This window comes from Mustela lutreola, chromosome 10, assembly GCF_030435805.1.
Source record: "Mustela lutreola isolate mMusLut2 chromosome 10, mMusLut2.pri, whole genome shotgun sequence".
Lineage (NCBI taxonomy): Eukaryota > Metazoa > Chordata > Mammalia > Carnivora > Mustelidae > Mustela > Mustela lutreola.
In genome coordinates this window covers 2090550-2225052 of record NC_081299.1, presented here as the reverse complement: position 1 = coordinate 2225052, position 134503 = coordinate 2090550, and the positions used below count along the sequence as shown (strand labels likewise).

Here is a 134503-nt window from a genome sequence, read left to right as displayed (position 1 = left end):
AGGGATGTTTTAGATCTATTAAAAAGAAAATCCAGTAACTAGCAATGTACAATTTGAATGTCTGGCATCCAATCAAAAATTCCTGGGCATGCAAAGAAGCATGAAAATATGATTCATGATAAAAGGAAAAATCAATGAAATCAGAGCTGACATATCTGTTAGAATTCACAGACAAGAACATTTATTACATGGAGACATGGAGGAATGGTGAAAATTGGTGAAGGGGATTGAGAGGTATAAACATCCAGTTATAAAACAAATAACTCAGGGGGAGAAAAAGTACAGCATAAGGAATATAGTCAATACTAATATTGTAATAATATTGTAATGACATTGTAATAACATTGTGTGGTGACAGATGGGAACCACACTTCCTGTAGTGAGCATGGAGTAAGGTACAGAACTTGTTGAATCGTGATGTTACACACCTGAAACTAATATAACACTGTATGCCAACAACACTTCAATTTAAAAAAAAAAAAACAAACTACTGTGTGTCTGAAAAGAAACCTAGCAGATTTCAAAGGTCCTTGCTCCCAAATAAAGAAGTAGAGCTGCCACAGCCAACCCAATATTGAAAGAGAAGAACAAAGTTGGAGGACGGACACCACCTGACTTTAAGACTTATTATAAATCTACAGCAATCAAGACAATGTGGCATCAGTGAAAAAGAAGACACATAAATGAATGGAACAGAATAAAGAGCCCAGAAACAGAGCCCTAGGAAGATACTCAACTGATCTCTGACAAGGAGCAAAGGCATTACAATGAAGCAAAGACTGCTTTAGCAAATTACGCTGGAACAACCTGTCATCCATGGGCTGAAAAGTGAATTTAGACTCAGGACTTACACACTTCACAGAAATGAACTCAAAATGAATCATAGATATAAATGTAAATGCAAAGCTATAAAACCTTTGGCAGATGACAGGAGAAAACCTAGCTGGCTTTTGATTGGGTGATTCCTTTGTAGAGATAACACCACAGACACAATCCATGACAGAATTAATTAAAAAATTAACTTTATTAAAATTAAAAACTTCTGCCCTGGGAAAGACAATGTCAAGAGAATGAAAAGACAAGCTCAGACCAGGAGAAAATATTTGCAAAACACACATCTGATAAAGGACTCTTGCCCAAAATATACCAGGGGGGAAAAAAAAAAACTCTTAAATCTCAACAATAAGAAAACAAACTATCCCATCTTAAAATTAGCAAAAAAAAAAATAATAATAATAATAATAATAATTTCAAAAAACGACCAGAGAATTAGCAAGCTGAGAAACAACTTCACAGAGCCCTGATATGGCATAACTGGACTCACCAAAGACGAGGAGCACCAAACCTATTTAAAGAAATAATGGCTTAAAATATTCCAAATTTGATTTTTAAAAAAACTATAGACCTATAGATTCAAGAAGCTCAATGAACTTCCAGCCCAGGAAACATAAATGCACATCATTTGTTTAACCTCAATGATAAAGAGAAACTTGCAAAATTATCCAGAGGAAAAAGACATGTTACACAAAGAGAAACAAAGGTGAGAATGACAGCAGATTTCTTATTGCAAACAATGGAAGCAAGGAGACAATGTATCAACATCTCTAAATTACTGATTTTTTTTTTAAACTGTCAACTTGGAATTTTACACGTGAATTACCTTTTTTTAAGAATGAGAATTCTTTTTTGTATTTGCATATAGTTGACACAATATGTTACATTAGTTTCAGGTGTACGACATAGTGATTAGACAAATCTGTAACTTGTGCTACACTCACAAATGTGGCCACCACCTGTCACCACACAACACTGTTGCAATACCATTAACCATATTCCCTATGCTGTACCTTTTCATCCCCGTGACTCAGTCATTCCATAAGCAGAAGTCTTTTTTTTTTTTTTTAAGATTTTATTTATTTATCAGAGGGGGGGGCGGAGAGCGAGCACAGGCAGACAGAAAGGCAGGCAGAGACAGAGGGAGAAGCAGGCTCCCTGCCGAGCAAGGAGCCCGATGTGGGACTCGATCCCAGGACGCTGGGATCATGACCTGAGCCGAAGGCAGCTGCTTAACCAACTGAGCCACCCAGGCGTCCCAAGCAGAAGTCTTATACAGTGAAATTATCTTTAAAAAATAAAGGCAAGGATTCCAACCTCAGGTAAGATAAAGTAAGCACACTCCACCTGGTCTCTCCCACTAAAGGCAACTGTAGCACCTGGACACATATATGGACCAGTTATTTAAGAGTTTCCAAAAGTAAATAGTAGCAGGCAGATTGAGAAAGAAAACCAGACTTTTTAAGTACCAAAAGCAGGCACAGGTACAGAGGGAACTTAAGGAAAGCCTTCTAATTCTGACTGAAGGAGCAGAGCCTCCTGATGCTCAGAGAAAGCATGGACATCCCACATCTTTTCTCTCCTATTTTCTCATGCCCCAGTCCCCACGTGATCCTGTGGCAGGACCACACTAGAAATGAATAAGAGCCAAAATTCTGAGGCAGAGGAAATGTCCTCTCCAGTTAGTGGATCTAGGATCTTAAGAGGGCAGGGAAAGACCCACTGATTTTTTTCCTCTGTCTTTCTCCATCACTGGCACCAGGTAAGGACATAGTCACAGAAGTTCATAAGGGCAGGGTCACTAGAGCCCTAAATTCCTGGCCAGAGACTAAAAAGGGCCAGGGATTATGGATAAGACTGTGGAGAAGGGAAAGCTCTGGAAAGCAACCCCATAAAGTTGCTAAGAACCCCTGGACTCACCTCCCCAGCCACATGTGGCATGAATCTGATCCTAGATGGTATACCAAACACTTGGAGAACTGAACCACCTCTAGCTCAAAGATTGGCCCCATGGCAGAGCTCACATGAGACAGATTCGAAGGACGTTCCAAAGGCTTTGAGAACTGAACTGACCTTGGAGCCACAACCCACAGAAGATACGTTGGAACACGTGGCTGGAACCCAAACAAGCTTATTGTTTGCTGAAACAAAAACACCACCACTCCTCAGAGTATATAAACAAAGCACAGAATGTTATAATATTCACAATGTCCAGGATACAACCCAAAATTACATGGTATATGATGAACCAGGAAAATCTCAACTCACACGGAGAAAATCAACAATCATCACCAACGCCAAGATGGCACAGCTGTTCCGATGATCTGACAAAGACTTTAAAGCCGCTATTATAAAAATTCTCCAAAAGGCAAACACGAGTCCTCTTAAAACAAAAGGGAAAATACAAGGTCTTACTTAGCAAAGTAAAAGACATAGATAAAAACCAAATGGAAACTTTAGAACTGAAAAAATAAAACTGAAATGTTAAAACTCACTGGACAGGGCCAGAGTCGATCAGATACAGCAAATGAAAGAGTCAGTAAAGATCACGATAGATCAACAGAAATGATCAGATCGTAATAATGCAGGAATAACAGTTGGAAAACTAAAGAGAAATGCAGGGATCTATGTGACAATTAAGAAAGAATGTCTACCCTTCTTGTCACCAGGGTCCCCGCAGGAGGAGAAGAAGAGCCCAGGGCGGAAAGAGTATTTAACGGCTGGGAGCTTCTCGAGTTTTGCAAGAGACATAGACCTATGCCCGCAGAACCTCAGTGGACCACAGACGGGACCAGCCCAGAGACACTCCCTTCTCTTCGGCCAGTACTTAGCAGTGGGCAATGACGAACAGACACGGCTCTCCCGCTCCCAGGACACACCCAGATGGGGAAGCCGCTGCAGCACATTGAGTCGAGGGACAGGCCACTGCTCGAGTCACCTTGGCCTCTCTCCTTTCCTGCAGCTTTCTTCTCCATCTCTAGCAGATCCAGCACCTGGACAGGTGTGCCTGCAGCTTCCTTCCGGCTGGGGGCGGGAAAGGACTGAGAGAAGCTAGAGCTGCCACGGGTGTTTCCCACTCTGGCACTGCCTCCCAGGGTCCGCCTCCCCTCCCCCGGCTCCCCCCAGCCTCCAGAGGTACCCTGGATTCCTTCTGCTTCCCTTACATGCCACCATGGCTTCATCCCACAGTTCTTGGTACCTTTAGCCACACGTGTGCCCTGCGCCCCTTTTCCCCCATGAGACCGTGCAGGATGGTGACTTGGGTGCTTGTATCCAAGAGAACTAGGAACAGTGTGAGCCCCTCTCCTCCCCGAAGACCCCAGCATATTTGGACCAGAGCACAGGGTCTCTGGTTTCCTCCTTGGGGGCAGAGAGACCTTGACCCCACCCCTAACCTGTAAAGCAGCTGAGGTCAGAAAGGACAAAGGAATCCGAGAGATGCAGAGGAAGTGTCTCCAGGCCAGTGTGGGGGACACACTGACTTACCGTAGCTGCTCATGGCTCAGCTGCTCTTGTCTTTGGCCCCCAGCAGCCCCACCCCAGCTCTGGGACCTGCTGAACCTTTTCTCCTCCTGCCTGGAGGGGAAAGCCACATGCAGACACACTTGTAATGTTTTCAGCCCACTCAGTCCTGTCTGCCTCGGGTCTGGAGAAAAGCACAGCTCGGGCTGCTGGTGTCAACCCCTCCCAACGTCCAGCTTTCACCCACCCCCACTCCTCCTCATTTACAGGGGACAGCCGAGAGGCCCAGGTATTGCCGAGTGACCACACCTTTCGGTTGGCTAGCAATTCCCATGCAATTTCGCCCCAGCACCTTACCCAACCCTGGGGACCCTCCGCTTCCTCTTTCTCTTGATATCACAGACGGAATCACACCCTCATCACCAGTCCGGCTCAGCAGGAAACCAGGATGGGTCTGAGGTGCTGCCCTGCCCAACCCAGGCTGGTCGGTCAGCCGGCCGCAGCTTTACCACATGTTCAGGCAGAAAAGCACAACACCACCCGCAGGGTTAGCTCCCAGAGCAGGGAATCCACGAGGGTCCGTCCTCCCCCACCCCGCCCACATGAAGAACCCCACAGGTACAAGACTTGGGGCCCCTTTGGGGGGCTGGCATGACTGCCCATCCCTCCCTCCCAAGAGACCTTATCCTTACTCGGGAATGAAAACCCCACCCCAGCTGGAGAGGGAAGGCCTTTAGGATTCCTGCCCTGGCTCCCCAGCAGACATCCCCGAGAGCGGCATGTTTCTGTCCCATCAGCTTGACAAGGCCCTCTGCCCCTCGAGCCCCAGACTGTGCAGACCCTGACGCACTTGTGGAGCATTATTTTCCCCAAATTAAGGACATAGTTGGAGGGACTTGTTTCTAGGCTGTGATTGAAGTAGAACGGGCAAGGAGGGTCATCCTTGGTGATGGCTCCTGGTGGGCTCCTCCAGAGGCCACCCACATACACAGCTGGGGACGGACGGCAGTGGCTAGAGGGACCTCAGAACGGAGCAGCCTGCTGTGGGGAAGACGGGGCTCTCCCACCGAGGCAGTCCCCAGGTGTCTAGTTCTTGCAGGGAAGGAACTGGGGTCTGTGTGCACGGAGGTCCCAAGGCGACCTCACCTTGAGGGCAGGAGTGGGAGCGCTGGGCACCGTGTCCCCACGGTATCATACTGGACGGCTCTCCAGGTAAAGCAGGGGCCCCCAGGCTGGGGACCATTGGACCACTTGGCTGCCAAGTGTCCTGTCTCCTGAGGCGAGCAATGTCCTTGACACTCCCTCACTCTTCCCAGCAGGAGCACAGCCCCTGGAGTTGGACATCTGACGTTCAAGTCTCAGCTCTGCCACTTGCCCCCTGTGGGACCGTGGGCAAGTGTCCCCCTGCCCGTGTTGATCACATGGAGGAAATGGCAGTGCCCGCTTGTCTGAGCACCCAGTGAGCTAGCGGAGAGCTTCGTACAGTGCTGACTACCCAGAAAACGCTCGGTGGCTTCTAGAAACTGTCCCCTAGACTCGGTCTCTCAACCAGAAAGTGTGGCTGAGTACAGACCAGCTCTTCCCCGCCCCCCGGTCACTGCCACCAGCAAGGACCTCTCTACCCTCCTCTCCCCCAGTGAGGACTCCCCTCTGCCCACTTCTTCTCCAGTCGGGGTGGGGAGGGGACTTAGATCCCAGACGTGTACTCACCCCCAGGTCTGGAGGCCGAGCTCGAAGAAGATCACAGCCCAAGGTGGGCTCCCCTTGGCTTGCAGCCATCTTCATATCTCTGTAGCGCTCTCGCTGTCCAGGTTTCCCCTAGGAGGACACCATCCTACTAGATTAGGGCCTCGGCCAACCTGGATCGCCTCCTTAAAGACCCTCTTTCTAAATAGGATCTTGTTCTGAGATAGACCCTCAGGGCCTCAGCCTGTGGATTTGGGGACACCGTGCCCCTGCCGCCAGCTCTGGGTTAGCTGCCTCTCCCGCGTGTGTGCTGGTGCAGAAGGGGAAGGGTGCTCGCATCTCCGAGTGCCACGACCTGGGGACAGGTGGAGCACAGCAGCTGGGCCAGGCCCCAGGTGGGCTGAGGAAGCGTGTGGCCCCCGAGCTGCCTGCTGTGCCTGTCTTCTGCTCCACTGTCCTCGCAGAGAGAAGCCTCTTGATACTTGCAGCTCTGGGAGTGGAGGAGTTGCGCAGAGAAGGGGCGCGGGGAGCCAGTGTCCCGGCAACTCTGCGCCCGGCAGAGGCAGACATTACCAACAGAGCTCAGGTGGGCTCCCTGGCCGCCAGCCCAGCCTCGGGGCACCGCCAGCCTCTGCACATCTGCCAAGAGGAGGAGGCCAGAAGTTGAGCTCCCAAATTATCTGGGTCCCAATTTCCCTTGCCAAGAAAAACAAAGCCATCCGGCATTGGCTCCCGGGTTATTTATTGTCTGTTCTCACTGTCTGTCTCTGGCTCTGATAATTACCCACGGCGCTGGTGGCCGCCTCAGAGGGAGCCCGGGGACCCTGGTGACTCGCAGCTGGCCCCAGCACGACCCCGAAAACACCGAGGGTCACCAGCTAGAGGCCTGTCAGCACACCCCGGGAGTGGGGTTCCCCTACCTCCCTGCTGAGACCACTGGGAGGCATTCCGAGAGGTACTGTTGGTGGGAACTTAATAAACTGCGGCATGAAATATTTATCCACTTATACCAGCTTAAGTAATTTAAGTTTGCTGGAAATCAGCATCATGTTTTCATTTTTAATGAGCCTTCTGTAAAGCAGCCCCTTCTGTCTCTGTCAGGTGTCGGGGCAGGAGCTTCCACAGCCCGATGCAATTTTAATCTCCCTCCTCAAACAATGCTGAATAATGCACCGTTTGCAGAAACCTTGCCTCAGGCCAGAGGGGAGCTTGGCCTTTGGTCAAAGCAGGTCCCAAGTTGGCTAATGTGTCCCCTCGCTGCTCCCCCTCCTCTCAGAACGCCAGGGACGCTGGTCACTGCTTAAGCAGAACCCCCAGGGGCTGTGGTTGGCTGAATGATGGCCCCCAAACCTGCCCCCACCCTCATCCCCACAACCTGTAAACGTGTCCCCATACGTGGCAAAGGGGACATGGCAGATTTGAGTAAAGACCTCGAGGTGGGGATGATCGTGCAGCATGTGGGCGGACCCAATGTCATCACGGGTCCCTAGAAGAGGGAGGGGTGTGTCACAGAGAGGAGATGTTTTGCAGATGGAGGAAGGGTCTGCAAGCCAAGGAATGGGGGAAAAGCAAAGCAAGAGTCTGGCCTAGAGCATCCAGAAGGAGCACAGCCCTGCGGGCCGCTGGAGACTTCTGACCTCCAGCCCAAGCCCCTCCGAGCGTGGTCATCAGTCACGACAGCAGTAGGAAACGACACAATGAGTTTCTCTCTTCCAACCGCCCCCCAACCAGTTGGTTCACACCGGCCACCCCGGTTCCGCAGATGCCGGGCTTCAAACCCACCGCCCACCGTGTCCTGGCCCTGGGCCTCGGGCAGGTGCCTGAGTTCTCTCGAAGACAATGCCGGATCCCTGGGCGGCCAGAACGGGCTGTGAGCGGCACCCACAGTCCTGCCCCCTCTCAGAGCGGCCTGGGGATAGAGGGGACCGAGAGTCACATGGGAAGTGGGAATGCCTTCCTCATCAGTGCTGTCCGTGTGCCTGGACAGCACCTCCAGCAGAGACGGAGGAAGGAGCTCCCACACTCCGTTAGGAGTGATGACAGCGGGAGGCAGACGACAAGGCTCCCGGTGGAGGGAGGATTGGGGCCAGGATCCCACGGTGACTCCCCCTGCGAGTCACTGTCTAGGACAATAACCTGGGAAGCCTCCACCTCCCTCCCAAGCCTTAGCACCGCCTCAAAGAGAGAACTGAGCTCCCGGAACATTTCGATTCATTCTGAGCCATGGGGAGAGCAGACAGGTCCCCTGCCCTCCGGAAGCCTGAGGTCGGAGGTTGGGGTGGCGGCACACTGCTGGGCCGCAGTGAGCTCCTGGAGGCAGGAATGCTGGGGAGGGTCCCACCTGCAGTCAGGGAGGGCTTCCTGGAGGAGAGGGTGACTAGGTACACACTGCTCCAAGTTAAGAAAGGTGTTTGCTGTCATCTTGGAGACAGATGTGTCTGCGTCTCACTGTGACTCTGGAACCCATGAGAGGTGCTAAGGACCAGCCCGGGTGGAGCGCCGCAGGGGAGGGAGCAGGTCCAAGAGGCTGCTTTCTTGAGGGGCCAGGAAGTGTAGGGACTTGAAGGGACTGGCTGGTTTGGGCCTGGGGGCCTGGAAAAACAGAGGCCTGAGGGCCTGCGGAAGGTCAGAGCCACGCTGGGGGATCCAGGAGTGACACTGGCCTGGGAGCACAGACTTTGAGGACCAGGCAGGACATCTGCGGGCAGACAGGGGCCGCTGTCGCCTGGGGTCTACACAGCAGACAGGGAAGAGTCAGAACCAGATGGAGGAGCCTGCCGGCCTCCAGCCAGGAGCCCTCTCCGGAGAGCAGACCCAGTGCTTCCCATGCGAGATTTCATCTCCCATCTCTTGTTCTTCTCCCCATGGTTGAGAGCAGGGGAGACACACCTGTCATCGTCCTCACCCACAGTGACAGGCCCTGCCTGAAAATCTGTCCGGGGAATGTGTGGGGGCGGCTTCCTGCCAGAGGTGGGCGTAGGCAAGGAGGGGCCCCTTGCCAGACGAAGGAGGAGGAAGGTGCCGGGTGTGGCATTCCTGGGCGGGGCAGCATGGCCTGATTCTGCTCCTCAGAGATATCCTAAGGCCAGTCTCTCTGGCAAAACCCCGGGGACGGCAAAGCTCACACAGGCCCACCGGGGAAGTCGGTGCACGGCTCAGCAGGAGCTGTCTGTGTGTCCGTAATGACCTCGGGCTTTCTCTTCACCCTCCAACTCTGAGAGGGCCTTACCGCCCCTCCACCATGGAGGGATATGGGGTGCCACGTCCACAAGTGACCCTGACCTGTCTGGACCCCAGGTGGGCTGGGACAGAGGCTCCCCCTCCTCGTGGCCAACAGTCTGCTTCCAGCTGCGGCTCCCCATGGACCCACAGGGCCAGGGTCCTCAGGCAGGGTCCTCAGGGTCACGGGGCAGCCGGTGTTTCCAGACACAGCCAATTTCCCTCACGTGCACGATAAAAAGCTAGGTGTGTGGGGAGGCGCTGTGTCCTGGCTCTTCCTCTGGGACACAGCTCAGCCGGGACACTGCTGTCACTGCCAGGCGCACGGTGGGGTCTTCCCCCACCACCCCCTAGCCAAGCCAACCCCTTCACCCACGCCAGGTGATGTTGAGCGATGTGGCCCAAACCCTGACCCATCACTGGGGAGAAGGAGGTCCATATTCCGATCTCCCTCTTCTTGTAAGGACAGCAGTCACTGGATGAGGACCCTCCCTAACCCTGCTGGCCTCACCATAACCTGATGCCATCTGCAAATAAGCTCACATTCACAGGTACCAGGGTTTGGACTCGAGCATCTCTGTTTGGGGGGAGTGGGGGCTTCAGCTCCCTATAGCCAGGAACATCATACCAGAGTGAAACCTCCAGATGAAAGAACCTGGCACCACGCCAAAGGGACGGCACCGGAGTCCAACTGTGCCTCTGGGTTTAGCAGTCACTCGCCAGGAAGTCCCAAGGACGGAGGAACATGACAAAGCACACCATGAGGACGCAGTCAGCGAACCCAGAGTGTGGTCACTCCCCAGCTCAGGGGCCCCAGTCCTTCACAGACAAAGTGTAAGGGAAAGCCAGGGACAGATGTGGAGCCCGTCTGTTACAAGAGGCACGGAGATAGGTCAGCTTTAAAATAATGGGTAAGACTAAACCACATTCCAATTGTTGACACGGGTTGGCGCGTCAGGGCTGTAGAAAACTAGTTTTCTGTACAGGTGCTTTGTTTTACAATGAAAACGGTTTGGGGGAGGTGGGCAAGGAGGGGCAGAGGGAAAGGGAGAGAATCTCACAGACTCCATGCTGAGTGCAGAGGCTGACATGGGACGGGGCTCCGTCTCACCACCTGAGATCATGACCTCAGCCGAAATCAAGAGTCAGACGCCTGTGTGGCTCAGGCATGGAGCGTCTGCCTTCGGCTCCAGTCATGGTCGACAGGCCCTGGGATCGAGCCCCCGACTGGGCTCCCTGCGCAGCGGGAAGCCAGCTTCCCCCTCTCCCACCACCCCTGCTTATGTTCCCTCTCTCACTGTCTCTCTGTCAAATGAATAAATAAAATCTTAAAAAAAAAAAAAAAAAAAAGAGAGTCAGACGTGTAACTGACTGAGCCACCCAGGCACCACCCCTACAATGAAAAGGTTTTTAAAGTTAACTACTCTAATTAATATTACGATTACCATCATCTCCATCCCCGACCTCACAACCCTTAAATCATTCCACGGATATTTCCAAAGAGTCCCCTGTGTCTGGGACTGCGCTGGGTGCTAAGCGTCGGGGATGAGAAAAGCTGGCTTGGTCCCTGGCCTCATAGAACTTTCCACTGGGGGCAGGTGGGTGGTGGACAGGTCACCATCCATCCAGGTAAAAACGGCATACCCATCCCAAGCTGCTGGGCTGGGGGAGGCCCTAAGTCTGCAGACAGCACATGAAGCCTCGGGTGGACATTAACGTGCAGACGTTCCCCTTTCCCACTGAAGAGAGAGTGCAGGGGCACCCCGGGGGCTCAGTCGGTGAAGCGTCTGCCTCCGGCTCAGGTCATGATCTCGGGGTCCTGGGGTCGAGTCCCGCATCGGGCTCTCTGCTCAGTGGGGAGCCTGCTTCTCCCTCTGCCCCTCCCCCCAGCCACGACCACGACTCCTGCTCTTTTTCTCACATAAATAAATAAGTACTGTTTTTAAAAAGGGACAGAATGCATTCTGCTTCGTGGGAAGGCTCGGAAGAGGCAGCAGCTAGCCTGTGACGACGATCACCCCGTCCTGGCACGTCCCTTCCCAGGAGCCACCGCAGGTGTCTCCGTTGTCCCCACCCCACCGCATGTGGATGAAACAAAGGAAGTCCTGGCTGGCACCCTGGAAAGCTGTCGGCTGATGCACGATCCACACACGGAAATGAATTTTCGGTGTTCAGGGCAGAGTGGGGCGACGCTATCCACCCACGCCACCAGCGCCCGAGAGCAGAGAGCACTGGTCTCCTCTGTCAGCCCAGAAAGTTCCTGCGGCCCCATCCCCGTTCATCGCCGCTCTCCCAGAGCCTCGCTTTCCTGTTGGGGACACCTGATCCAGGAGGATCTGTCCTAATCCGGCGTCTGCGGTCTCTAAAGTGGAGGTCAGGCCTGGTTGCCATCCCCAAGGCCCTTGACACGTCACTACCCACCGTCACCCCCGACCCTACAAACATGGACAGGAAGAAATGCCCGCCGGCCAACTCCAGGGAACAGGGGCAGAGGGGCTGGCACGCAGGTTCCTGTCAGTCTCTGACCGAAGACGTCTCCCAGCCCACCTGCCTCAAGGGGAACCAGGACAGCCCCAGGCAGCAGGCTGGGAAGACCGCGGAGCAATCCCAGGAGAGGGAGGGACGGGGGAGCTGCTCCTGCATGGTCAGAAGCACCCCTGGGACGGGACAGTCGGTGTCTGTCTCCTTCCCCCCGGGCTGAAGGCAGCCCGTTTCAGTGAGTGGAAGTGGATCTTTCTCCAACAGTTCTACCCGCTGATGGAAACGTCCCTGGAATTGAAGCAGGTGCACCATCCCCGGGGGTGACTTACCCCTGCTTCCTGGTGTCCCAGCCGGCCACCTTGCTCGCAAGCTAAAGTGGCAGAGGACATGGGGGTCTGCAGATAAGCCCAGCCCCCACTCCCTGCCCCTGCCCGCTCACAGAGCATCTTTTCCAGAGCAGGAAAGACCCTAGCCATCCGCTGTCACTGTTGGGAAGCGGGGTGTCTCGACACAGATGACTTTTAAGCCCTATTTGGCAAAGGAAAAAGACTGTCCTTGCCAAAGCAGCTGATGTCTGTGGGCTTGGAGTCAATGGCAGGAGCTGCCCTGCACGCGGGCCTTCCTGGCACACAAAGGCTTCCTCTGAATGAGGAGGAGCCCTGCGTGAGCCACGAAGCCACAAATAGCCCTGCATAGGGGGAGCCCTTTGTCGCTGGTGAGTCGCCTGACGGGGGGTCCAGAGGCGGGCGGGAGGCAACTGGGGGCGTGCTGCCGCTAGGGCTCGGGATCCCGCAGGCGCCACGCTTCTGTCCCAGCGGCCCTTTCCCTCCTCTTTGGCGAGTCCCTGGGGCGGGGATCCTAGAAAGAAGTCCCAGTCCTATTAAGCAGCCTCGCGGCAGGGCTGCGGTCTCGGCGGTGGCCACAATCCGACATCACTCCCCCCACCCCGGCCGTTTGCAGTGGGTGTTTGTGGATGCGAATGCTACCTGGAATTAGCTCAGGGGTTTCGTAGGAAATCTGCCACATGAATGTCATGAACCAGGTCTGGAGGCTCTCATGCCCCCACGAGCTGATTCCGCTTCTGCTTATTCCTCAAAAGGAGGTTAAGCACCGACTCCCACTCCCGGGCCAAAAGCGCAATGTAATCCGGATGGCTTCCCGTGTGACCTTCACAAGGCAACCGCACGAAGAAAGCCAGGACCGGGGCCCCCTCCAGAACGCTGGCAGCCCCGTCCTCGTGCACGATCCTCGGAGCTGAGCAGAGCCAGAGTCTGCCGCCAGGCCTGGGGCTCGCAGCTCCGGGATCTGCCCTTGCTTCCCGGGCCAGGGCCCATGGGGGTGGCTTCTCCCCGGACCGCCTGAATCCCACTGTCCTAACCCGTGCCCTCCTGCTTTCAGAGGAGGACCTGAGACGCAGAGGGGTTAAGTAGCAAGGTCAAGTTCACACAGCAATTTAGCTGCAGGGCTAAGCCCTTCCTGAGATGGGTGGGAATCTGCCCGAGATAATTCACACGTGTTGTCAGGCCCCAGGCAGCAGTGTTTTATAGCTGCCAGGAAGCACGGAGGGTGCTGCCCACTGCCCCCCGCCCGTGCTCTCTGGTCACTTCTAGTCGATCCTAGAATTCCTGAAATCCAAAGGGCTGTGGCTTTAGTGCCGGGGTTTTATGACCTCCGGCCCCCATGAGCATGCCTCAAAAGGGAGATGTCTGTGCGAGGTGTCGGAAGAAGGGTCCCCGCCACAGGTGCGCTCAGCTCCTTCCTCACACAGTTGTGTGTGGCTTGTGGCCTGGGGTCTCCCGGTGCCAGAGCAGCCACCCCGTCCACACAAGAGCCTCCGGGACGACCCCAGCCAGGCTGCCCCACCCGCTGTCCCCCGCATCCCGGGATGGGGAACTACGTGCCTACGTGCCCCGGGGTTCGTCTACCCGGCGTGCTGTCGTCTGCAGAACACGGGCTCGCCCACTGTCTCCCTTGAGTCTCAGAAGAGCCTCAGCGGAAGGCATTTTTATCTGCACTTTACTGCGAGGACCCCAGGCCACGCGGTAAGTAAGTGGCAGAGCCCAGATTCCAACCCCAGCTCTCTGCTTAGCACAAAGGAGATACCGATGTAGAGAGCAAGGAGGTGCCTTAAGCGCTCCCTGTCATCCAGCTTTTGGAGGGGGTCTCTGAGGGGAGGTCTCCGAGGGGGATGGGCAGACCCTACCTTCTTCCCTCTTCCCGCCCAAGCTCTGAACTGAACACCAAATCAGACGGACGAGCCAGTGTGCGGAGAAGCAAAACCTCACTGTGGTCCCGAAGGGTGGGGCACAGCTTTGTGGAGGAGCCCAGCAGGCTCCCTGCCCCCCGCCCATGCCCCCCACAGTCTGGGCAGAGAGGAACGAGGGAGGGGACCCAGTGCCTTCGGCTCATGTCTGCATACCGGCAAAGGCAGGCCAAGGGCTGACCCCTCTCCCCAGGAGGTCCGCTCCGCTGGGGAGGGACAGAGCAAGGACGGGAGGCCCGAGCTTTCCATGGAGGGACATCGGTCCCCCGGAAGGAATGTCAGGAGCAGGTAGTGGCGACCCCCCCAGACGCCCAGGCCTCCCCATGATGCAGAGCGCCCCGTGAGCCTGGACAGGTTTACAGAACGACGAGATGCCCCGCCCGGGCCAGCGCCCTCTCCGCACGAGGAGGCCTCACCTCCGCCAAGGGCTTTCTCTGCTAGCCCGTGGGGCCGGTCAAGAAAGCAGAAGTACCATCCGGCAGTTTCTCGTGGGAATTATGCCTTCTGGGAATGTGGGGTGGGGAGTGGCTGGGAGTGAAGGTCCCGAGGCAGGGGAGTGGGGAGAAGCAGCAGCGGGGGGGGCCAGGGTCCCTGGAGCCGAGGCCAAGAAAGGCCGGCCCCAAGAGGGGCCGCACACAGGTTCTGCGGGGGCCTGGCCGAGCCCAGCAAAGATGCCGTGTCTGAGCCCATCCACATGTGGCCGCCAGGGCCCCCCCGAGAGCCACAGCTCCGGCTGAGTTGCTCCCGCAGGACGCACACTGGCCAACTCCATCTGCCAGAGGCAGATTCCAGCCTTCGTGGGAGGGCCCAGCGAGGGGACAAGAGACGCCCCAGCCCCCCGGTTGGCGTGGCAGAGGTAAAGGAGTCTGAATTCTGGGGAATGGGGGGAGTCCATGCCTCTCGGGGGCTGCACGGGACCGGGGAGGGACTGGGGAGGTACGGGACCAGGGAGGAGGGAGACACGCGGTGGAGGGCCCAGCACGCACAGAGGCCAAGGGACGCTTCAGGACGGCAGTCAGGCTCTCTCTTCCTTCCCTTTCTGGAGGTCTTCGGGAGCCAAGGCGGCCGAGAAGCACCACAGAGCAGGAGCATGTCGGTCAGGCCAGGGGAGGAAGCTGGGGAGAGCAGGGGCTGGGGCACCGGGCAGAATAGCGCTGGGGGGCAGAGGGCATGCGTGGTGTGTGTCGTGCTGTAAAGGAAAGGCTTTCTTGGGGACAGTGTGGGTGAGTGGGCACGGCCTCGGTCCAGCAGACTCCCCGGGTCCAGAGGGACGCTCCTTTGCTGGCTGCGCCGCCTCCGTGACCAGGCTTCCGTCGCAGAGAAGCCTAGTGTGCCCTGCCCTGGCGCAGCAAGCAGGGCTCTCCAAAGAAACAAAATCAAAATGACGGGTGTACATGTGGGGAGAGGTTTGGTTCAAGAAACTGGTCACACAGCTGGGGAAGCTGCAAACCCCAGGTCTGTGAGCTGGCCAGGAGTCCGCAGACCCAAATCCGTCTGCCACAGAATTCCCTGTTGCTTAGGAGACTCGGGTCTTTTGTTCTGGCAAGACCTTCAACTGATTGGACAAGGCCCACCACATCATGGAGGGCAGTCGGCTTCACTCATTACCCAGGCACCATGGCCCAGCCAACCTAACACGTGAAATAAACAGCCATGTCTGTTCTTAAGACCGTGCCCTGCGTGTCGGTCTTTGCCAGTCCTGGGCCACAGTCAGGAACCGGTTGTATATCCCAGTGGTAGGACGGTGGGGGTGGGGTGCCCAGTAGGATGGCTGCCTCTGGGCCTCAGAGCCACCCTCAGAGGCCAGACAGCTCAGGAACCCCACGGGGCCGTCTCCCCGGTCCTCACACGTCCGTGGCGGGTTCACCAGCCCCTCGTGCTCCGACCCAGACTCCCGGCTTCCGACGCACCACATGCTGTGAATGCCCAGCGCCTTCCCGCACCGCCGACCTCCTACCTGTCCCCGTCTGACCCCGGCCGCCCCCATCGCCCTTAGGGGGGCCCAGCGCGCTGTGCAGTCCGCTTAGCTGCCTGTCGATATTGATGTCCATCCCCCCGGCCAGACCCTCTCCTTCCCAGGGCAGGCCCTGGGAGCCGCTCACGCCCACTGTTGACCCCACAACCCTGCCCAGAATGGACGCGCCATCCATGCGTGTTAAATGAACCATATTCTGTCCTAAGCCTGTCCCATCGAGGCCCCAGACCAGGCTGCCCGCTTTCCATGCACCACTCTCGACCCTGACACAACCATCTCGTCTCCCTTCCTCGGGGTCAGAAGCCTGACCGGCAGGAGCTGGACAACCCTGGGGAGAGGCGTCTGTGCTGGTTCACCTGTGAGGGGAGTGAATTTCGGAGCTGTGTCCGGAGCACTGAGTCCCCTCTGCTTGGCCTCCGTCCACACCCGCAGTGCCGGCGGCTCCCGGGCATCAAAGGCCGTGTTGCTTACAGGTGCTGCTCACCAGGGCCGTGGGGTCTAGAGCTGGGAGTGTGGCCGGGACAGAAAGAAGCTTGTGCCAGACGTCTACTCCTCAGCCCCACTCCCAAGCTCCTCTCTACAGAGAGGGTCCCACTCGGGTCACTGGAGGCCCCAAAACAGTCCGACAGCGGAGTCACAAGAGAGGGCCACCCTGACCCCACGGCCAGCAGCGGGCCCCGGACGGCAGGCCAGAGGCAGACCTCCACATCTCACCTCTGCTCTGGCTCCACTCACCACCAGACAGACTGTCGCAGAAACACGAGGGGCACAGGCTCTCCCTTGGTCCTCATGTGGGTCCTGGCAGTAGCTCAGGACCACAACCCAGAGGAACCCTGTGCCTCTGATGGGCCTCTGGGTTCTGGCAAAGAGATGCCCGCAGCCCCAGGTGACCCCTGTGCCCGCTGGTCTGACAGCAGGTGTGGGTGCTCAGGTCCTGCCCCGTCTCTTGGCCTTGGTTAACTGGAGATTTGGGATAAAGTTGCCAGGTGTGTATCCCGGGGCAGTGGGGGGTTGGGAACCCCCAAGGCGGAGTGCCTGTGGGGACTGTCCACCTTCAGTCAAGGCTGGCCTCTCCGGGGGGCCTGAGGGGCACGGCTGCACGGGGCCGCGGCTGCTGGACTCCGTCCTCCCGCTGAGCTGGGGGGTGGCCGTGTGCCCCAGAGAGGAGCTGAGGGAGGAGCGCGGTCTGAGATGCAGGACTGGAAGGAAAGGGGCGGGAGTAGAAGGGAGAGCGTAGCCGCTGGAGTGGCTGGCAGAGGCGGAAGCCACACAGACAGAACTCAGCCCTGCGTGCAGGGGGACCCACAGCCCCCCAGGAGCAGGCCAGCCCACGGCCCCTGCACCTCCACCACTCTGGGCCTCGTGTTTTCCTTCCTGACCGAGCGGTTTGGGCCAGCACATCCCTCCCCCCATCACCACTCATCAGAACCCCACAGAGGAAGAGAGGTTTTCCAGAAGGCACCCGCAGGGCGGGGAGCGCAGAGAGGGAAAGTCTGCAACCCTGACCTGGGTCTCAGGTCCTGGCTCTGCCCTCTGGGTCTGAGTGGCAGAGGCCACATGGGCGTGGGGCCGGGGGGCGGGGGGGGACCCCTCGCATGGTGCCCCGCAGTGACCCCTGCCACCCCCCAGAAGAGCCTCACAGCGGGACTGGGCTGGGGGCTGCAGAGTGTGGGGGAGGGCAGGGTGAGCCAACTCCACCGGCCCCCAGGACTCCGAGCACAGAAGGCCCCCAGGAGCCTCCGGGAGGATCAGATCAGCGTGGCCCCCAGGCCCACAGGGTGGCTGTGCAGGTGGTGGGGGGAGGGCGGACCCTGCTGGTGGCAGGCACAGGAGCTGAGCTCCAAGGCCGTGAACCTGCCCTGAGCACCGCTGCCCCCTGTGCAGGATTCCAGGTCAACACGCTGACATCACGCCCCGCATCCGCCGGGGTGCCGGGAACCCAAGAGGAACTTTCCCTGCACTGGACCCTGGCCCGCCGGGCTCCGAAGGTCATCAGGGACGGAGCCGCTTTCCCTGCCCTGCACCTGACGCCCTCCTCCCCACAGGAGCGGCTCTGTCGGCGGCCGTTCCCGGTCTCATCCTGCCCCCTGCTGTCGGGACCGGACACCAGCCTCTGCCCAGCGAGCGGCAGGGACGACTCCTCCAGCCCGCCGCCCTCTCCTCAGCCAGAGCACGACACAAGGCACTTCTCCTCCCTGGGGGACAGGGGGCCGCTCCCCTGCAGCTCCCCACGTGGTGGGCAAGTCCCGGCAGGGGCAGGATATCTAATCCAGAACCGGACGCTACCCCCTCCTTGCAATGGGGTCTCGGGCCCGTGACCTCGCCTCCTCGTGCCTCCGTCTCCGCAGGTGTAGATGGTGCAGGGAGAGACCCCCATCTCTAGGGTGCTCCGAAAATCAAACGAGCCGATGCACGGAGGAAGTCTGGAACCGCGCCAGGCACGACGGAACTGCCCTCGCAGCCCGTGTGTACTCGCGCATCAGCATGGGGCTCAGACGCCCAGCGTCCCCAGGGTCACCCGACTTGGTTATTCCATCCCCAGTCACCAGGGACCTGCTAGGGGCCCAGCTTTGTCCCAGCACACCCCACCTCTGCATTAGCCACCTTTGCAGGTGGACACCCCTTCCTCTACAACGGTGACCACCCCCGTGCTGGCCAGTAGTTGGGGTGGCTGACGGTGCAGAGCTGGGGTCCCACGGCAGGAGAGCTGCCCAAGTCAGAAGGCTTGAGAGGTAATGGATGTCCCGGCCCGGACCGCCAGGCCTCAGCAGCAGCTTTATCAGAAAGCTGGATGCATCCGACACTGCAAAGTTTAAAAAGCTGGGGAAAGCCCCCATGGAGACTCTTGAGCTGAAAATGTCACCATCTGACACAGCACGACGCCCTGGGCCACGTCAGGTGACCGCCAGCTCAGGTGCTACTGGGCACGGAACCAACAAAGGTTTACTGACCACGTCGCTGTTTAAAACTCCAGGCAGTAAGCGAACGGCGAGGACAACATCTTCCCTTTGGACACAGAGAAAATCAGTTTGCAGCTGGTGGAGACCCCTGGCCTCCGGGGGGGCATAAGGGGCGTCGCTGTGGGCTGGGTGGGCAGAAGGGCCTCACTTGGGTCCCGGCAGGGCTGTGCCTCCCCCGCGGCCCGGGGACCCGTGTGCCATCCCGTCAGCGAGCTGGCGGGAGCTGTGGTACGGCTCACTGCGGTCTGGCAGCCCCTGGGCTTTCGCTGGCCTCACCACGGAGCCGAGCAAATATTAAAACATCGTTATCTGTGTGCCTCTCCACTGGAAGATTGCGTCCTCACAGCAACGGAATCAAAAATTTTTAGCAAATTAAAAAATTATTCAAAAGAACATTTCTCTCTCACCAAGAAAAAGGCAGGGTGCCTCTCATTTTCCTGAGAGGAAAAATGTTCTATAAAACCTTCCCCCTTTGTAATCAGGTGCACACAATGGGCATTAGTTCTGGGGAATTCAGCAGAAATCGAGAGAAAAGAGATAAGAAAGGTCCAACCAGCCTATGGTGAGGGGAGGGGGGAGTTACAGACCCACCGGGACACTCTAGTTCATCTTCTCCGTGGGGAGGGGGCTTTTCATCTGGTCTTTGTCCCCCACTTCTGGACAGTCCCCTCTACAATGTCCTGCTTTCCTGGAGGCCTTGGGTCGCCCTGGGCAACCCAACAGGGAGACGCAGAGCGGTGGGCTCAGCGTAGGGCTGGCTGTGCGGAGACACCAGCCCTGAGATGTAGGGTGGGGCTTCGGGTCCCAGGTGCCCATCACCGGGAGACTGAGACCAGCAACGCCGGCGACCAACCAGTCAATGATCAGTGATCGCTCATGACCACAGCTCCGTGAGGCAGCCCTGACGCATGAGCTTGTGGGGCAGTGAGGCTCGGGAGGGCTTCCTGGAAGCAATCCTTCCTGTGTGTTGTCACAGAGCAATGCTGACGGTGACAGGTCCTGACCCCGCGGGAGGGACAAGAACACACGCTGGGCACTTGCCAGGAGTCTGCGGATGCGTCTCTTCCTTGGGCTGAGGTCAGTCTGTGTCCTTTCCCTGTCCTTTCCTTGGGAGAGCCCTCGGGGCATTCCGTGACTCGTTCTAGAGAATTAAGCCAACCTGAGGGTAGTCTTGGGGAACCCCAAGTTTGCAGCTGAAGCAGCTGAAGTGAGGTCTTGTGGGGACTGCGTCTTTTTTTTTTTAATAAGCTTTACTCATTTTTTCTTAAAGATTTTATTTATCAGAGAGAGAAAGGGGGAGAGAGCGAGCAAAGGCAGACAGAATGGCAGGCAGAGGCAGAGGGAGAAGCAGGCTCCCTGCCGAGCAAGGAGCCCGATGTGGGACTCGATCCCAGGACGCTGGGATCATGACCTGAGCCGAAGGCAGCTGCTTAACCAACTGAGCCACCCAGGGTTCCCGGGACTGTGACCTTTAACTTTGAAGCTAACTCGCGCCGTGTGTGTGAGTGAGACAGACAGACAGCCAGAGCAAGAGACAGAGGATGAGTCTCGGTCCCCAGCCCCTCGTCCAGGACGACGGCGTCTTCTGGAATCCCGAAGTTCTATCCCTATCCCGGGATTGGCGGATTCAAGGGAGAAGATGACCCCCACCTTTCCACCTCTAAATTCACGCCAACTGTGCTACTTTGAAAATGTCCAAGAGTTCCAGATGGTTCAGTCATAAAACCCTTGACAGGGTACAAACCTTGTTAGCCACTCCCCGTCCGTGAGCCAGCCACCCTACGAACCCGGAGACGCGTGTGGAGACCAGATAACAAAGCGGCCCCGCCTTCCGCTCTGTGCCCGGACGTCGCCAGGGCGGCTGGAGCACGACAGAGCAGAAGCGCTCCTTCGCGCCGCCGGGAGGGGGCCGGGAGGGATCCAGCCTTGGCAGCAGCACGGCCCGACACGCAAGGTTACCTCGCTGACATGGGCTCGCACCTGCTAGCTGCTGCGATCGAGGACGCCGGCAACCTCGGCTGCGCCGCTTCAACATCGTACGGTGTCACGCACCTGGCATTTAGCTGCCTCCAGACGCGCTGACCCGCATCTGTTCTGGATTCTGGGCAAGAGGGATGCCAGCCGCCGGGACACCACGAGGCTGGCGCCCTTCAAGGAGAGCGGGGATTCCTCGTGCCCGGGAGCCCGCCAGAGTGAGCGGAGGCTGACCATGCGCCGGGCGGCTCCCCATGCCCAGGGAGCGAGGGAGACCTCCAGTGACCCACCCGGGCCGGTGAAGGCGCAGAGGCCCTTCCCGCATCCCTCGGGACTGTGGTGGACTGGGAACAGCCTCCCCGGGTTGACCTACAGCCTCACGTCAGGTACGGTTTTGAGAGTGAGCCTCCTCCGTCGGATACCCTTCTCTGCTCCCCTGTGCCAGTCACCACTTGTGTGCTACGGGGAAGGACGGGGCTCCCCCAGACTTCACCGTGTTTCCCAGTAAATACCGTTGATGCAAAACCTCTCCAGTCCCATATCCTGGAAGGCAGGACTGGGCATGGGAATGGCGTGAATTCGGTGTGGTTGAAAGGCCACGGGAAGGAAGGGCTTCTTGCACGGTTGGGCCCTCTGGGGGTGGCACTTCTGCTGTCCTGAGCTGCTCTCCCCCGCCTGCCCTCCAGCTGCCCTTGCTTCATCCCCCGATCGGACAGCCGTGGTGGGGGGCACCTGATGCCATCTCTGCAGACCAGAGGAAACTCACTCGCTGATTTGGCATCTGATGGAATTCGGGTGCTCGAGGCCACTGCCAGACACCGACCTACACTCATGGTCAGCTGTTCCTGGTGCTGCTGGGTCCATGCCCTGCCAGAATGGGACATCAGTGCGACGTGGCGGGGCCCCCGCTGGGCCTTCTCCCGGGTGGGTGGCGGTGGAGTCCTACCAGCGCTCGGGACTGGTTGCCTGGAGCTCCAACCACTCCAACAGAACTCATCCCTGGGCAGCCACAGACCACCTTGTGGTCAGGGAGGGGAAAACCACCACCAATTAGCGATCATCCCATTTGTGGACAAATCTCGTTCCTTGGCAGCCGTCCCTAACGTGTCACTGACGCTCAGCCGAATGAACCAACAGGGCAAGGGGACAGGGAAGCTTTTGTGCGTGGGAGGCAGGGACCAGCCCGCTGCGAGCGCCTGATTCACACACCTCGGCTCCACAGCCCGAACCTCACTTGGCGGTTAATATGTTCATAAGCTGATTTCCACCCTCGCCGCCCTGCTTGCTGGAGGGCAAGGCAGCTCTCGAATGGGGCTTTTCATCTTCGTGTTTCCTTCCCGCCTGCCCAAAGGTTCTCAGAAAATGGCATTTTCCTCATCTCACTGGGAAGTTCGCCTTTTCCAGGCTCTGCAAATCCCAGGCTCTTTAGTCAAAGGACATTGTAACTGCGGGTCCCCTCCCCCCACACACATACACACACCGCGTGCAGCGAGCCACTGGAAGCTTCCAGGCTAGGGGGACGTCGGGGTTCGGGGTCTGAACAGTCCACGGGGACGGCAGCCCGTGTGCACCCCGTAGGACTGTTTTCTGTGCGTCTCTGTGTCGTCAGAGCAAACTAGCACACTTCTCTGCTCACTTTACGAGGGTTTCTGTCCGCCCAAGACCGCAGCCGCCCCCCTCCCCTTAGCAGAGAGCGCCCACAGCTTCCCGAGGCCAGGGCCCCAGCGGCGGGCCGGCCATGCTTCTCACGGTGCCGAGGCCCACACGCAGGGCTCCGTCAGTGTTTCCTGAATGAAACGCGCGTACGGGGTAGCAGTCATGACGAGCCGAGGAGTTGTAAGGCGACATTCCTGGCTGATTCCAGCCGATTTTCCCTGGCCCAACGTTGGGGGAATGTGGAGGCATCGTAAGGATTCTCCTCGTGCACATTTATATCCGACTCCTTCCCAAAATGACTTTGAGCTGCTCTCAATAACAGAAGAGCTGTGGGGTTTTAGGACACACACCTAATTCCAGAAAAGACAGAAGGCAAGAATTGAAAGCCAAGTGGACAGAAAAAGCAGTGTCAAGGAATGCTGAGTAAGGACCTCTGGGGGGTGGGGGGTGGGGGGTGGGGGGTGGGGGTGCTGTCCCCAGGTGACCACAGCAGCGAGCATGGAGGGCACCGGCTCCCCAGTCTGCGAGGGGCCAGAGGAGAAGCTGGCCCTGGATGACGACCTTCCGCTGACCGTGAACTCACTGAAGCATGAGCACCTGTGATCACCCACGCAGCCACACGCCTCCCAGCAAGGTGTGGGGGAGTCGCCGCAGAATACGGCCAATTGTTCCCAAACATTTTAATGCCACAGACTGTTTGGTTAGCCTGCAAAGTGAGCTACAAAGATCCCATCCGTGCTGAGCTCGGGGCGAGCCCTGTGAAGGGGCAGCATCAGGTTGCACCAGGCCCCCCACCCCCGGCAGCCCCTCACCCCTGCACAGGTACATGCACCTGTCCCCTCTGCGTCCGGCTCCAGCTCTGTGTGCACACGTGCTCTGCACGCCGCTGCCTCCTCTGCCTCCTCCAGGAAGCTCTTCTCGCCTAACCTAACCCCATCCTGCTCAACACTGGCTGTCAGCCCTCAGGAAGCCCGGGGCTCTTCCCGGTGCCCGCAGCAGGAGCTCCCCCTTCCTCTCTCGTGCCCTCTGTGGCCTGGAGCCGCACACCCTCCTTACCCCCAGCCGGGGCCCGGCGAGTCTGCGTGGAACCAGCCACGTGAGGAGCGGAGCTATCTCACCAGCAGACGGCTGTCTGGCCGCAGCGCTTTGCTCGTCCAGACACGGACGCTGAAAAACCAGGCCGCGAGCTTTCCCTTTATTTTTCTCATCAATGCTTCCACGTATGGCATCCCTGTATAAGCAGATCTGTTTTCCAGAGTGGTGTAGGCTCACAGCAAAACCGAAGAGATACTCAGATCTCCCCAAGTCCCCTGTCCGCCCACTACCGACACCCGCCCAGCACGGGACGGACGTGATGGTTGATGAACCTACGTTCACACGTCATCCTCCAGTGTCCACAGTCCATGCCACGGTGCGTTCTTGGTGGCGTCTATCCCATGGGTTTGGACAAAACCAGAAATTGCTCACCCAGAGTCGCTTCACTGCCCTGAAGGTCCCATGTCCTCAGCTCATCTGCCTGCCACGCCTGTCCCCGGGGAACACTGACCTGGATGCCCTGTCTAGGTTTGCCTTTTCCAGAACGTCCCCGGCTGGAGTCCTCTGACGGGCTCCTTTCTCTTAGCGCGACGCATTCGCGGTTCCTTCCTGTCTCTCCACGGCTGGATGGCTCGTGCCTTTTCAGCGCTGAATAATATTCCGTTGTCTGGATGGACCATTTTCTTCATCCACTCGCCTTTTCTAAAAGACGTCTTGATGGGTTCCAAGTTTTAGCAATTACAAATAAGGCTGGTAGCAACGTGCTGGTGCAGCAGGCTTTCGCATGGACCTGAGGGAGCGTGACTGCGGACCCCACGGTAGGAAGGTGCCCCGTTCTGTAAGAAACCACCGACCTGTCTTCCAAAGCGGCCACGCCGTGTTGGATCCCACCAGCAGTGAGAGTTCCTGCTGCTCCACATTCTTCTGTGACCTTTTCCGCTTGTGGTTTTCCCCTCACTTTTTAGGAAAACTATTCTGTCTTTTAACCATAAAGGGTCAGCATGTAAGAAACGATCCTTCGTCACACAGGCCACCATCTGTGGGTAAGGAGACACGCTCCAGGCCAGAAGGACCTCGGCTAACGAAACCACCGACTTAAACAACTGAAAATCCTCTCCAACCTTCTCGCCAGCCCCGCAGTGTTTGTGGAAGGCAAACACTGAGCTGTGAACATAGCGGAGTGTTGGGCGGTGAGCCTGGGTTACGGGTGAGAACACAGAGTCTCCTCCCCATCTTCAATCCGCAACCCCCTCCTATGCATTCTTCCCGCCAGCCATCCCTCCAACATGTCCCTCCAGCATGTCCCGGGCACTCAGCCGGGCTCTGGGGCCACGGTTGTGAGCTAAACACGGGCCTCGGCTTCCGGGACCTGGAAGGCGGGGGTGCAGCTAGTCTGGAAGAGGGAAAGGAAGCACATGGGAGGAGGGAGAGAACCCAAGAGCATCTCCTGCAGCAGCTCTGGGCTTCCCGCCTTGCAGGGAGGGACGGCCTTGGGCCAGGCGGGGGCTCCTGCCGGCTTCCTCCCGCTGGACCTGAAAGGGGCTTCATCCTGGAGGGAAGCAATGATCCTGAATAATTCCCGCTGTCACTTCCTACAATGAGCCTTATCGGACCCCCGCACCCCCGTGCGCTATCCCCTGAGCACCCATCCCCCACCCCCCGCCTCCACCCCCACCCCCAGCTGGACTACAAACATGACAAAGGCAGGTGCACCACCATTGTAACTCGGCCTAGCTCAGTCCCAGGCACAGAGCAGGAGCTCAGCAAACACTGAATGAGGGAGTGGGCAGGAGCTCAGCAAACACACTGAATGAGGGAGTGGGCAAGCAGGAGGGAAGAGAGGCGAGCTGCAGGCAAAGCAGAAGGCTAACTAAAGCTGTGGGGAGGAGACGCAGCGTGTGGGCAGCGGGAGATGGCTGCTGATGCCCCTCCCCGCAAGGACCCCCAGTTTAGGCTGATCTGAGGTTCCGGGGGAGTTAGCCAGGGAGATGGATGGGGGCTGGGGAGAGCAGAAGGCACAGCGCAGCGCCAGGTGGGAAAGGGGACCCGCTGCACTCTGGGAGCCAGGAGGGGAGAGTGGGAGCAGCAGAAGGCGAGGGCAGCCGGGCTGGACGGGTCTGGAGGAAGGGCCGTGGGGGGTACCTCACCTGCGCCACCTTCACTCAGCGAACATTCCTGGAGCTCCTGCTGTGTGCTGGGCCTTCCAGGCCATGTGACGTCCGGTTCTTAATCCTAGAAGCGGTGAGGCAGCCCCCGGAGGTTCAGGAGGGGGTCAGGCCACCACTGGTGAGTGACCAGTCTGTTGCTGTGGGCACTGTGGGCAAGAGGAGAAGGGGGACCCGCCGCACGGTCTAGAATTACCAGGAATGGTCATTGATCAGAGACGGACGAGGAAGGAGGGTTAGCTGACCGGGAGGCCCTGGGCGTCAGGCTGGAGCAGCTGCGGGGCTAGAAACACCGTTCACACAACCTTTGCAACTAGAGTTGAAGCCCTTGGAGAGGCAGAACTCCAGCGGCACCCAGTTCTCCGGCCTGTCCGAGTCAGGCGTGCCCAAGCAGGGGGCCCGGCATCCGCTGACGCCAGAGCAACTGGAGAGCCAGAAACTGGCCGGTGGTCGTCAAGTGCCAACCGACGAGAAGTGGAGTTCTGAAGGGCTCCGGAATAAAAGCACGGAACCCAGCTTATTAGGAAACCAGTCTCAGCAGAAGTGGGACAGGTGAGGTGTTTAACACGGCTGGGCCTTGGGTTTCCCTCCAGCGGCTGCCAGTGATTAGATCAGTTTCCTTTCCAAACGGACTTCCCTGCCAGGCCCCATTCGTCTTCTCCCTTCCACACAGGCCGTGGGAAATAAGGCCGCAGGCAACGCAGCCGGAGAAGAGAGAAGGATCCAGCAGGCCGCCAGGCAGACGAGCGCGCGTGAGCGTGCACACCAGCCCCGTGCATGCCGGAACCAGAGCCCAGCGGCCTCCCTGAAGGGGCTCGGGCTGGTCAGCACCGCAGGGAGGAGCCGGCGGGATCCGTCTGCCGGGGAACGACGCGCACGGGCACCCTCAGATCGGCCACGGGCCGAAGCTCAACACGGGTCACTTTTCAGCCTTTCACAGCTGAACTGGAGAATCTAGTGCATCCGACAAAACTGCCTGACCTGGACGTTCTCACCTGTAAAAACAGTCGTAAACACGGTTTGCACTGATTGCAAAGCCTCCTGTGGCTGGGGCTGCCACGGTGCGAGCCGCGGGGTCCGGCTGCTGCCCCTCGGGCCTGAGGGGCGAGAGGACAGGGCTGGTGACCCTCCGCCCTGGTTGGGGGGGTTACTGAGGGGCGAGAGGACAGGGCTGGTGGCCTTCGGTCGGAGGCGCGGGGCTGGGGAGGCGTCCTGGACCCGAGCTGGGCGCCTGGCGTGCTTAAAGGCAAGGCTGGATTTTTCTGTCTTTAAAACTCTCAACGGCGGCCACTGGCCTTAACGCAGGGTCCCTGAGCCCCGGGGAGGAAGGGCCGTCCGAGGGCGGCCTGCGGTCCACCTCGGGGCCGGAGCCGGGCCACGCGGGGGCTCGCCGGCCCCCAGGCCAAGCGCACTGCGGCAAAGTCGCGACGCTCACACCGCGGGGCCCAGAGCCTGGACACCGACCTCCGCCGGGGCCTCCGGGGAACAAGCACTTCCCGCCTTCCCCGGGACACGCGGCCGGCGCGTCGGGCGATGCCCCTCACAAACATGGCCGCCGCCCCGCCTAACCGCGACGACCGCGGAGGCCGCCCGGCGGGTGCCCCTCACAAACATGGCCGCCGCTGCGCACGGCGCGGACTTTGTTGGGTCACGTGCAGGGCACGCCGGGCTGTGATTGGTCAACCTTCGGGTGGCGTCGGACGCCGGGGCGCGGGCCGCGGGCCGCGGGGTCGCCGCTTTGAGAAGCGTTAGGCCGGGACGTGGGGACTCGGGGCGGTGCTGGGGGCGGCAGCGCGCCGCTCACACCCATGAGGAGCCGGAAGGTGAGGGGCCGAGGCCGGCGGGGGGGCTGCGCCGAAGAGCCCGGGGCTCCGGCCACCCATCGTCTGGGGAGCTAAGGAGTGACCGCAGTGCGCCCAGGGCCGAGGGGCGGCACCCGCTCGGCCGCCTCGGGGTAGGGCCTCCAGACCACGCCGCCGGGGGAGCGGGGGTATCCTGGTCACGGCCCCGCCGGGTACGGTGCAGCCCGATCGCTGTCTGGGGTGGGGCTCCCAGAGCGCCCCGGGGGGCGGGGCATCCCGGGTCACGCCCTCGGTGTAGGGAGCTCCCAGACCGCGCCGGGGGCGTGGGGGGGCGGGGGGCGGGGAGCAGCCTGGGTCACGCCCCCCCACCCCCGGGTAAGGGGCTCCCAGATCCCGGCCTGCGAGGCGGGCATCCTGGGTCACTGCCCCGGACAGAGGGCCGCCAGGTCTCATCCCAGGAAAGGGTCCGGAGCCGGTCTGGACCCCGGGAACCGCTGCCACTACCGCAGCCCTTGGTTTCCGTCTAGGCGGCCGGCAGCTCGGGGGCCGCGTGGGGTGGGAGGACACCGGCCCGGCCGCCGGTGCCCGCACTGGGGACCCCGCGGGGCTCCGCCGCTGGGTGTTGGGGTGCGGGGGGGTTTCAGCAACTTGACCTCCTGCGCGCAGTTGCTGGGCCCGTTCGCAGGTTCCGACGGGCTGGGGCGCTCGCGGGCCGTGCTGCTTCCGTGGCCTTGAAGCTCGTCCGCTTTCTTCTGTTCTCGCTTAAAGGCCTCGCGGTGGATATTCTGTAACGCGGCTCTTGAGTGACTCGTTCGCTACTGTGTAACGTTTTGTTCCCAGCGCTTGCTCTGGGCTCTGCCACACGGAATCCGGAATCCGCGCAGGTCTGTGGCTGCCTGGCCCCAGCGGGACGTGCCTGTGCCTTTATTCCTTGGCCCGCTGTCTCGGGGTCGCACACCTGTTCCCTCTGAGGGTCGGCAGCCGCAGTCCTGCCGGGTTCTCTGTCCCCTGCCGGCATCTCCTCAGCCAGCGCAGCCGGACCCGGCTGTGCCCTTCATGCGGGTGCCGCCAGGGCACATCCCTTTACGCGTGTCCGCAGCTGCTTCCTACGCCAGTTGAGAGGAGGACGTCCGCCTGGAAACGGGGTTCTGCAAGGACAGTATGACCTCCCCGGTGCTCGCTCACCAGGGATCGCGGACTGTCCTTCAGCACTCCTCGTAGGACGGGGCTGCTGGCCGCTGGTCCCCCCACTGGCCGCAGGTCCCCCCGCCAGCCGCAGGTCCCCCTGCCGGCCGCAGGTCCCCCCGCCGGCCGCAGGTCCCCCCGCTGGCCTGGCGGTGCCTGTCCCGCTGCCGTTCTTGAAGGACGGCTTTGCTCAGGGCAGGATTCCTGGTTGGGGATGTTTCTTAGAGATCCTGGAGTTGTGTGACTGTATCCACTGATGCTGCCAAGTTAGTGACGGGTTTCTGGAGCTCCAGGCTAAGGGAGGGTCGTTCTCCGAGCCGTCTTCCAGGTGTCTTTGGTCCCTGGCTTTCCGGACTCAGCGCCGTGTGCCTTGGCGGACCTCGTTGCATTTCTCCTGGTGGGAACGGAGTCCTTAGATTCCTGTTGTGTTGGTCGCTATTTTTCAATAAATTTGGGGAGCTTCAGCCGTTATTTCTGTCTTTTCTGTTCCTTTCCATCCTGGTACGCCCCTTACACGTATGTTGGTGCCCTTACGTGTGTCCAGGGTATTCTCGAAGACTTCCTTTCTCACTCTGTCCAGTTCTTTACTTGTGCTTTCTCGTAGCTCTTGAACAGGCCCCAAATGGCCACTTTCAAGTCTTTTTCGGATAAAGTCAAACAAACCCAGCCACTGTCGCTGGCTGTATTCCAGGGTACAGGTCTGCTCTTCTGTTTCCTTGCATGCTCCACAACTTTTTGTCACATCTGGGCTTTTCAGAGAACTTAGCAATTTTGGGTTCCCCACAGCTTGTGGCTGTTGGTAGGTGTTTTGTTTTAGTGATTGGGCTGATGCTTCTGTTGGACGCTTTATTCCCCTCTCCCCAGGTGACGGTCAGTCCACTGCCCGGGCAGCACCTTCACCCTGGGGGACGCTCTCCTGCTGCTCACAGACCACACCTGGCGCTTAAATTCCCATGGATTGCTGGGTTTGCCCGAGTCGCCTGGGGCCTAACTTGCTCTGCAAACTAATCCGTCACTGGGTGGCGGCTTTGAAGGCTGAGGCCTGGCTTCCGAGTCGTGTTTGGCGCTTGCTCCAACGCCAGGAGGGCTCCTCCGGCTGCGGGATTCCCCGCGTCTCTCCTGCAGACTGTCTGGCCTGAAGTTTATGTTGGTTCTGTCGTAGCTGCCTTTTTTCCACATCCTCTGCGGTTCCTGAGACCTCCTAAGGCCAGACCTTCTCCGTACTCCTGCAGAGGAGGTCAGTTCTGAGGGGAGAGACAAGAGCCCTCTGTTGTAACGCCTGCCTCCCCTGCGGGCAAAGTCTCAGAGTCAAACGCTCCGTCGAGGGACCGTGACAGGCTTCACTGCAAGACACCTGTGTCACACCCAGAGCACTCTTGGAGAAGCGACGGTGCAGCAGCCCGAGCCCCCCTGGGCCTGCTTCTCCAGGCCTGGAACCACCTCCACAAGCAGGGCAAGGGTGAGGGGCCCCAGTCTTCTTGGTGCTCTGCCCAGGCTGTCCCACGGCTGTGGTCTGGGCAGAAGGAAGCCCCCTCTTCTCAGCCCTCCCCCACACACCCCCGGGACTTAGCGTGGGAACCGTGGGACGCGGACAGAGTCAGAAAGGCTGACATCCCGCGCCAGGTGACCTCTGTCCGGGAGCGTGTGGGTGCCCCGTTCCTCGGCCGTGGGGTCTAGAGTCACACACCGCTGAGTTCTGCCGGGGGTCCTGAGTGAGTGGTCCTTCGCTTGTGCTTTGCCCATTTCCAAAAGGCTTAAATGGTTTTTCATACTTTCTGCCAGTTTTATAGGGGTCAGCGTTTTTAACCAGTCTGCCTGGAAGGCGGACGACCTCAGCAGCAGAAGTTCTTCCTTTGGGGATTACGTGGACGCCGCCGGCTCTCCGAAGCAGAAGAAGCTGCTAGATGCTTGACGTGCCGGAGCGGGCTCCTTGGGGGTTCCGCCTGAGACTGAACCAAACCATCGCGTGTCCGGTTTGGCTGCAGCTCTCGAGTGGATGACGGGCGGGACCAGAACCACCACAGCTCCAGAGCGTTGGCCTGGACCCACCAGGGTGTGTCTTCAGGGGCCTGGAAAGTTGAAGATGAACACGCCCACCCAGGGAGCCTGGTGCCTCCTACGATGACAGACAGTCCCTGCCTCGGAGATGAAGACAGAAAGCCTCTGGAAGCGCATGGTGTCGGAGAAGAGCCAGGACGCCGCCCACCCCTGCTCAGCCCCCGCGGAGCTGCCGAGCAGCTTCACGCGGCAGCTCTTGGAGCTCACATGAGCGCCGTGCGCGATGACACAGGGCAAGGAGAACTTTAGGCCACACAGCACTCGGCTGACCTCACACAGGCTCCTCCACGGAGCCATCCTCGTCTTAAAGCTGCTCCTTGAAAGCTGTTGAAGCGGCAGGCACAGCGCCTGCCACGTCAGCACTCGGTGACACTCGGTGACAGCAGCAGCTGTCCTCAGGGCCATTTGTCCGTCCTTCCGTCCCCCACTGCGCCCAGCCAAGCACAGTCGCATGGGAAAGTGTTAGGAGGACTTTTAACAGAAGAGAAGACGGTTGGTGGCCTGGGACGGACGTGGCCCTTCCCTCCCGGGGAGAGAGCTCCGGGCCGTGTGCTGGTACAGGGCGGGGGGGGGGAGGTTCCAGAGCCTCTGCAGGCTCCGCTCCCCACACGTGGCTGCGCCTCCACAGCTGCCGGGTTTCAGCAAACACGCTCTTGACACGGCGCGGGCCCAGGCCCAGTGCTCCCACGCGCCAGGCCCTCTACCTGGTCCCGAGCTCTTTGCCCCTGCTGTGCGCACAGCTGGGAGGGTACCTGTCCTTCCGCGGGCCGCTGCCTCTCCTTTCCCTTGCATTTGAACGCCCTCCGGGACATTCCCGCTGTCACTCAGCCTGGGTGAGCCGCCACCTCCCAGGGCCTCTGGAAAGCCATGGCTGGGGTGGGGGGCGGCAGGACAGCGCAGTACAGGCTCTACGCTGGCCTTTGATGAGTCTCCGCTGTGGAACCTGCCACCCTTGGCCCAGCCCCGGGGCCCGCACATCTGGGGCCTGCTGGGACGCTAGCCCGCGGGCCCCCCACCTGCGTGCCCACGGGTCCTCGCCCACTGCTGCGCGACAGACCTTTATTGTCAGGCTTCAGGCTGAGCTTCAAACGGATCGTCCTCTCAGTGCATTTGGTATCCGTTCCAGAACGGAAAAAGGAATGAGTGGAAAACTGGGGAAACTCAAGGCAGGTGTGTGCTTTAGGGAGCGGGGGGGCTGCACCAAGGCGACCTGGTTTGGCCAGAGGCACGTGGGTTCTCGGTTTTTAGTGTTTGGGGTCATTCCTTCCTTGTCGTTAGGAGACTGCGTTGCATTCAGAGTAAACCAGACACAGACTGCTAAGTCGGTCACGTTAGCCACAACTTAACTGCTTTAATCCAGCAGAGTCAGGCTGTTTCCACCTCTACGGGGCAGAGGGGGGCTTTGTTTTTCCTGTGCCCTTTTACGGAGAACTTGTACACCGTATAAAAGTTGGAGAACCTTCTGAGAAAGGGGATGTGTGCCTTCTGAACACATCTGAAGCTGACTTAATGCCGACGAACTCCCAAGTGGAGGTTCCTCCAAATGTGTGCCGTGAAGGGGACACACCGCCCCGAGCTTCCAAGACGGTAGCGAAGAACAGATGTGCGTTGTCTTTTTTTTTCTTTTTTTTTTTTTTTTAGAGATTTATTTCTTTGACAGAGAGAGATAGCACAAGTAGGCAGAGAGGCAGGGGGGTGGGTGGGGGTGGGGAGAAGCAGGCTCCCCGCTGAGCAGAGAGCCCAATGCGGGGCTTGATCCCAGAACCCTGAGATCATGACCTGAGCTTAAGGCAGATGCTTAACCCACTGAGCCACCCAGGCGCCGCAGAACAGATGTGCATCTTAAACCCGAAGCAGTTCTGTCTGTTTGCACACGGCCCCAGGTGTTTTTCCAGGAGGAGGAGGAGATGGGGCGGGAGGGACCCCGCAGCGGTTTCTTCGGGTGGGGACGCCCCGTGCCCACGCTCACGTCCCCGAAGAGCACTGACTGACGCTCTGGGACCTGCTCTAGCTCGCAGGTGCCGTGCGGTCCTCAGCGCGCCTCCGAGCCCGCCGCTGCTCAGCCAGGTTGGCCTCTGCCCGGGAAGCCGGCCCCGCCACGTCTGCCGGGACGCTATGCCAGGTGAGCCTCGCCAGCACAGAGACGCCGGGACTTGACTGGGGTCCGTTCCTGTACAAAACATTGGTCCTGAGGTGTGTAGGCAAGAGCGGGGTTGCTGACCCCGCAGAGGGACTTCGAGCGCTGTGATCACGGGGTCTGAGAAAGCTGCGCTCTGTGGGCTGGGGCCGTGTCCTTGGAGCGCTCCCCCGGCAGGGGACACACGGGGCTCACGCTCTGTCCCCACACGCCCCTCTTCCAGTCACTCTGGGAACTCAGCCCTATAGCCTTCCGCCTGAGGTCGCTGGCACAGAGCCACACCCCGTCCCCCTGCAGTCTTGGGGAGCGAGCTTTGCCCCGCAGCCCTGGTGCCCAGAGTCACTGGAAGGCCGACCTCCCCCACATCCTGCTCAGGGGTCTGGCTCGACTCGGTCTGACTCCCGCAGCTCACACGGTTCCGCGTCGTGTGCTGCTCTAAAGACCGTGACGTCCCTTTAGTGGTGTTTGCGAGCCCCTGCTCTGCCCAGAACGCCTTCATGCGGCTTACGTTCTAGCAGGCCTGCGTGGGAACTGGATGTCTGTTGGCATTTTATCCTCCATCCATACCTGCTTCGGAGGTTCCCTTGGGCACTCCCCAGGCCCGCAGGTGAGCCAGCACGGATGGGAGCCGAGGCCGGTGTGTCTACAGTTTCCCAGCCACCGGCTTAAATTCTGTGCCTTTGGAGGCCGTGACCTAACCCTGTCCTCCAGGGTGTGGCAGCAGCATCTGGATTGTTCAGGAACGCTAGCCTCTGGGATCGAGATGTTCTGGATTCTCTCCCTGCCCCGTAATCCTAGGTGTGTCTGGTTTCCTCTTACACTTTTCCCTTGACAGGCCTCGTCACGCAAAGCTGCCGACAGGCGAATTTCCAAGAAGTTCAAGTATGACAGAGGCCATCTTGTGAAATCAGAATTACAGAAACTTGTCCCGAAGGGTGAAAGCCTTGGGCTGCCCAAGATCCCCCCCAGGAGCCCTTGTAACAATGAGTCTCTGGGGTTCGCTGAAGACCAGGGGCTACCTCCAGGAAAGGGAGCGGGGGCTCCTGCCCAGCCGGAGGCCACAGGGCCCCACCTCGGGGCCCGCACAGCTGTGGGCGACGCCAGCCCCACGGAGACTGAGGATGGCCTGTGCCTGCCCACACCCGGGGTCCTTCCAGGGGAGGAGCCTTACGGCAGCCATGCCACACGGGGCGGGTCGGCGGAGCAGGCGCCGAGGCCCCTGCTACAGACGGACGACAGCGTCTTTCTGGACGAGGACAGCAACCAGCCCATGCCCGTGGGCCGGTTCTTCGGAAACGTGGAGCTCATGCAGGTAAGATGGGCGCCCCCGCACGGGCTGCACACGGGGTCAGCTCACGGCCTGCGTGTGGCACTGCCTCAGGACAGGCCCCATTCCTGGTGAGGAGGGGACACACCGGCCACCTGGGAGCAGCCCCTCCCTGTCCTGAGCAGGGGATCCTTGCCCGGGCGCGGCCTCTGCTGGGAGGCCTCTCCCCCCTTGCTCGGCCATCGGGGTGGGGGCTGGTGCGGACTCTGGGCCGCCCCCTCGCCCATGGGAGGAGAGCAGCCCCCCCACACCTGCTGGCTGTCCCCTCTCCCCTCGGATCAGCTGGGGGCAGGGCAAGCCCTCCCCTGGGGTGCTCACCAGTGCGACGGGCCGGCGGTGGCTGAGGTGACTCTTCTCCCTCCAGGACCTTCCTCCAGTGTCTTCGTCCTGTCCTTCGATGAGCAGACGGGAGCTCCGGAAAATGCACTTCAGAGCCAAAGATGACGACGACGACGACGACGGAGCCGAGATGTAGAGAAGCTGCACGGCGGTTCCTTGCGCATTTAACACCCTTAGTAGTTTTGACAGTTTAGCAAGTGACGAGATTTATATCAATTGTCTCCCAAGAAAATGTGTTCTTAGCCAGATGCTGAAACGGACCCATGAAGGTCCTCGGGCAGGACAACGGGTGCCTGGAGCGTCGACACTCGTGACCCGGAGCCATCTCTCAGACTGGCCTCCGCGGCTCCACGCCTTTTCTGGAGTCTACGGCCGCGCTGCCCGGGGTCCGTGGGAGAGACCCTTCCCAAGAACACGCCTCCCTCGGCTCTCTGGCTTGGCTAAGGCGTGAGTTTATTTTCCATTATCAGAAGCGGGTCACTCTTGTGATCGAGTCAGTGCCAGCTCTTGAAGGCGCCTCCTTTACCCTGTACACGGAGCTGCGGTTTACCTCGGAAACTTGCAAAGTACGTATAATAGAGAAATAAAATATATTTTGAAAATACTTGTAAAGAAATCTTTGTTTCTAAAACCAAAGATTTGGAGGACACGAATCCTGTCTTCCGGGTGTCGGGCCAGGTTGGCCTTTGTGCCCGCTCACTGCAGGGAGGGGACACCAGCGAGGGGAGAGCTGAGGCCGCGGGCTAGAAGGGACAGCGCGCGCGCACACCCCCGTGTAGATCGAGGGATTCCCGAGACCGCCGCAGTGGGCCACGCAGTCCTCGCCCCGTGTGGTGACGAGGCCCGATGTCCCCAAGAGCTGTGGCCCCCCTCCGTGGTGTAACCAGTTACAGAGATTACAGAGCGCTGGGGAGAGAACACAGCAGGGAGGCCGGGTCCCCCGTGACCAACGCCAGGAGAAAAGCTGCCTCCAGCTCAGGACGACGGGGACCGAACCGTGCAACACGCGACGTCTCCTCTGGAGCTGCGCCCGCACCCTGGTCCCTCGCCCGTGGTTCTAGTTACCCACGCTCCGCCGCCGGGCGGAAGCTAGGGTCCTCCTGGGACGCTTCGTCAGAAGATCCGAAGCAGCCCGACGCCGTCGCCTGCCCACGCTGTCGCCTGCCCATGCCGCTCAGGGCCGTCACGTGCGCATCCTCCCGTCCCCGTCCCGGGAGAAGGGCAAGCGCAGGCCCAGGAGAGCTCGAGGCCGCGGACCTCTAACCTCACGGCCGCGCCTCACTGTGACTGCTCGTTCCCTCCTGTGCCTCGGTCCCGGTTCCAGGTGACCTCAGGGGTGTGTACAGGACGGGGCTGGCAGTGAAGGGCTCGGGACCAGCCGCACAGGCAGCCACTGGGGGTCTTGGAAGGGACCCCCCGCCGGTAACACATTTCTGACTTAGTAATAACAGCAGCTCAATTTAACCCTATGAATTTCTAGAAACACTCGAACGTAGGTCTTCGCACGATGACGTGCCCGTGGCTGGGGGAGCAGTGTCGGAACTAGGAGAGCCGTCCTGCCACGCTGTCCCCAGCGCCCGTTGTGCAGGGGACCCTCAGACCCACTCCCCTAGGACTCAGGAGAGAAGCCACGATGCTCACAGTCCCGTTTATCACAGGGAAGCCACACGCAGGGAAAATGCCAGAGGAACAGCCTCCTACAGTGGTTCTCGGGGCAGCACGGACGCAGGCTTCATCCTCCAGGCACCCGAGAAGCTCACCCGGGCCCTACTGGGGTCAGTCACACAGGCTTGGAGTGCCCACCTGGGACTGAAATGCCCCCCGCTGTCCCCGGTCTCACCTCCTCAGCCCCTGCCTTGCTCGCACCCCTCACTGGGCTCCTTCAGCCCTGACCCTGGACTCTGCACGGCCGCTGCCCATCCCAGCTGCCAGAGGCGCCTGCAGGACCGCAGCCTGGAGCTCCTCCCTCGGCAGCCTGGCCCAAGAGCCCGCGGCGAGTGGAGGCCCTGCCAGCACCAGGGACCCGGCGCCCCGATGTCACCACAGTCACACACCCACAGCAGGGACCCTACACTCCCAGCTCCTAGAGTTTTCCCTCCCTTCTTTGGTTGAAAACAATGAACCCCTATTTTGCAAAGAGGTTGAGCCACCGACTCACCTGGGAGCCTCAGGGTCCCCTAACCACCAGGTGATGACCCCCCTGCCTCCCATCTGAACCCGGCACCCAGGCTGCAGGCCCCAACACAAGCAAACTCAACCACACGGCAACCGCGGCAGCCCTGCAGCTGCTGCTCCAAGCCGAAGACTGGATTTCCGAGTCCTGCCTCCCGAGGGGACGTAAGTGCCCATCAAGAGGGTGAGCAGGAGCTCACAGAGGGCCGTGCGGGTGGCAGCAGAAATCCCAGCATATCAGATCTCAGATCCTAGCCCGGCAGGAGGCCCTCGCACTGCTGCTGGGCTGGGGAAGGAGGGGCCACAGGACAGCTCGACAGGCAGACAAGGGCCAGGCAGGCTTTCCGGCACCCCCGCCTGTGCGCTTCCCCGAGCAGCCAGCTGAACAGCACGTGCTCGGTGCCCGCACGGGGCTGGCTCGTCCTGACACCTGTTTCAGTAAAGAAAATGCAATGACGTGTGTCGTTTTTTCAAAATCACTGACCCTTTATTGTCATCCTTATCATTCCCAGAGAGTGCCAACTTTCGATGGGTCACTTCTGAAAAATCTTTGTTGGTTTTTACAATTATACAAAAGTAAAAATTCAGGTATTACAATCTGCAGGACTTTAAGAAGTCAATTTTAAAAAATTATGAAATAAGTGCTTATTTCAAAAACTTCAGGTTTTACAAAACACAAGATTTAGAAAATTAGCCCTTTCTAATCTGGAGCACCCCCACCACATCTCCAGGGTTACTGTCCAGAAGGCACGTTTCCTCACAGACTCCCGTGTGCAGAAACACGCATGTGTGACACACACAAAGGCGGTTATAAGATCAGGTCACGGTCCACGTGGGGAAGCCACTGAGCGCCTTGTGCCCTGCCACACGGCCCCCTGTTTCCGCACAGAAACATACCAGCGTGTCGACGGGGAAGATGCCTGACCATTTCTGATTGACAAGAACAGCAATGTCCTGTGCTCCGGCACCAGACCACAGTTAGCCCTTCCCCTACGAAGACATGCTGGAGGGTCTCCCACTCTCTGCCACCAGAAATGACAGTCTTTGCACGTGCTTTACCGAATTCAAACGTTTTACCCCAAATGGGCTGCAACCCTTGGGAGCAATCAGAAAAGCCGAGAGGGCAGAGCTCTGCATGTGTCGCGGGAGCGCCGACCCTGCCGAGCGCGGACACAGACCACTTGTCCCTCAGGCCAGCGCAGCCACGTCTGGCCTGACTCCGGGCCAGTGGGGAGGCCACTCTGTGTGTGCACGGCAGTGGGGCCATTGGGGCGGGCGGGGCTCGAGCTGAGGACGATGCCTCGTTCCTGCCCACCCACACGTGTCCTGGCTGTGCAGCAACAGGTCCTCTGGCACTGGAGCTCAGCAGTGCAAAACCCGCTTCAGAGACGTAGCGGGGACCTCTGAAGTCTCCAGGAGCCACGCAGTGACAAGAACACAAACAACGGGCATCGCACCCGGGGAGGAGGCGCGGCCGCCCGTCACGCCTGTCACTGGCCTCTGCGGGCCGGTCGCCGCCTCTTCGGCTTTGTCCGCGGTCTGTAGAGCCTGCGTGGGTCGCAGCTGAGCTTGTGGGTGGTTTTCTTATGGCAGGCGATGTGGACCAGCTTCAGGTTCTCCGAGGTGAAGAGTAGGTCGTAAAAGTACTCCCAGGCCACTTCCCTGCCGTCTCGCGCTGTCACGGCTTCCGCCAGCGTGGGGACGACCGTGCGCTTCTTCTCGATTCTGCATAGTGAGGGAGAGCCGGTCACGGGGCGCCAGCGCCCTCCGCGGCCCCTGCCAGGACATCCGTCACAGCAGTGCAGAGACAGTTCACCTGGCTTCTCCTCGGCCACCGCGGCCGAGCCAGCAACCAGCGTGGGGGCTCACGGGAAAGACACAAGTGCGACGGTTCAGAATTCACAAGGAGCCACACTTGGAAACACCCCGGAGGAGCAGCATGGCAGGGACACCTCATCTCGCCGTCAGCAGGAGAACAGGGGGACGGTCCACTGGGGCACCACCGCACACAGCCATGCACGCTGGCCCGGCCTAGAAGCGGCAGCCTGGCTTGTCTCCCGCAGGACGGCTGGGACCACGACCTCTTTAAGTCCCGGGAAGGAGGAGAGGAAGGGGTAGATCCCGGTGGCCTCGGTCCCCACCAATGCCCGTCCTCACAGTGCTGCCGGAGCGAGCGCCTGCCTGCCGGAACCCCAGAAGTAAAGCTTCCCCTCGTCCTCCCTGGAGAGCGTTGGGAGAAGGGCCGAATGTCTGTCCAGCTCCAACCTCATGCTGTGTGTGTCCATGCTGCTTGGCATAAAACTGTTTCACTTACAAACCAGCCATTCAAGGCCCGCACACTAGCAAGTACGGAAGCCTGCGGGCTGATGAGGAGGGACGCTGGCGGACCAACTGCATAGACCCGTGTCCCGCAGCACAGAGAAACGCCAAACACAAGGGAAGAAGTGGATACTCGAGATCACAAGAAAGAGGGGGCCCCACTGCCAGAAACAGAGACGTCCACACCTGACCCGCAGGGTAAGCCACCACCCTGCAGTGCACCAGGGCCACGGTCCAAAATGGGGCCCAAGGGGAGAGCCGGGAGGTGGGACTGAGACCCCACTGCAGTCGTGAGTGCGGGAAGGGGAGTGGCGGGGAGCCCCGGGCTCTGGGGAGGGAGAAAAAGCCACCACATCGGCCACCTACTGTGGCATCCCCAGCCCCACCACCGGGGCTTGTGGGGGTGGGTGTGGCCGGGTTCCCGCTGATCCTGAAACTCTTGTGGCTGTGCTGGCTGGAGGGCAGCCTGGGGGCCGGGCTTCCTCCCCAGGGAACAGGCCTCGGTGACCAGGGGCATGTCAGGCATCTGCTGGAGCCACACAGCTGAGCCTGACCCATGTGGGGTCGGGGGGTTCCCAAGGGGCAGGCAGCGGGGGACAGGATGCGGGAGCACCAACAACACGAGCATTTCCAGTCACCCAGAAAGCCAGGACCCTCGGCTCACCCTTCAGGGACACACAGTCCGACCTCACGCCGCCGCTCGTGTGGGAGCCAAGCAGGAAGTCAATACTCCGTGGTTTCGGAGCCACTGAAAGCTCTGGGTATGCGGCAGAAACAAAGGCAAAACCACTCTGTGGGGACAGGACACGCCAGCGCACACAGAACATCTACAAAAAACAATCCCGCTGACAGGAAACTCGGAACCCAGACACACCGACATCATGAGGAGCGCACGGCAGTGGGCAAGGACCCCCGAGAAAGACCCGGCCACAGCCTCTGAAACAGACAGCTGACAACTCGGGAGAGCTCCCGAGACCACCCTCTCTGCCGACGCCAACTCTAAGGCCCAGGGCTCCCGAGACCACCCACAGGATTGAGAGTGCGCGACAGGCTCCGCCTCCCAGCCGAGGTTTACGGTCACGAGGACGCAAGTGAAAATCAGCCAAGGACAGGGGCCCACAGGGTAGAGTCCAGGAAAGCCCCGGGTGCAGAGTTCCCGCCGCCCCCTCCCCACAGAGGGCACAGACCCCCTTTGGGGGATGTCAGAACAAAGAAGGTGAGTCCCAGTCAGAACAGAGGGAAAGGCCTGCGCCCGCACACGCTCTGCGGTCAAGGACAAAGGTGCTGGACCACGGCCACCGAAGAGGCAGAGAGTAGCCAACGCCCGGAGACTGTGCCGTCCGCCTTCCACGCCTGAAGGGGGACCCTGATGCCCCAGAGAAGCAGGCGACAGTCCAGGCTACAGGGCCGTCTTCCCAGGCGGGAGAGCGCGGACCGCCCACGGACCCGCACGGACACCGGGCGTCGGAAATCGGAAAGGAGCCCAGAGGTCAGATGCGCAGGGAAGCCGCCGGCCTGCTGGAAGGCCTATGAGCCATATTTACTGAGAAAACATGCTCGAAGCCACGGTGTTGGGGGACAGTGCTCCCGCCTCTGCCGCCTGGCCTGCCCTCTGCTCCAGGCTGGCTGGTCCCACCCCTTAAACCCGGGACCGAGCCCACCACCCATGTCCACACACCGCAGCGAGTCACAGAAAGGAGCAGCCGATGAGCTGGAGAGGCACACGTCATCTTTAGGCGCTCGGTGCCTGTCAGAAGGGGTGAGACCCTGCACCCTCCCTAGAGGGGCGCTCACCCAGTGGCCCAGGCACCAGGACGGCCCTTCTCCCCCCGATGTGCACCCCCGTCCCCGGAGCCCGGGGAATTGCAGGCAGGACCCGAGAATCGGCTTCCTGACCAGTCCCCAGAGCGCGTGTGCCGCCTGCCCACGGCCCGCCCCGCCACGGCCCGGAACGGGAGACCACGCAGGCCTGTCCCGCGCCAGGCTCGCCCCAGGCTGCGTTGTAACGTGGAAACTCAGACCACACACGCCTACCGGCCCGGGAACGCGGGCACCGCTCTGCACTGGAAGACACACGCCCCCGAGCTGCAGGCGCATCCTGTGAGGGTCCGGGAGGCTGCGGAGGCGCGGCGTGGTGTCCCCACGAGGGACCGCGCTCGTCCCTTCTCCAACTCAGACCCCAGGGACCCGCCGCAGCAACAGCTGTCAGAAGGGCACGGACAAAGGTCAGAGGAGCAATTCCTGGGGGCGGAACGGGTGGATCCCCAAGGGCAGGAAGGCGGCCTCCACTGTGCCCCCAACGTCCCCTGTGCACTCGGTAAAGGGGGGCCGTCTCCTTGAAGGGCACGGGAAGACCTCGGTCTTCAACAAGGAGAGACAAGGCCGTCCCTATATTCCAGGAAAGTGTCTCCCCTAAGAGAACACAATTCTATTTCTGCCCTTTTCTTAGAACGAGCTCCTACACACAGAACAATCTGCGGCCTTCGCTCTCCAGGCGGAAGCAGGGACGCCCTGCACACTGCATCGGAGCCCCCGCTGCATCGGAGCCCCCGCTCTGGGCTCGTCCTGATGGAGGTGGAGAGACCCCCTCCCACAGCAACCGAGTGCAATGCAGGACAGCGCCTTCTGGGCCCCACAGATGGGAGCTGGACGAGACACAGGGGACATGTGCCAGGTCCCACGGCGTGGATGGGGATCTGGGCCAACCCGTCAGAGCCCCTCATGGGAAAGGACACCGATCCCCGCAGGTCAGGAGCGCACAGCTGGCACCCCGCTCAGCCGGCACACCCAGGACACGGCAGGGCCCGTAACCCAGGAGCTGAGCACAGCAAACACGAGGCAGCTGGCCAGCCACGGACACCATGGCAGGGACAGGCCCCAGCAGGTGCTCTTGGGGTCCGCGAACGCAGTTCTCAACAACAGTCCTGACCCCTCCGAAAGCCGTACTCACATGTGGTCCAGGTTCCACGTGCTGAAGAGGACACGGCTCTCCCTGTTACCATAGGGATTGATGGAGTGTTTGGATGCACAGGCGTCCACGTCGAAAGGGCCCTAGGTCACAAGAGAACACGGTCGACAGAGTGAGCTCAGCACTCACCCTCTGGTCTCACGTCAAGCTGGAGGGGCTGAAAAGGCCCACCAGGAGGATTCAGTCCTAGTAGGCGGCTGCTGCCTGGGGGTGCCTTTACGGGCACCTGGGGGGCTCGGTCGTTAAGCGTCTGCCTTCGGCTCAAATCGTGATCCCAGGGTCCTGGGATCAAGCTCCGCATCAGGCTCCCTGCTCAGCGGGGAGCCTGCTTCCCCCTCTCTCTCTCTGCTGCTCCCCCTGCTTCTGCGCTCTCTTTCCTTGTCTGTCAACTAGCTAAACAAATAAATTTAAAAAGCACCGTCTTTGGAAAGGTCCCTTTTCCCTCGTGACCCTTAGTATGACACTCCGCGTTGGCCAAGGGACAAGGTATTGTCATATTGTCAAGCTCCTGCCATTGTGAGGAACGTCAGACGTCGAATAGTCTGGACTGCCCGGCGTCGGTGTGCCTGTGGCAGTCTGTCGGCGCTCCTGGCCATGCCCCATCTTCAGTCACTCCTTCACAGATGTCGGCTGAGCACACGCCAGAGGCCATGGCACCCGCGCCCCCCACCATCCTAGGATCGTCACCCCACAGCTTGCGGCTCCCAACAGAGCCCACGGCCCCCACTCCCCCACCCCTGTTGCCTCACAGGGTCACTTGTCCTCTCCTACTGTCTCGTTTAACCCGGCTTTAAAGCATCACCTCCTCCCTGAAGCCCCCAGCTTGCCCCACCCAGGGCTGGCCTGTCCCCCAAAGGCCTGCACAGCTCCCAGCTCCAAACCCACTGTCCTCGCTCACATACAGACCTTGGGCCTCAGGCCTCCCGACGAGGACAGGGTGAAGCCTTTCGTCTCTGCTCCTCCCCCGTGGAGCACCTGAGCTCAGGTGAGGCCCCCGGAGAGGACCTGAGGTCATTCGGAGCCCCACACACAGCTGGCTGGAAGCAGCAGTGTTCTGCTAGTCAGGGCCCATCACCTGCACAAGCAACTGCCTAGGCAGAAGCACGGGGAGCCCGTCTGTGGGAGGGAGGCCGGGAGGCCGCGCCTGCCTCCAGGGCCGGCTGTGTACCCTCCAGCCACCAGCAGGGGGAAGAGATTGTGCTGGAAATGCAAAGGGGCCCAGGTACTCGCCGGAGCCCCAGAGGCCAGGAGTCCCCTGCCCGTCCTTGCAGAGGCCCCCAGCTCCAAGCCCCAGACTCGTGACCCTGCTCAGTAGCCCCTACTGGAAAGTGGTGCCTCTGCAATTTCTCCGGGTCTCCGGGAAGAGGCCCAGATGCTGCTTCTGGCTGCTGTGACACGCGCCCCCCCCCCCCCCCAGCCCAGGTCATGTCTGGCCGCAAATCCTAAAATCTGAGCTGCCACCTAGAAAGTGGTTTCAGAAGCTGGGAACTGTCTTTATGCACCCATCCCCCTTCTCCCAACGGGAGCCAAAGAGAGGCCTCCACTCGGGACGCAGCCGTGCACTCCCAGCCCTATCAGTGGTTCTCAAAGGAGGGCCCAGAGCAGCGGCAGGGCCGGGGAGGCTGTCGGAAGGGCTGCTGGACCAGCAGCAGGGCCGGGAAATGGGGTGTGGTGCGACAGCCGTCAGGCAGGGAAAGGGGTTCCGATGCCATTGAAGTTGGAGAGCAGTGGCTGAGATGCCCGGAGGGAAGCCAGGGGAGGGCGGGTGCAGCTGCCGCCTGGGCAGCCCCAGGATCCTGGGCGCACCTGGCAGCAGAACCAGCCCTCTGGCGTGCAGAGCCGGTGGCCGGCCTTGGCGCCTCTGTCGAAGTAGGTGCCGTGGTACTGTGCCGCCCTGAGCTCCCGGCCCATGACGGCCACGATGCGGGAGTACTCCTCCTGGGCCTCCACGCTGACCACAGAGGCGTAAGAGCTCACCTGGAAGAAACCGGGGACCCTGCTGGATGCTGACACATGACACCCCAAAGCCCACAGTTGGGGGGGCTTCACCGCCCCCGCCCTGTGTCCCCCGTCCACCTGCATACCCCGTGCCCCAGAACCCGCACCCCATGCCCCATATGCCCACACCTGCACACCCTGTGCCCCCTGCACCCCTCGCACCCCGTACCCTGTGCCCCATGCACTCCACACCCCCCACACCCTGTGCCCCACATGCCCGCACCCCTGCACGCCCCACTCCCCCCGCACCCCACCTCTCTCAGGTAGCTCCGGATCCGGCTCTCACAGCTGTACCTCAGGTACCCAGACTTAGTCCTGAACCGAGACTCCAAACCTGCCAGGATCGAGAGGAGACCCAACCACTCCGGGATCCGCGGCCCTGCCCTCCCGGCGGCAGCCTGTGTGCACCGCTGGCCTCGTCTGAGAAACGTGTCCTGCTCGCAGGCTCCGGTTCTCTTTGCCTGGGGAGGGGATCCCCAGACCCCCGTGTGGGCATCTGGACGCCACCGAGGGCCTGCTGCTCCTGCCCCACAGCCCCCTCATGCACAGGGCTGCAGACTCCTGGGGCTGCTCCAACCCGCCCACAGGCCAGTGACAGAACAGCAAATGGGGTCCAGGCACGCAGCAGAATGTGAGCCAGCCTGAAGGAGCGAGCCTGGGACACATGGGGACAGCACACGTGGCCTTGAGGGCCGGTGCAGAGTGAGACCAGCCAGGCCGAGGACACCCGCTGTGTGACCGCGAGTGAGGCCCAAGGAGGATCAGATCAGAGACAAAGCGGGCAAGCGCGGGCACCGGGGCAGACGTGGGGGACAGTGTCTACAGTGGAGGAACCTGAGAAAGTTCTGGAGACAGGCGGTGATGACGGCTGCTCGCCAAGGTGAACGTACCCAACCCCCAGAAACTACACACTCACACGGGTTAACACGGAAAACTTCATGTTGCGCACACGTCCCCAGAGTTCCGAAATAGAAAGGCCAGCCCCAGGGCTGTGAGAGCAGGGGAGCCCAGCAAGGCCCCGGCCCGGGAGCTGCAGTGGGGATCCAGTCCCCCCTGTGCGGGGCTCTGAGCCCACCCACCCCCCGACCCCCAACCCCCAACCCCCAACCCCCAGCTACCTTCGAACCACGGCGGGTCCTCGGCCCTGGTCTCGGCCGCAATGTTCTCGCTGACGGTGTGCAGGAGGTCGGCCAGCAGCTTCTGCCGCAGCGGGGCCTGCTCGTCCGACAGCAGCTGCCGCGCGGCCTGGATCAGCCCCTCATGCGGCTTGTGGAAGGCGCTGAGGAGGCGACGGAGGTCACTCACGTCTGCAGACAGAAGAGGACAGAAAAGCCCGCAGCCCTCGAGCACGGTGTTGGGGAGACACGGAGCTGCCGGCCGTCCAGCCCCGCCTCGCTGCTGGGACTGCCCAGCCTCAGAGATGTCCTGGGTCCCAGTCCTTGCCCAGACACCGGCGAGCCGCTGCCCACGCCTGGGCCTGTGCACCTGCCCTGCAGGTGGTGCGAGGTCGGATCTGGCGGGAGCCACGCCAAGCGAGTGGCTGCCCTTGTCTCCCTACACAAAACCTCCCACGTCCTTGGGCTTCCTTCTAGACCTCCCCCTGGGTCTCCCCGCCACGGCGCTGCCCCGGGGGGCCTCCCACACACCCCTGCTCACACCCCTGCTCTCACCCCTGCTCACACCCCTGCTCACACCCCTGCTCTCACCCCTGCTCTCACCCCTGCTCACACCCCTGCTCACACCCCTGCTCTCTGCGGAGCAAGCACTGAGCACGTGGGGCACCCAAGTCTACCAAGAGCCTCGGAGACGCCTCGGCCAGCAGAGACGGCAGCACAGGGAACTAAGACGCGCCCCGCCCAGCAGCGTTGCGCCGGGAACCAGAGGCTGTTCGGTGCACCACAATCAACCGGTATCACCCACCCTTGATGGGCTAAAGAAAAAAAAATCCCGGACCACAGCCGCTGCTGCAGAAAGACTGCAGAGAAACGCTCCCAGCATGAGGGCTTGGAGAGAAGTTTCTGGACTTCACGGAGAGCATGAGCACAAGAGGAAAGCGCAGAGAACGTGGGCTTCGTCAAAACGGAAAACCTGCGCTCCGTGAAGGAGCCTGCTCCGGGCTGCAAAGACCAGCGACAGCGCGGCGGGAAACGCCCACGAGCCACACGCCTCCCACCACGCATCCAGAACACACGGTGGGAAAAGACCAAAACACAATAGTTGCAAACTCCAGTGAGAAGACGGACCAAAGACAAATGCAGAGACACTTCCCCAGAGAGGACAGCCAGACGGCCGACTAGCTCAGGGAAGGAGCCAACCGCACGTCCCACAGGAGCGCAAAGTCGCCCGCGCGGAGACAGCTCTGCACACCCATCGGGGTGGCTGCACGGGAGACAGCCACACTGCCCGAAGCGGGACACGGGACAGGGGCCGCCGCTCTGCAACAGTCCGTTCCTCTGTTTGAACAAAACCACTTCATTGAGACGGGTCCCCGCCCCTCACAATCCACCATGTGAGAGGCACAACCCCGTGTCTCCTAGTCCTCGAAAAACAGGCAAAGGTTACATACTCCACCGTGGGAACGCACCACACTCCCCCTAACTGTCTCTTGGGGGCGCTATCTGGGGCTACACCTTTTGGCCACGATGAGTAAAGCATCTAATAACCACCGTGCGCCAGTTTTCCCGTGAACTTTCGCTTTCGGTCCTCTGGGGTGCACGCTAGAAGTGGGGCCGCGGGGTCACAGCTGACTCTGCTGGATCATCGGGGGACCATGGTGAGCCCATCCCCCAGGGCGGCGGCACCGCCTCACGCCCTCCAGCAACGGGCAAGCATCCCAGTCCCTCCAGGTGCTCAGCAGCCCGTGCCCAGCCCCGTGGGGTGTGGGGTGCCCCCCTCGGTGCAGTCTGCATTTCCCGGGGGGCGAACACTGTGGAGCATCTTGCTATATGCTTGTTTGCCATCGGAGTATCTTCCTTGGAGAAATGTCTACTCACAACGTCTGCCCGATTTTAAACTGGGTTTCCCTTGGCCGATGGGCCGGAGGACTTCATTTACTCTGGTACAAGCCCGTTACCAGATACGTAATTTGCTCATTTCTCCAATCCTGCAGGTGATCTTTTCACCGCCTTGAGGGGCCACAAAAGTCTTGCATTCTGAAGTCAAATATATCTACTTTTTTCCTCTGGGTGTTCACGTGTCTCGTGTCACGTGTAAGAACCCTTAGTCAAGTTCAAGGTCATGAACAGTGACTGCCCTGTTTTCTTCTGAGGGTTTTAGATTTCTAGTTCTTGCTCTGAGGTCACTCACCTATCTTGAGTTGATTTTTGTGTATGGTGCCAGGCGAGGGTCAGGCCCACTCTTCGGCATGTGGGTGTCCCACAGTCCCGGCGACATCTGGTAAAGGGGGGATTCTTGTCGCAGCGGACGGTCTTGGCACCCCTGGCACCTTCAGCTGATCACAGACACATCAGTTCATTTCCGGACCATCTTTCAATCCCGTGTCTCGACTACCGCTGCTTTGTAGTAAGTTTTTAAATTAGGAAGTGTGAGGCTCCTCCTGTGTTCTTTCTCAAGAATGTTCTGGCTATTCTGAGTCCCTTGAAATTACATATGAATCATGGATTAGAATCAGCTTGTTGATTTCTGCAAAGGAACGAGCCGGAGTTCCTCGAGGGGCCGGGACCACTTGCAGACCAGTCTGGGGAGTGCTGACGTCTTAATGGGGTCAAACTTTCTGACCCATAAACACACTGTATTTTCCCATGGATTTAAATCCTTTTCTTGCAACAATGTTTTATACGCTTCAGAACAGAAGTGTTGCACTTCTTTTGTTACATTTATTCCTAAATATTTTACTCTTTTTGATACTATTATGGATATAATTGTTCCCTTAATTTCATGTTTAGGGCACTCGTTCCAAGTTGGGTTTTGGGTGTATAAAACCTCCAGTGCGATGTTACAGAGAAGTGATGAGAGCGGACACTGTCGTCTTGAAAAATTAAACGCACACTTATGCCATGACCCAGCCCCTGTACTCCTGACTTGTATTCCGAAGGAATGCAAACGGGTGTCCACATAAAAACCTGTACGTGACTGGCCACGCAGGCTTCATACGTAATAGCCCCAAACTGGAAAGCAAAACGTCTCTCAGCTGGCAAACGGGTAAACAAACAGGCCCAGCCGCGACACGGAGCGCCACGCAACGGTCCACCGGAACTCACGGCACGTGGACGCTCGCTCTCAGGGACTTACTGCAGAGTGAGAAAAGCCCATCTCAAATGATCACACACCGTGTGATTCCATTTCCTTCATGTTCTCGAAATGACAATGTTACAGAGACAAGAACACGTCACTGCTTGCCAAGAGGAGGGACAGCAGGGCTGGGAGGGGCAGGCGTGGTTACAAAGGGGCAGCGAGCGGGAGAACTTTGCTGGCAGGGGGGCACACTGGCAAACACCAACACAGACCAGACACCCGGCACAGCCCCAGCGACCACCCCTTCCCTAGGAACTGAACGGCTGGCCAGTCTGCGGGGAATACGGCCCCTCTCTCTGGTGGGCCTCACTGGCAAAGCAGCGCAGGCCCCAGCCCGCCAGTCCCTCCCTTCTGCCCTTGGGAGTTACTAGGACAGTCAAATGAACATAAAATTTAAATAATGTCAAAAAGAAGAAAGGTCACCTGAAACACCCAACTGGACAACGGGGTTCCTGGACAAGAGGAGCGGCAGCTCTCCCTGATGCTGGGGGCTCCCCCTTCCGAGTTCTGTGCGGGAAGACCCCCGGCAGGTCGGTGTCCGCGCCCCCCGCCCCCCAGCACCTGCAAGGCCAGTCCGGCTTCCCTGCCACGCTCCCGCATCCGCGCCACTTACAGCCTTGCCAGGTCTGGCCCGCGCTGAGAAGCACCAGCTCCGAGCCGTCGGGGACGCTCCAGAAGTCATCAGCGGTCAGCTCCGTGCCGTCTTCGTACCGGCACAGGCGGGAGCCGGCGACAGGGAGCTGCGGGGACGCAGGGCGGGAGGCTTCGGTGGCGGGTCCCGGGGGCCGTTCCGTGCGCCGCGCTCCCCCAGGCCCCGAAGGGCCGCCGTGCACATGCCACCGGCAGGCGGAGACCCGGCGGAGCGCGGAAGCAGACACCCTGCGTGCGGGTCGCTCCGACGCACAAGCCACGGGGCCGTGGATCACGGCGGGGGCGCCGTGCGGGACTCACCACGCTCGCCCTCTGGACAGGAGCGCCCGAGGCCCGAACCCCAGGCTGTTTCCGAGAACAAGGCCCGAGGCCCCCACTCGCCCGCGGGCACCGCGTCAGCAGGACGCACCCCCGGGCGTCGGCCACACGCGCTCGGCGCACCCCGCTTCCTCGGCGGCCACGGCGCGGGTCGGCTCCTCCGGGAAGGGACTCGGGGCCGCGGGCGGACACCGGCAAGCGGTCGGCTCCAGGCCGGCAGCGCCGCGCACACCCACCCGCGCGCCGCGGCGGTCCGGGGCCGGCCGGGAGAACCGCGGCGGTCGGGGCCGGCAGAGCGACGGGCGAACCCGCGGGGACCGGGGCGCCGGGAGGCCTCTCGGGGGCCCGCAGCTCCGCCCCGCCCGCTGCGGAGGGGGAAACTGAGGCCCGCGCAGGCGCACGCGGCGGACGAGCAGGCGCGCGCGGGGAGCGCGCCGAGACCCTCGGGCAGAGCCGCCGCCGTCCCCCCCGTCGTCGCGGCCCGCGGCGGGAGGCGCGGCCCCGGGAGCCCCCACGCACCGCCGCGCAGCGGGCTCAGGGGCGGGGACGCGCCCCCAGGCCACGGCCCCCGCACGGCCCCCGCCCCCGCGTCCCCCCGCGCGGGCACCTGCAGGAGGAGGCAGCCCTTCCGCAGCACGTCCTGGCAGCTGCTCCCCGCCACCCCGACCTTCTGGGGGCCGTGCAGGGCCCGCAGCTTGAACGTCTTGGGCCTCCGGGACGCCGCAGACATCCTCGGGGCCTCCGACCCCGCCGGCGGGTCCGCGCGCACGCCGCAGAGATCAGCCGAGCGGCGGGGGTCCCGCGACCTGGGGCCTCTGCTGCCGGGACCGAGGGCGCGCGGAGTGCCCCGGAAACTCCATTACCCAGAAAGCCAGGGAGCGCGGAGGCGCGGCCTCGCCTTGTGCGCAGGCGCTGTCCCCCAGAGACTCCATTTCCCAGAAGGTCCGGGGAAACGGAGGCGCGGCTCCGCCTTGTGCGCAGGCGCCGTCCCCCAGAGACTCCATTTCCCAGAAGGTCCGGGGAAACGGAGGCGCGGCTCCGCCTTGTGCGCAGGCGCCGTCCCCTAGAGACTCCATTTCCCAGAAGGTCCGGGGAAACGGAGGCGCGGCTCCGCCTTGTGCGCAGGCGCCGTCCCCCAGAGACTCCATTTCCCAGAAGGTCCGGGGAAACGGAGGCGCGGCTCCGCCTTGTGCGCAGGCGCGGCCGGGCCGGGCTGGCCCGGTTGTCATGAGAGCGGCGCCGGCGGTCCTGGCGCTGGGCGCGGGAGGCCGGGGCTGCTCGTCCGCGGCCACCGCTGCGGCTCGGGGGTACAGGACGGCGGAGGAGGCGCCTCCTGAGCTCCGGCAGGCGCTGCCGAGGGGCGGCGAAGGGCCCTGGGACGGTGCAGGCGCCGAGGTCCGGGCGGGCCTTCGGTCCTGACAGGTACCCGGACCCCGGCCGCGCGCGGCCCCGGGAGGCGCGGCCGGCGGGGTGGGCGCGGCCGGCGGAGTCGGGGCCGGGGGCTGGGCCGGGGGCGCGGGCCGGGGCCGGGTCCGGGAGCCCGGCCGGGGGCGGGCGCCGCCCCGCGCAGCCGCAGGTCCGCTGTGCCGAGGCCTCCAGCGGGCGCCGCGGTCAGCGTCGGGTCGGCTCGGCGCGTCCGGACCCCCGCGTTCCGCTGGCCCAGACCCCGCCCGGTGCGGGTCCGGCCCCTCCCGCACGCCCTGCGGCGGCCCCGTCTCGCCGGGCTCGGCGGCCACTAACCGACGGTATCCGCTCGTGTCCCGCTCGGGCCTCCGCAAAGAGAAGCGTGGACGCGGGGGTGTTCGGGCTTGATCCGTGGGTGCCGCGTCCTGGTACGTGACTGACCGGCGCCCGCTGCCTGCGCGAGGGAAGCCTTGGGCCCCGTCGGTGGGCGCAGGGCCGAGCAGGGCAGCCAGGACGTCGCGGGCAGCAGCTTGCCGGCCGCTTGCTAATGGCTGAGTCTGCCAGAGAGCTTTGATTTTCCCCAACATGTCAGTGGTGATTTTTATAGTCCGACGGCGGTGTCCTTCGGGCCGGGCCAGCGGCCTGCAACACTCCCGAGGGTCTCCCGAAAGGGACCCTGGGGTCCGGGGTGGCAGGGCTCTGGAAGAGGGCGGCCAGAGAGGAACCCTTCCCGGCTGCTTGAAGCGAGGCAGAAAGGTCGTGCTTGCGGCGCCCAGGCCTGGCTCCTGCCGGGCTCCCAGATGCCCGAGCTCTGTTACTGAACTGTTTGAGGCAGGAGGCTCTCGCAACGCGATCCGTGGACGCCTCTGTTGGGACTTCAGAGGTCCTGCTTTGAGTCTGAGAACCTTAGACTGAGTGTTTGGTCAGGATCAGACCCTGGCTCCCAGTCCGCTGAAGGCACTGTGCCTGCGGGGCTTCCCAGCCCTTCACCCCAAGCAGGGCCTCCCTGGGCCTCCGTTCCCACATCTCTAGGGTCCTGTGACAACAGACCTGTGTCAGAGCTGTGACGAAGGTCTTAGCGGGCGTCTAGGACTGAGGACCGTCCCCGGCGCACGGTAAGTGCTTTAAAGGTAGCACCACCTGCGAGCCAGAGTGGGCGTAAGAGAATGTGTCCACACGCGAGCGGGCGACTCGAGTGGTATTTCAGGTTCTAGAATGTCAAGAGACCTGGTCCCCTTCAGCTGAAAATACTAGTAGACGCCCACTCACTTCAAGACGCCCACGGGGGCAGTGGGCCCTGCTCTTAAAGGCGATCGAAGGATTTGAGAAACTCAGAGCAGAGAGACAGACGTGAGGTTGGCAGGCCTTGGGGATTCCGAGAGCAGGTGGGTTGGGACACAGTCGGCCCTTCAGCGCTGGGCAGGAGCCCGTCAGGAGCCCGTCAGGAGCTCTGCGTCACGACACGGATGCGGCCGGCCCTGCTTGGGCTTGAGAGGGAACCCGGCACAACTGGGGGGGGGGGGGGTCTCCGCGTGCAGAGACCTGGCCACGGTCGTGGTCATGCTCTAGAGAAGACGGTGGGCTCCGTCACAATCCGTCATCTGAAAGGCAGGACCGAGGGCACTTGGCTCGTGGTGGGTGGACGTGGGGAGGAGGAGACGCAGGGTACGTCTGGGCTGAAAGCGCCGGCTCTGGGAGGAGCTGCGGGTGTGGAGGACAAATCCCGTTCCCTTGGGAGCACGGGTCAGCAGCCCGCCTGCGGACAGCCTCACTGTCCGTCTCGGTGCTTGCTTTCCTGTATGTTCTGCATGCGGTTACCTCCGCGTTCCTCTGCTCTACTGTGACACTGTCCCGCTTGTGTCAGGAATTACCGTCTTTAATAACGGGCTGTTACTCTGTTAGTAATGCTTTTGTTCAGACGCTCGAAGAAGCCGTGGCAGGTCCCAGCCAGGAAATCATTTATTGGTGTAGGCCGTTGGAGGTTCTGGATGGAAGGGAACGTTCTAGATCAGGCATCAGGGATATTAAGATAAGCGGAATCGTGCAGGACACGTTTCTATGTTCCCTGCTATTCAGGATTTCAGTTGATGGTATGGCCTATCCCAGAGAAGGTGCTGGAAAATTCTTTATTTTCTGTCTTGGTGAGGGCTCTTCTTGTTGCAGATACGTAAAGCTAGCCCAAACTGGCTTGCTGAAGGGGATTTGACTGGCTCAGGAACTGGAAAATAACCAGAAGTTTACAAGTAATTTGGGCCTTAAATGTGGCTGAACCTCAGGGTTCCCAAGGCAGCTGTTTCCCCGTGTCAGCCTGCTCTCTGGCAAGACCCCCCCCCCCCGGTAGCCGCCAGTAGCCCCCCAGAAATACTCTACAGGTCCAGCCTCAGCAGGAAGCAGGAAAAAGGCTTCTCGGGGTGCCTGGGTGGCTCAGGGGGTTAAAGCCTCTGCTTTCAGCTCAGGTCATGATCCCAGGGTCCTGAGGTCAAGTCCTGCATCGGGCTCCGTGCTCCGCGGGGAGCCTGCTTCCTCCTCTCTCTCTGCCTCTCTGCCTGCTTGTGGTCTCTGTCTGTCAAATAAATAAAATCTTATTTAAAAAAGAAGAAGAAGAAGGCTTCTCGTTCCCTTGTAGCCCCAGCAGAGTCCAGGGGGCGGAGCCACACGGGTCTAGCTCGGGGCCTCCTCCCGCGCTCCCACCCCTGAACCAGCCGCTGAGGTGGGACGCGGACCCCGCAGACTGGCCCGGCCCGGGAGCGGTGCCGGCGGAAGCTGCCACTGAGGTGCTGTTCTCAAGCCCGGACCGGACGGGTGCTGACCCAGCTGAACCGGCCGTCACAGCATCCGTCCTCAAAATGATGCTCCGCTCCGAGCGGTTCGCCAAACAATGACATAGAAAATTCATCCGACCGGTGTTTGAGTGCCTCACGCAGGCCGCGGGTGCCCATCTCTTCCCCCGGCGCGGAGCTCCCCTAGTCGCCCTCCCTGCTCCGGCCGCGCGTTTGCATCCAGCAGCTACCGACCGTGCTGTTGATTAAACTGCTCCTTTCCTCCTTATTTTGGTGTAACTTGTTAGCACACTGGTTACGGTCATTTCTTAACTAACGTAAAAAACTTGGTGCTTATATCTTAACAAAACTCTTCGGTTTTGCCCTAACAAAGTGCCACAAAGTGGGCGCCTTAGAACATCAGAACTGTGCTCCGGAGGCTAGAAACCTGCTCTCCAGGTGTCCGCAGGGTCTGCTCTTTGTAAAGGCTCCATGGGAGGGTCCTGCCTGCCTCGCCCCCCTTCTGGTGCGGACCGCAGTCCTGGCTGTTCCCTGGGCTGGTCTCCTTGTCTGTGTCTCTCGGACGGACCCCTGCTTTCCTGGCAGGGCCCACCTACTCCCGCACCACCTCGTCTTCCTCCCGTTACGTGTGTTTCCGACAAAGCTCGTACCCGCAGTGGTGGGAGTTAGGACTACATCCTGTTTGAGGGGATGCCATTCAACCCACAACGCTGGTCAAGTTTTTAGGACAGACATTTGGAAAAAGTCAAGATAAATGGTACCTTAAGTAGAGGTAGAGGCTCCTAGGAGAAACACTCAAACCAAAAATCTGGCTTTTTTCAAAGCAGTGGGAAAATCCTGGTGTGTTGGGGATGATTTTGTCTCGGGGCAAGGCTGAGCCAACACATTCGGTGTTTGTTGTAAAAGGTTCCCGGGTTCCTCTGTCTCAAAGAAGTCTTTCCTGTCCTGTACCCAGCCCAGTGCCCAGGATGCCCCACAAGATTGGCTTCGTTGTCGTCAGCTCCTCTGGACATGAAGACGGCTTCAGCGCCCGGGAACTAATGATCCACGCGCCAACCGTCAGCGGCTGGAGGTCACCGAGGTGGGCCAGGCTGGGGCCGTGGGCCGGGGCGGCGGGCTGCCTTCCTCCGAGACTTGTGCTTTGTGTCTCAACTCGGGCCTCAGAACCGCACGCTGTCTGTGCGGTGATGGGCTGGGTTGTTTCCATCTTTATATGTTTCTAAAGAAAATTTCGGGGGCCTTTATCCCTAAAAGACTAACTGACCTTCACTTAAGAAATATGCCACAGAGTTCAGGGAGAAGGGACTGCACATGGCTGTTAGGCGGCTTCCCTGGCGGCCCACTGGGCCTCCTGTCCCATGCACGTTCTGTGCCAGGCCCCCCGGTGTCACAGCTGTGCTCCTGTGGGTGAGATTTTGTGAACCCCAAACTTCAACCAAGAGCGTCTCTTTCTAGCGATTATCTGGAATATTTCTATGCCTTTACAAATGCCCCCGGCTTGAGTAACGGGATACTAGTTAGTATCTCTCTGTGGCCTTCTCTGAAAGTAAGCCTTCTTTGAGAGGTCTTCGGTCTTCGCCAAGGGTAGAGTCCTGGGTGTTCAGGAGCCCAGGGGCCTGCTCGGGCTCCCTGCCCGTGAGGCCGGCTCCCCATCCCCGTGTGGTCTCTCCCAGTCCCTGCCTCTCATGTTCCCCACCATCCTGTCACCTCTTAGTGTCCCTGAAGGACAGCTGTGATGCATGCTTGAGCTCTTCAAATGACATTTGAATAACACAGTCCTAGACCCATTTTTTGAAGGATCTTAAAAAACATACAACTTCCAAATTTTGTCCATGGTTTTCTTTGAACCACTTTGGAGGGGTCCATAAGTGTCTTCGTGCCCAGAGTGACCTCACCGGCGGTCGTACCGGACTTGGGCAGCATTCGAGGGCAGCAAATACCTTATGCACCTGGGGCTGCGCTTGACCGCCGTGGGGACTGAGGAGGCTCGTGTCACAAGCCTGTCCTCACTGTCCTCCTGCCCCGGGTGCATCTCTTAGGAGCGTTTCACCTCTGATAACTCCAGGCAGCCCCACCTCTGGGGTGAGAGTCCACTTGATCTGCGCTCACCCACCCCCTCCTCACCGCATGCCCTCCCCCAGCACCCCTGCGCACTCCCGGTTAGACGCGGCGGCTGCACAGACCGTCCTGCGCTCAGCCTGGTGTCCCCGTGCGCTCTCCCCTCCTCTCCTCTGTCGTGCTGCTGTGAGACTCGCTGGGCAGCAGTGGGTGAAGAGGGCCCCGGGGGCTGTTGGGGCCACTGCCCAGTGGGCAAAGCAGGGGGATAAGGAGACGGGCTGCCACGGGTGAAGGAGGGTGGCTGGTGCCAGGAGTTTGTTTTTCTGTCACACCCCGTGCCTCTCAGGTGTCCGCACGGAGATGGCAGTCACCATCTGAGTGATGGGCCTGGACCTGGGGTCTAGTTGAGGTTCCTAGACAAGCAGGAGGTTTTTAAAGCCAGGGTCAGTGTGGGGAGGTCAGTGTAGGGAGGGGAAGGAGCCTGGAACCCAGCCCAGAAGCAGTGCAGGCCTGGACAGAGGTCGTACGGGCTCAGGCCTGTGGGCTGCGTGAAGCCGGGACCAGGAAGTACACCTGCACACAGCATCGTGGGGCGCAGCGGTGGCCTTGGCAAGAGTAAGCTGTGGAGATACAGGCCAAGTGCCCTGGAGAGGGCTGGGGAGGGGGTGCATGACAGAACAGTGCAGGTTTTGCCAGGGCAAGCAAGTGCTGGCATGGGACTGAGAGGGGTGTGGGCTCACAGGAGGGCTTTCCTAAAGTGGGGTTTCTAGAGTGTGTTTGTGTGTTGATGGGCGTGATGGGGAGGGAAAAGCCCCGGTGCGGGTAGGCAGGCTCTGCTGCCGTCCAGGGGAGTGAGCGGGGGATGGGGCACCGGCAGGAAAGCTGCCTGCTGGTCCGTTTGGGGAGCAGTGAAGGCAGCCCCATTCGAGGCCCGTTTTCTCGTTTTCTCGGTGGAGGCGGGGGCCGCTGGGAAAGGTGGCGGAGGGAGAGGGAGCCTGGCCAGTGGGCTGGAGTGGACTCCCCCACAAGGCCGCTGGGCCCTTTGCAGCTGTTCTGTCCTTTGCGGCTCGCCTCCCAGGGCCTTCAGCACCCCACTCTTCTAACAACGCAGCGCTTGCCAGCTCGACACGCGTAGCAGCCGCCGTGTGGGCGCTGGGCTCTGCGGCTCAGCCATGAGCAGCTCCCGCAGCCAACGCTTTGGCTGTCCAGCCCGTTCTCATGCAGGCTGCTAATGTGCTCTGTCACTTAGGAGGCAAAACTAGCTCGCCCGTGGACAGCGCGGGCTTCTCCTGCAGACCCCTGAGCTTGCGCAGTAGACACCCCCGCTCGGAGTCCCTGAGCAAGTGGCTTTCCGGAACCGTGGGTTCCTGCACAGAGTGCTTTGGCTCTGCCCTTCCCACCACTACAGCCACTTAACACGGTGTGTCTGTCTTGTGCTGAACGTCATTGCAGACTGTTTCATTTCAGACCATTTTCCAGCTGCCAAAAGCTTGATTCCCCTCGGGGGTGGGGCAGGCAGATCCACTTCGAATGGGAGCTTCGGCCCCTGCAGACGGCCAGGCGGCGTACGGGGCGCCGTGCACGCTGCTGGGAGCCCGCGCGGACTGTGAGAGACCCCACGTGTTTGCTTTCAGGTTTTGCCAGTTTCCACAAGAAATCGTTCTTCAGATGGTGGAGAGGTGTCGGATCAGGAAGCTGCAGCTGCTGGCCCACCAGTACATGATCGCGAGCAAGGTGGAGTTCTACGTCAGCGAGAGCCTGCCCGAGTACTTCGTGCCCTACCAGACCGAGCGGTTCCGGAGACTCGGGTAGGTGACACGGAAGGCTCGTGACGGGAACTCTTAACCCGACGCTGCATGTGCGAGCGGCGGGAGCGAAGGGCCCGCCTGTGCCGTCGGTCCTGGGCCAGGCTCCCGTGTGGGTCTGAGCCGCTGCCTCCGGGGACGCACTCCGAAGCTGCGCTGTCGGTGACAGCAGGCGTCCGTCTCTGCTCTTCAGATGCAGAACTTGTTCCCGGAAAGCTGGGTAGACTACAGTTTCCGGGCTTTTCCCCACGCGTTTCCGTCCTAGACTTGACTTTGACTGAAACCCGTTGAGTTCCGTTCTGTTGCGCGCACTTTTTCCGCCCGCGTGATTCGGGCGTGCGCTGTCCCTTTCAGCTACGTCTCTCTCTGCGACAACGAGAAGACGGGCTGCAAAGCCCGGGAGCTGAAGTCCGTCTACGTGGATGCGGTGGGACAGTTCCTGAAGCTGATTTTTCACGAGAACCACGTCAACAAGTACAACGTATACAACCAGGTGAGATGCGCCTTGCCGTGACCGCACCCACCTCCTTGCAGCGTCGCGGGGAGCCAGCGGCATTGCAGATCTCGGTTAAGTTGCTGGCGTTTGTGGAGGAGTGAGAGGCCGTCCGGGAGCCGTGCCGCCAGGAGCCGCTGCCCCTCGCGAGGGGGCACGCCGGGCGCTGGGCCGACCCAGGTGCGGGGGGCGCTCAGGCTGGCGGGTCGCCCCAACCCAGGGCCTTCGCGTGAGGGACAGGATCCGTTCTGCCGTGAGACGGTAATGTTGTGGTGATGTCAGGTTTCAAGTCTCTATCCTCTGCTGCTTTTTACAATTCTGTACCGTGTCCACTTGAAAACTTAGAACTGCCTCCGCGGCTGGTGGTGTTTCTGTGACGTGACGCTCTTCTGGACACACCTGCTAACGCTCCACAAGACGAATCCCCTGCATGGACTCGGAGCTGGGGTTTCACGGTGGCAGCCCGGCTCCGGGCCCTCACTCTTGTCTCTCCCGCCCTCCTGCGCCACTTTTCCGTTCCTTTCTCTCGTCGCTCAGTTCTGTTTCGGCACGACTCACGTAGTAGAAACAGTCGTGTCTGAAGCAGAGTCTTCAGTCACGTCCCGCTGACAGCACCCCCCGCCCCCGTAAGAGGAGGCCGTCCCCGAACCAGAGTTGCACAGCCAGCATGGGAGCTGGGGACAGCTCTGAGGTGCGGTTCCATGGCTCGGTCCGCCGCAGTGCGCGACCGCAACCCCGAAGACTGTCGGCCCCACAGTAACACCCCGTCACTCACTTCGGCCGCACTGATGCTCGAGGGAGGGAGCGTGTGGGAAGGGGAGTCCTCCACCTTCAAGGGGAACCACAGACCCAGACAGACTGAGCCGTGCTGGCGCAGGCTTTCGGTCCCTTGTCCGGTTTTCCGACGTGGAGCAGATGGGACCCCATGCTGGACTCCGCGGCAACGGGTCCATGCGATGCTCTGTTAAAACCGGAGAGGTTGTGAGCCGTGACCATCTTAACGTACTTTAGATGTTGAAATAACCATCCGATTAGGCGCTAGAACATTAACTTACATCGTTTACGAGAACTAGTAACGGTGAACGTCTAACGTGACATTTCACAGGTCACGCGCCAGTGCCTGTCATCCCTTCTGCACGGGGGCGCACACGGCGCGCAGTAAAGGTGTGCGTCGCCGCGAGCGTTTCACACTTAATCTCCCCCGCTTCCCTCTCCCTTAGGTCGCTCTGGTTGCAGTGAATATCATCGGAGACCCTGCGGACTTTGGTGATGAAAGCAACATTGTAAGTTTGGGGAGTTTCATTCTTAAAGAAGAAAATGTATTCCTAAAAACAGAGGATTGATTATTTTTGTCATAAAAAGTGTGAAAATCTTTATGAAATGGTTGACTAACTAGCTGATAATTTTTGGCAGTTGTAGCGTATTAAACTTTATTTTACTCAAGAATTTTAACTGTGTCGGGGCGCCTGGGTGGCTCAGTGGGTTAAGCCTCTGCCTTCGGCTCACGTCATGATCTCAGGGTCCTGGGATCGAGTCCCGCATCGGGCTCTCTGCTCACGGAGAACCTGCTTCCCTTCCTCTCTCTGCCTCTCTGCCTGCTTGTGATCTCTGTCAAATAAATAAAATCTTTAAAAAAAAAAAAAAAATTTAACTGTGTCTCCAAAGACTAGGATTCTTGAAGCCTGCAGATGTCTTTATATCACACACCACCTCTTGGTTCAGGCTTCACATTGTTCCTGTTTTCCTCTGAGACACTAAGCAGAGCTTTTTCTCCCAAAGACCTCTAGAGAGAAGCTGATTGACCATTACCTGGGGCACAACAGCGAGGATCCAGCTCTGGAAGGAACTTGTACCGGGTAAGAGTCTCCCCACAAGGCCATCGCTCCTAGGACTCTCCTCAGAGGGGCCGAAGTGTGAGTCACCTGCAGAGGATTGTGGGTTCGAGACCCTCTGGATTCCGTTTGGAGCTAGATAAGCCACTGATGGGATTGCCTTAAAGACTCTTAAAGATTAAGGTCACTGTTGGACTTAGCACAGCTGCATTTATGGCCCAGCGGAGACCACTCCATTTCCCGTGTGCTCACGTCCTGCTTGCGGGCTCCTCCGTGCGGGTGAGAGGTCTGTTGCCATCCTGTGATATTTTATTGGCACAGCCAGCGTCACAGGCAAGAATGGAAGGAATCGGTGAACCCAGATCATCAGTCACTAGAGCGTCATCCGATGTCCACTTAAGCCCTCCCCACTCTCCTCCGCCCCGTGACGGTGTGGCTCCTGCCTGCCTCGGGCTGGTGCCCTCGTGAAGCCCGGGCTGCAGGCCCAGGGGAGGCTCCCCCGGAAGCAGGGCTCACTGTCCACTGGCTCGCACACTTGGCACAGCCAGTGGCTCCAGAGTGACCGCAGAAAGAATCTCTCCATGTTTTCTGCAAGCGCAAGAGCCCGGCTTCAGCATGAATCGCCTTGCCATTGGTTTGGACGGTCTTGCTTCCTGTGGAGCCTCCCTGGGCCTCCAGCCTGGCTGCCACGGGGCGGCTGTCAGTAGGGAGGGCTTGAGAAGTAGGGGCTGTCCCTGAACGTGTATAAAATGGTGAGGAGAGTGACCTCTCCCCTACGCAGCCCTCGGTCCCGCAGCTTCTCCCTGTGCCTGGCAGTAACAGCAGTGCCCTCCTTACCTGTCTGGGTGGGGACCGCCACACTGTCCCCACCGCCTGTCGGCCCCACCCCTGGGACAGCTCTTCGGCTCTGCCCTCAGTGAAGCTCCAGCGGCAGACGGCAGGCAGCCTACCCAGCGACCAGTCTGAGGGTCTCCCGTGGGGGTCATTTGGGTCACTCGGACTCTGATTAAATGAGCTGAGGGCAGTGCGGCCCCACACATGCCCCACGAGTTCCTGATCAAGTTGGTCCCTGGGACAGGCCGACTGCGGTTTGTGTGTCATGACTCCTCCGCAGGGCTTTCCGGTCTGTGGAAGGCTTGTGTGCGGGGCCCAGCCAGGGCCACCGCTGGGGGGCGTTCGTGAGTCGAGCAAGACCTGTTCTGGGGAAGCTGCCAAGGCCTTGGAACTGTGAGTCCCAGGCTGGACGATGACGCGTTTTTCTGTGCAGCGTTTTCATAACGAAGTCTTTGTTCTCATCTCTAGGACTTGAAGGCAAAGTAACTCTGACTTAGAAGTACAGTATGTGTTTCGGTAGAAATGGTTAACCTTGTGCCAGTACCAAAGTGTGTTGCTCTTTGGTCCTCATGAGATTAACTGATGTTCTGAGCTGCGGAGGCTGAGCCCACCACCAGGCCTGGTGGAGCTGCTCTAATGCGTGTCCTGATCTCCAGGAGTCGGGAAGTGTTGGGGGGAACGTGTGATCGTTCCGAGAAACCATGTCATCCTGGGTCCTGTTTCAGTCTATGTTTAGACAACCGAATCTTTTGTGATAAGTAATACTGCCATGGAGACTTGCCCGCATCTAAAGGTATCCACGTCACCGCCAACGACTGGCTTACTCTGTGCAGCTGGTGCGGCAGGCAGAGACTTGGAGCGTGTCCTCGGTCCGCACTGCTGTTGGGCGCTGAGCCGGGCGCTGCGCCGTCAGGCCCGGGAGAAAGCTGCGGCCGCTGTAGGGTTTGGAAGGAGGAATGAGACGATGAGGAATGGGCTGCTCGGGTCACTAAGCAGCGCTGCGGCCACTGGGAGGACCTTTCTGCTCTCCCAGAACTTGGGATACTGTGCAGCCTGACCTCTGAGCTGAGGACACGGTGTAGCCTGCCTGCATCTTGGTGCAGTCGCTGTGGTGCTGGTGCCAAATGCGGACGCCTGGACCACCCAGAACCCACCGAGTCAGCCTCTCTGAGGATGGGGCCTGGCAGTCTGCTTTGGCTTGGGCTTTCCCCTAGCCTACAAGGGATTCATGGGCACGGTTGCATCCCTGATGCCCAGAACAGAGCTGGGCAGAGTTTACACTCGAAGTATTTATGGAAGAATGACTGCACCAAAGGCTCAGATGCCCCTGGGGCTGTTTAACTAATGTCCAGGAGACATGCCTGCCCGTAAGAGCTGGGTGGCCTGAGGCCCCTTCCTGATTTTTCTGAGCCTCCACTGTCTCGGCAGGAATGCCCCGGGAGCAGGTGTATGGGCTGCTACAGCTGCGACCGAACCCCTAGCAGGAGCACAGAGGGCTCTCTCTACCACCGCCCTGGCCCCCATGGCAAAGTTAGCTCTAAAATGTTCATTTTTTTCCTTTAGGAAATCTGACTATATTTCTCCGCTCGACGACTTAGCTTTTGACATGTACCAAGATCCAGAAGTAGCCCAGATCATACGGAAATTAGATGAGAGGAAACATGAAGCTGTCCAGAAGGAGCGTTACGACTATGCCAAGAAGCTAAAACAAGCTATTGCTGATTTGCAAAAGGTACTGCTCCTGGAGAGAACCGTCTTTGCTCGGACGTGGGAGAAGGTGCTCAGTGGTCCTGACCACTGGCGCAGCAGAGGCGTAGGTCGCTGAAAGCTTTAGACACTAGCGTGGGTCCGAGGAGGTCAGCAGAATAAAGTTAGGGACGGATGAGCGCCTAGATGAAATGTGAGTGAAGCCCACGCTTAGCTTGTCTCGATGCCGTCCTCAGATGCCACACGGCCATCCTAAAGGGATAGACACACTGAGACGTCTCCTGTCCCCAAGAATTTGCGCAGTGCAGGCCAGCGCAGCCGCCGTCGCGGGGCCTGGACGCAGCGCCCCCACCCCCGAAGCAGGCTCCGTGGGCGGGCGGCAGCCCCGTGCCTCGCTGCACACCAGCGGGGGCGGAGGCACATTTGAAGCGACAGGGCCCCCGTGTGCTTCAGGTCGGGGAGCGGCTCGGGCGGTTCGAGGTGGAGAAGCGCTGTGCGGTGGAGAGGGAAGACTACGACCTGGCCAAGGAGAAGAAGCTGCAGATGGAGCGTTTCCGCAGCCGGGTGTACGAGCAGCTGCAGCGGCACAGCCTCGTGGACGCCGAGCCGGTGGGTGCCCGGCCCCGCCCCACGGACCCCTGTGTCCTCCAGGGGTGCAGGGGAGCGCACACAGCTCCGTCACGGGCAGGCCACTGTTCCGACGGGCGGCGGCAGCTCCGGCACCCCTGTCGGAGGCGCTGCTGGGCACACGCTCGCAGGCAGACTCGGGGCAGGGGGGTGAGGGGACAGGCCCGGGATCTCACCTCTCCTCCCCGGCTCGCCCTCCTCGTCTGTAAGATGACCTGAGGGCAGTGCTGCCCCACGTACACCCCACAAGTGGCCACGGTGCGGGGGGGGGGGGGGGGGGGAGGGTTGTGTGAGGAGAACCCTAACAGCCTCGGCTTGTCGAGACCATGTGGCCTGGGAGACGCTCCGCCACTGAACTCTAGAAGCCGCAGAGCAGCAGGTGTGCAACCCGCATGGCACATTCACGCAGGACAGGACAGACCCTGGAGCCACGCTGCCTGGGCTCTGATGCGGCCCCCTTGCTGGCAGTGTGATCTCAGGGTCCTTCCTTAGCCGCTCTGCCTCAGTTTCCGTCTCCCATTTATGGGGTAACATTGTGCATTAAATGAGAACATCTGTCTGGGACGTTTACTACCGTGGCAGGCACACGGTAGCCATGGTGCAATGACCCAAAACAGCCTGCTCTTGCCCCCATGGGGTACATGGCCACGCCAGGGCAGGGGACGCCCAGGTGCTTCCTACCCCATGTGCCGCGTCCTTGCTGACAGGTGTGTGTGCGTGCTTCCACACTGGGTCACCTGGGCCCCGGGCTTGCCATCATGCTGGCGCCCAGATGTGCTCTGTAGGGCACACATCTGCCGTCAAGAGACAGCGGAAAGCCTGGGATAGGACTGGGGGCACGATGGACGCAGGTTGTCACTCTGCCTTCCTAAATGCTTATGTCACCCTCTCCCCCCGAAGGGTGTGGCAGCAGCACTGAGAGTGAAGTGCCCCGTCTTTCCCCAGATGCAGAGGGCTTCTGACCTGCCCCTCCACCCCCTGGCTCACTCTACCAGTCCTCGCCACCCACAGCCAGTGCCATCTCTACCGCAAGAAGAAAGTGCACCAGAAAGCCGGTTTGCAGAACCTTGCCTTCAGGACAAGCCTCCAGCGCAGCCCCGGGGCCCTTCTCAGCACTCTGCAGTGGACCTCTCACCGCCCGCCGCAGACCCCCATCTCAAGACCCACGTAGGTAACTCGGTTTCGGGTTGTGCGCGGTTCATTGAGCAGACACACGGGGAGGACCCGCGTGGTGCCAAGGGTGCATGACGGCAGAACCGTCCTGGCCTGCGTTCCAGGAGAGGGTAAATGTTGACGCCAGAGCGTGGTGGCAGAGCAGCCAGCAGGTAACGATATGTCACTGGAGGTCCTGTCCGCAGTCAGAAGTGTCAGGCCCCCCCTGCTTCTGTCCCATCAGCCGGTCGTCCGGGACACCCCATTCTTCTGAGCCTCTGCTTTCCTCTCTGTACAAATGTGTAAGCATCTGCTTGAAGGTTTGTTTCCGGGGACAAACAAGACCATGTTTGTAGGGTGCCCGGCACGAACCGGCTGCAGGAGAACCTCCACGCGAGTCACGCTTGGTTACCGTGCTTGGAGGGTTTCTGTGCTGTGAGTCCCAGAGCACCTCGCTCAGACGGGGGCCGCTCGGGACGTCAGAGCTCGTGGAGGCTTCCGGGCTCGGCAGCTCCGCGGTGTCCTCAGCAGCTGCTCTCGTCCTGCCCATCCTGTCCATTTCCGTGGCTCCCAGTCTCCCCGGCGCTGGAGCTGCCCCACGCCCTCAGCTTCACGTCTGCGCACTGTCCCCTCGGAGCAGGAGCACGTCCCACTCTGAGCAAGAGTCTCTGAGTCTGTCAGTCACGTGCCCGCCTCCAAGCGAGGATGAAGACTGAAGGAGGACCTCGCTGGAGCCCCAGCCGGCGTACAGGGCGGCGTGGCCGGTGGACTGTGGGGAGGGAAACGGGCCTTGGGTGGGCAGGGGCATGTGGGTGCTGCAGCCCGAGGCCAGGAAAGCCAGCGAGGACGGCACTGGCGCTGCTGCCCTCCCAGGGCACCGTTCTGAAGGCCCGTCTTCCCCGCTGGGAGCATCTCCTCTGGAACATCATTACGCCGAGTCACATTGAATCCTTTGCTCTAAAATGCCCTAATTTTCCCTTTGTCTGCGTGTCAGCGTGTTTTGTTTTACAGCAGAGTAGATTTTAGAACACGAGTAACTCACCTGCGCGCCCAGTTAATAACTCGGCGGGTGTCCATTGTGAGTGTCACTGGGACACCTGCCTCAGAAAAGGGCTCTGGAATCTGTTCCCACCTAATTTCCCGAAAGGTTACCACCTGTGTACGTGTCAGACGGCCTGGGGATGGAAGCCCCAGGAGGTGGGGTGTCCGTGTCGCCCATCGCATGGCGGGGGCCCAGCGAGCCTCTGTGGGGTTGGGGGGGTGCGTGTGGCAGACTGCCGTCCACCCAGAGCACAGGAAGACTGTGAAGGCTCGTGAGCTTGGCTGTCTGCTTTAGTATCCATCTGCCAGGTAACGATCACATTTAAAATGAGGCCTGATACCTATTTCTAAGTCACAGACTAAGGAAAAGAACAGAAGTCTTGTCAGGGAAGAAAACATAATCACTTTACCACTGTTTAAGCTTCCTGTCCGCTGAACTGTGGTCACTAGTGCTGGGTGGCAGCCGAGGCTGAGTCTGGGTCGCTTTTCCGTTGGGTCTGCAGTGCGCTCAGTAAGGTGTGGAAACTGTGATCTCATGTTTTCAGCTGAATTCTGTCGTATAAATTATTCTGATCTGATGCACCTGCTGTCGTGCAGAGCAGGAGGCCTGCGGTGTAGACATGGTGGCGGCAGGCGGGGAGCCCGGCGAGCTCTGCAACTGCCCTTCCTCTCCCGTAGCTCCCGTCTGTGCCCTACGACGAGCGGCCCCTTCCTGCCTCGCGGAAGCAGCCGGCAGCGGCCGCCCTGGAACCTGAAAAGAGTGACACTGATATCAGCGAGGCTCCCAGAGGAGGAGCCGCTGGAGAGCCGGAGCCCTTGACTGAGAAGGCCCTGCGGGAGGCCGGCCCCGCCGTGGATGTGCTGGGAGAAAGCCTGGTAGGCCGAGCGCCGCAGGCGGGTCCGCCGATAGGAAATGTCCAGGGACGCACCCTGGGCCTTGTGACATCGTTGGCTTCCCTTTGGCCTCCGTATTCGGCCAAAGTCTTTCAATGATTATTGATTCTATAAAACACCAGAAACAGGCTAGAATTTAAGATTCTCTGAATGCATGTTCCTTTTAGACTGGGGGTTTCTGCTCGTACTGACAGAGCCGGGGTTGAACATCTGCCCCTCCCGGAATACCGGCCCGTCCCAGGGGAGATGGTGGCAGAGAGACCAGAAGACAGAGGCATCTCCGCACAGAAACGAGCCCAGTGGGTTTCCCCTGGTTCCCAGGATTTCTCTTCACGGAACTTCTACTTACCGTATTTTAACAGGCTTCAGGCTTCAGCATTCAGTGTTAGAGAAATCACTTCCCTAAACACACACGCTTATTCTGTTCCCAGAGACTTTTCTCGGCATGTCGGGTTGCGCGGTGTCGGGGGGCAGTGTCGCTGCTGTGCCCGCTGAGTCGGGCGGCCTCCGCTCTGTGGCAGGTCGCAGGGGCCTACTCCAGGACGTGGTCCTACCGGGAGGACGCGTTGCTCGCCCTGTACAAGCGGCTGATGGAGACGCCCACCGGGACCCCGAAGGAGGAGCTGAAGAGCACACTGCGCGCCTCGGTCTTCCTTGTGAGAAGGGCCCTCAGGGACATAGTGACCCCGGTGAGTGCCCTCCACCCTCAGAGTCCCCGCTGCGGTGCCCCAGGGGCTCGGGTGGCCCGGGGGTAGCACAGCGTGTCACTAGGCATGAAGGTTCTCCAGCAAGAAACGTGGTCAGCGAAGAGCCTGTGCCGTCTGTCCTCAGTTGGCCACGTGCGCTGCCCTTGACCGCCATCAACCTCCCCGCGCCCTAGAAGCCAGGGTCCGCAGAGGCCCGGCTCCCGAGGACCGATGAAATGCTCGGTTCCCGATTTTCCTTTTTGCGGAACCCGAGGAGCTTGGCTTTATTCTGGATTCCCTGGGCCGTGAGAGTGAGCACACCCGGCGCACACCGCTGCACAGCCGCAGCTGGGAGGGCTCGGGGTGCGGCCTCCAGGCCACCGCCGCCGTCTGACACACGAGATGAGAGCGCGCCCCTTCAGGACGCGGCGCCGCGTTCAGCAGGTGGTTTCCAGCTCGCTGTCTGCAGCCTCTGGGGCGGTGCGGATGGTCCAGCGTGACGCTGGTGTTTGTCACCGGGGTCAGTGTTTTCCTTGCTGGAGCGCAGTCCGGGAACTTCTCTGCTTTGACCGCTTTTTTCTAGGTTTTTCAGGCTTCTTTAAAATTGTTGAAAATGATGATTACGCAGTACATTCCTAAACACAAACTGAGTAAGCTTGAGACCGCTCACTGTGTGGAAAGAACCATCCCCGTCCTGCTCACCAGGACTGGAGACTCTTCTGCTCGCCTCCGAGTCGTCGCCTCGAATTTTATTCAGGTACGAACTTCGTCGTAAACTTCAAAACAGTCAGTAAGGGGCCCGTTAGGACGCTATTTGTGTGAATACCTTACCAGTTCCTGCTCTCCTGAGAGCGTTACCGATCCTCCTCGTGACCCCCCGTCCTGCTCGCCTGGTGCTCCGAGAGCCGGAGTCCGCCTCTGATGGGAGCCTGACGCGTCAGATACCGCTCCGTTCCGGACGCGCTGGGAGCTTCCGGCAGAAGGACGTGGAAAACCAAATGGGAATAGAAAACTGGGGGTAAAGAGATAGTTGTGGAATGACTCCGTCTGAATAGTTTTGTTCGTTCAACAGGCGTGCCTCCTCCAGGCCAGGTGTTGTGGGGAAAGCGAGAGCACTCTGGGGGTTCGGACCCTGAGTGAGACCCGAGCGCCGGCTTCAGCAGGTCCCCGGGTTCCTCCCGAGTCCATCAACACTCCGCAGCTTTCCCGCTGTCTCGGAGGGTCACATTTCCAGTGTGAAGAGCACTTCCCACTTCCTTTAACCTGAGCTCTGGGGGAGGGTGGGGGGAAGTGGGCTAGACTGACAGGGAGGTGACGCGGTGCCCCAGTCCTACGAGGGGCTCCCGCTCCGTGGGGCTCCGAGTCTGGGGAGGTGGCGCCTCTCAACAGGCCCATTGAAAAGGAGGGTGTGTCATTCCTCCGTTTCCTCGGGTATTTTTTAAGGGAGGAAGAGGAAGTGGAGACGAGGGGGGTCTGGGAAGTGGAGGGGGGTCTGGTCCGTCCGTGTCTGTTGAGAGAGCGAACGAGTCAACAGCTACAGAGGGGCGAGGCTGAGGGAGAGAATCCCAAGCAGGCTCCCCACTGAGCAGGGACCCAGTGCAGGGCTCAATCCCGTGACCCCGAGATCAGGACCTGAGCCGAAATCAAGAGTCGGGACTCAACCGACTGAGCCACCTGGGAGCTCCCAAGACTGATTTCTGGGTGTGTCGCGGCCCACGTGCTTCGGCCTCTCATCAGTGCGCCTCCTGCGTCGTGTGCCCGAAGGCTGAACACCTTACTCATGGGAAGACTTGCTCCTTCCGTGGGCCTCCCACACCCCTGTGAGCCCAGAGGGGTCTCACCACCCAGAGACCGTGCACCGCTACCCTCTAGGCCGACAGATCATAAATAGTGACACGGTATCATTTGATTTAGAACTTTAGAAACTAGAAAACCTTTTTCCTGAAGTTGGGAAATTGTGAGGAGTGAAATCTTTAGTTTTAGATCACATTTCTTGTAAAGGCGTCATTTGTCTGTGAGTGATCATGTTTTATTTTTTTATGATTTGGGGTTTTGTTTTTAATCATTATATCTTAAATAGAATGCACACGCATTAGAGATAAACTAGTTTACCGCCATATTTTACTCCCTATTTTTTCCTTTGACGTTGACCTCAAGGACTGAACTGAAGTATACTGAGCTGCCTCTAGCGTCTTCCAGTGCAGATTAACACAGTCATGTTGGTTTTCATAGGAAATGGCTTTGTTCAAGGAAGTCAAGGCTCTCCAAATTATCCCTTCGCACTTGGTGCAGCCGTTAAAAGCCAACACTTCGAACCATCTGGCCATGAGCCAGGTAGGCCTCCTGGCCCGGCTTCTGAAAGACCTGGGCACCGGGAGCTCGGGCTTCTCTGTCGACAGCGTGATGAAGGTAAGCGCACCTCTGGTGCCGTGCGGCCGAGGCCTGAGCGCTTGCGATGGGCCTGGAGCGGGGGGGGGGGGTCTGGTCCGTCCGTGTCTGTTGAGAGAGCGAACGAGTCAACAGCTACAGAGAAGTAGCCACCGCTTCACCTAGCAGAGGGGGCACCACAAGGCTTCCGGCTCCTCACTCTACCGCGGGGCGGCACACATATGCGGACGCTGGTCCACGGTGGTGGACAGACTGCAGAGAACCCGTGTCCGTAAGAGAGAAGCACAGAGTCCCTGAGCACGCCCCGTGATGCAGCGAGACTAGCACAGACGTTCTGGGAGAGAGACCACCAGCACCAGCGCAAGGAGTCCCTCCCTAATTTCAGATGTGGGGGAAGGGAGTGCGGAGCGCGGCCTGCGCATGGCCAGATGCCGAGCTGTGACGCTCTCATGACAGCTTGTCCCCGGCAGCCCCCCCACGAGCGCTCTGTGTTCGCTCCCGTCCGTGAGGGAAGGGGTGGGTCTCCGTGGATCCCACATGTGCAGCGACTCGGAAGCCTGGACTGGGTCCTCATGGAGTCACATGTGCCATCAGGAGAGGCAGGAGCAAGTCAGGCCACTTCCATCCCTGTGTTTTCTCTACGGAAGTGTGATTTAGACACTGAAGTAGAGAAGCCTTCGGACAGCCCCTCCCCTGGCTTCTGGAGCTCCGTGCCCCACTCACCGCACGCGTGGCCTCATCTGGGTCCCTTTTCTGGTTTTCCTTCATCCTCCTGATCTCGTGAACTTTGGGGTGTCCAGGCCTCCTTTGTCATTTCTGTGCACACACCCTCACTCGGTGACCCACCCGTGGAAGACACAGTCTCTGCGCCTGCCCTCCCCGGACGCCTGACGCCTCCAGCAAGCCGTGTCCGCCCCTCGTCCCGACGGAGCGCCTGCCTCGCCTCCGACTTGCTCCGTCTCAGCCGTCCTGTTTCTGTAAATGGCAGTGGTGTTCTCTGTGCTCAGCTAGTGCCGTGGGCTCTTCCTGCGGATACATCCAGATGCTGGCCGGGCGCCCCCACTCCCCTGCTGGCCTCAGGTCCGGTCCCCATCATCACTCGCCTGGCCACCGCTGCCGGGTCCCCAATGGACTTCTCCTCCTGACTCGCCCTGAGTCACGTGGACCACTCTCTGTCTTGCCTCCAAGTGCAGTTTCCTGCCCCGCACCGGTCTGTTCCCATTACACAGCGCCCTGCTTCGAGATGCCGGCGTGGGCGTCCGTCCCAGTGCGCTGCAGAGGCAAACACACATCTCAGCGGGGTAGATCGGGGAGCGTCGGTCACACTCCCGGGTGGTCCCATGCAGCTTGCCAGGAGAGCGGTCCCTGTGCCCCACGCCGGCCTTCGGGCCCCCGTCTCCTTCCATTAGGACACCACCAGCTTCTCCCATGACTCCGAGGTCACCGAACAGACGAAGTGGGTCGGGGTGGTGAGGGAGTCTTTACGGGCCGGGCTGCTCCCACCCGCCCTTCCCCGATGGGCACTTGGGCCCGGGACACGTGGCATAGCTGTGCCCGTGGAAGAAGGCAGCCGGCTGGTGAAGGCGCCGCTGTGTCTGGGTCCCCCTGCACGTGGGAAGGACGGATCCAGCTGGAGCAAAGCGGAGAAAGAAGCGAATGGAAGTTGGAAGTAGGGTTGGGTCCGGCAGGAGCGGAGTCCCCGGGGTCCGGCAGGAGCAGAGTCCCCGCGTGGCCGACGGGATTGGGCTCTGGCATAGCCGCAGGAGGGCTGGCTGCATGCAGAGTGGGGAAAGTGCATCCTCTCCACGGACGAGGTCCGCTTGAAGCCTGACTGGACGCTGGAGTTTGAGAGACAGGAGCGACGTATGAAACTGCCCCTTGACGTCCGAGAAGCTGAACTGACCAGAAATGCCTCAGGTCGGGTCACCGTGTGCTGCCCAGGACGCCCATGGCACCTGTCGGGGCAAGTGTGGCGCGGGGCCAGTCAGCATGCTTCTCGGGTCTGCGGGCCCGCTCCGTCTGGCCCGTGACTACACAGGAAGAAGGGGTCCCGGAAGTGACTTAGTGACGGACACGTGGGGCAGGAAAGCCTGGAGGTGACAGATGGGAGAAGACGGTGGTGGGTCCAAAGCGGACCAGAGGCCCCAGTGGGGCTGAGGAATTGTCCCACAGAGAAGTGGGACAGGCAGAAGGTGAGCTGCAGAGGGCAGGACTCCTGGAGGCCAGGACTCCTCAGGGCAGTGCCGCAGCGGGTGGCCAGGCCCGGGGTAGAACCAGGAGCCTGTAGCCGGCCGAGACGGTGGGCAGTGCGAGGCCAGTGCCCAGAGCCCCACGGGCAGAAGTCGACTTTCTGAGCATGGTCGGGACCGCGCGGGATGGGACAAACGTGTCACGGCGGGTCCTTGTGGCACCGCACCGCAGAGCAGCCGAAGCGCAGCGTGGCCGACGAGCGTCCGCGGCAGGAATGTGGGGTAGGAGAAGGGAGGTTTCACAGAAGGACAAGCCGGTGTTCTGCTTAGAGGATCCCACAAGACCCCGCGTGTGCGCCAGCATGCACGCGCACACACACTAGTGAGCGCGCGTCTGGGCGGGACCCCGAGGCTTCTGCTGCCGTGTTTCGTTTCTTAAAGATCGAAGCAGACATGGCCAGATTACAACGTCGGTTAACGTGGGTGGTGGACACGTGAAGGTTCTTGTGTCCTCTTCTCTGTGACTGGAAGATTTTATAATATGTAATTTAATCTGAGCCTACGCGAGGATGGAACCTAGAAAATGTTTGTTGGCCTGTGAGCGCGGAGCTGCGTGCGTGCAGCCAGCGCGAGCTCCGCGGCGCACATGAGGCAAACAGAGAGGAACTCGGTGTCGTGATAGCCAGAATTCGGTGCGTGGTGGTCTTTTTTGTTCCTTTTCAAACTTGTGTAATGTGCCTCTATTTCTTTTATGCTGGGGAAAAATAAACTCTGTTGTTGTCAGACTCCGTCACCACAAGAACCCCTCCCGACCCGTGTTCAGTTTTCAGTGAGCGCCCTGGAGCACAGAGTGTACGAGGTCCGGGAGGCCGCGGTTCGAGTCATTTTGGACATGTATAAGCAGCACCGGGCTCTTATTCTGGACTACCTCCCTCCAGACGATACCACCACGCGCAAGAATGTTCTCTACAAAACAATTTTTGAGGGATTTGCTAAAATCGATGGCAGACCTACAGATGCTGAAATTAGGGTAAGTCAACTTCTATGGAATTACGACTTAATCCTCTGTTGAAGTTGTTTGGTCACCCAATAACCCGACAGATTGCTCAAGGAGCTTCAGGTGCAGGAGACCAGGGGAAGGTCGTCTCCCGAGCTCAGATCCTGGCTGCTCCACACCCTGCCTGGGAGACTCCGTCTCCCCGTATGCGAACAGGAACAGTGACGGCTGGGTGGACGTGTGTGGTTTTGCCCGTTTATCGGGGAAGCCGGGCGAGGTGGTTTGAGCCCAGTTGTATCGTTGGTCTCAGTAACTGCCGTACCGTGTAAGAAACGTAATTCATGTGCCATAGTGCTCTCCCGATTCGTAAGACCACCCTAAAGTGCTCTTCTAATGGCATTTTATTCTAATTTTATTCTAATTCTAATAATCTAATGTCCATACCAGGCACAGAAGAAAGCAGCTACAGAAGAAGCTGAAAAACGAAAGAAAGACGAGATCAAAGCTCTGCAAGGGCAGTTGGCCGCACTCAAGGACGCCGAGGTCGACACCCAGGTCGGGAAGGCCACCATCTCCCCTACCCACACGCTCGCGGACGCCCCGACTGCTGTCCCACAGACACATACACGGCCTGCCTGCTTTCCTCTCACAGGGCAATGTAGATGAGACCTGTAGGCTATGTTGCTTTTTAAAAACGAGCTTCGGGTTGCATAAAAGGAACCGTCCGTCAGCTCGTTGGAATTAGGCACTGATTCCAGGGAGGGGCGTGAGCTGCTGGCGATGGTTAGAGAGGAAACTCCGGGGCTAAAGGCAGGAGGTGCAGGACAGAGTTCTCTTCGCAGCTCCTAGCCTCCCTCAGAGGCAAAGGACCAAAAGAAGCTTGTAAGTGAAGATCCGATTTCCATGCACTGAAGAAGGCAGGTTTCAGGGATCTGTTCCCCCTCAGGAAGTCCCTGGTCCTCAGCCTCCGGGAGACGTCGTCCAGGGGGTCAGAGAGTGATTGCCCTGTTTCTGGGATTCCTACCAGTTTCAGGATGTTCACTTGGTCATTCAGGCCCTTAAGTCGAAAGAAAAGGGGAGGGGGTGGGAGGAGCCATCAGGGAGCACGAGGTTTCAGGGGTGCAGGGAGAGAAGGTTCTAGAGTGTGCTGCATGGCCCGTCCCTGGTGACGGGACCGCCCTGTGCCCACACAGGCTGCTAGGAGGTCGGAGCTCGCGGTGAGGGTTCTTGCCACGGCTCAGAGAGAGAGAGAGCAGCGGAGTGCGTGCTGGCGTGCCGTGCCGGGGCCCGGAGCCGTGGTGGCGATTCGGGAGGCGCTGGCCACTGGGAAGAAGAGGACAGAGCGGAGGGGCTGCGGGGGAGGGCTCCTGGGGGTGGCGCCGCACACCATGCAGTCACGGTGGTTTGGGGTTTTTTTTTAAGATTTTATTTATTTTGAGCAAGAGAAGTGGGGGAAAGGCAGCGGGAAAGGGAGAAGGCGGCTCCCCGCGGAGCAGGAGCCGACGCAGGGCTCGTTCCCAGGACCCGGGGATCATGACCGGAGCCGAACACAGATGCTTGATGACTGACCACCCCGCCCAGGCGTCCTTCAAGCATGGTCCTTCAGGGCATCCATGTTTCTTCCGATTCTCACAGCCGCCTGCCAAAGCAGGTCCAACTTCTTAATGTTATACAAATGAAGAAACAAATTTATTTATATTTTGAGAGAGGAAGAGAGAGCGTGAGTGGGGGAAGGGACAGAGAGGGAGAGAGAATCTCAAGCAGGCTCCGCACCCAGCACAGGGCCCAACACAGGGCTTGATCTCACGACCCTGAGATCATGACCTGAGCCAAAATCAGGAGTCAGACGCTTAACCCACTGAGCCACCCAGGTGCCCCAGTGGGGAAGCAAATTTTTAGAACTGAAGTGACTTAAAGCACAGATCTCTCAGGGGTTAGCCAGGACAGCCGGGCTGTGCTGCTCACCGGCCCCTCCCCATCACAGCACTGAGCCACAGTGAGTCCTGCACCCGATGGTGTGGGTTCCACTGAGGCCACGTGCGCCCCACAGGAATCTGTGGGCATGCTGCCGGGTAACCTCATCCTTCAGCTTTCCCGGCACCTTCATCACTTCTTCTCCGTTTGTCACGTGTTTGCTGAGCACCTGCTCAGTGCCAGGCATGGTGCTGGGCTCCGGGAATAAGCCGGGAACAAAACCAAGTCCTGTCCCCTCCCCAGGGCCACGGCTCCAAGAGGCAGAGACTGTGAAAGAAAGTGCAGCACAGGGTAGAGCGCACAGCGGGCGTGGACGTCAGCGCGCTGTCTTCGAACGGTCGCCGACAGTGCTGGGATCTCTTTCTCTGTTGTTTTTATCGCCGTAAAATATTCATAGCATGTTTTAACCTATGTTAACAGTATCCAAACGTATACTCCGTGCCACTCAGTGCCCTCACGGGGTTAGCACCAGGCCCACCATCCAGCTCCAACACTTCCGTGAATGACAGAGAATTTTTAGACTGTCTGATTGCTCCAGAGTTTTAGAAAAAAGGATTTCAAAGTTCCTGATAGGTTTCCTAAGCTCTTCGAAGCACCAAGAAGGTAAAACTTGAAACTAAAGTTCTGCTTTCAGCATTGTTTACTTTGTCTCCCTGCAAAACGCACAAAGCCATCTCTCAAGAGGTTTTGGTGCCTAAAATCCAGTGCCCCTGAGTTTGCCTGCTGTGTAGGCACCGAAATCGTGTGAGCCAGGTGCCGGCCTCACGTAGTCTGCCGTCCCTCACCAGCTCTAGTGTCGTATTCTGCGCTGTGTCTTCTTCTCCGGGCCTGGCCGTGACATAAGTCCGTTACTATGATGCGAAGCTTGAGTCTCTGCAGATGCAGCAGACCGTAGCCATGTTTGTAGCCCGTCCCTCACATGCTAGTGTAGGGCCGCCCACTATCCCTCTTCTCTGAAACCGAGAGTCCAAGAAGGCCTTTAACCTCTGCCCCAGACCAGGCCGGTTGGTCCCCAGGGTGCTGTGAGGTGTTCCCGACATGGTCAGTCTTTGTAGGGATGATAGCCATGTGCAGAGAGCTGAGGAGGAGACATGCTAACGTGGCTCCCAGAGCTCTGGCCGGGGGAGGACTGTGGGCAGCCCAGGAGCTGCAGGGGGAAGGCCTGAGCCCTGCACAGCTGGCCACCCGTAGTGACACTCAGCGGTTCGTGAGGGACCCCTCTGCCCACTCCACGCATTGGAGCTCCCCTGCGCACGTAGCTCCCCAGACACTGTCTGACCCAGAGAGGGGCCTGGCGGGAGGAGCAAGGCCCATCACACCGGTGGCTGCCTCGCTGCCCGGTGTCTGTCTCAGCATGGGGACGCTAGTATGTCAAGTTACCCACTGAGTCCCCAAGCGTGCTGGGGACCGTGTGTGCCAGAGCACGGAACAGACAGAAATCTCTGTTGTCGGGGACCCTCACCTCTTTCAGTGGCGTCTGATGGTGATGAGGACACACAAGGGAGTGTGTGAGAGTCGCCAGGGCCGAGGAAGGGCTCCAGGAGGGGCTGCTGGCTGACACCTCGCCCTCCGGGGACTGGGGTGGGGCGAGACCGGGCCAGAGGAGGAGAGGGCGGAGCTTGGGTGCCAGGGTCCTTGGAGGGGCGGTTGGAGCCCGGTGGCTGGTGTCCAGAGACCACTGCAGACACGAGAGGAGGGGACAGGTGACTTAGGAAGCCGGCTGGGAGTCTCGAGCAGGAGTAAATTAGCCTGGCGAGGCTTTCACGGGCCCACCGGAAGCAGGGCCCCCAAGCTGGTGAGAGGAGGCCTGGCCTGAATGGAGAGAATGGGAAACGTCCGTGGCCTCCACAGTGTGCGCCGGGGGCTCCAGAGCCCGATCTGCAGCCAGACAGGCTGGGGCAGCTGCTCAGCCTGGGCAGGAGAGGTTGGGTCCTGGGACCTTCAAGGAGAGAGGACTCGAACCCTTGGTCACCCCCACGGAGGGCTGTGAGCCTGAGAACCGGGAAGAGCATACCTAGCGTGAGAGCCAGGAACGGGGAGGCAGCTAGGGCGATGGGGCTCGTGGGGCGCCCCAGGCATCCGGGGACAAGGGTGATAATCATGTGCTGCCCAGAGCCCAGGGCACTGAGGACGGTGAGCCACTGGGAAGCAGCAGCAGGGCAGGAGCCCGTGGCGGGGCTTGTGAGGGGAAAGCACACGTTTGGGCGTTGACGGCGCACAGAGCTGTTACTTGTTGGTGGAAAGTTGGAAAACAGAAGCACTTATTCTCCTGGACAGACTCTCACGTGCAGCCGTCTGTCCCTGACCTCTCTGTTTCTGTTCTCAGGGCAAAGGAGCCCCCCCGGTGGAGGCGGACAGTCAGGGTAGGTACCGGGCACGGGGCTCCCGGCAGCGGCCGCCTCTGTCCCCGAGCAGGTGCCGGGGATGGAAGATGAACACCACCCTTGTCGCCTAGTGTGCTTTGGGGTTTTTTTTAAGATTCATTGGTTTGAGAGACAGCTCGCTCCCAGGAGCCGGGGGGGGAGGCGTGGGGAGAGAGAGGCCGAGCACAGAGCCCGACACAGGGCTTAATCCCACGACCCCGTGACCATGACCCACACCAACACCGAGAGTCGGACCCTCACCGATGGGGGCACCCAGACGCCCCTCGACTCGTAGCTCCTAAACGTGTTTCCCATCAGAGTGGCTACTACCCGTTTGGAGACGTTGACAGGAAGTTACTTTAAATGATTTCTTGTCTCGTTTCAGACACACAAGGAGGGAAAGCTGCCCCACCGCCGGCTGCGGAAGGCCCAGATAACCACTACTTGGAGAAGTGAGTAGCGTGTCTCTAGCGCGGCCCGTGCGCAGGGAAGTGTTTCCTCGAGCGCGGCCGGCTTCTGTCAGCCGACCGGCTCCTCCCGTCATCTGTCATCCCTAGGGAAGAGCGACGGCCCTCCCGACCCACGGGCCCCCTTTGCCCCCAGAGACGTCAGCAGCCCGTTGGTCAGACACGGAGCACTGTGACCGCAGATACTTTCCCCTTTGAGTCAGATGTCCTTGTCCTCGTGACCTCGCTGGCGGCTGTGCTAGGTCATGCTGGCAGGGCAGAAGCTCAGGGGACCTTGAGCCTATTTGTCCCCAACACCTGCTCCTCCTACCGTGCGAGCAGGCTGTGCCCCCGCGGACCCGCGGCCAGGGCGGGCGTGCGCCTTCCTGGACGATTCCCGAGCCTGCGTCCACGGCTTGTGTTCTCTTCCAGCCTGTGCATCTTCTGCGGGGAGAGGAGCGAGGCCTTCACGGAGGAGGGGCTGGACCTGCACTACTGGAAGCACTGTCTCATGCTGACGAGGTGCGGCTACTGCAAGCAGGTCAGTGCCGCGCGGCCCGAGCTCGGCGTCTCGGAGGCCAGCTCCCTGGCCCTCAAAGCCACCACCTCTCCCCGCAGAGTCACCACCGTCCCGATTCCTGACCCCACAAGTCGGTGTTGCTCGCTTCTTGAGTTGATACAAACGGAACCGTACAAACCGTAACCATCTTGTGTCCTGCTGGTCTCCCTGCTTTGTCGCAGGCTGTTTGACAGTCCAGGGCCCATCCCTCCGCCCTGCTGTTTTTGGAAATCGGGCCGTGTCCCGTTTGAGGCTTCCATGAAGAGTGTTCCTCCGGGCGCTCCAGTGTCCGTCTGCCGAGGCACCTGTGAAAGCTCTGTTTGGGGTGCACCCTGGGGGTGGAGAGGCCGGGCGCACCTGCGGGGCTGCAGGGCTGACGCAGGCAGTGCTCGGAGGGGCCGCACGTCCACGCCCCGGCCAGGGCCACCTCCGTGCTTCCTGCCACTGGTGAGGTGCGGCACGTGGCTGTCTGTCTACTGACTGTTCAGCTGTCCTGTTCTAGAAAATACCTTCTAGTCTCCCGGTGCTGAGGTTTTTTTAAACATTTTATTTATTTATGTTTACACGGGAGAGCGGGAGAGCAAGAGCGAGGGGAGGGGCCGGAGGGAGAAGCAGACTCTCTGCTGAGCCTGACACTGGGCTCTGTCCCGGGACCCCGGGCCGAGACAGATGCTCCACCCGCTGAGCCACCCGGACGCCCGCTGGCTTGTGTTTTCAGTTAGATAGCTCGCCGGGCTTGCTCTCCTGATCTGTGGTCACTGGTGATGTGTCCGCACCACAGTCCTTGCCAGATTCAGAGCCCACAGCCGGCCTCTCCCACTTGGGGTCCAGCCTGCTCGTCGTCCTGATGTGTCCTTTGAGTTTAACCTTGTCTACCTTGGGGGCGCCTGGGTGGCTCAGTGGGTTAAGCCTCTGCCTTCGGCTCGGATCATGCTCCCAGGGTCCCAGGATTGAGTCCCGCATCGGGCTCCCTGCTCAGCGGGAAGCCTGCGTCCCCCTCCACCTGGCACTCCACTGCTTGTGCCTCCACGGTCTCTGACTCTCTCTCTGACAAATAAATAAAATCTTAAAGAGAAAGAAATATTCTCTTATCCCCCAAATGTGGATCTCTCCTGATGCAGCGGCCTTTCTTTCAATAACAGAGGAGAGCCGAGGAGAAGGAAATCCGCCTCCGCCTCCTGCCGCTCCTCCTGGGGTCCTGCGCGCATCCGCACGTCCTCACTCACGTCAGGGAGTGGGGACTTTGAACGCAGAGGCCACACGGCTGAGCTGTCCTGCGCTTACCCCCGTGCCCTCTGGAGCTAACCACCGCTCCTCCAGCGCACCCTTAGCTGTGGCCTCTAGTGCCAGCGCAGGAACCTGACGAGGGGACGCGGGGGTGGAGCAGGGCCCCGGGAACGACGGTGGCCCCCGTGCGGGCTGGTGGGGTGGCGTGTGTGAGCTGGGGGGGCACAGGCCGGCGGGGGCAGCCCGCTCCCGTGTTCCCAGACACGCGCTTCCTTCTGCGTTTCTGGACGCAGGTGGTGGAGATCTCCAGCCTGACAGAGCACTTGCTGACGGAGTGCGACAGGAAAGACGGGTTTGGAAGGTGTTACCGCTGCAGCGAGGCCGTGCTGAAGGAAGAGCTGCCCAGACACATAAAAACGAAGGAGTGTAACCGTGAGTGCAGGCTCGGGCGGTGCCCTCGGCGTCCGTGGTGCCGTCCGTGTCCGCGGTGCCCTGCCCAGGGGCCCTGCCGGGGATGGGGCGTCCGGCCTGGTGTCTCCCGCTGCTTGCGCGGCTCTCACGGGAGGGACTAAATCTTGTCTCATTCATGCCATTGCAGCTGCCAAACCAGAGAAGCTGGCAAACCGGTGTCCGCTGTGCCATGAGAACTTCTCCCCGGGAGAGGAGGTGAGGGCCCGGCGCGGGGGTGGCCAGCCACACATGGGTTGCAGTGGCGAGCTTGTTGAGGCCGGGCCGTGATTAGGGCCCAGGGAGCGTTCAGGGAGCTCCCGGTCTGTTCCCACGCTGCTGGAACGGTTACTGTGCTTACCTGTCCGCTCAGGTGGTTTCCTCCCTCAGCACTGTGGACCCACGGGGGCGGGGGCCCTCGGCTCTGGGGTGGTGAGTGCGAGGGGCTTTGGCCTCTGTCCAGTCTCCACACTCTGGGTGCTGGGGTCCCAGATGGCGTCCCGGCCAGACCATAGCACACCAGTCCTTTGTCGTGACTGAGCCCAAGCCCAGTGCAGCCTGGAAACTGCAGGTCACAGTGAATGCGGGCTGTCCTCCTGTGCCCCCTTACCCGCCACGCGGACTCCAGCCTGGTGCACCGGGGCAGGGCCATCCGCCACCAGGTAGTGCGGCTTCGGAGGCCTGCCTCTGCTCGGCCACTTCGGCTCCGACACCCTTAACCACTGCCACCGGCCGTCCACCACGGTGTCCTGCTGCTGGGCTCTCCCTATGCCAGCCCTCTGGGACGGGGCACCACGAGACAGCTCAGACCCAGCTGCGCTCGGCAGAAATCTCGCGCACCCCGCAGTCAGCCCTGTACCTGGTGTCCCTCCGTCTCAGAAGATGCCAGAGACGTAAGGAAGCACACAGCAGAGCACAGGCACCCGCGGGCAGGCTTCGCGTCCCACCCCCCGCTTGAATGACGGGCGCACATTCCGGCTGCACCCGCCGTGTGCCGCCTTCTCGCGCGCCTGGGGCCACAGCCAGCAGCGTGTCCCTTCTCTGCACGCGGCAGCAGCAGGTGCGGACGCGCTCCCGCGGGGCTCACGCCTCCAGCCTCGGCGCAGTGGCCGACGCCGCACACGGGCCCTTCCTCGTCCAGCTCTTTCCCCCCGGTGGGAGACGCTGCTGGCCCGCAGGGTTTCGCGTGGCCGGGTCTGCCGGTGGCACCCCCTGCTGTCGCTCGATGGGCTCTCATCCCCTCCGTTTGCTGTGAATTGGAGGTTGGCCGGGTCAGATGCACCTTCGAGTTTTAAAACTTAGTTTCTCCTGCGGTTTTCGTAGCTGGTGGCGCGTTCTTCCGTAGCCAGCGGGTTCTGAAAACTAAGTCCTGTGACGACTTGAAGTACTTGGCTCATTCCAGGCTCTGTAAAGCGGGACATACGGAGGGACCCAGAGCCCTGCTGTCCCTGCCCCTGCTCACTGCCCCTCCCGCCTTACAGGGCTCACTTCTTTCTGACGGCTTGGCCTGGTTAAAGGATGCCTGCGTGGTCCGCACAGGCACATGTTCTCTCTCGCCGTTTATTTTAGAATCTCACGCCCTTGCATCTGTGCTCCGCTGGCTCCCATGGCACTGACGCTGCCCTGGGACACCCGCCCCTCCTCTGGCTGCTATGTGCTGCGCCGGCTCTGAGTGTCGCAGCCCCTGGCCCCTCTTCCTGCCATGCCCTCCAGTCCCCGGGGAGCGGCAGCCTGGCTCCTGGCTCCCAGCTGTGAGGCAGTCAGCAGGCCTCTCCTTCCCCTCTGCTTCCTCAGCGTCCGGTCCTCCGTGCCGGCTGGCGTGTGGCCGCACCCTGTTCCTGTCTCACGGTTTCTGGGGTCAGGAGTTGTGGGCACAGCAGAACATCTCTGTGGCTCAGGGTCTCACCAGGCTGCGTTCCTGTGTGGGGCCGGGCGGGGAGGGGACGGTCCAGACTCACCCGGTGGCCGGCGGAAGTCCTCTTTGTCACACAGGGACCGAAGTCCCCGCTTTCTTGCTGGCGTCAACCGGGGCTGCGGTCTGCTCCTGGAGGCCCTCACAGCCCTGTGCCCCGTGGGCCGGCACAAGGGCGCGCACTCCTGTGACAGCGCTCCAGCTGCCGGGTCGGTCCGGGGTCGTGGCTGCCCCTGGTTTCGGCTCTGGCCAGAACTCGTCTCACTTGTCCCTCGGTTGCCTGGTTGACACCGTGTGCCTCCTGCTTTGTTTCAGGCGTGGAAAGCTCACCTCATGGGCCCGGCCGGCTGCACGATGAACCTGCGTAAGACCCACGTGCTGCACAGGGTGCCCGCTCCGCCGCCAGGTAAGGCCCGCGCCCTTCTGCATGTCAGCACCCGCGTGGCAACGTCCCCTCTCCCCATGGCACTCAGTCCTTGTGTTCTGGCTCCGGCTCTTGCCGAGGAGGCTACTTGTATGACCAGAACTGCCTTTTCCGCACCAAATTCTTGCCGTGGGTCCTGCCCTTCCCGGAGGCTCCCCAAGGGCGTCCTCGAGGCAGCAGATGCCAAGCCCTGAGTGTCCTCGGGCTACAGAGCCCGGTTCTCGGCATCTTTGTCCGTCACCGAGCAGAGTATTTAGAAACGCCAAATGAAATAGCGGATGCACAGATAATGCCCCGTTCCATGAATCATAATATTCTCTCTTTTATGTCAGATTTAGAGTGCCTTTCAGGAAAATACATGTTTCATTAGAAAACTAGTCCTGGCCGAAGCACGGCTGGAGGCACAGGTTTACGTTAGGGAACCTTAGTGTGAAAGCAAGAGAGTCACTGACACGAGTGTGACGAGACGTGGGTCCTGGGCTGTGTCCGTGCCGGGTGCCGGTGACGGACGCCGCCTGGCAGCAGCCTCCTCCATAAAGGAGGAACTCGGCACTTGGAGGGGCCGGCCTGAGGGTCGTCAGCCTGGAAATGAAGCTCTTGTCACACGGCCACTCCTTTTCATTTCTGGAGCTGAGTCTCTGAAGCCCGAGCGGGTGAGCGGCCCCGCTCTCCGCCGTCCCTCCCTGGCGTCCGGCGCCTCCTCCGAGCCCTTCTCCGTCCTCTTCTGCCGGCTCACGAGCCCGTCCTCCGCGGCCGGTGCGGCCACCTGCGGACCGAGGGGCCACTGTGGCGTCCCCGTGGCCTCGCACTCTGTTCACGTCTTGTCTCCCTCGTAACGCAGGGCCTGTGTTGTGTGTGTGTGTGTGTGTGTGTGTCCAGCAGGTAAAGGCCCAGCCGTGGCCAAGGCAGGGACCTCGGGATCAAAGGTCGGAAGCAAGATCCCTACCCCGAAGGGACTGGGCAAAAGCTCCGGGAGGACCTACACGAAGCGGTGACATGGCGGTGACACGACACGCGTCCTGCCTCCTTTGTCCCCGCAAGGAGCGGAGCAAGTTTCCTGACTGAACCATTTCTCCTAAAATCCACCCTTGGATATGGTGACCGTCCCCCACCCCCGCTGACCCTCGGCTCTCGGCCGTGCTGGTCCTGACTTGTTGCACCGGCCGTGGGGCCGACGGAGATCCTACGTCCCAGGGTCAGGTCTGGACCCGCCGCGGCTTCGAGCCGCCAGGCGTCTGCCCCCCCAGCCCAGCACGCACAGGAGAGCGCCCGTCTGTTCGGGGGGTGCCGACGAGATGCCCGCGCGGGCAGGCCCTCTTCCCAAGTGCTTGCAGTGATTCCCATAAAGACTTCCCCAGAAACCGCGGGCCTGTTCATCTCTCTCACACATGGCCAAATTCCCGCCGGGCTGTGGCCCCCCAGCAGCGGTGACCATGAGTGTCCCCGGGTGCCTTACCCCAGCGGGGCGCACTCTGCCTGCCCCTGCCCGGTGCGCCTCCTCACCGTGTCTGCAGAGCCCGTGCTCCCCGCTGTCACAGGTCACTGGGCATGGGCCCCCTGTGCCCCTTGCCCAGCCAGAGGCCCGTGAGGAGTGCGCGGTCCACAGCTGTCAGCACCCTCCCGCGGCAGCGCCTCCCCGCGGTAGCCCCCCAGCAGCCGTCCCCCCGCGGCAGTCACCCCACCCGCGGCAGTCACCCCCACGGCAGTCCCCTGGGGGAGCTGAGGTGGGCACTGTGAGGCTCCAAGGCAGGGCCGCGCCGGGGGTGCTCACATCCCTTACCTGCGTGCCGCCCTCAGCAGAACTACAAGGTGACTGTCACGGGTCCTGTGCTCGCCTGCCCACAGTGTCGGCCAGAGCGCCCCACTCTTGAACCCCAGAGGCAGACGTGGCACCGCTCTTGACTCCGGCGTGGGGCATCTGCTTCTTCACGCATGTCACCAGTCGGCCCCGCGGACCCAGCGTGTCTGCCTCGGGCCTGCCCCTCGCTCGTCTGCCCCTCGCTTGTCTGCCTCGGGCCTGCCCCTCGCTCGTCTGCTCCACGTTCATTTGCTCAGCTCGTCCCATGATACTTACACACCAGACGTCATTTCAAACGAAGACACCAGACCTCAAAGTCCAGCCCCCTCGCAGCTCCCCACCTGCCGTTGGGCAGGGGAGCGGTTCCGCGTGCTTCCCGTGCGGGTGGCCGGGCTGACGGGCCGGTGTGGGTCTGCAGGGAGGGCCCTGTGTCTCCCCGCAGCCGAATCTCCCGGGGGCCCGAGGCGGCTGGCCCTTCCTGTCCCACCGTGCAGCCGGGACGTGTCCCCCTCCTCCTGAGCGCCCGGCGGCCTTTCCCAACTGAGACCCGGGGTGACAGATGAAGAGTGGGCTGGGTGATTAGTGTGTAAATAAATATTGAGTTTCCGGCCATGTGAAACCACAAAGTGGGTCTTAGAAAACCCTTAACAGCTGTCTGGGCAGTGCACTCCCTGAGTCCGTCCGAGACCGTGAATTTGCACGACTCACTCTCCGTCCCGGGAAGGCTAATACCTTCTCGTACGCAGCAAGAGTGAGACCGAGAGAATTACCAAAACCAGTGACCCAACCTAGCCACGAAAGCGCCCGGGGAGAGAGGACGCAGACCTCCAGTGGGCAGCGCGGATGCCGGCAGATGGCACTCGGGCCTTTCTGGCCCCGGGGACAGCGGCTGGACCTGCGGCCCGTCGTCCTCCAGCCGCTTCCGTCACGCGAGCTAGTGAAGGAACCATTCCTTCCTCTCCGACCAACACTTCCAAATACAGATGTCTTATTTCTATATATTGTAACTTGAAAAAGCATTTGTAAAGATATTTAATTTTAGTGATTGGCAAGCAAAATCGGGTGCATTTAAGACCAGTTAGCGCTGCCAGTTACAGAAGACTCGAGCGGTGGGATTGAAATGAACCCGGGCAGGGACTCGTGGCTGCTGAAAGCCTTGCAGAGCTACGGACTAGTAAGGAACCACAAGTAAAAAACAAAAAAATTGGAAGGAACTGTAAGATCCCTTGGCCATTTATAAATAAATCTGTAAATTTGGGACAGGAATTAATAATTGACTTTTCACTCCTGAATATGTTGTGCATATTTAACTATTTATTTCTATTATTTTCATATTTCAGGATATTTTATCAAGCTAATTTAAAAGAAATGTGTCTATAAATTTGGCACCAGAATACACATGTAAATACTTTTAATGAGAATTTGCAACTTTTTAATGTTTTAACATAGTTTTCTATTTGTCTTTATTTCAGGCACCAGAGTTATAATATCTAACTAATATATTTTTGTTGTTATTTTAGGGCCTAGGGGTCCCCTCACCCTGAGCATATGAACATAATAAAAAGGTCACTCAGTGTTCTGTCACTTTTATTTCAAGTTTACTATTAAAAGGCAAACGGAGTGTCTTCCACTCTGGGGCGCAGGCCAGGGGCGCGGCCGGGGGAGCCGTGGGAGGGGCAGGGAGTCCGCTGCGGGGGACTGGGCGGAGCCGGCCCCACGCTGCAGGGGATGCGTGGCCACGAGCTCCCTGCTGAACAAGGTGAAAGACAGTCAGCTCCCTGGGACTTGGAGGACGTGGTCGCCCAGCTGTGCCTGCGGGTGGAGTCGGAGTGTCCCTCTGACCGTCTCACTGTGCCTGCGGTGCAGCCGCACGCCTGCGCCCCTTGTCCAGAGGGACTTAGCGGCCAGCACGGAGATCTTGCTTTCAAATGAGCAAAAAGGCAGTATTTTCTCTGTTCATTTGTGGAGTGACTTAAAGCTTTTATCAATCTGGGGAATCATAAAATTGCCTCCGTTTTGAAGTTACAATGTGCAGGTTTTCCCTTCCACGAATACTGTTCACGTAAAGCCAACGGCACTGTGTTTCCTCCTGGTTTGGGGACCAGGGCCCTGCGTGACGGAAGGGCCAGGCGTGTGAGTCGCAGGGTGGGCGTGGAAGAGCGCACGTTCCCGAGAAGCGCTCCACTCACCCCTGCAGGGGTGTCGGAGAAGAAGGAGACCCTCCCTCCGTGAGCTGCTGGAATTGGGTGTGCTCTTGTGCCATTGCATGTTTGCTCTTAAAAACCAGGTCGGTTCTCCCGAAAGCTGAGCTTGTGGTACCCAGCAGCCTTCCTGGCTCTCGCCGCTCTGGAGGGCTTCCACGCCCCCACCCCAGGCGCTGGGCCGTGAGCTGAGCCCCCTGCATCTGGGATGTAGTTGGAGTGACCTGCAAACTGCTCCTGCAGGGGCAGAGCGTCCCCCTTGGGGTCTTCCGGAATCCTTGCAAGGACCAGTGAGGTTATCGTCAGTGGCAGGCGGGGACACCGGCCCCCTGGAAGTCAGCGGCCCCAGATGAGAACTCTGGATCCTGATAGACCCAGGAGGCCTGTGGACAACAGCTCGTAGCCCCTGCCTCGGTTTCCCCTTAAGGAGTGGAGCCAAGGAGAAGGTGCTGATGAGGCCCAGCCTGGCCAGTGGGTCTGCAAGTTCGGGGAGGGAGCCGGCCCCTAAGCCGAGGGCCCCAAGCCCCCAAGCCCTTCATCCCGCATTAGCCGGGGCCTGCAGGGGTAGGAAGAGGAGAGACTGAGGTGGGGACCACCACCAGCCCGAAGGCCGCAGAACTCCACCCAGCTTCCCAGGCCCCAGGCCCACCCACCTGAGCCCGCAAGTGCTGGGATTGCAGGGGAGGGGCAGGGAGAGTGGGGAGGGCCCAGGTCAGATGCCCCATGGAGTGAATCTCCCTGTGCACAGAAGCAGCTCACCCCCGAGCAACAAGCAACGGTCTTGTCTGGCTCGGGTCCTGCAGGTTGCAGACTCCCCAGGAGAGGTGCCCTGGCTCCTCTCAGTGTCTTGGAGGGAGTCCAGAGAGGGAGGGGTGGTGTCCTGCCTGAAGGTGGGGTCATCACGGGAACCAGTGCCAGGGGTCTGGATAAAGACCTTTCTCTCCCCTTGGAGTAGGCCTGTTTCCCAAATTCCGTGATCCTAGACTGGGGTGGGGGTTCCCCAGCAGTTGGCAGAGACTGAGGGCGAGCCTGAAAGGGTCCAAGCCTCATTCTGGGCGGGGCCAGGCCAGGAGCAGGGCCAGGAACAGCAAAAAATCACAACCTGTCTTCTTCCTACTGGAAGTTTTAGAAGTTTGCTTTTTCACACTGCCCTCGGCCACCGACTTGGAGCTGTCCTGTATTTTCTGTTCCTGAATGATGTGGAGATTTGTGAAACCAGACGCAAACACAACAGCTAGACGATCGAGCATTTGACTCTGTTCCAATCATGACGTCTCTATAGAAACAGAAAACCAGGAGACATTTATTCACAACGTGCAACCCAGAAAGAGCTGGTGCCCAAAAGACACATCATTAGGAAAGGCCAAGGGGCCTCCGCCTGGCTTTGGGAGTGCAAATAGGGAACCAGTTCCAGAACACAGCACGCAGGGCTCTGTTGCCACGGCGACAAGCTATCACGAGTGCCGGGACTCAGGGCACCCAGGACTAAGACCAGGGCTCAGCCAGGTACAGGGGTCCCAGGGGAATCCAGTCCTCGCAATCCCAGCTTCCAGCGGCCCCCACTTTCCCAAGCTCAGGGGCTCTTCCTCCCTGCTCAAGGACAGCCCCGCGCCCCACGCGGCCATTCCTCTGGTCCTTGGTCTCCACCTTCCTCCTCTACTGGTAAGGGTCCTGTGAGCTCACCGGGTCCACAAGACGATCTCCCCATCGCAACGTCCCTCTGAGACTCCAAGTTCCCTGTGCCCTAAAACCTACCACATTCACAGGTTCTGGGATTAGGATGTGGACCTCTCTGGGGGCCGTCATTCCGCCCAACTCACCTGTAAGGACGCCATCTGTCTAACATCCATGTTGCTTTTCTTTTTTAATATTTTGGCTCCTAATAATATTTTTTTTGAGCTGTGGACAGAACCTGTTATTAGTTTCTTATTTACAGGCCATATCAGTGCTCCTGGTAGTATCATTAAAAGACCATCTTACCTACCTTAGAAAATGCCCATCTTTTCAACTGTAGCCATTTCCTGCCTGTGGCTGCTACAGTGTGCGTTTCACTCAGCATCGTTTGCCTACCAGGTTGTCCTCTGCTTTTTGCCACAATTCCAAGCTGCCTGATGAATTCCCCTTTCATAAGAAGAAAGCCTATTCAGAGAACTAAGTTCAAATGGTCAAGATTCAGTTGTTTTATCAAATGCACCAGTGTTGAGAGATTTGCCAGCTATCTAAAGCCAAAATCCGATGGTTATCACCCAAATACTATTAATTTACCAGTTACTACATGCTATTATCAAATCACCACAGTAATCTTTAAAGAGCTTTTTTCATCCTGTTCATTACTTCCAATTATCATTCAATATTCCATTTTTGGAATGACACTTAGAAAAACCTCCAGGGGCGCCTGGGTGGCTCAGTGGGTTAAAGCCTCTGCCTTCAGCTCAGGTCCTGATCTCAGGGTCCTGGGATCGAGCCCCGCATCGGACTCTCTGCTCAGCAGGGAGCCTGCTTCCCTTCCTCTTTCTGCCTGCTTCTCTGCTTACTGGTGATCTCTGTCAAATAAATAAATAAAATCTTAAAAAAAAAAAGAAAAGAAAAGAAAAGAAAAACCTCCAAAACACCTTCAAACTAAAAACAAAGCTTACCCTACACTCCACTAAATTATCTAATTGAGTATCTGCCCATCACATCTCTTCAAACTGGGCTTAATCTCCAGTGCATAATGTTCCCTCTTCACCCAAACTTGCTCTTTGAAGATGAAAATTCCTATTTTAAGTGGATTTCTAGTTCTTAAGTGACCGTAGAAAACTTCTAGACTTTCTTCTAAAATCTAGAGAAAAATGAACTCTACCATTAAGAATGTTACTGAATGCCTCGTGTTTTAGGTACTTTAAACTACTTCACAATATTTATAAATGGGACATTAAGCATTCCGGTAAGTAGGAAGTTAAAATGTGACAATGTAGCAACAAGTTTACTCCCTAGTGATAGAAAGTAAGTTTTATATGCAACACACTATCTTTGGTATTATAGAATTTCTTAAAGATTTTATTTATTTATTTGACAGAGACACGGCGAGAGCAGGGAACACAAGCAGGGGGAGTGGGAGAGGGAGAAGCACTGAGCCCACCAGGCGCCGTACATTGGTTTGCCAAAAGGCCCTCAGCACCTGGAAGATATGCGGAGAAAGTTTAACAAAGACGAGTGATGGCAATACCAGGAAAAAAAGAACAATACTAGCATTATCAGTATTTATGTCACATAAAAACAGTATTTGCACTAAAAATGGTTCACAATTCATGTGACACAAATACCAAGGCAACTAACAGCCCATGCATTTAGAGTAACATATAAACAAATCACAAAACGTGGAATGAACCGTAAATTCATAAACGTCAAGACTGAGTGCAATTAATCATTCAATAGATAAAATAAGTTGATAAAACTTACAAAAATATTTTTTAAATACACTAAATATGCAAGCGGGAAAATGCGGTTAGTGATACCCATTCTCAAATGAAACCGCATTTTCTTTTCAGTACATGTATGTGGAGTTCTCAGAAAGTGTACTGTAAGCCCCACGGGACGAGTGTGGAGCCCCTGAAAACGTCGGCAGGGTTCCCGGTCCCGGGCTGTTGAGCACAATGGCCTCGAAGCAACCGGACCCCACGATCCCCAGGGGCAGAGGTGAGGAGCCCTGAACGCCTGTAACCCTTGGGTCCCCTTCCTGCGCCTGACGGTGACCAGCACGAACGCCCTGCTCCTCCCTTATCCCGTGACGGACGCCCCGCGTGCCTACACAAGCACACTTTATGGCTTCAGGACACGTGCCCTCTCTCTGTACTCCTCTGCCATGCCCGGAGGCATCTGTCCTTGCTTTTCTGATAAAAATCAAAAGCTACGTGCAGAATCCAGCCCCCGTCTCTCCCGGAGGCAGCCTGGCGCCACGCGCAGATCCTTGTCTGAGAACTTAATTTCATTCAGTGCATGACGATCTAGGAGCTGCCCAAATGAGGGCAACTTCCTCCTTTTTTAATTATTCTTTTAAGAGAGCGGGAGACTGTGGGAGCAGGGAGGGGCTGAGGGAGAGAGAACCGCAAGTGGACTCCACACCCGGTGGTCGTGAGATCATGATGACCGGAGCCAAAAGAAGAGTCAGAAACTTAACCATCAGGCTAAGCCTCCCAGGCGCCCCGGACTGCTCAAGGTTGGACCTGCGTTAGGGGGTCCATCACTGCTCAGGGTCGGACCTGGGGGGGGGGGTCCATCACAGCTCAGGGTCGGACCTGGGGGGGGGGGTCCATCACTGCTCAGGGTCAGACCTGGGGGGGTCCATCACTGCTCAGGGTCGGACCTGGGGGGGTCCATCACTGCTCAGGGTCGGACCTGGGGGGGTCCATCACTGCTCAGGGTCGGACCTGGGGGGGTCCATCACTGCTCAGGGTCGGACCTGGGGGGGGTCCATCACAGCTCAGGGTCAGACCCGGGTTAGGGGGTCCATCACAGCTCAGGGTCGGACCCGGGCTGGGGGGTCCATCACAGCTCAGGGTCAGACCCGGGTTAGGGGGTCCATCACTGCTCAGGGTCGGACCCGGGTTAGGGGGTCCATCACAGCTCAGGGTCAGACCCGGGTTAGGGGGTCCATCACTGCTCAGGGTCAGACCCGGGCTGGGGGGTCCATCACTGCTCAGGGTCGGACCTGGGGGGGGTCCATCACAGCTCAGGGTCAGACCCGGGTTAGGGGGTCCATCACTGCTCAGGGTCGGACTCGGGTTAGGGGGTCCATCACTGCTCAGGGTCAGACCCGGGTTAGGGGGTCCATCACAGCTCAGGGTCAGACCCGGGCTGGGGGGTCCATCACTGCTCAGGGTCGGACCCGGGTTAGGGGGTCCATCACTGCTCAGGGTCGGACCTGGGGGGGGGTCATCACTGCTCAGGGTCAGACCCGGGTTAGGGGGTCCATCACTGCTCAGGGTCGGACCTGGGGGGGGTCCATCACAGCTCAGGGTCAGACCCGGGTTAGGGGGTCCATCACTGCTCAGGGTCGGACTCGGGTTAGGGGGTCCATCACTGCTCAGGGTCAGACCCGGGTTAGGGGGTCCATCACAGCTCAGGGTCAGACCCGGGCTGGGGGGTCCATCACTGCTCAGGGTCGGACCCGGGTTAGGGGGTCCATCACTGCTCAGGGTCAGACCTGGGGGGGGTCCATCACTGCTCAGGGTCGGACCCGGGTTAGGGGGTCCATCACAGCTCAGGGTCAGACCCGGGTTAGGGGGTCCATCACTGCTCAGGGTCAGACCCGGGCTGGGGGGTCCATCACTGCTCAGGGTCGGACCTGGGTGGGGGGTCCATCACAGCTCAGGGTCAGACCCGGGTTAGGGGGTCCATCACTGCTCAGGGTCGGACTCGGGTTAGGGGGTACATCACTGCTCAGGGTCAGACCCGGGTTAGGGGGTCCATCACAGCTCAGGGTCAGACCCGGGCTGGGGGGTCCATCACTGCTCAGGGTCGGACCCGGGTTAGGGGGTCCATCACTGCTCAGGGTCGGACCTGGGGGGGGGGGGTCATCACTGCTCAGGGTCAGACCCGGGTTAGGGGGTCCATCACTGCTCAGGGTCGGACCTGGGGGGGGTCCATCACAGCTCAGGGTCAGACCCGGGTTAGGGGGTCCATCACTGCTCAGGGTCGGACTCGGGTTAGGGGGTCCATCACTGCTCAGGGTCAGACCCGGGTTAGGGGGTCCATCACAGCTCAGGGTCAGACCCGGGCTGGGGGGTCCATCACTGCTCAGGGTCGGACCCGGGTTAGGGGGTCCATCACTGCTCAGGGTCGGACCTGGGGGTGGTCCATCACTGCTCAGGGTCAGACCTGGGGGGGGGGGGGGTCCATCACTGCTCAGGGGCGGACCTGGGGGGGGTCCATCACTGCTCAGGGTCGGACCTGGGGGGGGTCCATCACTGCTCAGGGTCGGACCCGGGTTAGGGGGTCCATCACTGCTCAGGGTCGGACCTGGGGGGGGTCCATCACTGCTCAGGGTCAGACCTGGGGGGGGGGGTCCATCACTGCTCAGGGTCGGACCTGGGGGGGTCCATCACTGCTCAGGGTCGGACCTGGGGGGGTCCATCACTGCTCAGGGTCGGACCTGGGGGGGGTCCATCACTGCTCAGGGTCGGACCTGGGGGGGGGTCCATCACTGCTCAGGGTCGGACCTGGGGGGGGGTCCATCACAGCTCAGGGTCGGACCTGGGTTGGGGGGTCCATCACTGCTCAGGGTCGGACCTGGGTTGGGGGGTCCATCACTGCTCAGGGTCGGACCTGGGTTGGGGGGTCCATCACAGCTCAGGGTCGGACCTGGGTTGGGGGGTCCATCACTGCTCAGGGTCGGACCTGGGGGGGGTCCATCACTGCTCAGGGTCGGACCCGGGTTAGGGGGTCCATCACTGCTCAGGGTCGGACCTGGGGGGGGTCCATCACTGCTCAGGGTCAGACCTGGGGGGGTCCGTCACGGCTCAGGGTCGGACCCGGGTTGGGGGATCCGTCACTGCTCGGGGTCCGACCGGGGTGGGGGAGGGGTGACCCCGTCGGGCTGCGGGTCCCCGCCCGTCCCCCCCAACCCCGGGCAGCCCCAAACGCGCGCGTAGACTCTTCCCCTCCACCGGGAACCTCCCCGCCGCCTTCTCCCGGACCTGCCCGGGGCGCTCCTCTCCCCGACGCTGCCGCCGCGGGGCCGCCCCTTCCGGTCCTGGCCGGAAGTGACGCGCCATGCCCCGGAAGTGCCCCGGGAGCGCCCCGGAAGTGCCCCGGGAGAGGCGGAAGCGGCGGCGCGATGGCGGCGGCGGCGGCGGCGGCGGCGGCGGCCCCGGCGCCCGAGGCCTGGCCCGAGCTGGAGCTGGCGGAGCGCGAGCGGCGGCGCGAGCTGCTGCTGACGGGGCCGGGGCTGGAGCGGCGGGTGCGCGCGGCGGGCGGGCGGCTGCCGCCGCGGCTCTTCTCGCTGCCGCTGCTGCACTACCTGGAGGTGAGCGGCTGCGGGAGCCTGCGCGAGCCGGGCCCGGGGCTGGCGCAGGGCCTCCCGCAGCTGCACAGCCTCGTGCTGCGGCGCAACGCGCTGGGGCCCGGCCTGAGCCCCGAGCTCGGCCCGCTGCCCGCGCTGCGCGTGCTCGACCTGTCGGGCAACGCGCTGGAGGCGCTGCCGCCGGGCCAGGGCCTGGGCCCCGCCGAGCCGCCGGGGCTGCCGCAGCTGCAGAGCCTCAACCTCAGCGGCAACCGGCTGCGCGAGCTGCCCGCCGACCTGGCGCGCTGCGCCCCGCGCCTGCAGAGCCTCAACCTCGCGGGCAACCGGCTGCGCGCCTTCCCCGCCGAGCTCTTCCGGCCCGGCGCGCTGCCGCTGCTCAGCGAACTGGCGGCCGCCGACAACCGCCTGCGGGAGCTCAGCCCGGACATCGCGCACCTGGCCTCGCTCAAGGTCAGCGGCCGCCGGGCGCGGCGCGGCGCGGCGGGGAGGGGCCGTCGGGGCCGGGGCCTGCGGCCTGCGAGCCGGGCCGGCCTGTCCCGCCTCCGGGCCCGGGCCTGCCCCCTCCGGGCCCGGGCCGCCCGCTGCCGGGCGGGAGTGGCAGGCGCGGGCCGCGGTCCGGAGCAGCCCAGCGGCCGAGCCCCCGTCCCCGTCCGCGTCTCCGGCTGCAGACACGTGCGATCGTGGCGGGGTCGGCCCCGGGCGCGGCTCCGCGTGAGGCCGCAGGTGTCCGCGCAGTGCCGCTCCCGGGCGGACGTTATTAGTCCCTCAGAGGCCGGCGGGGCTGCCGCAGGCCACTAGTGCTTCGGGCTGTCCTCTAGACCCCACCGCCCGGGGGCTGCTTACCTCCCCCTCCCCAGGCCCCAGCGCACTGCAGGGCAGACGGGGCCGCTGAGGCGAGCAGGCCTGCGGGAGCCGGACCCTGCCTGGCCTCGCCCACCTCCAGCTCAGAGGCCCCCGGAGCCCTGCCTCCCCGTCACCCCGTTTCAGCCTTAAAGAGGCAGATTTGTGGTGCTTCTTCCTCCTAGTTTTCATCCGTGATCGCAGACGTCGTGAAGCGGGAAAGCACGGGCTTGTGTCGCAGAGGTTCCTCTCGGTATCGTCCGCTGACCTCGCGGGTCCGTCCGTCTGCACAGATCTGAGTGCTTGTGTGCGCGTAGGGGGGTGTGGACGTGTGTGCAGTGAGGACAGGAGGGCCTCGTGCTTGCTGGCGTCTGCAGACGAGGCTGTGGGGTGACGCCGGGCGCGGTGGCTGTCCAGGGCGGGAGGCTTCGCTTTGGGGCTGACGTGTGACAGGCCACGTGCGACCTCGTGTGCTTGCCTCGTGTGCCTCGTGTGCTCCCATCTGTCCGATCTCGGCTGCCCAGGGGGTCCGTGTACCAGACACGCAGCCGAGGACGGCTCTCCTGAGCGCAGGATCGGTTGGTCTGTTTCTCTCCCGATCCGGAATGTCTTCCCGGCGGTTAGGTTTGTTTTCAGTGTTCTCTGCGACGTGTGCCCACCAGGGACGTCCGTGGCCTTCGCGTGTCCCGACACCATCACTCGCGGGTGTCGTCCCTGCGGAACCCCCACGCGCTGTTGCCCGGCGTCCGTCGATCTCTGCCACCTGAAGAGCCTGTCCGTCGCGGAGGGTGCGGTGCCACGGCTGGTTGAGATCCCCTTTGGGTTTCGATGTCCTCCAGGGGCCTTTCTGCACTGACGCCCCTGGGAGCAGTGCCCCGAGAACGGTGGGAAGCCGCGTTGCCGCGCGCTGGGGCTGCGCAGACAGACATCCTGTCCCAGCTCGTGCTGTGGGAAGGCTGGGGTGCCGAGAACTGACTCAGGCAGGAGGGTGGGCTCCCCCGGCATCCGGTGGCCGTGCCGCCGGCTCCTGCGCTGCGTCCTTGCGGCCGTGAACGGTGCCGTGCACGGGGCGGACTGCGGGCCTGGGCCAGAACCGCGGCAGTTGTCCCCTGTGCAGCGGGTCTCCGCCCGGGCTGGCTCGCTCACCAGTCCCGCTGGTCCATGGGCGGGCAGTCCGGCCTGGGCTCCGCTGCGACGCTCCGAAGACTGCGCTCTGTCCCGGGTGTCCTGGTGCCGCTCCCGGCCCAGCAGGCTAGTCCACGTCTCACGTAGCGGCTCAGGGCTCCTGAGAGTGCAACCGCAAGAGCGCTCCCTGAGGGCAGGCTTGGAGCGACGGCCAGGCGTCCCCGCTACCCCTGGCAGGTGAAATAAGCCAAGCCCCATCCACGTCCCTGGGGAGACCTCGCCCGGTCCCTCAGGGCCACCGGAGCAGCCACACACGTGCTTCTGCTTGTCCCTCCCCTCACTTCCCGAGTGGGGAGACAAGTGCCTTGGTGCCCGCCCCTCACCGCCCCTGGGGAGCTGCCCCCGACCCAGGTTTGGGGAAGGCCTGACCCTCCTCCCCACTCCGCGCGCAGGGACAAGGGAGCCCAAGAGAAAACGGAGTACTCACCGTGCCGGGCCTCGCCGGCTGGACAGCCACCTGACTGAGCCGGGTTCCATCGACGTCCTGGTGTCTGGCCATTCAGCAGGGCGCCCCACGGGAGGCCCCAGAACGTGGGGGCGGTTCTCTCCGGGGGCATCTGTCCCTGCACTAGGCTTCTGTCACCCGTGGGACTCAGCTGCCAGGGCAGGGCTGGCCAAGGATGGCAGCCTCACATCACTCCTCCCTGCAGCACGGGCGGCGGGCTGTGCTCTGCCCAGCCAGGGCTGACACATGTCCCCAGGGCTTCCTCCCCTCCTCCCACACCCACCGGTGCCCACACCCCTTGGGGCCACCCACGTCACTCAGAGGTGGGAGTCCCCTGTGGTCAGGCTTCACAAAGAAGCTCCACTTGGATTGTGAGGTTTCGGTCCAGCGCCCAGACCCTGCAGTTTAGGAGTCCTTCCTCCGTGCCCTGTCTTCCCCCGTGGCCACAGCGGTGATGGGCTGCTCGGTGCCTGGGTGGGGTCTGGGTGCCCCCGCCAGGCATGCCCGCTGGAACGAAGCTAGAACAAAGACGGTTGCTAGCTCCTCTCGAGGTGGCCGAGGTGGCGTGTTAGTCTCAGGGTCGCACAGCTAGGATTGAGGACCCCCTCCCCAGCACACGGCCCGCAGCGGTGGTGTTCCCAGAGGCACTCAGTGGCCACGGCCAGCTCAGACATCTGTGTGACCTGCAGGAAGGGGGTAGGTGGGGTCTTTATGAGTCGCTCCGGGCAGCAGGCAGGTTTCGGGGCACACGTCGTGTGCAGTTAATTCCGCTCCGTGTGTCATAGCAGTGGGGGTTGGTGTGCGCGGTGTGAGCCGGGCTTCCGGGCCAGAGACCTGCCCTCCTGCAGGCGGCGAACTCGCAGGACACTCCCCGCCCCCCCCAGGGCTCCTCCTGCCGCTCCCTTGCTCCCGTTGCTCCCTTCCCGTTCTTTCCCAGGCGTGAACCCGCGCTGAGTCCGCTGCTCTTACCTGCCGGTGCCCACGTCGCCACAGGGCTCCCAGCTTCCAGAACCCTGATCTGCCGCCTCCCCCTCCCTGCCACATTCCCACGGGGCCCAGCTCGGGGCCTGAGGGACCCTCTGGGCTCTGACCACTGCCCCAGCTTACTGCTCTGAGATGTCCACGATGTGCTCGTCACCCCTGAGAGAAGCCCCCCAACCCGGGACCCTCGCACTGTTGGCTGCCGGGGTGGGGGCGGCGGCGGGTGAGGCCCAGCCCCCCCAGCCTCCCCTCCTCGCTGCTCCTCTGCGGCCGGCACATGGCATCCACCTGGCTGGCCTGTTCCGTGCAGCTGCAACGGTGACCCCGATGGAGCCCTCGGGCTGACCAAAGCGTGGCGGACCCCAGAGCCGGTGTGTGCGGTGGAGCTAGGACAGGCCTCGCCAGACCTGACCTCAGGATGGCAGCCCTCGCTGTGGCTCACAAGCCCGGATGGTGGCCCTGGAAGGGCTCTCCTGTTGTCCATCTCCCCGCCGATCCCAGTCCCCATTGGGTGAGGAGAAAGACCTGGCGAGGCACAAAATGGCCACAGGTGTAGGAAATCGTGTTGCCCACAGCCCCTTGGGGCCTCTTGGTGCCCCCCCAGGGTGACCAACGGCCAGGTCTGGCTTCCTCTCTTCATGCCCGGTCCTGAGTGCGAGACGGAAGCCTGTTGGAGCTGCTCGCTCTCTGCTGAGCCCTGGGAGAGGCTCCTCAGCGACATCGGGCCCTGGCCCGGTGTGACCCTGCGCGGAGTCTCCCCCGTCTCAGCAGCCACGGGATAGCCTCATCCACGGTGGGGGTCAGACTTGTCCCCTCCACCAGCCGTGCAAACGGCCTCGTCTGGACCGCCAGAGCCCCTGTTCCCTTCTCAGTTCGTGACCGAGTCTGTCACCAGTTTGGCTGGGCCTTTGAGTCCTGCAGGCCCCGGGCTGCAGCCGACCTCGCCCAGCGAGCGGTGCATGTGTTGTGGGGGGGAGGTGGGGGGAGGGCCAGGGGGAGGCGCCCCCAGCACTGGGCACACAGGCGCCGTCTGCTCCAGAGCTCTCCCCCGGCCGCCGCCGCTCGTCGCCTCACTTCCCCTGTGCTCCTCACAGCTGACCGGCTAACGGGCTTCTCCCGCGGCTGCCCCCGCCTGGTCTCCGCCGCGCCGAGCAGGGCCCGTGCAGGGCGCCCCGCTGGCCCAGGAGGAGGCCGAGAACGGCTGTCCGTGTGCAGTGTCCTGGGCCACCGTGCCGCTGGCTCGGGCCCGTGCAGGGCGCCCCGCTGGCCCAGGAGGAGGCCGAGAACGGCTGTCCGTGTGCAGTGTCCTGGGCCACAGTGCCGCTGGCTCGGGCAGGCTGGGAAGGGGCGGAGGGTGGCTGGGCTCTTCCTGGGGGCCGGTCCTCCTCCCCACAGCTGCAGGAGGGAAACGGGCCTGCGCCAGCCCCTGCGCTGGAAGACAGCTCCCTTAGTGGCCCTCCTGCCCCGCCAGGCTCTGGCGAGACGGCCCTGCGAGGTGGCTGTCGGTGGTTTCCGTCCTCTCGGCCAGTCTGATGCCAGCCGTGCGTTTTTGTCAGAGCCCGGTCGCTCGCAGTGCTGGAAGGTTCTGCGTGGGCCGTCACGAGCCTCTTCATAGCGCAGACAGCAGTGGCGCCGCACCATCTGCGGGTCAGGGTTGGGGGCGGAGAGCGCAGGCCGGTCGGAGCCCGGCGGCCGGCAGTGGAGTTGGCGCAGCGCATGGTGCTGCTGGGGGCCCTGTGTGTCCGTGCGGGGCGTCCCGCTTGTTACTCGCGCCGCGTTTTTCCCAACTCACTTAAAGAACGTGAGCCCCATTTTGTGGGGAACCTGTTTCTCATCTCAGGTGCTTGTCTGACTGTAACCGCGTGTGTCCCTTGTCCCGAGCTCCTTTCTCTGCTCCCTTCATCCGTCGGGATAGTCGTCACCACAAGGAACCTTGCAAGGAGCAGGAAGTGTTTCGTGGGGGGCTGTTTGCGGCCGTCCCTGCGGCCACGTGGGCACGGTAGCAGGTGTCAGTGTGGGCGTGGAGCTGGGGACAGGCCACGTGGGGTGGGGCAGTGCTCCGGGGGGCGAGCTGTGACCACGCGCCCTCCGCCTCCCTCCCAGACGCTGGACCTGTCCAACAACCAGCTCAGCGAGGTCCCGGCGGAGCTGGCTGACTGCCCCAAGCTCAAGGAGGTCAATTTCCGGGGAAACAAGCTGACGGACCGGCGGCTGGAGAAGATGGTCCATGGCTGCCAGACCAAGTCCATCCTGGAGTACCTGCGCAGCAGAGGCCGCGGCGGCGGCCGGGGCAAGGGCAAGGCCGAGGGCCCCGAGAAGGAAGAGGCCCGCAGGGGGCGGCGCGAGAGGCGGAGGAGGGAGAGTGGCGAGGGGGAGGAGGAGGAGGTGGACCCCGCCGGCAGGCTGCTGCTCCGGGTCCTGCACGTGTCTGAGAACCCTGCCCCGCTGACCGTGCAGGTCAGCCCCACGGTCAGGGACGTCCGGCCGTTCATCGTGGGGGCCGTCGTGAGAGGCATGGACCTGAAGCCTGGGAACGCACTCAGACGGTTCCTCACCTCCCAGGTGGGTGCCCACGGCCCACGAGGGGCTGGCGCAGGCAGCCCTGGGGCCGGTGCGGAGTCACAGTGCGTGAGCACGGAGCGGGCCGGCCCTGGGCCTCGGTCGCAGGGATGGGTGCCGCCTGCTCCTCCGCAGACGCCTCTCCCGTCCTGCCTTGTTTCTGAGATCGGCATTTCCCGAGCTTCTGATGGCTTGGGGGATTTTCTCACGTCTGGAATGGGTTGCACAGTCCCCTGCACGGTGGTATACAAACGGTCATGTCTTCCCAGCTGTTCCCACACTAGACGAACATCCTGATTTGTTTTCCTGTGCAGCTTGCCCAGCTTTTAAAGTAGGAGGCCCAGCTCCGATGTTTGCAGGCCGGCACGTGGCCCGCGGGGTGACGCAGCTCCCCCCACATCCGAGTCTCCCACGCCCCCAGCCAGGAGTTCAGAGCTCAAACGTCGGGGCTTCCAAGAACTTTGGAAGCCTGTTGTCGTTTGTTGAGACTCACATTTCAGTTCGGGGAGGCTTCTCGGTCTCAGAGCCTCCCTTACCGAAGGAAGGAATTCTACAGACGGCTTCCCAGTGCAGGACCCGCAGGATGCATTTGGGCCAGGGAGGCGGTGGGTGGGGGGCCGCACAGGTGCTGAGCTCCGCGGGCCTGCCGTTGCAGACGAAGCTCCACGAGGACGTCTGTGAGAAGAGGACGGCGGCCACCATCGCGACCCACGACCTCCAGGCCGTGCGCGGGCCCCTGCTCTATACGGCCCGCCCACCGCAGGACCTCAAGGTGATGTCCCCCGCTCCCTCTGCACTGTTTGCAGTTTCCTGGGACGCAGCCGCGCGTGTGCTCGGGCTGTGGTGAGCACTCCCGGGTCACACACGGGCCGTGTTTATAGTTTCCTTGGAAGTCCGCCTGTCGGAGGAGGGAGTGGTTAGAAAGTGGTTTCCTGTATTTCCTCAGCTTCCACCAAACCCTGTGGTTTGTGGACGGATTGCGGAACCCCTCGTTTGGAGTGGACAGGCGTGAGCTTGGGTTGTCCAAGTCCCTCCACGGGTCTGTTACTCCCTGTGGCGTCCAGGGTTCCCGGGGGCCGCCGTAGCCCTGGTGCCCAGCTGCACGCCTGGTTGACCGGTGCCAGCCCCTGCCCCTCCCGTCTTGGCCTTCCAGGGGCCCCAGGCCTGGGAGATGCCGTCACGTGTGGCATGGTGAAGGTTCAGCCCAGCTTGGAGAGGACCGGCATGTGTGGCCGTCAGGTCTCTGAGCGGCCTCCGTGGGCCCCACGTGCTCACCCCGCCGTCACAGGAGAATGGAGGGGGAGCCGAGGGGACACCAAGCCGACGTGCCATGAGCGGAGGAACGGGCGTCGTGCAGTGGCGGTGGCTGTAAGGGGAGCCTGTCTCCATCTGAGCTCACCCGTAGGTGTCCACCCGCAGATCGTGCCCTTGGGGCGCAAAGAAGTCAAGGCCAAGGACCTGGTGCGGCAGTTGCAGCTGGAGGCGGAGGAGCACAGGAAGCACAAGAAGAGGCAGAACCTGTCGGGCCTGCACAGGTCAGCGCGCCTCCCTCCGACCCCGCCCCACGGCAGCTCCGGCCTCGCCCCTAGGCTGCCCCAACTTGCGACTTGCCCTTACGGGTGTTAAGTGAAACCTCGCAGACGTCGCTCGCTGTGCTGGTAGGGATTCCGCGTGGGGCAGCGGCCGTGGCAGACAGCCTCTGCTCTGGCGGAGCTGGGGCTCAGGCGCTGCTCTGGGGGGATGAGGCTTTCTTTAGCACGCAGGCCCTCACCTGGAGGGACGGGGGTCCTCCTGCCCAAAGCACATGCACGGGGATGGGGGACGGCAAATGCGGTCACCTGACGCCAGGACAGCCGCCCGGCCGACAGCGTCTTGCGCACATCCCCCGCCGCTGGGGCAGGGTGTGGGTGGCCCACTGCCCTAGACCCACGTGAGCACGGGCTTCAGCACGTCTCCCTCCCCGGCTCTCGGACGTCGTGACCTTCCACGGATCCGTCTCACGAGCTGGCATCGGTCCGGTGCTCCCATAGTTACGCCTCTGTGTTTCCTGCCCGCAGATACCTGCACTTACTGGACGGGAAGGACAGTTACCCCTGCCTTGTGGACGCGGATGGCGACGTGATCTCTTTCCCACCGATAACCAACAGCGAGAAGACGAAGGTAAGGCCGTGCGCTCCCTGCGTCGGTGGCTGCGGCACGGTGGCGTCCCGTCCGTCCACCCCCGGACTGTGCGGGCCCCGAGCCTGGGTCCCTGTCCCGCGTGGTGCTGCACCGAGAGTCACCGCGTGTGCGTCCCCGCTTCTCCTCTGGGAAGGGGACGGGCCTGGTTTGCGTGGCGCTGGTTTTCATAGGTTTTTCCTCCGAGCATTTGCTGATGTCTCTGGTAACTTTATTCTTCTCTGAAACTCTTCGGATTTAAGATTAAGAAAACAACTTCCGCTCTGTTTTTGGAAGTAACAAGTGCTGCGAGTCTGCAGACCTGTAAGCAGGTCATGGACGCCCTCGTGCTGGTGAGTCGTCCTGCCCAGTCGGCCCTCCGGCCCCAAGGCGCGGTCAGACCCCCGTGTTCCCGCCGCCCCTCGCAGCCCCCACCCCCGGTCGCTCTGAAATGGTATTTTTCCTTTGCAGAAAATGGCAGAAATCAACAAGTACACGCTAGAAAATCAAGAGGACGGATCCCTTTCAGATCCCGACGCCGATGCGGTCTCCGGGCAGCCCCCGGACCCCAGCGGGAGCTCAGGTGCCGAAAAGGCCGGGAGCACCGCGCTGGTCGTGGAGCAGGTCCGGGTGCTGGACGAGGACGGGCACCTGAAGGTGGTGTACCCCTCCAAGACGGACCTGGGCCTCGCCGCGCCCCACGTGACCGTGATCCGCTGAGCCCTGGCGCCCGCGCCAGCCAGCCGCGTGGGTCCTCAGCTCTGCCAGTTGTGCGGACGTTAAGTCCCTCGTTTCTCTCCCCGGTGGTTTGCAAGACCTGCGCCTCCCCTGCGGCCGTCCAGCCAGTCCGTCCTGCCGCAGCGAGACCGCGTTGCCATGGACTTGAATCGTTTTGCCTTTCCACCGCCAAACTGTTCTACTGAGGCTTTTTACAAAATTCTCAAATATCAGAATTAACTGTTCAAAACATTCTGAAATCATGTGAACTCGGCCACTACCTTCATTCAGGGGAGGAAACACACAGATTGGCCTGGATCTTCAGCTCCAACCCGGGATCCTAAACCGCGTGTTTCAGCGGGCTGTGCCGGGATTTTTCTGCGATCTGGCGGCTTTGGAAACCTCAGCGTGCGGGGGCGCAGCCTCGAGGTGTGGAGAGACGCCCCATCCCTAACTAGTTGGCCCCAAATCGTTCTCTTTTTATGAAAAAAAAAATCTTTTAGGTGACCTTAGAATTGGCAGCAGCATTTTTTTCTTGCTCTTGTGGTTGGACGTGTCTGGGTTAATGTCACAGGCCTCCCCCAGTGCAGCCCGGAGGGCGCAGCCCACATCAGAACATGTGGCTCAGGGCTCGCACGCAGCGCCCTGTCGTGGACTCGGTGCCCGTGGACTGGCCATTCTGCCGTCTACCAGCTCGAGGACAGACGGGGGTGTGCGCAGAAGGCAAAGTTGGAAGCCAACAACCACAAAACATGGCCGGTGAATGGCTCTTCAGCATTTTGTTTTAGGTTCTTTCCAGTTTTGAATGTCTTGGGCCCCACACCACGGCGTGAGTGTGTGTGTGTTTCTGTGTGCAAGTGCACGTGCATGCCCCTTCCTGGAACCCCAGGCCGCAGCCGGCCGCAGGGTAGGGGTTTCACTGACCTCCCTGCTTGGTGGCCGGGCTGGGCTACAAAACACCGACTCTGGCTTTTGGTATTTTGTGACCCCATCGGTGTCACGTTCTGTGACCTGCAAGAGACAGTTCGTGTGTTCTGCTGACTTGGGGAGTGTTTGCGGGAGGCTCACTGAACCCGTGCATTTAGCCATCAAAACCGGACACAGGGAAGCAGGGGAGCTCACGGAGGCACGAGGTTCTCCCAGAGCTCAGCCAGGCTGCTTTCGAGGACCCAGCGGGCTCTCTGGACATCTCCAGGCCCTCCCGTCCCTGGGCTGACGGTGCCAGATGGTGGCTTTTCCTTGTTTTGTTAACCCCAGACCTAACCAACATCTGCGCTGGTGGCTCTGGCTTTGTTATCTCATGCACCCTGGGCTCCCAGGGAGTGACTGCTGTGGGTGGGCTGGCTGGCATGGGTCTGCGGCTGGGCGGGCCACATGCCGTCAGCTGTGACCTCGCTGACGGCAGAACTGCCGGCCTGGTGCCTTTCGGACGCAGCCCAGCCCTGCATGAGGTGTGCGGATGCACTGAGCTTACGACCAGAAACCAGACATCCTTCCTCTTTGCCAGTCCGGCCCGCTCATAAAAGTCCTTTAATAAAAACATCTGTGCCCCTCCCCAGCAATTCCTTCCTTGGCAGTATTTCAGGGTAGTGTCTGGGGGGAAACAGAGGACCTGAACCCCCCCTTCCCAGCCCAGATCTTGCCAGCAAAAAGCAAGAGGCACTTAACAATCACACGGGCTCTGCCCAGGGAGGCTGCTGGACCCTCCAGGCCTAGAGTGGGCGTTGGACCCCCTCACAGGGGCACCTGTCCCCGGCAGGTCTCACTCATGAGTCAGATGTGCGAGGAAAGATCGCCTGACAACTCAGCAGGGGGCTGCCCCCTCCCTGGCCAGGGCCCCGGGGCCCACATCTGGCAGAGACAACTCACAAGGTGGCTTGTGGCCTGAGGGGCTCCGCCTGCAGCCTCCCAGCACATCAGCCTGGCGCTGGTGGGGCCCATGGCAGGGAACATGCGCGTGCGCCAGGGAGCCCCGCGGCACCTGCTCTGTCCTGACACCTGCTGGGCCTCAGGGTGCATGGAGCATGAAGGCTGGGTCTTAATGGCTTTTGTCATCAACTAGCCCACGCGGTACCTCCCCTAAGCCAGGGAGGACCCACAGGGATCACTGGGCAGTGCTGGGCTGAGCTGGAGGGGCCAAGGGCACCATCCCGGGACTGGTTCCCCATAGTGCCCCTCGCATGTGGACCACATGTGCTTGCTGCTCCCACCTGCTCTGTGCCCCCTCCTCGCTGTGCTTGGGCCCTGCCCCCAGCCCCTCTAGTCTGACCTGTCCCACACACTCACTGGGCTCTGCCTGGGGCTGCTGAGGCGGGGGGGGGGGGGCCCTGAGGCCTGCTGGGCGTTTGGGAAGTGGGCAGGGGGTGGGGGAAGAGTGACCTCAGAAGTGCTGGGCAGGCAGCCGCCAGGGCCCTCCTCTTCTGTCCAGCACCCTGGCCAGGCTCTTGGCAGAGGCCGCACCCAGTCCTGGGGAGACCCAGCCCCTGCACCTCTGGGGAAACTGCCAATGTCCTAGAGCCCATGGAGGCTGTGCAGCCCAGCCGAGTCCCCCCCCCAGTGCGCCCCCAGTGGTGGCTCCAGGGTAAGGCTGGGTACATGCCAGCCGGCTGGCACCCCTCTGTCCTCCAGTGTGGCCTAACAGGGCCGGGAAACGGGTCTTGGAGACAGGTGCGGAGGCCCAGAGACTAGGGCTGACTGGACCAGCCCCCCTGCCCCTTAACCAGCTTCCCTACCCCACAGCCGGCCCCCATCACGCTTGGAGACCCCAACCCAGGCCAGGCCCACCAGGCACCCCTCCCTCCTGTGGGCAGAGCCAGGGACCACCGGCATGGTGCAGCCATCCCTAGCAGGCAGGCCAGTCTTGAGGGGTCTCTGTCCGCCCCTGCCAGTTTGGCATCTAACACCCAGGTGTGCCCTGTGATCTCCAGTCTCGGGGCCCAAGAGGACAGTGACTGTCTGGCATCTCCTGCCCTCAGCTGTCTGGGAAGCACTCTGCTAAGGTGTTTCTGGCAAAGGTTTTTGGGGCCTGAGCTGTGAACTTATAGTCTGTAGGTAGGGGTGAACAGAGGGCCCAGAGGACACCTACTGGGAACAAGGCAGGGGGACTGGACAGAAGCCCTAAGCAGAGAGGCCTTGTCCGAGGCCAGTCAGGTGAGGCAGGAACAGGTCCCACCAGTGGCCAGTCCTCGGGCCTGCCCCCAGGGGCTCACGTCCCACAAGAAGGTCTAGCCAGGCAGAGACACATTCCAAGGCCCAGAGCTGAGGGGGAGGGAGGGCAGGCCCCTCCCACAAGCTTCCCACTGTGGTCTGAGTGCTCCCTAGCTGGCCTCACGCCAGGCTGGCGCCTGGGTCCCGGTGGAAGCGGCTGTCACCCATCCTTCATTCAACAGACTTTTAATGGCTGCCTTGGCGGGGAAGTGCCTTCCCATTGGATCCACTCCCTCAAGAGGGACACCCCCTTCACAGCATGGAAGACTGGGCCGTGGGCCCCAGGCCCGCCCGGGGAGGACCTCTCCCTGCAGGGGCTGTGGGGGCGGGTCCTGCAGTCCCAGCTCCAGCGAGCCCCTCTCCCAGCCACGCATGTCCCGGCTAGCCACGTGCCGCCAGGCATGTGCACCTGTGTGCCCACGTGCTGGCCAGTGACCACAGCACGGCGGGGGGCAGGGGGGCTTCTGTCCAGAGAGAAGAGTCTTCTGTACACGAGGACCGTATATATGGGGTTCTTTGTACACAAAAGGGTGCTGGCATACAGGGGTCGGTCCGTCCAAGCCCACGTCCCCACGCACCGGCAGCCAGCCCCGAGCGTCCGTGCTGGGCAGCCTCATTTGCACTTGTGCACGTAGTAACCGGTGAGATAGCCAAGGATGAAGATGACCCAGAAGACGGCCACTCCGCCCAGCACCTTCATGGCAATGCCCAGCTTGCCCGAGCACAGCTTCTGGGAGATCCTAGGGAGAGAAGCACCCACACATGAGCCCGTCCCCAAGTAGACTGGGGGGCTAGGCTGGAAAGGAGAGGGCCCTGGGGCAGGGGGTCCCCGAAGGAGGGTGGCCTGTGCACTCTGCCGACTCGGGGGACAGGAGGGACCCCAGCGAGGGAGGTGCAGGGCCCGGGCTGGCCGGGACTGCCAGGGCTGGGGTGGGGCGCCCTGCAGCACAGAAGCCACCAAGGGACGAGGAGCCTCCTCCCGCGGGCCTGTGGGCCCTCACCGCTCCCAGCTGCAGGGCGCCTCTGCGCTGGACCCGGCCGCCACGTGGACCTCGTCCTGGCTGCGGTCATCCCACCTGCTGTACTGGACGCCGCTCTCCTGGGGCTGCATGCTGCAGGGCTGCGGAAGGAGGAAGGAGGGGCAGGAGGCGGGCCGAGGCACTCTCGGGCAGGGAGACCAAGGCAGGCGTGCGGGTGTCCGACTCCCCGTAACCCATGATCCCGGTGAGCGCAGCGGCTGGGGCTCTGTGTGGGGCTGCAGTGAAGGCCAGGGTCTGGGGGGGGGGGGGCTTGTGGGCTGGCTCCCCCCTCCCCACCTCACCTGGCTTCCCAGGGGACCAGGACTCCAAGTGGTGGGGCCACTTGCTCAGGGTCACATGGGAGGAAGCCAAGGCAGAATTCCAACCCCAGGAGGCTGCAAACCCTTCCCTCAGGAATGTTAGAGGCTGTCCCCACCCAGGGGGAGGAGAGGGGGCTCTGGCATAGCTGAGGCCGCCCTGGCCGAAACCATGGGTCCTTGACCTCATAACTGCCTGCCTTCCCTCCCCATTCCTGACTGATAAGGCCCCGGAGCCTCTCCAGAGGCTGGGAAGACACGGCACGCGGCGGCGGCTGGTACGGGCCAGACCCTTCCCAGGAGGCTGGAGCGTCCAGAGCACCGGCAGCTGTGTCCTGTGTCCTCCAGCCGGACCCAGGGGCAGCCCCCCCTCCCCGCCACTGCCTACAGGAAAAGCCAGAGCCTGTGGGTCCCTGGGCCTGCCGGGAGTGCAGGAGCTGGAGATGCAGGGGTCTCCCTGCTAGGGACCCCCTTCCACGGAACCCCGGAGAGAGGCTTAAAGGCACAGCAGGCCCACGAATGGCAAGAGGCTAACCCAGAAACTCAGGAGATGGCAGTTCGTACCCGCCCCCAACGCGCTTCTGCATCCACCCTTCCCCCATCCCAGGCCAGTGGGAGGAAGGAAGGGAGCTTGTCTCTGAACCACGAGACCTGCCTCTCAGGTCCTCTCAGGTCGTCTCAGGTCGGGGCACCTGCTTTGCCGTAGCCACTCAGATCAGTGGCTGTTCTCAGGCCCAAGGGAGGCCGCGTGTCTGCACAGTGTGGGCTGCGCTTCCCCAGGTGTGTGTGGGAAAGGGGCTCCAAGCCGACTCTGGGGCTGCACACCTGACGTCCCCTCCTGCCGCCCGTGGGCAGAATCCCCATTCTGTCCCAGCAGCAATGTGCCACCCCAAATGACAGCCGGGGCCCAAGACAAGCTTAATACCTTGGCTCTTGCTTTCCCACGTCACCAGGAGGCCCGCAAAGGGCTGGAGCGCAGCGGAGCTCACGGTTTCTCACTTTGACCAAAAAAATAGCAGCCACTTTCCTCCTGCCCTCGCACGATGGCCGGAGCTGCAGCAGCCACACTGCAACCCAGATACCCCTGCAGCACCAGCCCTCACCCACTTTGGGCTTCTTGAGAAGAGTGAACCCCACCTGCTCAAGCCTGGGCTCCTGCGGCGGGCAGGGGAAAGTACTCCTGCCTGAGGTGGTGGCTCTGAAGCCACCTCGGCTGGATGGAGCCGCCAGAAGCTGGGGAGGTGCTCAGAGCGGGGATCCTGAGGGCCTGGCTCTCCAGCCCCCATCCCCCAGTACCTGGAGACACCCAAGCTGGGGACCCTCTGGGGCTACCACCGCATACCTCAGACCCCTTCTCCCCCAAAGCACCTGAGGCGCCCACAGCTTACGAAGGGAGAGTCCTGGCGGGGGGGCCCGGACTCCGGCGCCCAGGAAGGCGGCCAGGCGGCCAGAGCCCGGCCAGTGGATCTCACCCGCCTCCTCCCAGGCCGCAGGTCAAGGTCCGACGTGCAGCGGATCCCCGAGGCCTCAAAATTAAAAAAAAAAAAGAAAGAAACAAAATGAAGAAAAGGTGAAGGGGAGAGCCCTGCGAGCAGCGGGAGGGGAAGCGGGCGCCGGGGTGGGTGGGGGGGGTGGGGTGGGGGGGGGGTGGGGGGGGTCCCCGCTGCCAGCAGGAGCCGGCGGACATTTCCCGCACGCGGCCGCCGGGCCGGGTCAGCGCTACGAGCCCCGCCCCCCGCCCACCCCGCAGCTCCGGGACCCCCGGGCGGCCCCTCGCACGGCAGGTCGGACGCGGCAGGCCCACCTCCTCCGCCCGCCTCACCACGAAGCTGCCCTGGACGCGCGCTCCACCGCCCTCGGTCCCCCGCGCCGCGCACACGTTTCCCGGAGGGAGGGGCGGGGCGGCCGGGGGCGGGGCAGCGGCGAAGCCCGCACCCGCGCGCCCACCCCAGGCCCTAGCTGTTCGGAGGGCGCGGCGGGAGGGCGAGCGTGCTGCCCGGGCAAAGGCTGTAGGGGCTGTAGGGGCTGCAGGGGAGAGGCGGGGCTGCGGGGGGAGCGGGGACCACGAGGGAGAGGGTGCCGGGGGGACGAGGGGTCGGCAGAGGAGGGGGGCCCCCGTGGGCTGGGGTCTGCAGGGGAGGGGGCTGCCCGGGCAGCAGGGCCCTCGGGGGTCCCAGGGGTGAGGGGGCCGGGCCACCCCCAGACCGCGCGGGTGCCGGGCACTGGTGCAGAAGCGGGCCCTGGAGCCTCCCGGCTCTGCTCCGACCGACGAGGCCGCCCAGCCCGGCGCCCCCGGGGAGCCTGCGCGGGAGTCCCCGCTGTTCCTCGGCTCCCGCACTGGGCCCGCGGCGAGCGCGAAGCGGGAAAGGCCGGCTGCGTGCACAGGCGGGCGGAGGTGGGGGCCGAGACCAGCCGCCGCGCTCGGGTGCCGGCGTTCAGCGCGTCGGGGGGCCGCGAACCTGCGAGGTGCGGGACGCAGACCGGGCGAACGCGCAGATCAGGGTGCGTGGCCTCCTAGAGCTTTCACTCCCGCAGCAGTGACGGGAACAGGCGTCGAAAACGGCCGCCACCGTCTTCCAAACCGGTCCAAGCCGTGCCCCAGCCAGGGGAGCCCCCACCTCGTGGGTTTGTGCAGCAGGGGGAGGGAGAGAGCGGATGGGCACCGAGTCTCAGGCCTCCCAAACCTGAGGTCTCGGGCGTGGGCCCTGGCTCAGTGTGGGGGTCTCCCCAGGAAGGGGGGCAGTGTGTTTGTGCCCCAGGCCCCCATAAGTCCCCAGAGAAGGAAGAGCTGAGTCCATGGCCAAGGACAGAGTTTAATTCTAAGCGAAAAGGCCAGGCCACACAGGGGTGGCCCTGAGCTGGGTCCCCACGTCCACTGGGCGGGCAGGCGGCGTCTGGGGGCCCGGGCTGCATCTACTTGGAAGTGGTCTTCTTGGACTTGTTCAGGAAGGACAGGGCCTCTGTCTGCTGCAGGGGAGGCACTCTGACGCCTTTCTGTTTGAGCTGATTGTAGTCGTCGGCTCTCTCAGAGATGATCCTCTGCAACAGAGATGAGCCCAAGGCTGCAGGGACCCTGCCTCTCCCCCCACGAGGGCGGCCGGCCCGCAGCAATGGTGTGCCCGGACCGTGGCTCTGTTCTCCAGCGGGGAGAGCTCTGGTCTGTAGTGTTTGCTAACTTCTGGGCTGGAAACACCCGCACCGGGGCTGAGCCCACGCCCGAGACGAAGCCACAGAATTCGGAGTTGGGAAGAGATGGCTGCCACAGGCGGGCGGGAGTCCCCTCTCCCCTGAAGCAGCGCCAGCTCCACTTACGTCCTCCAAGAATGTGGAGCCGCCCAGACCAAGAGAGCTCAGAGGCCATCGAGTCTGTCCCGCACACAGGGAGATGGCCGGCCCCTCCCTCACCTCTCCTGCTTTGGCGCATCACTGTTTGGTGTCCAGCAGGGGGAAGGGCTTCTTTCCTGGCTACTGGGGGCTCCTGATGACTCCTCCCGTGGCTCGCTCCACACCAAGCAACAGGAGCCTGGCGGCAGCAGCCCCGCCCCAGGTCGTCTTGCAGGTCCCCCCACCAGGCTGTTGCTACCCTACAGGGCCCCACCCCATGACACAGAGGAAGCAAATCAGGCTCGGGGAAACGGGGGGTGCCAGAAGGTCATAGGCACCTGCTGAGGCACAGGCCGTGCCATGGGAGGCTCGGAGCGCGGGGACAGAAGCGGCCCCTAAGGACAATCCATGGGGCCCTGCGCAGAGCACGTGACAGTCGGGGGCTCTTCTCCCAGATCCCCGCCCCCAACGCCGTGCCCAGAAGGCAGACGGGCTCTCTCCCATGTGCAGAGGGCGGCTCTAGGGCTCAGCAAACCCAAGAGGCAGCCCACCGCTTGTCAGCCGAGGCCCACGGAGGTGGGGGGCTTGCTCCTGCCAGCCCCAAAGCCTGCACTGTTTCTCCTACCCGCCTCCCGCTGTGAGGCCTGTGCTTGGGGTCAGCGAGATGACAGCCTGAACCAAGGCCAGGGAGGGGGGGCCGTGTCCGGGTCCTGCTGAGGTCCTAAGAAGCACCCCCCAACGAGGACAGAAGCTGGTGGGGGGGGTGCTCCTGCTGCTGGCGAATCTCCGGGACCTCAGCAGCTTGGCCCCGTCCACACTGCACCCCGGAGCTGAATGCTGAGAGCAGCGCAGCCTCACCAGAGGGAGATCTGGTCCCCTCTCCCCAAGCTGAGAGCAAGGATGATCCCGGGGTACACAGTGAATGGTGACACAGCCAGGACAAGAATGGGGGTCCCCTCAGTCCCCAGCCACAGATCAGCAAGGGGCACCCTGGAGACAGCCTCAGGGACCAGGAGGCAGCCCAGTGCCGGTTACCTGCAAAGCTTCTAGAACGTCATTGTCGGAGATCTCAGTAGCAAAAGACTTGGCCCCGGAGGTGCTGAAGGTGGCCTGGATGATCTTGTTTCTCAGTCTCTCAAGCTGTGAGCAAAGGCAAGCGGGGAGCCAGTCACGCCCACCCCTGAGGGAAGCCTTCCAGACGGTAGGTCTGTCCTCAACTCTTCACAGCTTTAGGAAATGGAAGTGTTTGGAGGGGCCGCAGGTCCGCCTGTGAGCTAGAAGGTGCCCGATCAAAACCCAGACCCAGGGCACTGGGCACTCAGTCTTTAAGACTTTCTACTACCTTTTTTTTGTTTTTTTAATTGAAGAAGTAAACCTGTACAAAAAAAGAGAAAAAAGCAGTACAAGGTCTTCAAAGCGTCCCCAGGCCATCCTGTCCCCAAGGGCACTGGCAGGCCCTTCCTGCCCCGGGGGGAGACTCTGTGATGCCCCCGGGGAACACCCTGCCAGTGGATGAGCCCCTCACTGTTAGCAGCGAAGGGAACACCAGGCCCTCCATCGGTCGTCCCTCTGTCCCAGTGTCCTCCAAGCCCTTCCTCCTGCTCTCGGGAGGGTGAGGCAGTTCGCGCTTGGGGTCAGTGCAAGAACCATGTTTGCATTAGCCAGCCAGGAGCCAGGCGGTAACCAGGCGTTAACTAGGACGGAGCTGCTGTCTAGTCTAGCTGTCTAGCTGTCTAGTGTAGCTGCCGACAGCATCGTCGTGCGAGTGCCGTGTCCCAGCCCACCTCCTCCAATCTGTGCCCCAGAAGCACTCAGACGGGTCCCCCAAGTTCCTCATGAACAGAAGCCCTGACAATGCAGAAGTGCCACGTGGGAGCCAGCCTCCAGGGAGCCTGCCCCGCCTCCATAGGGCTGAAGGCCGGTCCACTTTGCCCCGGGACAGCGTTGAAGTAACAGAGGGCGTGTTAGGAGCCCCTGGATCTTGGGTGGGGAGGGGGCTTCCTTTCTTTCCAATGTGGATTGAGGCTAGCTCTGAGCTCTTCCCTATGAGGTGTAGGGGTTACCGAGGGAATGGGGGGCCTTGCCCCCTGTACTGGGAGGTGACTCCTGCTGGGCAGGGGTGACGGTCACCTGGGTGTCCAGCCACAGTGCCCCACGGCGCGGGCTGTCTCAGGCGTTACTCATGGGTCACAGCATGGCACCACTCCCTGCAGCCCCCAGACCTGCCCCATAAACTTTCTCAACACGGCCTTCCAGGCACTACCAGACTCCAGAGAGAACCAGAGGGGGCCACTACGCCTCATCCACACTCTGGCAGGGGGACCACCGGATGATCCCAAACAGTTTTAGGAGAGCGAGTGGGCCCTGGGTGATGCTGCCAAGCTACCCACCGGGAGGCTGGCCCCTGCGGGAGTGGGGCAATCACGCCCCGCCACAGCAGGTACTGGAGGGGGAGGTGTCCCTGCGAAAACCTCCGGGCACAGGACTTTCTCTTTTCTGGTTTTTGGATTCTGGATCGGGTCGGCTCTTGGCTGATTTCCTTCCGGCCCGACGGCCCTGCGCCTCTGTGCTTCTGCTGGCCTGCAGCATGGGGGCTGCGACACGGGGGGGGGGGCTCTCCGCACCCCAGCGGCACCCCCGCGCAGCTCCAGGGGGCTGGAGGGTTCCTCGCCCCTCCAGCTGCAGGCTCTTGTGTGAGCAGCGAGGACGCTACGAACCCCGGCTTCCCAGCACCGTCCGACGGGTCGGGAAGCTGCCCGGAGCCGCCCGGAGCCGCGCCGGACCCACGCGCGCTCCCCGAGGACGACAAACAGACGGCGTTGCCCCGCGCGCCCGGCCCCGGAGCGCTCCTTCCAGGCCGGCTACCCCAACCCTCGTGCCCCTCACGGCGCAAGCCGGACGCGGCCCGCCCGGCCTCGGGGCCCCCTCCCGCCACCCCGCAAGCTGTGCGAGCCCCAGCACCCCTTCGCGCTCCCTGCCGGAGTTCCCGGAGCGCCTCCCCCGTGTCGCCTACCCGGGACTGGGCGCTCTCCAGGGCCACGCGCGCCTGCTGCTCGGCCTGCTGGATCAGTTCGTTCTTGCTCAGCATCTCCTCCTGCAGCCACTTCCGTCTCTGCAGGTGGTTCTGGTTCTGGCTCACCTGCGCCTGCAGCTGGCTGACCTTGGCGTCGTACTCCGCGATGGCGCGCTCCTGCTTGTCCAGTTGGCTCTGCAGCTCCGACACTTGCTGCAGGGAGCCGGGGAGGGCCAGGGAGTTGGCCCCTCGGCCCAAACGGGTCGCCTGCGTCCCCGCCCGCCCCTCCCGAGAAAAGGCAGCCGACGTTCACGGACCCCTGGTCGGTCTGGAGCCAGCGACGGCGGAGGGGCTGCGGGAGCGCGCGCTTCCCGGCCCGGGGGGCTGCCGCAGTCGGGGCCCCTGCCAAGGGCTTTCCCGCTCGTCTTGCCGGCGCCATCAGGACTGACGGCCAGAACAGCGGCCGGGCTGTTCAACCACACCTGGCGGCCACCTGGCGGTCACCTGGCGGAGAAGAAGGTTGTCCTTCTCGATGATGCCCGTCATCTCTTTGAGCTTCTTGTCTTCCCTGAGGTTGGAGAACTGGAAGGCAGACGGGGGTTGGCTCAGGGGACTTGGGCGCAAGGGGACACAGAGCGCTGGCGTCCAGCTTTTCTCCCTGAGCCTCAGCACGGTGAAAGCAGCGGGATTTCTGCCGGCCGGGAAGAGGGGAAGACAGCAAACACATGGAGAGCTGGAGAGCAGGGCCTGGAAGGCCAGATCCTCAGCCAGCAGGGGCGGGAGTCGAAAACAAGCCCAGCTCACTCTTCTGGTCCCTAAATCTCAGAAATCCCAGTGCTTCTGGATCTGGAGTCTGAGGATTGGTGGGACTTTTCCAGAAACTGAGAGCTGCCGACCAGTCCCTGCCGGGATGGCCAGGAGCCTGCATCATGGTCACGTATCAGGAGGCTGGATGTTGGGGGCACAGCAGAGGGTCTCTGGCTGCAGAGGTGCCAGGCTCAGGGGAGGGTGGACCCCCCCAGGCTCCAGAGGGGGGATGCGGGTGCCAAATGTGGACGCCCATGCTGTCTTCCCGTTTTGGCTCCCAGAACACCAGTAGCTAGGCCTTCTCATTCTAGGCAAGAAATTTCCAGGTTCCCGGAAGAACTAACAAGATGACCTTCAAACGCTCGGCCCACACGTGCCCATGCGTGTGAAGCACAAACTTACTACCATGTGCTCAGAGACCCCACTCAGCTCTGGCACGAGTGAGGCTCTCTCAGGAATGACAGACACCAAGACAGCGACGCAGGGCAATTGCAGAGGATTACAAAGGTTGGGGAGGTCGAGCCCAGCTATGGTGAGTGTTTCGTAAGGGACAGACAAGACACTGAATCGTGAAATGAAAGGACGTTCAGAGAACAGGGAGAGCTCAGAAGCCGTCCGTGGGAGAAGGCAGAGCACAGGGGATGGCTGGGTAAAGTGCCGGGAACGTGGGCTGTAGAGCAGATGACCCGGAGATGGGGAGCAGGAGGGAGCAGACAGCAAGAGGAGGAGGTACAGGGGCCCGGGGACTCCAGGAGGAGGGTTCAAGAAACAAGACAGAGGGGAAAAAAAAAAAAAACAAAATAAACAATGTAAACTTCCAGAGAGGAGTTTCAGGACACCTGGGACAAAGACAGAGCCCCGCGGTTTTCTGTAGAGGCAGCAGCGGACCCAGACCGCAATCCCAGGCAAGCCAGAGTTGGGAACGTGCAGGGCTTCCCCCAGCAGCCCCTGCTGCGAGGGCGCACGGGCAGCGCCTTCACTGGGGATGCAAAGTGCTCTCCCGGCTGCGGTTTGGTATCCCACCAAATTCTATTGATGTGTACAATAAGGACATTAGCAGAATGTGTGCCCCTCAAGTTTACACACAATCATTCTTTCATCAGAAGACTTCTGCAGGATGCGCTCCAGTGAAAACACAGGAGTAGATCAAAAAAGAAAAGAAACCTTAATCCTGTTCGGCAAAACCCGTATCTGAGTCCCAGATGGGCATGAGCTGCTGACAGCCCTACCCCGGGCACCCCATCGTGGTGGGACGGCACTGGCGGGGGGCTGACCTCCTTGTGCTGGGGGCCCCAGGGAGGGGGAGGGAAGCACTAGACCGTGCGAGGCTGGAGAATATTCCAGGATGGACATTAGAAGCATGCCATCTGGAGACCTGCAAAGTGATTCCTAAGGAAGAATTGAGAGCAGTCGGCCCAGGGGGCTGGGCACACGAGAGGGGCCAGGATGGGACACGCCCCTGTTGGATGACAAACCCGTGAGATTATTTCACTTTTTAGGCTGTGCTCATGAATAACTTCGATAAAACAAAACGCTTAGCAAAGGCGGGGCTCGGGGGACCGGCATGTGCTTAACCCCCGGGACCCGAGCATGCGGAGATGCTGGTGAGATGGCCAGGAGCCAAGCAGGCCAGGGAGGACAGTGCGGGCCAGTGGGCAGTGCAGGGCCAGGGGGCGTGTGTGACCCAGGACGGGCCGTCCCGGCTCAGGATGGCGGGGGTGGGTGGGGCTGCTGGTGCCCGCTGCGTGACAGGGGCACGGCCACCTTGTTGGACATGGCCTGTAACTGTTCCTTCCGCTCCCGGAGCTCCTTCCTCAGGCTCTCATTCTCCGTGCTCAGCGTCTGCAGCTGGGCTTCCTGGAAATCCACTTGGCGTTGTAAAGATGCGATGGCCCCTGCGTGAGGCGTGGGGAGGAGGAGAGAGAGGGCGGGGGGCTGGGACGCCGAGACAGACGGGCTCTGTAGCCCCAGGCGGAGGGCGGCTGCCTCCTGCCTGGGTCCCTCAGTCCCCCGGGCCTCCCTTCCTCCGGGGGCCCCCGGGCCCCCAGCGCCCCACCTGTTGCGAGCGAGTATCTGGTCCTGGTGATCTCCAGGTCTGCCTGGAACTCCTGGATCACCTGCTCGTACCCCTCCAGCTGGGCTATCAGCTCCTGCTCAAAAGCCTCCTCCAGGGAGCGGGAGCTCCGCCTGCACTGGTCCTCCTCCTCCTCCTCCTTCTCCTCCAGCTCCAGCCCCAGCTCCAGCTCCTCCAGCTCCTCCAGCTCCTCCTCCACCTCCTCCACCTCCTCCTCCTCCTCCTCCTCCAGCTGCTCCTGCTCCTCACCCCCCTCCTTGGGTGCAGCCCCCTTCCTGCCTGCTGGGCCCTTCCCTTCCTCGTCCTCCGCTGCCTCTGCCTCCGCGCCTGCAGCCTCTTCCTCTTGGACGCCAATGTTGTCCAGGTCCTCGCCTCGGCAGATCAGGGCAGACTCCTCCTGACACTGGGGGAGGGAGGGGGTCCTGGGCAGGAGTGCAGGGGCGAGGGAGCACACTGCCCACTGCCTCGACAGTCTCTGGAGACCACCACTGCCCGGCCTCCCTGGGGCAGGAGGGCTGGAGTCCCTTTTCTGGGAGCTGCCCCGCCCCCCTGCATCTGGTTCCCGCAGGCGTGGTTGAGGCCGATGTTCGGAGCTGCAGGGAGCACACCAGCATCGTGCAGCAGCCCCGGACAGCTAGCCCGGGGCCCCGCCTGCCCGCCCAGGGTCCAGCCGGCCCGCACCTGCCTCCAGCGCTGCAGCAACTCCTCATCTCTGAAGAAGGTCTTCAGGATGCTCAGCCTCCCAGCGGGCTTTGGCACAGGGTCCTGGAAGAGTCCGCATGAGCCCCAGGGTTCCGAAGTGCGCCCTCAGCTCCCCCAGGTGACCTGCTGAGACCTGTCCTTCTGCAAGGAGACAGTAGCCTCTCCACATTGCCAGGGAAAGGGGGACCCGGTGTCTTCCTCCCAATGGCACTGTCTTGGTGAGAAAGTGGGTGTTGACCTACAGATGGGCCCTGCCGGGGGGATGGTGACCAGCCAAGGGGCAGCCCTGGGAACAGTGTGGTTTCTGGCTCCCCTGGATCAGCCCGAGAGAACAGCCTTGCAGCAGTGGGCAGCCCTGCTTTGTTCCAAGAGCGGAGGGCCAGCCTGCTATGGCCCCGCTGCCTGTCCCTGCAGGCCCAGTGTGGGCTCACGCCTCTCTGACAGCCCCCAGAGGCCCGGGAACAGTGAAGGCAAGTGATGCTCCCAGGCCTCTTCAAACGCCTGCTACCTCTGCCCCCCCCCCGCCCCGCCCCGCCCCGCCCCGCCCCGTATGATGCCATCCGTGTGTGCGGCAGCTTTCTCGGGTGGCATCATGGGGATTATGTGGTGATCTCAGGCCCCACCCCACCTCATGTGTGCCCCTGGCCTAATGCCAGGGTGTATCCCCAGGTATAAAGGAAATCAGGTTTTAGAAAGACCAGGTGACCGACTGCCCCCACCCCCACCCCAGGACCTGCCTCATTCAGTCCTCTGCCCAGACCTGGGGAGGGGCAGCTCCCCTCTCCCTGCTTTATACGCAAGGACCCTGAGCACCCGGCAGCCAGAACAGATGGGGTGAATCCGGGCCACCATGCCCACAGGGACCATGGCTAAGCCAGGGCTGGAGACTTCAGCTGCTGGGGGCCTTTCGACCTCCAGGATCTCAGAGGGGCCGGCCCTCATCTTATAGGTGAGGAAAGTGAGCCCAGAGAGAGACATGACCTGTCCCAGGCGTGAGAGCAAGCTGGCAGCCTAGCACAGGGATCTGAGCTCCCACGAGAACGTGGCAACCTTCTGGGATGATGGGGCCTTAGCCAGGGGCCTGTGGCCACCAGGACCTTCGGGCGACTGGGAGCAGAGCCTGCGGCTCGGCCCCTACTCACCCTCACACACTGGCACACAAATGTCTCCTGGCCTTTGCTTTTCAGGAGGCACTTCAGCTGCCTCTTCAAGGCCTCCCTCTCCTCCTGGAGGGCCAGGACCTCCTCCTCTTTCTTCCGCAGCCGCAGCTCCAGCTCGGACAGGCGCTTCACCTCCTCCCCCAGCGACAGCAGGCAGTGATCCTGGGCACAAAAGCACGGGCAGCCCCTGGGTGCCGCACGGGCTCCCCCGACCCCCCGCCCTCTCTGGGCACCGGCACAGCCACATCTCCGAGCCCACAAAGAGCAGACCCTGACATCCCGGCCACTCCTGCCCACAGGCAGGGCCCAAATCCTCGCCGGGAGAGGCTCCAGGCACCTCCCTTTCAGGCCTGGGTCCGGCCAGCCCCCAGTCGTGGCGGGGGACACCGTTCTTCCGCACGGCCCCGCACCGAGCCAGCAGCACCTCCGAGAGCCACCTCCTGGGGCGGGTCAGGGAGCCAGACCCTCTGCCCCTCCCCCTTCTAATCTCATAATCTCAGCGGTGGAGACGGGGTATGACATGTTTGGAGACAAGGACTCGCCATCAGCACTTTGAACAGAGAGCACAGAAAAGGAAGACCCTGGGGCCGGCGGTGGACCCCACACCGTCCCAGGAGGGAAAGGAAAGGAACTCGGAACTCCTCCAGATATCTGGGGTTGCAGTGCTGGGCTCCTGGGAGGCCCGTGCGTCAGAGAACCAGAAGGCGCAGAGGAAGTGAGAAAGCGGCTCAAACAGAACGATAATGAACACGATCAAGATTCAAGTCCACAGCTTCAAGATATCAACGCCGCGTATTGAGACTGAGCTGCGGTGAGGACAGACTCACAGCCGCCCACGCGTGGGCCAGGGCAGGCAAGGAGACCAGGCTGGGCATCCACCGGAGGGACCCGGGAACGAGCTGCGGCTAAGGCAGGAGCGAGGGACAGCAAGGTCGGGGGCGCAGAGGCCCAGGCGGAGGCGGGAGGGGGCAGGGGCAGGTGTGGCCGGACCTCGGGGACCTCACGGGTGCATGGGATTATGTACGCGACTACGCTAAAATAGCTTGGCAGAAAGCACACTCCTTCCCCCGGGGCCATAGTGATCCAGACCCATGCACCTGCCTCACAGCAGACGGCGGCTGCAGAAAGGGAAGGCTCGTGTCCCCCGTGTCCCCCGGGGCCGCTGAGCGGACATCGCCCCAGCTGCGGGTGGTTGTCTTGCCTCCAGGGGAGACGCGCTCCCTCTGCCGGCTCAGACCAGGTGGAGACAGAGAAAGAGAACCCTAAGGACAGCTTCCAAGCTCCTGGGAGCAGCCAAGCCTGAAGCCCCTCCCGCGGCCCCCTCCCACGAGGGAGCGTTCTCCTTCCCGCGGTTTGCCAAGAACTTCGGTCGACAGAGACCTGCGTGTCTCCGCTTCACTCTAGCCTCGGGCTTTCCCGAAAGCAGTCAGAGGATACGGCACTTCTGAAACGGCGACATCTGTCAGAAAATGCAGAGCGTCGGGAGTAAAGGTGACATTTAGGCCCGCGGAGCCACGCCTGGGCGTCGCGCACCCACCGGCGGCCCCACACGGCGCGGCGCTCGCTTGCGCCCTGTCTTTCTCTCCCCTGCAGCCAGGAGCGGGTCTGAAGAGACCGTCGGGCACAGGCTCCGGCGAATCCATCTGAAAGTTTACATGAAGCAGACGCATTCCTTGAAAAACACGGCTTATCTACACTGAAGCAAGAGGGAGAAGGAAGCCTGAGTCTCTTCCAAGGAAGCGAATCTGAGTCGGCAGCCCCGGCCCGTGGGGGCTCTCCCGGCCACGGGGCCTCAGGGCCGCATGCCTCCCCTCACGCAGACTCTTCCAGAGAACACAGCAGGAAGGAGACGGCGCCTCCCCACGCCCACGTCTTGACTGCTCGCTTTAAGGCCACAGTGACTCTGACACCGAAGGCCCACGAGGGAATGACCGGTGGGCGGGGCTGTCGCCAACAGTGACGCTGAGTGTGACATCACGGCCGGTGACCTCGCAGGCGGGCCTCTGCTCACGGAGCCGATCACTACTGTTTCCAAGAATATATCCTCTTCAGTGGAAATGGTGGGTCAGAGGTATGGATGGTGACGTCATGAGACGTGCGGCCCCTGCTCGCCGGTGGGGACAAGACCCCGCCGGCTCGGCCCGCCAGAAGGCCCGAAGGAAAAGAGCCGAGTCGTGGGAGCCTAAGGAGGGTCCTGGGGGTCCTTTTCGGCCGCGTCTGGGGACCTGCTTGGACAGCTAAGCAGACACCCGAACAAGAGGGCTGGCCAGGCCTCCTCTCAAGCCGGACACGCTGCTGGGGCACCAGGGTCGCGCTGCCGCTCAGGGCTCTGCGCCCACGGCCGTACCTTCTCGTGGATGACCGAGATGTACCAGGGTAGCCGCCTCTTCGGGTAACTCCGCGCCAGGACAGGGCTGCTGGGCACCGGGCTCATGGTCTGGGATTCGCTCCTCTTCCGCAAGTAGTTGAACTCACAGGCACTCTTACTAAAGGGAAGGAGGTGCCCTGTGGAGAAGCCATGGGTGTCAGACTCTTTGCGGGCTGAGCTGCCCTGGAGCCTTCCACGGGGGTGTCCTCCTCGCAAGACCCCGCAAGGAAACCCGTCACTGCCCAGCTGGACTCCTCCACACCTCCTCCTGCTGGCCGTCTACGTCCGTCCCTCCCCATCTGTCCCTGTGTGTGTTGGAGAAATGGAGGGAGATAGTCAAAACAGCCCTTGGAGACCCCCAGAGGGTAGGAGCCAGGACACCAGGGGTCATGGCCTGGACATTTGTGTGGGGTTTCCTCGCATTCAGACCTCTGTGTGCGGAGATCATCTTTGGATAGACCGAAGCAAGCCCATTTGTGTGTGGGAACAGCACGTTCTACTCGCGGAGGGACGCATCCTCTGTAAGGGCCGTAGGGTCGGGCAGGGGGTCCTGGGAAGGGAGTCCCATGCGGGCATGATCAGGGAGCCCCGGGGGGAGCAGCGGCCCTGGCAGGTGCAGGCCGAGGCCTCAGAGCTTGTGTGCCAAGGAGAGGACCCCGGGGCCGTGCTCATCCTGGCGCAGCAAGCCCTGCCCTCACCGTCCACCTTCGTGTCCGAGGCCCGCTGGCTGCAGGACGGGTCCTGGGTCACCTTCCAGGAATCAGAGCCCGTGCACAACTCCTCAGCCACCTGGGCCGAGGTGGCTGAACCTGCAGAGGGTTAGAAACACCTGCTGAGGACAGTGAAGGCCACATCTTCCTAAGAACTCCCGGGCAGGGAAGACGATTTCCTTTCTTTTTCGACTTCAAGTGGGATTAAAGGTGACTTTTCTCGGTGGATGTACGGGATTGAATCCCGCGACTAAGTGGAACCACGGCTCTGTCCTCCTGCCTGCCATTTCTGTGCCCACCGGGAACAGCCCAGGTGCAACTTAATCTCTGCAAACTCGTGGTCCTCCTGGAAGGTCCTGGAAGAGCCCGAGTTCCCTTCTGAAACATGGCTCAGCCTCAAAGTCTCCAGAAGGCCCTTCTACCCAGAGGGGCAGACCCCATCTCTCCCCAGCCATCAGGAATCATGCCAGTGGCGGGGGCCCCGTGGACTGCGTGTAAGACACAATGTGGCCCCTCGGCCCATCCCAATGCTGCCAGAATTCCTGGACCGGGAATACTGGCTGCTCTCTGAAGTTCCAGCCCTGAGAAAGGGGAGCTCAGGGCCCGCACAGGTCAGGGCTCCTGCTCGGACATGAACAAGGCCCCCACGCTAGCCACAGGCGCTAAGCCTCCATGTCCCTGTCCCTGAGGACAAGGCCATGTGTGGGGACGTGGACCAGTGCAGGCCCAGGAACTGGGAGGCATGGGGCACTGCCTGGCCTGGCCACTGTCCCCTGTGACCTCTGAGTGCCTGGCTGCTCTCAAAGCCTCTTGCTCTCCCAGGTCAGAACGACGTGAGGTCACCCCAGACGGTGGCTGGGCCCCTTACCAGGGTTTGTTCCTATCTTTGGCCTCATGACCTCTTTCCTGCAGCTTCTAGAATTTTGAAGCGCCTCCCTCTCCCCTGCTCCCAATCCTACTGAGTCTGGTGAATGAGACAAGAGGAAAGCAAGAGGCCTTTCCTTCCCCCAGCCCTGCCTCCGGCCATGGGCCTGCTGCGGCTGCTGCTTCTGCGCGCACAGGGAGTTCCCACCACGGGCCGCTGCTCTGGCTGACCAGGGTCGGGAAGGTCAACCCGCTCCTCCTGGGAGGGAGGTTGTTTCCACGCGGGGGCCCCCTCGTGGGCGGCTCTCACCGTAATGAGACATGGACGTGGCCTTGGTGCTGAACTGAGGGCAGCCAGGGCGCTCGAGGAACGCCTTTCTCAGCTCATTCAGTTTGGCCGTGAAGCTGGTGTCCTCGGGGCTGGGGCCTTGCTTGTACTCGCCCTGCTGGAGTGGGGACAGCAAGACCCTGGAAGCCATGTGCACCGACCACAGCCCTCTGCCCCGTCCCCAGGAACCGCAGACTTCAGGACAGGCACACGCTCCCACTGGAGAAACTGCCAGCATCCATCTGGGGCCCGACTCTTGTCTGCCTGAGCCTGCGGTGGACTCGGGAGCCGGCCAGCTGCTCTGCCCCGTCGTCCTCCTCTCTTCCCCCTACTCGGCTCTTTTTCGAGCCGCCCCACCCCCGAAGGCTTAGGGCGGAAGGCCACCTTCTCTCCCAGGCTTCCGGGCTGCCAGTTCTTTGCACGGCCGGAATCAGCCCATCTTTGTCCATCATCAAAGCCTACTCGGAAAACTGTGTGAGGCGCCCAGGCCCTGAGGTCTTCCGTCAAGGGCGAGAAGCAGGCCAGCCCCGCATTAGCTGTGCCGTGGCCCGGCAGTCGCCCTTCCCTGACCCCGCACCTTCTTCCTGTAGAAGCGGCTGATGGCCTGAGCCGACTTGCTGAGGGACTGCTGTCTCCGGCGGAGCTTCCACTCCGGGACCAGGTTGTCCCGGGTGGCCATGCACTGGAGCAGCATCAGGCCCTTCTCCATCAGGTTGGGCACCATGCTCTGCTTCTCGGGAGGGCTGGCTCTGCCGACCGGCAACATCCTTGGGGCAGGGCAGGAGGGCCGGGGCTGCCTTGCACGGACAGCCCCTGTGCGCCTCTCTGCCTAGAGCAGGTTGTCGAGGGGAGCAGGGGCTTGAGCGTGGACCTGCTGCCCGGCACAGCCCTGGACACGACCAACTTCGGAAGCTCTATGTCCTGTGGGATCCTGGGAGCACATGTGGCATCACAGATGTCTCCATAGCAACCACACGGGTCATCCGTCTTAACTTGCTGGGACCTGTCCTCACTGGGAAGAACGGCGTATCTCAGCCTCTCAGCCGTGCGAGGGGCTGCTTCCCTCTGGGGCAGTGCGCAGGCCACACCTGCACCACTGGCTCCCCTCGGGGTCAGCCGTCCACGTCTTGGGACTTCTGTCTTCTAAGTACTCCACCTCGTTTCTCCACCTGTATCCCTGATGCAACGGTCACCGCTCGACTCTGTCACCTTTCCCTTGCAGTAATCTCCCCGCGAGTTTTGTGTGACACACTCTTAATTTACGTTCACTCCCTCTACCTCTGTCCCCGCCTGTGCCCAGCAGCCAGCCCACTCCCTCCCCTGCACGTCCCCTTGTCCCAACGCTGGGCTCGGGTGTCACTGCCGGAACAAGGAGCGTGCTAGGCACCCGGGGTTGAGTGAGGTTCGAGGTGGCCCCCTGGGCTCCTGGGGAAGACCCCTGGCATGGGCACCACTGTCCTCACCCCCTCAGTCTGACCTTCTGCACCCCCACACTGCGGAGTCCTTGACAACAGCACCTGTGCTACCCACTGTGTCACGCCAAACGTCGGTGAATTTGCTAGCCTGCGGTGACATGCGCCTGGTACTCTGTGTGGACGTGGCTCCGGGCATCTGCCCACAGTCCTCCTTACCTGTACGGTGCACACGCACATCTGTGCAAACATCTCCCCTGTGCACACAGTCCCACAGGAAGCCCAGCCCATCTTGGCTGTGAAAGCACATTCGGTGATGATGGGATTGGGGGCAGGGAGGTGGGAAGGCGGCTGGAGCCGGGCGGCCGGAGGTCAGACCCCAGCGCCGACGTATCAGGACCTGCCCGTCCCTGTCTAGCTCCCAGCCCTCTGCGCCAGCTTGCTCATCTCTGCAGTGCGGGTGCGAATGGTACCCATCTCCTAGAGTCGCTGTGCGGATTTACTTGGGAAACAGAGAGAGAGAGAGAGAGAGAGAGGTGTAGGGGCACCTGGTCAGTAGAGCCCCGACGCCGGCTGCGCTCACCACTGCGGTCCTCACCCTCCTTCCGCGTCACCTCGGCCCTGTCCGGGCGACCGGGAGCACCCGGCGGCTGAGGCTGCGAACCACGGGGGCGACTGGTGAGAACGCACCGTGCCGGCTCCTGCTTCACCGGTGCGCGTCGCCGGCAATCTGGATCCTGTGGAAGCCATAAAGCCGATGCCCGCTGCCTTTGTCTGCCTTCCTGTCGTTTCGACGCCCCAGGTTCCTCGCTGAGTTCTCCCTTACGGAGCGTCTGCCAGGCGCCAGGCACTGCCCGAGGCCCCAAGGGCACCACGGAGGCGCCCAGACGGCCCGCGTGGCGCTGTGACCCAGGCTTCTCTGGACCACGGGGCCTGTCCTCGCAGGGCCGCTGCTGGCGGGATTCCGGAGCAACTGCTCTGACCTGGCTTAGACGCGTAGGGAAGACTGTTCCAGGACTGCAGCAGGGGGAGAGACGGAAACTCAACACTGAATACGGTGCGGGGTGGGGGCTTCAGCCCAGGAGCAGCAAGAGAGGTCGCCGGTGGAGATTGCTCAGAGGGGACCCCAGGGGCGAGGGGAGTCTCACTCAGGACAGGCTGAGCGCTCAGACGGAGGGCCTGGCACTGGGGGGCGCGCAAGAGGCACTTGGTCACTGTCAGGGCTCCAGGGACTCTCTGGAAACGGGTCTAGGATTCTTTTTGGAACCCGGCTTGGCAAGAGTGGAGGGGGGAGGGGAGGACTCTTCCCCACCCTGGCTGCTGCTTTGCACGGCGTCCCCTCTGCATGTGCCTCTGTGTCCAAACTTTCCCTTTGCCTGAGGACGCCAGTCATCCTGGATGAGGGGTCCCCCTACTCCCGTAAACCTCATCCTAACTCAACCAATTCCATCTGCAATGACCCTGCTTCCTAATAAGGTCATGTTCATGGATATTGGGGTTAGGACTTCAACATGTGAATTTTGGGGAGACACAATTCAACCCTGGGGTGGGGGTATGTGGTAGTTGGGTGACACGTGATGTAAGGAGACAGGGTGTCCCCTGCACCTGGTGGATCCCTGAACTCTAGCTCTGGAATGAACAATACACTGAATGTCACTCAGGCTCTCCAGACCGGATTCCCCAGCCTCAGGGCGCCGCAAACCCGCCAGGGGCATAACAGGCGCTTGAAAACCGCGGGGCTGAACGATGCACCACTTCTGGCTTCAGGGACCTGGAAGAGAAACGCGTAAACGCGGAGGGCGCTCCAGCTTCTTCCCATACTTGATACCGTAAACTGTCAGGGCCGGTGCCAGTGCCCGCCTCGTGGGTACTGGGGACAGCGCGGTGACGTGTGACCTGCAGAGCTTAGTCTGTCCGCGGACATTGGCTTTTCCTTCCTTGTGACTCCGCCGTGACCCAGGACGGCCTCCTGAGTCCCCGGAAGGAGGCCAGATCCCGAGCGGACCGCGGCTTAGCCGGGTACCCGATCCCGAGCGGACCGCGGCTTAGCCGGTACCGGATCCAGAGCGGACCGCGGCTTAGCCGGTACCGGATCCCGAGCGGGCCGCGGCTTAGCCGGTACCGGATCCCGAGCGGACCGCGGCTTAGCCGGTACCGGATCCCGAGCGGGCCCCGGCTTAGCCGGTACCGGATCCCGAGCGGACCGCGGCTTAGCCGGTACCGGATCCCGAGCGGACCGCGGCTTAGCGGGTACCGGATCCCATGGACAGGGGCTCGCTCAGTTTTCAGGGGCGGTCGTTGCACCTTCTGTTTTCCCCGCCCCTCAGCAGGAGCCCCGCCCCTAACCCCGCCGAGGCCCCGCCCCTCGCCCAGACCCAGCCCTTGTCAGAAGCGCTCCAGCTCCGCCCCGCTTCGACCACCCCCGCAGGCCCCGCCTACAGTCCCGCCCCTCGCCAAGAACCAATCCCTTCTTAGAAGGGCCCCGGCTCCGCCCCGCGCCCAGAGCCCCGCCCCTCAGCTGGAGCCCAGCTCCCCAGCCCCGCCTATACACCCGCCCCGCCCCGCTCCGACCGCGCCCCAAGGCCCCGCCTAAACCCCGCCCCTCCAAGAGCCACTCCGGCCTCGCCCCGCGCCCAGAGCCACGCCCACGCAGGACCCGGCGCCCTACCGCCCCCGCGCTTCCGGTTCCGGGTCGGGGCGGGGTCGCGGGGGCTTTCCTCCGCGGGGCAGCGGCGGGGCGCGGTGCGCGCCTGGCCCTCAGCCTCCGCTCGCTCCCGGGACAGCCCCGGCCTGCGGACCCCGCCCTCCCGCCGCCCCCGCGCCGTGGGCTCCCGGCCGCGTGGCCGTGGTCCCGGCTCCCGGAGGAAACGGCCCCGGCCCCTGCGGCGACCCGACGCGCCCGCTCGCCCGGCGGCGTCCGCGGAGCCCCGGCTTCGGCCGTCCCTGGGCTGCGGCGGGCGTGGCGCGAGCCGGCGGCGCGGGGCCGGGGCCCGGGGAGGCGGGGGCCGGGGTCCGGGGTCCGCGGTGGACGGCGGTCTGCGGGCGGTCTGCGGGGCCGGGGCCGGGGGACGGACGGACGGACGGACAGTCCGACGAGCAGATGCGCGGAGGCCGCGGCCCCGGCCGCCAGGCAGCGAGGGGGGCGGGGGCGGGGGCGGGGAGAGGCGCGGGGCTGGGTCCGCCGCCGGCCGCGCGTGGACCGAGGGGACCCCGCGGGGCTTGTTCCGGGGTAGCCGCGCGGCGCAGCCGGCAGGAGGGCAGGGAGCGGGTGGTCGGGGCTAGCCGCGGGTCGGAGGGCTCCGCGGGTCGTGCTCTGAGCGCCCTGACCGGCGCCCGCGGCGTGCGTGGACGGCGGCCGCTGTGCTGCGCTGCCCCGCGGGTCCGAGCGCCGCTCTGGGGGGACCGCCCTGGGGGGGCCGGGCGGGGCGGAGGCGGGAGACGCGGGGTGGGGGCGGGGCAAGTGGCCGCGGACTTGGATTGGGGTGTCCGGAATGGAGAGCTTAGGAGGCCTGCTGAGTGCCTCAGGCCCTGCCCCGTGCGTCGCCCGGCGGAGTGGGACCTGAGCCCCTCTCAGGTAGCCGTGGCCGGCAGCGGAGCCGGAGCCTGGGAGCCGGCGGCGTTCGGGTCGCGCGGCCGCAGCCGTCCGCAGGATGGCCGGGGCCCGCTGGTGCTGTCAGGTGCAGCCCGGCCAGCGCGGGAGCAGGGCCGGCCCCTCCCAGCCTGTCCCGTCGCGCGGCCTGGCTGCCAGGTTTGACGGCGCCTGTCCACCGGTGACTGTCCCCCGAAGCCGGAACTGCTCGGAGATCGGATCCCAGTTACCCCCTTAGGAGGGTGTGATCCCAACCTGACCCACAGCCCATCCTGAAAATGTCCCGCTGGATGGTGTACAGTAAGGGCTGTTTGTCGCCTGAGCACGTCCATGAATGTTGAAGTCCGCGCGTTTCTGGACCGCTGGCAAAGCGGAGACTGTGGGCTACGTATGATGCTCCCTGCACGCCCTTGACTGCGAGTTTCCCCGGGTTTAACTGAAGCGTAGCGCACGCGGAATGAACACCCTCGTACCAGAGCCACACACGGACAAGGGCCGCGCTCCACGCATTTCTGTGAACTGAACAACCTGTCTGGCCAGCCCCCTCCCCTGTCCCCAAGACCCCCTCGGGTCCCCTGCGGGTTCAGACCCAAGGGTGACGGCTGTCGGCTGCGGAAGGAGCTCAGCAGATTGTTACTGTCTGCTGGGTGCGTGGCATGCTGGGCTGCCCTGCCTTGTGCTTCCGCAGAGGCCGGCAGCAGGTTAACCGGGGCCAGTCGTTTGCCTTGAGGGCAGACACTGGGATGCTGCCGAGGTGACCGTCAGAAATCCATCCCGCATTGCTCGGATCAGCTCCCCTACTTTGTCAGCAGCACTGCACCCGGATTCCTGGGGTGTCCAGTAAGGGCGCGAGTCCTCCGGCTCGTTTCCCCGTTGCTGGGGCTGCTCTGGATGGTTGGCCTCACGGTGCGTAGCGGGCACTGCGACGGAGATCGCTCTGAGTCCCTGCATCAGGGGAGAACGGACGCCCTCACCGTAGGGTCACCGCCCAGCTCTGCATTTACTGTGGTCTTTGCGGATTTTCTTCTTTACTGTTCTGTACTCGTCCGTGTCTAGATCTCCTGCACGTCTTGTCAGATGTTTTTGGAGCCATTGGAGCTGTTACTTTGGTGGAGATTGATAAAGAGAAACCTGGCCGAAATGCAGTCCCACGCCCTGCTGCTCCCCCACACGGATACTGAGTTACGGCCCCTGCAGGAAGGAGGGTCTCCTCGCGCCCCACCCCCAAAGCCCAGCCAGTGAGAGACCGTCACAGTGCAGACCCTGAGCTCCCAGTTTGCTACAGTGGACCCTTCCTTTAGCCCTCCCAGCTCCCCGTTCCTCTATAAAGTGGACCTCTCTTCTGTTCCAGACCTGCCCCTGGTTTCCCCGTCACATGCTTGTCCCAGGTGGCTGTTCCCCAGAAGCCCATCTTTCTTTGTTGTTGTTTTTTAGATTCACGACAGAGTGAGAGATGGAACACAAGCCATGGGGGAGCTGGAGAGGGGGAAGCAGGCTCCCCACTGAGCAGGGAGCCCGATGCAGGGCTCAATTCCTGGACCCCGGGATCATGACCCAAGCCAGAGGCAGAGGCTTAACAACGGAGCCACCCAGGCCCCCCTAAAAACCCATCCTTTGCCGGTAAAAGCAGCTGGCCATTTTAGTTTTACAGTTAACACTTTTTAAATTTTCTTTTTTCATTGTTTCATTGCTAGTGTATAAAAATCTGATTGATTTTCGTGTAAGAAATCGTATTCTACGACGTCACTAAATTCCCATGTTCTGTTGATTCACTGTAGGGACGACTTTCTTCTTTCTTCCTAGCTGGTTTGCTTTTCCTTTTCTTGTCCCATTGCGCTGGCGGGGACCTGCCCTGTGATGTGGAGGAGGCATGTGAAGAGCCTCGTGTTGTGCCCCGTCAGGGTGGCGGCCTTGGTCGTTTACGAGAAGGCAATTCGCCTTCTGTTCCTTCTTCACTGAGCGTTTTTGTGATGAGTGGATGTTGAGTTTTATCAAATGCATTTTCTACATCAGTTCAGACGATGCACGAATACCCAGTCAGCCTTGCCTTCCCCCAGAAGCGTGCTTGATTGTGCTGTATTACCCTTTTTATACATTGTTGGGTTCCGTTTGCTGAATTCCTGGTAAGAATGTTTCCGTGTTGATGAGAGGGTTCTCTGGAGCTTCTTCATGGCGTCTTCACGTGGTTTTGGTTTCAGGGTAATGTTTGCCTCACCGGGTAAGCTGGGCGTGTTCCCCACCCCCAGCCCCTCCGGCTTCCTGGACATGATGATCGGGCACTAATTTCTAAGCATATCAAAAGCCATCTTGAGCTCTGTAGGGTGAGTCGACACAAACCTGTAACACCCGTTTGCCGGCGCTCGCGTCGCGTCCGACGGTGGCCGTGAGGTCACCAACTTTTATCTGAAGCGGACTTCTTCAGTATTCCGTAAGAGAGGCTTGGGCTCTTAAGTCATAGCCTTTTTATTCAGAAACTGTGGGCTGACCATTACTTATGGGAAGGAATTCTGGAAACACTGCAGGGCCGTTTCTGAAGGACACAGAGAGTGCTTCTCCCAGAGGGCCACCTCACCTCGGGACTGACCTCTTGGCCAGTCAGGGACAGGAAGGCTTAATGACGGAAAGGGACACTGCTTCTCGAGGTGGGGTGTCCTTTGAGATCCAAGATTTTTCTGCAAACGTTTCATAACTCCGCATTTACATCTTGGTGATCTGAATATTAGACCATATTTGGTCATCTCTAGGGGCCGCATAGACTCAGGCCACTCCCCTGGGGTCCTGCCCTGGCCTGGCCACTTGGAGCCGTGGGACCCTGCCATGTTACAGAAGTGGGAGCTCCTGCTGGTTTGCAGCGCCGCGTTCGGAGTCCGTGCTCGGTCACAAATGGCCGTCTTGTCGTAGCTCCTGACCGCCGGGCGAGCACTCGGCATTCAGGCCTGTGGTGTGGTTCCAGGGACCGAAGGGTGGCGTCCGCCGGCATCGACACCTGGACTCTGATCGGCCTGACGTTGTGCTGTGAGGGGAGCACCTGTGGCGGTGGGAACGGAGAAGGCGAAGTGGGGGCGGGGGCCAGAGTCCTCAGCTGGGAGCCGGTGGCCCTGGGAACTCCTCTCGGGGACACCAGCAGCTGGGAGGCGTTCTCTCCGCGGGGCTGCTCATTGCCACAGAGTGTCAAGTGCGCGTGTTCTGCGTTTAGCGGTATTGCGATTTTTGGATTTGGTTTTACAAGTTAGTTTTGGTTTAATAGTTACGTGAGGAATTAATACCTGCTTTTATGTTCTGTAGGTTATATTCAGAATAGTTGAAGTCAGTGCTGGAAACGCAGGAAGTTTTTGCCTTCAGAAGGTGTTTGCGTGTTACTCAAGTTTGAGAAATACCGATAGAGATCCCATCTGCCCTGACAGACTTGGAGGTGGATGTATTTTTCTGGGCCTTGTGCTGTCCTGTTAAAGGCACGTGCCCGACCCCTTTTGTCTCCAGGCATAAGGCTCTGAGCGCCAGCTGCCAGGCCTGAGGGTGGTCCGTGACCGTAGAGAAAAACACGGTTGGGATTTCCAGGCCGATCTGTACCCCGTGCTGTGAGTTCCGGGTGTGCCAGTGATTTTCAGGGAAGGGAAGTTCTGCGGGAGACTTGCTTTGGACGGGCGGACCGCTGTCCTGCTCGGGTGGCGCTGGCGGTGGCCAGCCTTCAGTCTGTGGATGCTACCCCAGCAGCCTCCTAGTGACTTTTGTTTTCAAGGACATACAACGGTGTCTCATACTCAGGGTACTTTTTTCCAAAAAGCAGCCTGCAGCCTGAGACCCTGCAGTCTCGAAATGATCTCTCATTTCCAGAAGCGAGAGTTCACTGGCTTTTTCTGTCCGAGTGTTCTATGTTCTGAAGATGCCTGCTGGCAGCGGGGTCTCGAGGGGCAGGCGCCGCTCAGGCTTCAGGCTCAGTCCAACCGGGTTCTGCCCCTCCCCGGCTTTGTGACGTTGGGCCCAGCCTCTCCGAACTGCTTTTGCTTTCTCTGAGACTCAGGGAGCGCGGGTCCCATTACTGTGTCTTGACCAGCGTCTCAAACGGCTCCTAGTTCCGCAGGAGCGGGCTGGGCCTGGGGTGTTTACTGAGGGATAAAACAGAATGGCCTTTGTACTGCTGAGCTTAGGATCTGGGAAGAGGGATGGCTGCCGAGCAGGTGAACAGCCAGATACCTAATTACAAAACTCACACGGTGCCTGAGGCGTTAGCATCCAGACGACAGCGTGGCGGGCCACTGTCCTGCTTGTAGCGAGCCGCGTGGCTGCTGGCCTTGGAACTTACCAGCTTCGGGTGGGCATGAAGGGGTGTGGTCCCCAAGAGACTCTGGTGCAGGATTTGGCCCCGGGGCTTGGCTGACCAGATGTGCTTCCCACCGTGGTGCAGGGGGCAGGGACCAGGGCAAGCCCAGGCTCGGTTCCCTCCCAGGCGCTCTGAGCCAGCTCCGCAGTTCTCGCCGGAGCAGACCCGCCGGGCGTGCCTTGGGGAAGGTCCATCGGCTCTGCCTTCAGCGGTCTGTGCCCAGCAGCTTCCTGGGTCTCCTGAGGAAGTCAGATGAGGACCCCCATCGTGGACGTGCACCTCGCTTCCCTTCTGGCCAGAGGGCCCCGCAGTGATGCTCCGGTAACGGCCCCCCAGGCTGGCTGCTGGCCTTGGCAGCGTTGGCTCACCTGTGACATGTGACATGGATGTCATCAGCGCGTCGCTGGGAGAAGTCCCTCCAGACACAGCATTTGCCCTGGGGAGCGCCCTCTGTGCAGGTCAGACCGCGGTGTTCCCCCCCAAGAGCTGGGGGTCCGTTCAGGACGCACCCCCCCACCCCAGTTTGAGGAGCAAGTAAAGGAATGTGAGACGCGGATCAGAAAGTCTGAGGCGTCCTGACGAAGACGGGGGCCGAATCGAATCTCTCCGCTCTGACGAAGGGCTAAGAGGCGTCACACGGAAACGCGTGCTCAGTGGACTTTCAGATTCAGTATTTTAATACGCTCTGCTCTCACGCCTCCTCAGTGACAGGCCCTTTTCTACTCTCTGAGTCGCAAAGCTGAATGTCGGAGAGGGAATCCCAGCCAGGCAGGGCACGCGCAGTGCAGCGGGTCACCTGTCAGCAGCATGGGCCGGTGAGGACGGGCGCACCCTGGCCCGCGGAAGCGGACCGAAGCAGCGGGCGGCTCATCTGCTGCCGTTGTGGCTCCTCCCTGGAGCTTTGCCCTCGCCTCTGCTTTGCCCGGACGCGCCTGTCCTAGGCTCTGCCGTCCTGCTGGGGGTTTCCTCGGATGTCATCCCGCAGGTCTCTTCTGACCTGACTTAGTGCTCTGCTCCATTCCTGCCTTGCGTGCTTAGCACCTGGCCCTGCCTCGGGCCAGCGCCGACTGTAGCTCACTGCACACACACGGTGCCTTCTCAGTGTTCGCACATTCCGGTCGGGTCTGGCCACCGCGTCCTCAGGTGCACGGTTCTCTGGGCACCTTCCAGACCCCCTGGGCGTCTCCGGCTGGGGCGCTGGCCTCTTCCTGCTCTCTTAGACCCCGGCCAGGCCCCGCTGGGAGGGGTACCGAGAGCTCTTCGGACACGGTCTCAGAACTTTTCAAGGTTGGGGAAGTTCACAGGAGGAACTTGGATATGTGGGAGGGAGGCGCTTCCGGCAGGAGCCCCTGCAGCGTGGGGCCCGGGGCTCAGGGCAGGATCGGCTGGGTGGGCCCTGCAGGGCCAGCTGAAGCTGTCTCGGGGGGAGGCGCAGAGCTGGAGGTGGCTAGGCACACTGCAAGCTAAAGGTCACTTGCAAGAAGCAGGCTGCAGGGTTCCCTGGGTGTCTGGGGCAGTTGTAGCGCAGGGTTCTGAGAACCAGGCCGTCCTCTGGAAGCATCTGCGCAGGAGGCAGGCGTGGGAGGGCACCTTTCCTCCAGGTCCCAGAGATGTCCCGGCGCGTCGTCAAAGTCCGTCGTCTTCTTGCCGGTGTGCAGACTTGGTCCTCGGAGGTTGGGGGGAGAGGAGTGGACGCCCTTCTCCTCGGGGGCGGGGAAGGTGCCGCCAGGCCTCCTCCTCCTCCTGGGACGCACGCCTTGTGGGGTAGCCAGTCTGCTTTTACCCGGATCATCGTTTTTGCCTCATGCAGTGGACACGGGAGAGACGTTTTTATATATCTGTAGTGACTGGCTGTGTTGTTCTTATCCTACTTTAAAAAAATGTTTCTGAACAAAGATACGGAAGCACCTTGTGCTGCAAGCGTTACTGTGTTTGTTCCTCAGACGCTACCTTTCCTCGTTTCCCATCCAGTCCAGAGGTGTCGGTGGGCTTGTCGCTGGGGTTCCTGTCCCAGTGATGGGGTGAGGGCACGGTCCGCTCAGCCCTCCACAGTGGGCCTGGGATAGACAACAATTGTGGGAACGGGATGAGCAGGTTTGGCTCAGAGGAGCCTGCGTGAATCAATGGGCCCAACCAGAAAGGTGGGGCTGGGGCCCCGGTTGGTACACCTAACCCCTCCCGGCCCCTCCCGGCCCCCCCTGGCCCCCCCGGCCTCCCGCTTCTCCAGATCCCTCTTGACCCGCTCCCCGGCCTCTCCGGACCCCTCCTGGCCCTTCCTGGCCCCTCCTGGGGCCCCCCTCCTGGCCTCTCCGGGCGTGCCTGCCTGTGGGGTCCCCGTGGAGCTCTCCCTGCCTCCATGAGTGCCAGAGAGTGTGGGGATGGCTCCTTCTGGCCTTTGGGTGTTTTCTCTTCTGCCTAGTTTTAGCCTAATGTCTAAAAGACTTGGGCCCCCGCAGGTTGAGCGGACTCACGAGGCCTAGTTTGCAGGGGCATCGCCCCGTCTCCTACAGCCCGGAAGGGCAGGAAGCTAAGAACCGGGAGAGCGCAAGGGAAGCCGACCCGCGCGGCTCCGGCCCGAGGGGGCAGACGGAAGCTCCAAGTTTGCAGAGAAGCGTGAACGTGCCGGCCTCCAGGCAGCTGGGGGGCTGTTAGTGGCCTGCCCGCCCCCCGCGTGAGCTTTCCGAAGTCGAGACCTCCGGCCGCCCCGTGGATGAGGGGTCGTGAGGCCGAGGCCGAAGTCAGGCCGGTGAGGTCAGGCAGCTTTGCGCCGACAGAACGCCGTGTGGGCGCCCGGGTCTCTCTTGGGACCAGGCAGCCTGAGCTTGCGGCTCTGCAGTACCCACGGCCTCACGCCACCGGGAACCCCAGAGGTGCCCAGAGGGGCTGCTGCAGGCCACAGCCCCCGGCGGGAAGCCGCTGGTGCATGCGTGCTGTTCTCTTCTGAGTTACTCCGAGACCGCCTTCGGAATGTGCTCTTTATTATGTTACAAAAACAAAATTTCCCACAAAACACAGCTAAAAAAATAACACATTTTCCCAAGATCACATTACCAAAAAAAGTTAATATCATTGGAGTAGATCCATTAATACTGCTTGAAGGAGCATCAATTACATTAAAAAATGGGTGGTGTTTTTTTTTGTTGTTTTTTTTCTTTTGTAACCTTAGAGCATTAAAGTGCTTTACCCTATGGAAACCGAGAGGTGACCGTCTGCATTTGAGACCTGTCCCTGATCCATGCATGCGGGGGGCCTGGGCCATGGAAATTACCGCTCCCCCGTGGCCCAGCCCTGGCGACGAACTTCACACGCAACCAAGCCTGTGGGGAGCCGTGAGGGGCGCAGGCCTCCCGGCCACAGCGTGCTCTCTGGCCGGAGCCCAGGCTGGCCGGAGTCTGTGTGGGCGCGCGGCCCACCTCCCTCTGCAGGCCACTTCCCAGCCAGAGTGTCCCTCCTGCCCCTTCGCCCCTGGAAACCCCCCCCCCCGCCCCGTCAAGGCTTATTCTTGGTCTTGGAGTTCTGCAGACCCGGAGTTTCAGACCCGCGCCATGTTGCTCCCGACCGTTGGCACCGTCTCCTCGGCAGGCCTGATTCTTAAGTGATTCTCGTGCCTTGTTCTCCCCAAAGATGCTCACTCCGCAGCACGGAGAAAGGCTCCAGGATGGCGTGTGCGGCCTGCGGCTCCGCGGGAGGATGACCTCCTCCCTCCCCTCTTGATGCTCGGGGCTCTGCCTGCCGCACACCAGCCCTTTCCTGGGCACCCGGTGGGGCCCCTATGGCATTTCCTGCCGGACTTGGGCCCACAGGAGCGCCTCGGAGACAAAGCGAGCGGAGCCCTGGGCCTGCCCCCTCCAGCCGGGTTCCAGCCAGGTTTGCGGACCGACCCCAGCGGGTTGGTGGAACAAGGGGGCACCACTGGGGAGCCCCA

At 61.3% G+C, this 134503-nt stretch overlaps 7 protein-coding genes and 1 long non-coding RNA gene across 31 annotated transcripts; 3 read left to right on the top strand and 5 right to left on the bottom strand.

The window, feature by feature from the left end:
• Nucleotides 1-23667: 23667 nt before the first annotated feature.
• DFFB (DNA fragmentation factor subunit beta) lies at nucleotides 23668-50107 on the bottom strand. 11 transcript variants are annotated; one of them, XR_009345521.1, is made up of 9 exons: nucleotides 49846-50107; nucleotides 48883-49009; nucleotides 45134-45322; nucleotides 44270-44349; nucleotides 43824-43994; nucleotides 42000-42100; nucleotides 41084-41251; nucleotides 39714-39806; nucleotides 38318-38455 (listed from the first exon to the last, which is right to left on the bottom strand). XR_009345521.1 is itself a non-coding variant. In XM_059138062.1 (8 exons), exons 1-7 carry the CDS (start codon nucleotides 49966-49968, stop codon nucleotides 39738-39740), a joined length of 930 nt encoding a protein of 309 aa, XP_058994045.1. In that variant the 5' UTR covers nucleotides 49969-50107; the 3' UTR covers nucleotides 38318-38455; nucleotides 39714-39737. The 11 variants fall into 11 exon arrangements, 4 of the variants coding, with proteins under 4 accessions (XP_058994043.1, XP_058994045.1, XP_058994044.1 ...); XR_009345520.1 differs by lacking the exon at nucleotides 38318-38455 and adding an exon at nucleotides 38606-39016; XR_009345522.1 differs by lacking the exon at nucleotides 38318-38455 and adding an exon at nucleotides 38639-38761.
• Nucleotides 27389-35162, top strand: C10H1orf174 (chromosome 10 C1orf174 homolog). Its single transcript, XM_059138064.1, has 4 exons — nucleotides 27389-27533; nucleotides 32767-32877; nucleotides 33728-34204; nucleotides 34584-35162. Exons 1-4 carry the CDS (start codon nucleotides 27519-27521, stop codon nucleotides 34692-34694), a joined length of 714 nt encoding a protein of 237 aa, XP_058994047.1. The 5' UTR covers nucleotides 27389-27518; the 3' UTR covers nucleotides 34695-35162.
• Nucleotides 50108-50477: 370 nt separating the features above from the next.
• CEP104 (centrosomal protein 104) lies at nucleotides 50478-82838 on the top strand. 2 transcript variants are annotated; one of them, XM_059138059.1, is made up of 22 exons: nucleotides 50478-50660; nucleotides 54378-54503; nucleotides 57115-57288; nucleotides 57640-57778; nucleotides 58999-59061; nucleotides 59558-59634; nucleotides 62008-62176; nucleotides 62605-62760; nucleotides 63724-63945; nucleotides 65650-65847; nucleotides 66387-66554; nucleotides 67135-67308; nucleotides 68784-68960; nucleotides 71952-72158; nucleotides 72573-72680; nucleotides 76426-76462; nucleotides 76848-76914; nucleotides 77341-77449; nucleotides 78988-79126; nucleotides 79293-79360; nucleotides 81369-81459; nucleotides 82360-82838. In XM_059138059.1, the coding sequence occupies exons 2-22, from the start codon at nucleotides 54391-54393 to the stop codon at nucleotides 82470-82472; spliced, it is 2769 nt and encodes a 922-aa protein (XP_058994042.1). In that variant the 5' UTR covers nucleotides 50478-50660; nucleotides 54378-54390; the 3' UTR covers nucleotides 82473-82838. The 2 variants fall into 2 exon arrangements, with proteins under 2 accessions (XP_058994042.1, XP_058994041.1); XM_059138058.1 differs by having other exon boundaries at nucleotides 82357-82838.
• A 2006-nt stretch (nucleotides 82839-84844) lies between these two features.
• Nucleotides 84845-92225, bottom strand: LOC131809682 (uncharacterized). Of its 4 annotated transcripts, XR_009345256.1 has the most exons (5): nucleotides 89987-90164; nucleotides 88918-89821; nucleotides 87461-87597; nucleotides 86641-86752; nucleotides 84845-86032 (listed from the first exon to the last, which is right to left on the bottom strand). It is a non-coding gene; the product is annotated as an uncharacterized LOC131809682 (long non-coding RNA). The 4 variants fall into 4 exon arrangements; XR_009345254.1 differs by lacking the exons at nucleotides 88918-89821; nucleotides 89987-90164 and adding an exon at nucleotides 92154-92225; XR_009345253.1 differs by lacking the exons at nucleotides 88918-89821; nucleotides 89987-90164 and adding an exon at nucleotides 91957-92205.
• A 68-nt stretch (nucleotides 92226-92293) lies between these two features.
• LRRC47 (leucine rich repeat containing 47) lies at nucleotides 92294-102921 on the top strand. Its single transcript, XM_059137351.1, has 8 exons — nucleotides 92294-92929; nucleotides 93505-93594; nucleotides 98034-98492; nucleotides 99145-99261; nucleotides 99909-100024; nucleotides 100547-100649; nucleotides 100910-100999; nucleotides 101118-102921. The coding sequence occupies exons 1-8, from the start codon at nucleotides 92294-92296 to the stop codon at nucleotides 101364-101366; spliced, it is 1860 nt and encodes a 619-aa protein (XP_058993334.1). The 3' UTR covers nucleotides 101367-102921.
• On the bottom strand, nucleotides 93051-97164 carry LOC131809096 (uncharacterized). The gene is made up of 2 exons (XM_059135671.1): nucleotides 94932-97164; nucleotides 93051-94604 (listed from the first exon to the last, which is right to left on the bottom strand). The coding sequence occupies exons 1-2, from the start codon at nucleotides 94979-94981 to the stop codon at nucleotides 93245-93247; spliced, it is 1410 nt and encodes a 469-aa protein (XP_058991654.1). The 5' UTR covers nucleotides 94982-97164; the 3' UTR covers nucleotides 93051-93244.
• Nucleotides 102922-104740: 1819 nt separating the features above from the next.
• SMIM1 (small integral membrane protein 1 (Vel blood group)) lies at nucleotides 104741-107822 on the bottom strand. 7 transcript variants are annotated; one of them, XM_059135673.1, is made up of 5 exons: nucleotides 107729-107822; nucleotides 107295-107432; nucleotides 106832-106904; nucleotides 105572-105690; nucleotides 104741-105310 (listed from the first exon to the last, which is right to left on the bottom strand). In XM_059135673.1, exons 4-5 carry the CDS (start codon nucleotides 105679-105681, stop codon nucleotides 105184-105186), a joined length of 237 nt encoding a protein of 78 aa, XP_058991656.1. In that variant the 5' UTR covers nucleotides 105682-105690; nucleotides 106832-106904; nucleotides 107295-107432; nucleotides 107729-107822; the 3' UTR covers nucleotides 104741-105183. The 7 variants fall into 7 exon arrangements, with proteins under 7 accessions (XP_058991656.1, XP_058991661.1, XP_058991659.1 ...); XM_059135678.1 differs by having other exon boundaries at nucleotides 105572-105825; nucleotides 107249-107432; nucleotides 107711-107816; XM_059135676.1 differs by having other exon boundaries at nucleotides 107249-107432; nucleotides 107711-107816.
• An 877-nt stretch (nucleotides 107823-108699) lies between these two features.
• On the bottom strand, nucleotides 108700-125154 carry CCDC27 (coiled-coil domain containing 27). Of its 4 annotated transcripts, XM_059137071.1 has the most exons (13): nucleotides 121834-125133; nucleotides 121239-121374; nucleotides 120053-120163; nucleotides 119334-119491; nucleotides 116969-117148; nucleotides 115806-115889; nucleotides 115107-115527; nucleotides 114815-114945; nucleotides 112748-112825; nucleotides 112370-112456; nucleotides 112244-112291; nucleotides 110266-110370; nucleotides 108700-108945 (listed from the first exon to the last, which is right to left on the bottom strand). In XM_059137071.1, the coding sequence occupies exons 1-13, from the start codon at nucleotides 122020-122022 to the stop codon at nucleotides 108820-108822; spliced, it is 1854 nt and encodes a 617-aa protein (XP_058993054.1). In that variant the 5' UTR covers nucleotides 122023-125133; the 3' UTR covers nucleotides 108700-108819. The 4 variants fall into 4 exon arrangements, 3 of the variants coding, with proteins under 3 accessions (XP_058993054.1, XP_058993053.1, XP_058993052.1); XM_059137070.1 differs by having other exon boundaries at nucleotides 112244-112456; nucleotides 121239-121371; nucleotides 121834-125129; XM_059137069.1 differs by having other exon boundaries at nucleotides 112244-112456; nucleotides 121834-125128.
• Between the last annotated feature and the right edge of the window lie 9349 nt (nucleotides 125155-134503).

Bases quoted from the DNA above. Each gene is read 5' to 3' on its own strand.
- C10H1orf174 (XM_059138064.1), top strand. The intron at 32,878-33,727 runs GTGAGCCTCGCC...TTCCCTTGACAG, and splicing joins CTGCCGGGACGCTATGCCAG to GCCTCGTCACGCAAAGCTGC. The intron at 34,205-34,583 runs GTAAGATGGGCG...TTCTCCCTCCAG, and splicing joins GAAACGTGGAGCTCATGCAG to GACCTTCCTCCAGTGTCTTC.
- DFFB (XM_059138060.1), bottom strand. From the start codon at position 49,968: ATGTCTGCGGCGTCCCGGAGGCCCAAGACGTTCAAGCTGCGGGCCCTG. The intron at 43,995-44,269 runs GTGGGGTGCGGG...GGTTTCTTCCAG, and splicing joins TCCGGAGCTACCTGAGAGAG to GTGAGCTCTTACGCCTCTGT. The intron at 38,456-41,999 runs GTGAGTACGGCT...CTCACTATGCAG, and splicing joins ACGTGGAACCTGGACCACAT to AATCGAGAAGAAGCGCACGG.
- CEP104 (XM_059138058.1), top strand. From the start codon at position 54,391: ATGCCCCACAAGATTGGCTTCGTTGTCGTCAGCTCCTCTGGACATGAA. The intron at 63,946-65,649 runs GTAGGTAACTCG...CCTCTCCCGTAG, and splicing joins ACCCCCATCTCAAGACCCAC to CTCCCGTCTGTGCCCTACGA. The intron at 65,848-66,386 runs GTAGGCCGAGCG...GCTCTGTGGCAG, and splicing joins ATGTGCTGGGAGAAAGCCTG to GTCGCAGGGGCCTACTCCAG.
- LRRC47 (XM_059137351.1), top strand. From the start codon at position 92,294: ATGGCGGCGGCGGCGGCGGCGGCGGCGGCGGCCCCGGCGCCCGAGGCC. The intron at 98,493-99,144 runs GTGGGTGCCCAC...CTGCCGTTGCAG, and splicing joins GACGGTTCCTCACCTCCCAG to ACGAAGCTCCACGAGGACGT. The intron at 100,650-100,909 runs GTAAGGCCGTGC...TTCGGATTTAAG, and splicing joins CCAACAGCGAGAAGACGAAG to ATTAAGAAAACAACTTCCGC.
- LOC131809096 (XM_059135671.1), bottom strand. From the start codon at position 94,981: ATGGAACCCGGCTCAGTCAGGTGGCTGTCCAGCCGGCGAGGCCCGGCA. The intron at 94,605-94,931 runs GTGAGTACTCCG...TTGCACTCTCAG, and splicing joins AGCCGGCGAGGCCCGGCACG to GAGCCCTGAGCCGCTACGTG.
- SMIM1 (XM_059135673.1), bottom strand. From the start codon at position 105,681: ATGCAGCCCCAGGAGAGCGGCGTCCAGTACAGCAGGTGGGATGACCGC. The intron at 105,311-105,571 runs GTGAGGGCCCAC...TTCTCTCCCTAG, and splicing joins GCGCCCTGCAGCTGGGAGCG to GATCTCCCAGAAGCTGTGCT.
- CCDC27 (XM_059137069.1), bottom strand. From the start codon at position 122,022: ATGTTGCCGGTCGGCAGAGCCAGCCCTCCCGAGAAGCAGAGCATGGTG. The intron at 117,149-119,333 runs GTACGGCCGTGG...TTTTGTGCCCAG, and splicing joins TCTCGGTCATCCACGAGAAG to GATCACTGCCTGCTGTCGCT. The intron at 112,826-114,814 runs GTGGCCGTGCCC...TCTGCCTTCCAG, and splicing joins TACAGGCCATGTCCAACAAG to TTCTCCAACCTCAGGGAAGA.